Consider the following 144,179-nt stretch of genomic DNA (forward strand, 5'->3'; position numbering starts at 1 on the left):
CGACTTATGTTTTGTATCTGATCCAGATGGTACCACACTTTCCAGAGCTTTGTCCCTCTCAACCCCTGAAGGTCCATACCACCCTACGCTTGAAGTTTCAATTGAAACCATTTCTTGTGCCAATCAGCGTATTAAAGAAGATTTGTTGTTTTCGTAAGGCTGATTTTCGTAAACTTAATTTGTTAATCGATACTTTTAACTGCTCCGATATTCTGGCATGCACAGATATAAATATCATCCTAGATCAATTTTATTTGACATTAAATACATTCTTTGACTTAAGTGTGCCGTGGAAATATCCGTCCGCTACAAAAAATTCTCCTAAAAGGTGCCTAACAAAATTAAACAGATAAAGACAGACTTTTAAATAAATATAAAAGGACCTGTAGCAGCATAGATTTTTCAAGATTCTTAATAGCTCGGCTAAATTTCACCGTGCATAACGCCGAACGTTATAAAAATTATATTCGCCGCTGTCAGATTCAGTTCACTCAGAATCCAAGGCAGTTTTATAACTTTGTAAATACGAACATGTATCTTTTCCTTCCCTACCTACGTATAAAAATTTATTAGCGACTTCAGATCAGGCCATTGCCAATTTATTCGCAAAATTTTTCCAAACAACTTATTTACCTCCTAACACTTCAGATCAGCCATACGCTTACAACATTCAACCAACTAATAGTATATTTGTTCCATTTCTTTCTGAAAACAATTTATTATTGGATCTTCAAAAGGTAAAACCAGTTTATTCGACAGGCCCCGTCGGAGTACCAGGCTGTGTGCTAAAATACTGTGCTAGGGCTCTGTGCAAACCTCTTCAAAAACTTTTCAACTTATCTTTGGAATTTTCGATTTTCCCCTTTAAATGGAAGGAATCTTTCATAATTCCTCTGCACAAAAAGGTGAAAAAATCCGATGCTGCTAACTACAGAGGCATCTCAAAATTGTCAGCGATTCCAAAGTTATTCGAAAAATTAATAACTCCTCATTTGCAACACCTATGCTCATCAATAATTTCTCCATGTCAGCATGGTTTCATTAAGCGTCGTTCAACCACCACTAATTTATTGGAGTTGACATCCTTTGTCTTAGATGGCTTCCAAAAGGGACTTCAAACTGATGTTATTTACACAGACTTTAGTAAAGCATTTGATTCAGTTACTCACTCACTCTTGTTGAGTAAACTAAATCTTTTGGGATTCTCAACTGACCTCATTACGTGGATATCCAGCTATTTAAGTGAAAGAACACAGAGAGTCTTATTACCTCCCGTTTACTGAGGACTGCCTTTGGAGTAATAACGGATGGGACGAAGAAAAATTCATCTTTATTTGCCTGCCAACGAATCCCGAGAGTTTTGGCAGTGCTCTGATCATCTAGCTCTAAGAAACCCTCTCTTAGCAAGTGATCTTTAGGAATGTCCTTGAGAATGCACTTGGAGTTGGACGTCCACTTGCGCAACGGAAATCCTGCGCTCCTGAGCGCCGCACGTAGCTGTTCAATAGCTACACCAGCAGATTGCTTTGTGTGCGCCCCAGCTAGTACGTCATCTACGTACATAGAAGTAGAAATAATTTCACTTGCCAATGGAAAAGTCGTTCTCACATCTTTCGCCAACTGCTGCAATACTCTTATTGCAAGGAACGGAGCACAATTTACTCCAAATGTGACTGTTTTGAGTTCATAATCACAGATTTGGTCATTTGCATCACGAAACAGGATTCTTTGGAATGGAGTGTGCTCTGGAGCAACGAGAATTTGCCGGTACATTTTCGTAATGTCGGCATTGAAAACGAAGCGAAAGAACCGCCAGCGTAAGACCTGCAAAGTCAAATCGGACTGTAACACAGGCCCTGGATGAAGGATATCATTCAGGCTCTTTCCATTGGAAGTAGGGCAGGAAGCATTGAATACTACACGAACCTTGGTAGTAGTGCTATCTGGCTTAAAAACGGCGTGATGAGGCAAGTAGAAATTCTTCCCACTGGAGTCTGGAACGATTGGAGACATATGCCGCTGGTCTAAGTAATCCCTGATTACTGCTTCATATTCTTCTTGAAGAGTTGGATTTTTTCTCAAACGGCTTTCGTTCTTGAGGAATTGAGCCAATGCTATGGATCTTGAATGCCCTAGATCAATCCGATCACAACTTCGGAATGGTAGGGTGACGACATATCTCCCAGTGTCATCTCTCCTTGTTGTTTGCACAAAGTTCTTCTCACAGAAAGAATCGGATTCTTTTACCGGCTTCCCTGGAAGATCCTCCACCTCCCAAAACTTTGTGAGAAGTTTCTCGAGTTTAGCTTCAGAGCTTATCGAACCTTTGTGGAAAAGTTCGAAATGGATTTTGGCACGGCCTTGGAGACTGGCCCACTCAGGATCCAGCCAAATACTGTTTCCTGACCTAACAGAGTGCCACAAATCTTTGTCCTCGAGCCACTCAGAAGAATAGACGGAAGAATATCCGCCCCAATCAGCAAATCAATTTTTGAGCTCTCGAAAAACGAAGGATCAGCCCATGTAAAACTGGGAAGGTCCTTTAACTGCTCCTTTGGTATGGAGTTTGAAGGCAACTTTCCGGATAGAAGTGGCACGACAAATGCTTCTGCCTCGATGTGTAGTCTAGGTTTTATTGGCGACCCAATTTGAAAATGGCACATCTTAGTTGATTGGGCAGCCACTGCTTGATTTAAGCCGGAAACTCTAGCTTGTACGGATTGGTACGGAAGCTTCAAAATCCTAAAGAGACGCTCCGAGATAAACGTAGCCTCAGACCCGGAGTCAAGTAAGACCCTCGCAGTATATGTCACTCCTAAGTGACAGACATTTATCATTGCCGTACTTAACAGCACACCTTGTGTGGCTGCTGCTAGATAACTTTGCACATTGGTAGGCGTAGTGGACTGTATAGTTGAAGTAGTAGGATTATTATTGGACTGAATTGTAGCCAACTGAGGAAGGTCAGCTCTGTGCAGGAGCGTATTGTGGCGCCCTTTACACGTGAAACAATTGTGCTTACTGGTACACTCTTTAAGTTGGTGTCCCCCAGCGAAACAGTTTAAACACAATTTCTTTCTCCTTATATATGCGGATCGTTCACTGACGGGCATTTGGAGAAACCGAGGACATACCCGCACTGGGTGATTCTCTTTTGCGCAAAGGTCACAGTTTTTGGGGCCTTGCGTCACGTTGGTCTCAAAGGAGTTGATCCTTTTTGAGCCTGTGTTTTTTGAAGGCGGTTGGGAGTTAACCATCTTAATGCTGGAGCTGGGTTTAACATCCTCTATGGCGTCCAGGGTGCGATATCGTTCACTGAGAAACGAGTTCATTTCATGCCATGCGAGTATCTCGCACTTATTGGACAAGGATTGTTCCCACAAAGAAAGGGTCAATTTCGGAAGCTTTGAGGAGCAGAGAAATACGAGAAGACAATCCCAATTATCGATTGAAATTTTGGAGTGTTCTAACGCCGTGAGACAGCCTTGGATGGTACTTTGCAGCTCCTTTAAAGCTGCACCGGACTCCACAACCACTACGGGAAGATTGAACAGGATTTTTAATTGGCTGTTGACAAGAAGACGCTTGTTTTCAAAACGGTCACAAAGCGCGGTCCAAGCCGATTCAAAACCGTCATGCGTGAGTGGAGATTTTGCTACTATAGCCTTCGCTTCTCCCTCTGTTTTGGCATTTAAATGGAAGAACTTTTCCACCGGCGTCAACCTCGGATTGTTGACATAGATAGCAGTGAAAAGGTCGCGGAACGTTGGCCACCGTAAGTAATCCCCCCTGAAAACTTCAGTGTCACAGGGCGGAAGTCGGCATCCGCTAGACATGGACAGTTGGGCAGTACTTGATGCCCTTGTAAGAGTTGGAACGGACATTCTTTCGATAACCTCTGTTAGCTGGGCTACACAGCGTTCATAAACGGAATAGCAGTAGTCATACTTGGCTTCTATTACCTGCCACTCACCACTGCTGGAGGCTTCCTGCTGGAGAACTTGGGAACATTTGTCGTACTCGCTCTCAATCGTCTCCCAAAGTTTCTTTACGTGGTCACGGCGGACCCCAAGGGCGTATTGAGTGGACTCAGAAGTCGATGGTTCATTGATCTTGGCCTCGAAATGGCTTAGTTTATCGCACACGGAAATGAACGTCGCAAGAGCCATTGTGGTTGCAGAAACTGTATTCCGAGTGACGGATCGGGTTCCTATTGGGGTTCGTGAGATGCTCTGCGGTTTTGGTAGCGTTGGCGTCAGGGACTCGCTCTTGGATCTGGTATTCGCAGATCTTGCTAACGGATGCGAAGGAGGAACTGGAGATGAGGATGTACTCCTTCTTATAATTTTGACGGGTGCAAAACCTTTTGGTTTTGTCTCTCGTCCAGAGGACATAATATGGGAGCCTGCTACATATCTATATACTTATGTATATTGCTATGCGCTCTCAAGTGTAGGCGCGAGGGGTATGTATATGCTGTCCGTTCGTTGCAATCATGCCGACCCTAGCATTTACCGTGTGTGGGCTAAGCCATAACGATCGGATCATATTTCGGCCACTTAGGAGTTATGACCGGGATTTTGAAATATGTAAACACTGCAACAAAGTGCTACAGTGTGTACCCTTTAAGTATTTTCGTCAGTCTTATTACTACAGTCTTAATTTCTATTGACTCCAATTTCGTTTCTGAAGAGATAAAGTTACCAGAGTTTGGTATTTGCGTTAAAGTCATATTGTCTGCTCAATCTTTGTTTATTGCATGTTCTTACATTCCACCATCTTCCGAGCCGCCTACATACTGGCATCACTTGTCGGCTATACAGTCTGTTTCCAATCTTATGTCCGATATTAACCTTCTTGTAGTTCTTGGTGACTTTAATTTACCAGAACTCAATTGGTTAAATACTGAAAATGTATCTTTCTTATCTCTTTTCACCCATCATGATTTCACGGCGGGCATCTTTGTCTTGTCCCTAGGCCAGATCAACCATGTTAGAAATTCGTTAGGTCGGCTTTTCGACTTATGTTTTGTATCTGATCCAGATGGTACCACACTTTCCAGAGCTTTGTCCCTCTCAACCCCTGAAGGTCCATACCACCCTACGCTTGAAGTTTCAATTGAAACCATTTCTTGTGCCAATCAGCGTATTAAAGAAGATTTGTTGTTTTCGTAAGGCTGATTTTCGTAAACTTAATTTGTTAATCGATACTTTTAACTGCTCCGATATTCTGGCATGCACAGATATAAATATCATCCTAGATCAATTTTATTTGACATTAAATACATTCTTTGACTTAAGTGTGCCGTGGAAATATCCGTCCGCTACAAATAATTCTCCTAAAAGGTGCCTAACAAAATTAAACAGATAAAGACAGACTTTTAAATAAATATAAAAGAACCTGTAGCAGCATAGATTTCTCAAGATACTTAATAGCTCGGCTAAATTTCTCCGTGCATAACGCCGAATGTTATAAAAATTATATTCGCCGCTGTCGGATTCAGTTCACTCAGGATCCAAAGCAGTTTTATAACTTTGTAAACACGAAGCGTAAACATGTATCTTTTCCCTCCCTACTCACGTATCAAAATTTATCAGCGACTTCGCATCAGGCCATTGCGGATTTATTCGCAAAATTTTTCCAAACAACTTATTTACCTCCTAACACTTCAGATCAGCCATACGCTTACAACATTCAACCAACTAATAGTATATTTGTTCCATTTCTTTCTGAAAACAATATACTATTGGATCTTCAAAAGGTAAAATCAGTTTATTCGCCAGGCCCCGACGGAGTACCAGCCTGTGTGCTAAAATACTGTGCTAGGGCTCTGTGCAAACCTCTTCAAAAACTATTTAACTTATCTTTAGAATCTTCGATTTTCCCCTTTAAATGGAAGGATCTTTCATAATTCCTCTGCACAAAAAGGGGAAAAAATCCGATGCTGCCAACTACAGAGGCATCTCAAAATTGTCAGCGATTCCAAAGTTATTCGAAAAATTAATAACTCCTCATTTGCAACACCTATGCTCATCAATAATTTCTCCATTTCAGCATGGTTTCATTAAGCGTCGCTCAACCATCACTAATTTATTGGAGTTGACATCCTTTGTTTTAGATGGCTTCCAAAAGGGACTTCAAACTGATGTTATTTACACAGACTTTAGTAAAGCATTTGATTCAGTTAATCACTCACTCTTGTTGAGTAAACTAAATCTTTTGGGATTCTCAACTGACCTCATTACGTGGATATCCAGCTATTTAAGTGAAAGAACACAGAGAGTCTTATTTAAAAATCAATACTCCCGCTTAGTCTGTGCCACATCTGCATTCCCGCAGCGTGCTGAAAAGTTACTATCCAGCGTCTGGTGGGTCAAAGCTTCTACTCGATAGATGAAATTATCGATGGTCATACCGTCGGGATGTCCGCTAAAACGAATTTTCCAACTACTCAGGATCTGTCCCACTTTCTCTGGTCTATATCCAAAGTTGGGATCAGCATGTTGCCTCACGCCATTTCCTAAATAGTCGCCCTGATCCCGGGTCTCCCCTTCATTGTCGTAGATCCCACTCGGCTGCTCGTAGCATCCTGTTCTCTCTTCTCCTTCCCTCTCTGATTGCGCCCTTTGGTGGAACAGTCTGTCCATTTGCGCTGACAGTTGTTCCAACAGCGTCGCCTGCATTGCGCTGATTGATTGGGACACAATCGAACTCAATTCCGCTGTGCTTCCTGCCGACTCTGCTAGAGAGCTCGTTCAGCTGGTCCCACAGGGTGAATCTGCTCTGCGAGTCAGCTGACTCGTGCTCGAGCCAGTCATATCACCGGCCGCCTATGCTTTCTCGAAACACACTACTTTGCACGTCGGACATGACAACTTCGATTTAGCGTGTGTTGTTATACACGCTTTGTGGAACTCGTGTCCGCACTTGGTCCTGGCTCTGCCGGTTGCCATTTCTTTATTACATAGTGCGCAGACGGGCACCTTGACAAGTGTCACTGCCCCCTTCTCTGCCTCTGCTGGGTTCATCCTTTTTTTTCTATCTTGTTTAACCTGACAAAATACTCGCTTTTCAAAAACCGAAACTCTAAAACTGAATTTCGCCTTCGTTTTTAGTCTGCCAACCGCCATTGTACGCTGCCTAACGTTCTTCTTCTTTCGCCATTGCTTCTCTCCTAGTTCCGTTCTGGAAACCGCTCTTAACAAAACTACCCTTTCCCGCTCTTTGTCGCCCATCCTGCTTGTTGGGCCAAGCAGCCACCAAAAAATGCATTTAAATTAATCATAAAATGCTTAGCTGCAGCTGTTGTTATCAGCATATATTCTTCTTAGTTTTGTCTCCCAGTTTCGAATGCGCTTTATTGTTATTTGTAGCGTATGCTCTTTGGGAAGCTTTGGCCGGCATTCTGCGCAAGCTCTTGGCTGCACTTGTTATTAGGCATTGTTTTGGACCAGCCGCGGAATTTGTTTTGGGGTTAAATTGACCCATAATAAATTGATTTGTAAAATTGAACCTGGTCTATTAATTCGGCCGCTATCAAAACGCTGATAGCTCAACATTGGTGACCCCGACGTGATCGCGCTCTAATTGATTTGTGATCATTAAAGTGCTTAAAGGAAACCTTGTAAAGGAAAACTTGTTGCTGTTGTTTCCATTGCATTGCACCTTGCACAAAAACAAATTGCATAATGGAGTCTGGAGATGTAGCTAGTGCCTCGGTTCCTGCAAGCAGGGAAAGGCTTTTGCGGCGAAGAGCAGAGGTGACCTACCAGGAGATGGAAGCCCTGCATAATAAGGTCAAGGCTGCAGTTCAGAAGGAAGATTTGACCATCATGGTACTGGAGCCGTTGGAAATTGCGTTGCGCAAGAAATTTACCACACTCCAGGATGAGTTAGAGCGATTGAGCTCTGTTGAAGTTGGGAGTGAATTATGCTGGAAGTTCTCCCAGCTTGCCGCTGATGTGCGCTTTGACATTCAGGTGGGAATGGCAAAGCACTCCATGAGGGTACCTGCACACTCCACTCGTCTCGACGGCACCAATGGTCCCACTGCTTCGTCCATAGCAGAACCAACCATAGCGGTGGTGAAGGTGCAGGATGGTCTGTTGGAAAATCGTCGCTCATGCAGTCAGGATTACCCGCTGGACCGCGACATCCAATCGGGTTCTCGGGATTTGAAGTTGGAACAAACCTTGAACAACGATCACGATAGCCAGGACGTGGGCCATTGCGTCTCATCAGTGCCCCTGCTATCCACCGCTCCCCCCGTGGTCGCTATTTCAACGTCGCATCTGGCAGTTGTCTGCGATGGATTTTCTGAAGCTGCTATACTTAATCCCTCATCTGGCCCGGGATTTGGATTATTGTCACCGTTGCCGATTAAGTCAGCGCCCAGGTCTGACTCCATTCTGGACTCTAGCCTGCACCCTTCCAATGGGGGGAGGTCGCCCGCATCGCTGCTGCCGCCATCTGCAGCTGCCAAGGTGGCTGCTGCTCCAGCCGTGAAGGCTCCCGATCCTGCAATCGAAAGGTGCGCCTACGCGCAATTTCGGAAAGAAGTTTCCTTCCACTTTCGCCACTCTATTGACGCCTGGCTCGAGCGCTCTCTGGATCTGGATGGACACGGCAGCCTGCAACTGAGAATTATGGACCTTGAGATCATCAGCAATAGTATGTGATGAAGCTGTCCCATGCCCCTAAGGATTTTTTGTTGAAAGATGGAATTCAACGGGGGGAGGATGTTGGGACTTGTGCCAGCATCAAAAATCATAATTATTGCAATTTAATTCTCCCAGTGTAACTAGCCGCAGCGGTCCACTAATTGCCCGTTATCAGCTGTATTATATTCTTTGTTTCTCCCAGATTCGCATGCGCTTTGTTGTACTTTTGTAGCGCATGCACTTTGGGAGCTTTGTTGGAGCTTCTGCGCAAGCTCTTAGGTTTTATTACTTGCAATTCGGCATTGTTTTGGACCGACCGCGGAATTTGTTTTGGGGTTAAATTGACCCATAATAAATTGATTTGTAAAATTGAACCTGGTCTATTAATTCGGCCGCTATCAAAACGCTAATAGCTCAACAAAGAGAAACCCTTCAAAACAGAGTACCACAGAGCACAACTCACTCGGAAAATCAAATTAAAGTTATAAACCAAAAACTAATATCGACACAAAATATTTCCAAGCCTCTGCCAAAACTACCACAGGTCTGCCCGACCGACTGCCCCGGACCTCTCAACTCTGCAGCATACAATTGCACATGCGTAAAGCCGAAGAATAATGCGAAGACCAACCCAAAACAGTAGCAGCAAATAGCAAGCGTAGGAGGCACGACCGCCACCTGCGCCCTTGAGGGAGCGTCAGCGTAGCCAAACCGTAGCCAAGCTACGCAAAAAACTTTTTTGTATTTTCTGATATTTTTGTCGTGTGATATTTTTATGTACTGATTAGATTTATAGAATAAATAAGTAAAAGAAAAATCATTTTTGTATAAATGTTGTAAATTATTGTTGTAAATCATTTTTCGCCTTCATTTACTCCCGTTTCTCCTTCATTTACCTCCATTTCGTCATGCCTGCTAAACGAAAACATGCCAAAGGAACTTCGTTCCTCACGCGTGTCCCTAGACACACACTGTATTTATTTAATTAACAAAGTTTTTTTTTTAAATTTTAACGTAAACTTAAGGTATTTTAAACAGTTGTAGAACAAATGTGGCTCATATTTTAGTAACAAAAATCTTAAGGATTGCATAGAAAAAAATAGTGCAAGCAGACAACCAGAGGAACTATCCAGAGGAAAACTTACGACTTGAAAATTTGCACCCATTCTTCTTTTGTTTGCAGGCAGTATCGGCCGGAAATTAATCGGAAATGCCATAACTTTAGTGTTTTTTTAGCTAGAATGATAAGACTTTCTACGGCTTTCTACATTTTGGGCAATAATATTATATATATAGGGATCGGCCGACTATATCTTATAGCTATCATATAACTGCTATTTTTGCTAAAAAAATGCTATAACTTGCTATTTTTAGAGATGGTTGGGGCTGTTTCCAACATTTTTATTGGAAAATTGATTCAGTGATGAAGTTCTAATAAGTTTATACGATCCGAAATATATATAATAATATAAGCTGTTATTTAACTGCAAGGGTATATAAACTTCGGCTCCGCCCGAAGTTAGCTTTCCTTTCTTGTTTAGATTAATTTTTGTGCATCTGGAAAATAATATTTAGCTTTAAAATCATCATATGTCTTTTTAATATCTTGATGTATAGTTTTCTCATGAATATTAATTACTCTCTTATATATCATCAGTCATCATCAGTATAGAAATATTACTGATGATTTCATTAATTTTGTTCCCAAATTAAAAAAAAAAAAGGCAGGCTCATTTGAAATGGAGATGGGTTCAGGTCGTATGGGTTCAGGTCGTATGGGTTCAGGTCGTATGGGTTAAAACGTTGCTCAATGTTGTTAGCGAATGCTTCAGTTTTCACTAGTACGGCACCAACCACCTGAAGGATTTCTTATAGCAGATTTAGGAGTAGGCTAAGTCTTATACCGTTTTGTCACATCGAGTAGTTAGAAGTAGATAGAAATTAGTAGGCATAATTACCAGCATCAGCAGTTCATTCAAATGTTTTTTCGAAATCAGGAAATCTAAGGATTGGATCATTAGTTATTAGAGTTTCTAATTTTTCAAATGCTTCAACGTAACTAACATCTCTAATATTTATTTTGGGACCTTTTTTAAGGCCCTGGGTCATTGGTTTTTTTTGCGAATTCTCTAACAAACTTTTGGTAAAATCTACAAAGACCTATAAATATTTTAATTTGTTTAGGAGTACTTTGATTTGAAAACCGTGAATAGCTTGAATTCTATTTGGGTTTGCTTTAATTCCTTCAGTAATGGCGTATAAATTCTGTATCTCTTTTCTTGAATTCGCATTTGACGAATTTGGGTTTAAGATTTGATTGTCTTAATCGTACAAAGACTTTTTGAAGGGATTGAATATGTTCCTGTTAGGAGGTTAAAAATATTATAATATCATCTAGATATACTAGGCAATGAGTTCCTATTATATCATGAAGATTATCAGGAATATTATTCATACATCGCTGGAATGTAGCGGGTGCAATCTTTAGACCGAAAGGCATTCTAATATATTCATAATGTCCTTTCTTGGTAAAGAATGCTGTTTTTTGTATTGATCTTGGGTCCATTTCAATTTAATGGAAACCCTTTGCTAGACCAAAGTTGTAAAATATTGACATTTCCATAGTTTGTCTAATATTTCATCCCTATTGGGTATCGGAAACTTATCATCAATGGTTATTTCCTTAAGTCGTCTGCAATCAATAGCCATACGAATTTTTGGAATATCCGAAGCATCCATTTTCTTGGGTACTATTACTAAAGAACTACAATAAGGAGATTAAGATTTGCAATGCCTTGTTTAACCATATCTGCTTTTTTGGTTTTCTACTTCATTATCATAAATTATGATTATGGTTCATAAATATAAGGATAAGTATAAATCTTCTATAAATGGGATCTTCATATTTATTTAATTTGTTTGATTTAATTTGTGAAGGTCAAATTGTCACCTTCATGATACTGAATATCAAAATATTTGATATAATGCTTAAATGTGTTATTCATCTTCTAACATGTTTGTATAATTTGTGTTCTGTTATTTTATTGTATTGACCATAAAATAAAAATTCGTAACCATTTAATTTTACTGTATTCTTTCCAAAATCTATTTGGTCTGATGCAAGATTTAGAATATTTCGTCTTAATAGAAAATCATAATGATTTGAAAATTGTTTTATGAAAAATTTTTAAGATCTAAATAATTTTGGAATTACAAATTCAATGGAATTATTTAAAGAGGCTGAATTTCCTACTGTTTGAACTTTAATATCATTTTCTTTAAATTGATATTTTAAAACGTTTTCATTTATTGAACTTCCATTTATTATTCTGGAACCATGCATGGTCTATGTCGGGTCAAGCAGCCCCCGGAAAGAAGTTTGGCCGGCAATAACTTATTGAATTCGTGACGTCACTTTCTTTTATATTTATGTTCGCGTCGTCCGCTCTATTCTCGTCGCCCGCTCTCGTGCATTCGATCGGCCACCTGCATCTGCCGTCATGCGCTCCGCAGCATCAAGCGCGCAAGCATGAGCCGCGCTCCCGCGTCATTATTCTAATTCGGTCTTCAACCCTACTCAGTCACATATGTAAATATATCATTTGTAGAAACGCCAAAACAATTGAATAAATTGTATCAATATCTATAAATCGAACTGTGCTTGTTTTTATTAAAGGCAATATTTAGAAAACAAAAATAAAGCTGCCTAAAACGCTCAGTAACTAAACATTTGATGAACACGTCGGGGTTTGTGCTTAGATTTTGTGCTTAAAATTTGTTAAATTATTTTCCGTGGAAAATTTGAGATGCGCGGCTGTCCGAGCTGGATGTTTCAAAACTCAGGTTGACGCGATCTGCGCCTGAGGGAGGTACGACTCATCCTGGACCAGGAGATTATGCGGCGCTCCAGTTTGTTGCTGGTACTGCTGCTACCAATTTTGATGCGTCGTTCGGCAGATCTTTCCAGGCTTTGACGCCACTCCCACTTTTAGTGGAGGTTATGCAGAGTGGCTCGAATTTCGGTCACTATTCTCGACCATGGTGGACACAAACCCATTCAAAAGTCGGGTGGAGAAGTTTTAACGGTTACGGTCCTGCCTTCGTGAATCTGCCTTGGAGACTGTTCGATCGTTGGAGCGGACAAAAATTATGACGTCGCATTGGAGCTGCTAAACAAAAGGTTTAGAAATCGCAGGCTTATTTTTCAAGCTCATGTTAATGAGATAATGCATCTGAGGGCTGTAGAATCCGCATCGGTGACGAGGCTTCGTGAGCTTTCGGATAATTTTAATTCGCATATGCAAGCCCTGTCAAGCATGGGCACAACGAAGCAGATTGCTAGCTGCATCATAGTCCAAGTGCTGTTGCAGAAGTTTGATGATGCCACGCTGTCTAAGTGGAAGGAAATGCAAGCTGACTCCGATTCCTTGGATTCCATTCCAACGTGGGAGTCCATCGCCAGTTTTCTTGAACAAAGATCGGCATCTTTGGAGACTTTGGAGAGCATGGATGTGCCGACGACATCACATGCACCAAACTTCGCGGTAGGACGACGTAGACCCTTTCATCCAGGTAACTCTGCATTTGTGATCACAAACTCTTCCGCATGCATGATCTGTGATGGCCATTCTCACGTGATAAACTCCTGCCCAAGGTTTTTAAACTAGTCGCCTGAGGATCGTTTAGACGAAGTTAGGCGATTGGATTTACGCCGTAAGTGCTGTAACGTGCAACGTTTGTAGGGGCAGTGGAAGGATCTGCGCTCGCGGGCACGCTGAAAGGGTCCGGCTCTAGCTCGTCGGCTTAGGGGGTGGAGGTCTTGCTGGGACAGATCCTTCGCGAGTTGCAACGTAGGATAATAGTAATTTATCTGTATAAGAGAGTGTGCGTGCTGCGACAGAGAGATATATGTAATCTCCGCTAGAGATCAGAACCGGTATTCTCAATCATTAAGTTCGGGAAAAGTTAAATGAACAGGACAGAAATTGTTTCGAGAGAATCATTGAAGGAGCACTGCTGTTGGTGTCTCCTTATTTTCCCCAACCCTACCTTGGCCACAGGCAAAAGAGTGACACTCTGGTGGCCCCTTTACCCCCGCTACACCCGAAGAATCATCTGCGAAGTTCGTCTGTTAAATTTAAAGTAACATTTTATTTATAATATTTTCATTCAAAGTCCTTGATTAACCTAACTAAAGTAATCATAATGTTTTTACAAAGTACAATGAAACGAACAGTGAGGTGGCATCGCTGGAGATATTAGATGAGAGAAAGGGTTGCACGCGGTGTCCGGCCGATCTCGTCGGCTAATGGGCGGGTTCTGAAACACCCCCTCCTCTCCCCTTGATGCTGCCTCGGGAATCATAAACTATTTCGATAAAGATGCGTGCGCGACCTCATGAACCGCTCCTTAAAATAACCTAATAATTCAATATCTATTCCTTCTTAGTACGCTTAACAATATCTTATCGTTAAAGATTTGCGAACTTAAATGTATATTCAATTCGATAGGATTTGCGAACGAGCGCTCTATTTCATTGTATAAGATTTTAATTGCCAAAAGAGCTCCACTACAAAGTCCGTGTACGGAAGTGGGCCATGTTCGATTTTCATTCCCTTTTTATCTCTGTTCAATGCAGCAAGGTGGTTAAGTGTCTAACTGGTGAAGTCTCTTGGGCCGGAACTCGGAAAACGTGGAAAAATATTGATCGGAGAATTCCGCATCACTTCAGCTGGCTTGGCATAGATTGAAGATTACTCCCTTCCTTATATCCGCGACGAGTCGTTGAAGCGCTTCCACTACTCGAGGCTGGAAAAGAAAATATGCAATTCGGGAGGACTCTTGCCTAACCCGTTAACAATGCCAAAAACGATGCCAGCAGTGCTCTAGCTTAAAATCTCCGGACACTACTTCCTCTTCTCCGCTTTCGGCACCGTTAGGCCATCAGTCGGACGAGTCTCTCCGCTCCCTTGACCAACAGAGCGCTTCTTGGAAGCGCCGCAAGCGCCCTGTCCCTGCTTCCTGTCCTATGACCGCCGGCTAATCCACGGCTATTCCTCCGAACAACGCCTCCAAAAGCGCCGCAAGCGCTCCGTTTTCGCTTCCGCTCCTATAGGATTTTTTACGGCGATTCCTTCGAACGACGGGGTGCTCCTTGAAAGCGCTGTCAGCACTTTGTCCTTTTCTTCACGCCTCGCTGCCACTAGGGATCTAGCTTGTACCCCTCTTGAACTTCTCGATGCTTTTCCTTGCTCGGCCGATCTCTCTTGTTCCGTGGTTAAAACACCAAAAGAACGCTGCTACCCCGCGGTTTTCTAACCTACGCTTTAAGCTTGTTGCCAGATCGACAACGCCCTCCACGAAATGCTAAATAGGGTCCTACTATGCGATAGGGTTGCCACGTAGGCTGGTTCACCGCACCCCCCCGGGTTGCCACCCCGGTCGACCTATCGCCGACGTTACAACAAGAAGAGAAAAATGACTAATCCTAAAGAAAATCCTCTTAACTTATTTATTTATTTAGTTTGATTAATAATTTTTTTTTCTTTTAATAACTTAGGCTGCATGTGTATTTATAGATTGGGAAAATATATTTATTCGATTTTTTTTTTTTTTTTGGTTTCTTTGTTTTGTTTTCAATCTAAGGTTTTAAGAAGGGTGAGAAAAGAGAAAACTAATTAAGAAGGGTTACTAAGAAAAGAGACTAACTAAGAAAACTAAAATTCAAAAATAAAATTTAAAATTTGCGCATGGCTGATAACACGGTGCGACAGTGAAAAAACACTTGTGAAACGAGATAGTGTAGGTTGTTAATATTGTCTCATTAATACTGAATAAAACGAGACAAATTTCATCAAAAAATAATACAAATTGTTGAAGTTATAACGCTTTTCCCAAAAAAAGTCAATAAATCCATGGGAGCACTATAAGAAGAAGAGCACGCTAGGTTGAATTGACTTTTTTTGGGAAAAGCGTTATAACTTCACCAATTTTCATTATTTTTTTATGTAATTTGTCTCGTTTTATTCAGAATGAATGAGACAACATTGATATGTATCAAAAATGGCCGAATTTTTGTAAGTTGTACCGAAAAACTGGCATCGAAATCCGAAAAACACGAATAAAAGTCGAAAACTTCAGTTTCAGGTGTAACAATTTTGTCCTTTTTGTTCAACAAAATCGAAGATATAGTTTTTTTTCAAAAGCTACAACATTTAACTATTGAAAACACCGAAAATTTTGAAATCGGTTGAAAAAAACGCGTTCAGGAATTTTTAAGCGCAAAAAAATCCCAAAAAACGGTTTTTTTTAAATAAATAAAAATTGGAGGGTTCCAAAAATATAAAAAAAATATTTTTGAGTTCTCTTCGACCAGATTAACAACCTACACTATCTCGTTTCCCAAGTGTATTTCGTTTTTTTTTTGTCGCACAGTGTAATCTTCAATTAAATATTTTTCTTCTGCAATATTTTCATTCACTATGGAAAATTTCTGTCACTTACTTACTTTCTCCTCAGCGAAAAGGTCGACCCCTTGGCGTTGCACAGTGGTCGGGCTTGTATGGAACCGCGGCCATAAATACTTCTAGGTGTGCTATCGCTATGAAACTTTCACCACAAATCTAGAAAAGTATTATAAATATATTATAAAAAAAATTTACCAGATCGTACCACTATATCCTATAGCTTCCATATAACTGATTGATCGGAAATGCCGTAACTTTGGTGTTTTTAAAGTTAGAGGATTGAGACTTTCCACACATGGTATATTTGACCAAAATATCTTATGTATAAAATTTCATAAGGATCGGCCGACTATATCCTATAGCTGCCATATAAATAATTGATCGGAAAAGTCGTAACTTTGGTGTTTTTTAAGTTAGAGAGTTGGGACTCTCCACAGATGTTATATTTGGTCAAAATATCTAATCTACAAAATTTCATAAGGATCGGGTGACTATATCCTATAGCTGGTATGGTGCCGCGCCAAAAATATTTCTAGTGGCGATATCGCAATGAAATTTTTTCCAAAAATCTATAAAAGTATTCTAAACACACTGTAAAAAAATCGTATCGTATAGCTTCCATACAAACCAATGGCGCGATTTTTCATAAAATTATTTTTTTTCCAACACTAAAATTAAATATTTGACCTTTAAATACAAGCATTAAATTGTAATCCCTAAGAAGTTTTACGTAACTATTAAGTTGAGGGAAGTCTTACTATTAAAAAAACAAACTAAATATTGATGTTTACTTATATTTGTATAAAGAAAGAGTTATAAGACTTCATCAACATAAAATTCTGTAAGCCCTCTTCGCTGCACCATACATTAAAAGCATATAAACGTGAGAAAACACACTTATAAGAAGAACTTAATAAAGTTTAAAGCAATGGAATAAACAAAAAATAACTCAAAACTATTATATGCAAATCCATTAATAAACACAAACTCAAAAGACGAAGGACAAAGCAACAGAACAACAACCCCACAAGCGAAAATAAATTTTTGTAGTGCAAAACTGACCCTTAAAAAGTTAAGAGGGTGTTAGAATTTTCACGATTGTAAGCACATCTGCAAATTTCTGCAAAAAAAATTTACACATTTATTACCTTTAGAGCCAGACGAACACATTAGTATATAACTTAATTATGGCATTTCGTGGCATCACAACTAAAACTTTAACTAAACATGAAAAAGACGTTCAAAAAATAGACAAAAAACATGTATTTTTTCAAATTAATATAACAAGAACAGTTTAACATGTACGATTTTTTATAATATCTCAAATTTTAGAAAATACCTTAAACTTCAAAATCCATTACAAATATTTTAAATTTGGATACGTAATAAATGATCTGACCACTTCAAAGTTCGGTTTTGTTATGAAAAATTCGCGATGCGCGCAATCTGCGCTGTGAAAATAAACACCTTCACTCAACTTCAATTCTATTTTTAAGAAGAACGTTTAATTTTCCGGACAAACCTAGTAAGCCACAAAGAAGTTTGGACAATTTAGAAGCGATTTGTTTACTTTTCCTATATTTTTGTTGTTATGACTTTTTTTATTTTTGGCCTATGAGCGCAACCACTGTGCGTTGGTGGCTGTAGATGTAGATTATCGCTTAAAAAATTTTTTTATATTTTATTTAGAAATTTTCCATATTTATTTTATTTGATTTTTATTTTTGTTTACACAGAAGAGATTAGAGTGCCTTATTAATTTCGTTATTCAATTTTTGGAATCTAAAGTTTTTCTTTTAAATTAAGAATCGTGTTTTTTTTTTTTCTCACTCTAAGCTCTTTTTCACTTTCGACTTTCTCTTTGCTTAATCAAAACGAAAAAAAAAATTTTTTTTTTTTTAATCACATTTCATTTTTAGCAATCAGAAACTTCACTTGTTGCACACTCTTCATTTCCGGCACACCTTCTTCTGAACTTTTCAACATTCTTCCTTTTCCCTTCTTCGTTAGGGCTCTTGATCTCAATGGAACAAATAAAAAAAAATAGGAAAACTCACTTATCTCACTTAATAATGATAATAACTTAAATTTTTATTAAATATTTTGCTTGATTTTGTTTTCTTCCTAAATTTTCGCTTTTCTTTTCTTTAAACTCCACATTTCTTCAATTTTCATTTTCAGTGTGATCCACTTAATGATAGCGTTAACTTAAACTTCTAAAAATTTTCAATTCTCTTTTTTTTCACACATTTGTTCCAACATTAACTGTTTCAATTTTTCAATTCTTTACGGATCTTTCATGATTTCGGCTTTTGTCTTTTCACCACGTGGTCTCTTTTCACGTTTTCACTGTTTCTTCTGTCACAAAACTTTATTCGCTTCCAGATTTTTCTGTTTCTGCTTTGCGTGGAACACGTGTGGATTCTGCCGTCCTCCTTAGTCCGAGCTCCTCAACGGTTTTTCTCAATTCGCTTCTCTCCGTTGTTCCTCCTTCTATCTCTGGGCTCGGCGATCCCACGTTGACGCCTCTCTCTCTCGCTCTCCCGCTCTCCAGTGACGAGGCCCGCTTTTCCAAGATGTTCCCCACGAGAGGTTCTCTTCGGGGTTGCGGGAAAACGTTGGCCCCGTACGACGGGTTCTTTGCTCTCCTGGCCAAGTTTCCGGCGTCGCTCTGGTCCGGCACGGTGACCACGTGTTCCTAGGCCACTTCTGTTGCTGTTGCAGGTTAGCCCCTTGCACTCACAGCTTGTCAACGATCCTGCGGTCCCGATTGGCAGTTTTCTTTTCGGCTTTTCCGAGCCCGATACCGCAATTGTACGACCGCGTGCCAGATATAACCCGCGTGGAAACGGAAAAAAAGAAGAGTTTTATTTTTTTTTTGTGGATCTCTCTTCGCCCGACCGACTTGTCGTAAGTCCAAAATTGAAAAGACCGGCTGCATTCTCCCGCGCCATTTCCTACCCTTTCTTAGAAAGACCAGCCTAGATAACTTCTCGATCAGCTGGCCGATGATTCGTCTAAGTGGTAACTTTTGGAAAGATGGGATATTTTTTTGTTTATTTATCGCCGGTTAAGTTCAAATATTATTCTTTGTTTTTTTGTTTTTGTTTTTCTTTTTTTCTTTATGCATCCGTAGCTCCAGGCCTTGGATCTGGGCACCTATCTCGGCAATGCAATGCGCCAAGCTGCCGTGCGTGTGGATTCAGACATCATAGTCTGCTGCATTTTGGTGGCAATTCGCGACACTGTCTGGTTCAGCGACCGCCGCCGCCAATTCTCTCGTCGCTAAGGATCGTTTTGGTGATGTGGTGTTACTAGCCACTGCCAATATTCAGTTTAGGAACCGCTCCGGAGATCTACTGCCCTGCCGAGCGCTGCTCGATTCTGGCTCGCAGGTGCATCTAGTCACTTCAAGGCTGGCGGACCAGCTGCAGCTGCGGAAGATAAGGACTCCGGTGACTGTATCTGGTATAGGAGGCGCAGGGTTCTCTACAGATGGATTTTCTGTGCAAGTCAGCTTGCAATCCCAATGCTCTGACTACTCTGCGCAATTAACCGCGATCGTAGCTTCCAACATCACTGACCTTCAGCCCAATTTTGTATTGGACGCCAGCTCTTGGAAAATTCCCGCCATGAGAAAATGAGGAGAGCTAGCTGATCCTCATTTTCACCAGCCTCAGACAGTTGATTTGCTAATTGGAGCTGGATTATTTTACGAGCTGCTTTGTGTGGGGCAAATTCATCTGTCTCCTGGTTTGCCCTCCATCCAAAAAACTCGGCTCGGTTGGATTGTTTGTGGAGGCGGAGGCCCTGACGATGGTAAGGTCCTCATGGCAGCTGAGCAATCAGAGTTGCTCGTCCAGCCTCAGACGGAGACAGTGAAGGTGGAGTCTCATCACAGTTTTGTTTCCAAGCCAAAGAATAAGCGGCTTCGCCAAGTGCTCAGCGAGAAGGAGAAATATCACAGGCACCGTCGTCACTTCGAGCAGCGCATGGAGAAGCGTCTGGTCGGGATCTGCACCGTGGTGGCTAGTGTGATATGTTACCCAGTGTGGATGTGAAGCGGCTCTTGGACTTTGGCACCGAAATGGCTACCGAGATGCCATCGCTCAGCTGCAGTGACAGCGAGGATGAAGACGACGGTGACGGAGTGTGTCGGGTGCGCTGCAGAGGACGGCGTCCGGAGCTACAAGGCGGGCAATCAACAAATTGTGCCTGCTGCCCCTTCATGAGGCTGTTGAAAGCTTGTATGTCGGGTCAAGCAGCCGCCGGAAAGAAGTTTGGCCGGAAATAATTTATTGAATTCGTGACGTCACTTTCTTGTATATTTATGTTCGCGTCGCCCGCTCTCGTGCATTCGATCGGCCTCCTGCATCTGCCGTCATGCGCTAGCGTTTGTCTCGCTCTCTCGCAGGATCTCTCGGTCGTTCCGTAGCATCAAGCGTTGAGTCGCGCTCCCACGTCATTATTCTAATTCGGTCGTCAACCCTACTCAGACACATATGTACATACATATATCATTTGTAGAAACGCCAAAACAATTAAATAAATTATATCAATATCTATAAATCGAACTGTGTTTGTTTTTATTAAAGGCAATATTTAGAAAACAAAAATAAAGCTACCGAAAATGCTCAGTAACTAAACAATCTAATATAAATTTTGAATTTTATTGCTGTTGCGTTTCTTCCGTGGCTTGTGAAAACTTCTACAAATTTTCAACTTTTTCCATTGGTACTGATCTATGCTGCTGATCTGATTCAGAGGGACAAGCTCGTTTTTGTGGAACGTGTCTTGCTGCAGCTGATTTGGATGCTTGTTCAGATTCAAAATTAATGTTTTTTGTTTTTATTTACTTTTAATTTTATTTTTTGTCTGTATTATGATAATTATATTTTATTTCTTTATTTCAAATTATGACTAATGGCCGAGTCCAATCGTAATTTATTTGTATACCCTTGAAGAGGGTGTTATAATTTTGGTCAAAAGTGTGCAACGCAGTGAATATAATTGGACGATTGGTTTTTTAAGCTAGAAAAATAGGACTTTCTATGGATTTTGGGCAATCTAATCGGATCTGCCAAATTTCAAAAGAGTCGGCCGACTATATTCTATAGCTGCCATATACCTAATGGATCGGAAATGGCACAACCTTGCTGCTTTTAAAGATGACTGGGGCTGTTTCCAACATTTTTATTAGAAAGTTGGTGTTGCAGCCCAGGATGTGTTAATGTCAGAAAAACAAGTTTCAATAGCACGCTTTTAAGTTATTTAATGTATATTTAATCGAAATTACTGGAGCTTTACAAAATCTTGTTCGTTGGTTTATCTGTGACGACTGTGACGATATCATCTCTAGATGATATTTTTTAAGTATTTGTGTTGGCAAGTATTTGTACCGCCCGTAAATTATTTGTTAGTTTCTCTGTTGTTGTGTTGACGCTAACATTCTACCCCCACAAACGCCTGCAGGGGTTTATCCGTTCTTCACGTCCAACACTGCTATTTTGGTTGCTGGCCGCACCATAGTTCCATAGTGGGTCTTCACTGTAGCCGAGCGTACTTGTCCATCCTTAGCTGTGGCTACTGCGATTATACGTCCTTTCGGCCAAAGGATCCTGGGAAGGCTCTCATCCGCGAGTATATCAACATCTCCGATGGTTATTGGTGGCCACTTTGGGAACCACTATGAGCGACGAGTAATTATGGGAATATACTTCTTGACCCATCGATTCCAAAAAAGATCTGCTACCTCATTTGCATGTATCAGGGTGGCCTTGTATCCGAGTCCTTGGTGACAATTGGCTTGTACCCGTCTGCAGATCCTAACAAAAAATGATTTTGGAGTGAGGGCTTCATAATCTTTTGCGTCTAAGGATACGAATGTTAGAGGACGGGAGTTGATCACGTACTCAGCATTCATCAAGGCGTATCTTAGGCTTTCGTTGTTAAAACTGTAATTAGGAGAAATGCTTTTCATTATAGTTTTGATTGATCGAATTAAGCGCTCCCACGCTCCTCCCATGTGTGGAGCGCCTAGAGGATTGAAATTCCATTTAATCTCGTCTTACTTGATGGTTAGGTTATGGAGGTCTACATTTTTCAGCTCTTCCTTTACAACTTTCTCAGTTGCCTTGAAATTTGTTCCATTATCCGAATATATTTCTTTTGGTGTTCATTACGACACATTACGCATGAGCTTGTATCGAGGCTATGCGCTATCTCTATATGTACAGTGCGTATAGTAAGGCACGTAAATATCACGCCCCACCTCTCTCCTTGTGTCGTCCTACGTTGAAGGCAATGGGACCAAAGAAGGCCGCTCAGGTATAAGTGAATGGTCTTTGAAAGCTGGCGATCCTGGATGCAGGCAATGGGGCCATCTGCGGCGCTATCGGAGCTGCTGTTCACATTTCTGGCACTCTTTACGAACGGACTTGTGTACCACGCGTAACTGGGGTATAAAGAACTCTTTATTCGTCTAAAATAATATCGGTTACTTTCAAACTTAACATATTATGTTCACTAATCTGCGACATATGTATGATCACATGGCGTGAGAATCGATGTATAGTCACAAACGTCTTTCGACGATCGGTTACACTCAAAAATCGTTTCAAATGGAACTTAGATGCAGTTATACAACTATGCAAACACTAATATATACACATTAACAAATTGATTAATGTATGCATTTTTTTAATTTGCAAGCGCGCGTGAGTCATTTTTAAGCGCCAGGTTCGCCGCACCTAAAAACGGCGCTGGCTCTCGTGAAAGTGCTTGACGAGGAGATGTGATCCAGGTGGCGTTTTGAAAGTACTATTTGGTCATCGTTCGGGTGTATAATTTGTGACTTCATTGGGTGCGAATTATGCCCCAATCGTCTAGGTAGATGTTTAACCCAATAAGCGCGCTGGTCATTTGGATGTTGTTGTTTCTTTGGAGAGAATTAAATTTGTCCTTGAATGCTTTTCTTTGGGATGAAGCATTCATAAAGTATGTTCTTTCCTTGGATAATTTTTTCATCTGACAACGTTTTGGTGATAATTTCTCCTCGACATTTTGCTATCAGGTTTTTTACATACATGCTGAACGTCGCTGTGGCACGATAAAGGCGTTTTCAGTTTGAGAACGGTTCATTGAACGGTCAATCTTAAGTTTAAGCTGAACTAAAGTGTATACTCTGGTTAATAGAACTACCCTTTGGAGCTTGTTATTATTTTTTTTCAGTGGCAGACTTGGTTGATGATTTGGCCACTGGTCTTTGGGCCTTTTCAGGAATGCCAGTCCAATGCTCCACGTTTGGATTGGCGATAACTTTCGAAGCCATATCCACGACGTTTTCATGTGTAGAAATCTAGCGCCACTGTGCAGCGCTCGTTGTTTCCATAATCTCACCAATTCTATGCATCACGAAAGCATGAAACATCCGTGGATCCATTGTTAACCATGACGGTCTTGGAGTCTGTCCAAAAGGTGCATTCGCCAATGTTCAAGTTCCGTGTGAATTGTGTTCTATGAGCCAGGCGGACGCCGGTTACGGCGGCAAGCAGTTCCATTCGTGGTATCGAGAGCGGTTTCAAGGGAGCGACTTTACTTTTGGCAATGACTAGATTTGTCGTGATGACAGATCCTTTGATCACGCGAAGGTAGCACACAGTTGCATATCCGTATTCGCTCGCATCGACAAAGGTATGTAGTTTGACGCTATAGGCGGTATGAAACAATGGTGAGTAATGTCGTGGAATATGTACGGACCTAGCTTGTAATAGTATTTTTAGCCATTTTGTCCAGCAACTCTGTAAAGGTTCCAGTAAGTCGTCGTCCCATCCAGCCCCTGATCGCCATGTATCTTGTAGAAGAATTTTAAGTCCAATAGTATAACTGGAAAAAATTCCTAAGGGGTCATAAATTTACATCAGAACCTGCAGTGCTTCCATTTTAGTGGGGCTTGCCGTCTCACTTAGTACGTTCCTTTTTAGCTTTGCGAATCTGAAAACGTATTCAAATGAATCACATGTTGGATCCCAAAACATACCCAAGACTATCTCAACGTCTCCTAAGTCATTTGTAGGCTGCGTTGTGGTTGATTCTCCATTTAATGGGTTTAAGACTTCGGGTGAATTGGGAGTCCAGTTTCTGATGTGGAAACCCCCAACTGAATGTATTTGTTTGATCGCCTTCGACACTTTAATAGCTTCCTTTTCGTCGTTTACACTGTCTATAAAATCGTCGACGTAATGAGCTTGGGTGATGGCTTCATAGGCTCTTGGATACTGCATCTTGTAGTCCTCCGCATTTTTGTCCCTAACGTAATGAGCTATACAAGGAGCGCAAGATATCCCGAACGTCATTGCTCTCATTACGTATCCCTTTGGGCTTTGCGTTTGATCGTCGATCCACAGGAAATGCTGTACATGGATTTCACTTTCCTTTATACTTATCTGATGGAACATTTCTGCTTCGCAGACCGCTATCTTGCTGACTCTGAATGCCATCAAAACGTCGAACAGTGGATGTAAAAGATCCGGACCAGTAAGCATGAAGTCATTTAAGGAGGCGCCATGAGATTTAGCTTCTGCATCCCGAACCAGTCGAATCTTATTGGGTTTGTTGGGGTTATGAGCTATGAAAATTGGAAGGCACCAGATATGATTGTGATAACTTCCTCATTTTTTAACTCGATGGCGTATCCTTTTTCAAGCAGATTGATGACTTGCTCCTGAATTTTTACTCGTAAATCTGGTTCTCTCTCAATTTTAGTTTTCAGAGTATACATTTTAATCGGAACGATACGAAAATATTGTACTCCTTCGAGTGGATTAGTTCGGTACGATGAGACGATTTTAGGATTCGCACGGTCTTTGTGCAGCAGAGGGTGGTGTCTTGATTCGCATCCGCCGATCCCACAAAGCTTAATTGAAAAACACATTCGACCATGGATCTTCAAGCATTTGAAGCAAAGCCTGTATTCCCTAACCATTTCCTGTTTCTTTTCATAAGGGAGCTTTTGTAATGCCTCGCATTCAGTGATAGGATGGAGTGTACTGTTGCGGGCGTTGCAATGGGTGGCTTTTTTTTACGAAGCGTTGTACGTTGGTGCATTGTACTCTGAGCTCTCTTGGGCATCCATGTTATCCATATCGGTAGATCGGGTTACAGTATTTGACGTGCTGACAGATGGGTATTTGTAGGCCCGAAGGATGATGTGATTAGTGCGGCTCCACCTTGCTGAGCTTGTATATTGTACTTTTGTGCGATTTAGCATTGATCGGCCTGTCGCGTTTCCTCTAGTATTTGTAGCATTAGAGTATTATTTTGTATCAAAATATTTTCATTGGCACGTTCAGATTGTAAAGAAATCGGAAGTTGCTTGTCCTGAAGAAGGTACATCCTTTTGTATTCTGGGTGTTCTCGTCTCGAACACAGCCAAAGTTCTACCACGTCATGCAAATTTCACAATGCACCCATATAATGACTTTGTCGGTACTACTTTTTTTGCATACACTGCATTCTGTTTGGTTGTATTCACGGGATATCATGATTGTTTTATCTTCTTGCTTCTTGCCTCTTTTCTGTTTTCTGTCTGCCTGTTTTCAGCCTCATTAGATAAGATATAACTGAGCTGGATTTTTTTGTTCGCGTTAATTACGCAGCAATTTGTTGGTATGTTTTTTAGGTATACTTCGTTTTTTAGCGGTGACTACTCGCATAATTTCGACGTCTGTATGTATGTGGTCCGAAAATGCAGCGGAACTTCTTCGTTTATGTATGAATAGATCACACACCGAGATTTTTAGTTTTTTAAGATTTTTAAAGAAATGAGTTGTAGCCCAGGATGTGTTAATTTCAGAAAAACCAGTTTTAATATCACGCGTTTAAGTTATTTAATGTTTATTTAATCAAAATTACAGGAGCTTAACAAAATCGCGTTCGTTGGTTTTTTCCTTCTTCTGCGACTGTGACGATTAGAGATGCTATTTTTGAAGTATTTGTGTTGGCAAGTATTTGTACCGCCCGTAAATTATTCATTAGTTTCTCTGTTGTTGTGTTGACGCTAACAATTGGTTTGATGTTGAAACTTTCATTATAAAATAAGCCGCTATCTAACTGCAGGGGTATATCAACTTCAGCTCCGCCCGAAGTTAGCTTTCCTTTCTTGTTTTATTTAAATTTAAATTTCATATAACTATGGCTTTTATAGGTGACAGCCATGCTAGCAGCATAAATGGTACAGCATAGGTATCAGAATTACCGTTATCAGAATAACCGGCTTCTGGTAAAATCCACTCTTTTCACCTTGTTTGCTCATCCCAAAGCTACAATACTGCTCATATAGCAATACAAAACCAGCATAAAGCCCTCAGCAATGTCGGACAATCCTGGATCGTAAGCTCTCCAAAAGAATGGCTAACACATTAGGATTCAAAGTGGTACCTTCCGCATCAGCTCCCAAACCCAAACCAGACAAGATCATCCAGAAGCGAATGAGTTAAAAAAAAATTTCGAAATGTAGTTTATCGTCAAAGAGAAAATAGACGGAACTATAAGATTCAAAAATTTCCCAGCAACCAAAGACCAAAAGGCGAAGAAAAGAAAGCATATTTATTTACAGTCGACAGGCCTTCTTTACAGTCGACACTTCTCTGCAAGCTGCTCCGACATTCCAGGATCACCAGCAGGATACCAGGGTAACGCCCACGGATGAATATATTTACTTTTTATTGTATTTTTCTACATTATTCTACATTTTTTTCACATATTTATTTATCGGTGAATCTACTTCGAATTCTTATATTTAATGTACACTTTTTATTATAAATACATATATTTGAAAAGCCATTTTTATCTTAAAGACCACAGAATTCCAAGGATAAATTATTAAAATAATAGGAAGGAAGGAGCTATACAGATGAATGTAAAAAAATATTTTATTATTATATACTAAATGTTAATAAAAGTTCTGTGTAATATGAAACAATTTATCGACTGAAATTTAATTTTAAATCATCCGCAAAATCGTAACAAAGTATTTTTAAAATAGACTGAGATTTAAACACCACTATGTCGTGTCGTAGCTTATTAATAAGGCACCATCTACAGGTTCTAGGCAACTAGGACAAGTAAGACTTCTCAATAACCAGTCATCTATGCAGTTAACATGATAAATGTGCATGCAAGGAAGATAACGCACAGCTTCTCCAACACTTAATTCAGCCATGCAAATTACACACTCTCGTGACTTTTTTGAGCATCCATCATATGTTCCTATAGGCAAATGTTGCATTAAACCAATCCGCTTAGCAATCTTCACCTGACCATCTTCATAAAGTTGGTGGGCTGTTGATGTTGTATTATTAATTGAAACGGATGCTGTTGGATAGAATATTTGTGGGTCATGGCCATCAAGCTTAAAAAAATAATTATTAAAAATGGAATTAATAAAACATAAAGAGGTAAAATATCGGTGACAAATCCGCATGCCACACGCAAAATATCTGATATCAATTATGGTGACAACAAATTCAATATAGGTCAAAAAAATACTTATATAAAGTATATATGTATATACCAAAAATTAAATATATTCTTGATCAGCATCAACAGCCGAGTCAATATAGCCGTACGTATATATATATATACGTATGAACACGTGAATCTCAAAGACTAGAAAAAGAGTTGTTCGTTGGTTTCCGAGAAATCAACGATTTCTGGATTTATAAGACAATAGCCTTCAGCTTTTGAACGACTCTCCCAAGCGTAAACAATCCGCTACTCCTAAGCGTAAAAATCCGGATGTTGCGGCTCCAGAGATCGCTGGAAAACTAATCCACCCGCCGCTCATTTTCCACCTCAATAACAGAAACGGTTAAAAAAATTCGGCTCCCGAATTTTCCGTTAATGAGAAAAATCTTCCGCTTTATCCTCCATGGTATCACTCCAAGTGATACCACGAAATCTTTTAGAACCCTTAGAGTCTACTCAACAGGGTAACCCACAGTCTGGACCCCCTGTATGGACTAATGCCGCGGTCACCAAAACTCTTATAGGTGATTCCACCTGTAAGACAAATATTTGTCTCCCGGTTTGCCCCAGACATCTCGGAGATGGACATCTCCGCTTATATTATATCTAAGCCAAAGCAAAGACCGTAAGAAGAGTGAAAAATATAAGGAAATAAAACTATTACTACTAAAAGCTCGATGTTTGAGATGATTTGTTTGCCTGGCTTCTGGCCGAAGAAGAGTATCGACCGCGTACAAGAATATCGGCCGAGTATGTTAAAAAAAAAAAAAATGTTGACTTCTATTGGAGTCAAACTCCCATTATCTGCCCAATCTTCGTCTTCTTAAAAAAACTTAAGAGAGTTAGACTAACTAACTAAACTCACTCGTATTCTGATAGTTTTTCATTTACATCACATGTTTTGAAACCTGAAACCAAGTTAAAACAAGAGATATTTAGCTCCGAGATTTTCCAGATAGATACACCACTTTTAGACGAGACCAACCTCTGCAAAGAGGAGAAGGACTCTTAATCTCTATATACTCTATGTATAAATTTCGCTGCTGCAGAGGTGAAGTTGCAAGAGCTTGGTGATTTTAAATTCTGTGTGTTAAAATCATTTTGTCTGCTCAATCATCGTCTGTCACCTGTTCTTATATTCCACCGTCATCCGAACGGCTACCATACTTTCATCACTTGTCTGCTATTCAGTCGGTTTTTTATTTTATGTCTAATAGTGTCTCTCGGTGACTTTAATTTTCTGAACCTCGCTTGGATAGTAAAACTCAGATAGTAAAACTCACTATCTTTAGGTATTTTAAGTCATCATAATGTCACTGCGGGCATGTTTGAAATGTGCCTAGGCCAAATCAACCATATCTGGAATTCTTAAGGGGTTACTATTTTTTATTATTTAAAAGATACATATTTAATAAACAATTTGTGAAATATCCAAAAAAAAAATATCAAAATGGCTGTCATTATCCTGCTTATCAGATGGCGGCTTTGAAAACACAGTTTTGAGAAAAACGCGTTTAAAGTTTGCGCTCTGCCTATGCCTGCCCTCGACCAGCCCGTTCACCTTTTCAAAGCTGTATCTCCGAAAGTATTAGTCGGCTTGAACTTGAAAATTTAGGACAATATTATAGAGATATTATAGCTTTCAATACAATTTTTACTGCGACTTCATGACCTACCGTTACTCCCGAGTACTCGCGAGTCGAAGTTCGACGACAGCGGCAGCAGAACGAACAATCACATTGGAACAATGGATCACATCCTAAACAGAAGCCGCACCGCAAATCAAACGTTAAAACTTTTGAGAAAAACACACAATCCATGGGATCCGAATCAGACCCCGTAATTCCCCCATAAGACCACTCATTGATGAATAAATTGAAAGCAATCCAAACTATACCCTTGCAGAGGGTATTATAATTTTGGTCAAAAGTATGCAACGCCGTGAAGGAGACATCTCCGACCCTATAAAGTACATATATTCTTGATCAGGATCACCTCTTGAGTCGATATAAGCATGTCCGTCGGTCTGTCCATCTGTCTGTCGGTTTCTACGCAAACTAATCTCTCAGTTTTAGAGCTATCGAGTTGAAACTTTGCACACATCCTTCTTTTTCTTGCAGGTAGTACATAAGTCGGAAAAGCTGGGATCGGTCGACTATATCCTATAGCTGCCATATAACTGATTGATCGGAAATGCCATACCTTTCAGTTATATGGCAGCTACAGGATATAGTCGACCGACCCGGCCGTTCCTACTTATACACTACCTACAAAGAAAATAAGAATGTAGGCAAAGTTTCAACTCGATAGCTTTAAAACTGAGAGACTAGTTTGCGTAGAAACTAGATTTCTGCACGAATGCACTGAGTACAACAAGCCTAAGTCACAATTTGCCGTACCAAAACGGTTTCAACATAGTGAATTGCGCATTGGTCAGCCTTGTTTTCGTTGAATCCGAAATGAATGAAATTTAAACCAAAGCGTAATGATAGAATAAATGAATGCAGAGTAAATGTTTCGAGTACTCGGATGAAATTTTGCTGTGTTTTTCGTTTATAGCTCGGATGCAGCAGTATCTACGCATAGAGATATTAAATCCAAACTTTTAAATGGCGAATATATTTTAAATTTTAAAAAGGCAAGAAGTAAAGTTTGGGAAATATTCGTGTTAAGTCATGAACATTTAATATTAAGTTACAAGAACACAAATATACACACAACAAGCACAAAAAATATATAATAAAGAAAATATTAGGTCATAGCCTACACAAAGAACGATGAACGTTAAAGGATCAAAAACTACATAAACAACACACTGAAATACAGCAAAAACTGCTGACAGTACAATTTAAAACAATCGCCAATACAATACAATCCCCACGTCCAATTCAAGTACACGTTCAAGTGAAGTTGCGGCAACAACCTAGCATTGTAACCTTTGCTTAATTTTAATCATTTAAGATTAACAATTCGCAAATATTAAGGAAAAGGATGGTGAGGGCTTAACTGGTGTAGTTGCCTGCATAAAGTGCTACGGTGTACATAAATTTACTGGAAGCACTTCAAACTTAACAAAGCACAAATGCTTCATTATGAACGCCGATCTTGATAATGCTAAGCCCGTCGAAGTAAACTCGAAAACGAAACAAAGGGGCATAGAACTAATAACATAATGAGCCATTAAAAATTATGTTGAGAAACCAGGTGTAAAGGAGGTTGCGGATCTTGTTATAAAATGTAGCAAGATTGTGAAGTACTTGAAAAAGTCAAGTCCTAAGTTCCAACCTAGGAATTGCCTTAAAAAATTGTGGATTTCGAGCTACTTATCAGGGAGAACCCAACGTGTTTTCTTTAAAGATGTTACCTCGCGTTTAGTCCGCGCCACATCGGGGGTGCCCCAAGGAAGCCATCTTGGACCCCTACTTTTTACTCTGTTTATTATCGACTTGGCCCTTGCCTTAACTAATTCACTTGTACTTATGTACGCTGATGCCTTCAGTATAAATTCACTAGCGCCCAGTCTAGACTTCAATCCGATTTGGATAAACTTCAAAATTGGTGTTTAGCAAATAACCTAAAGCTTAATGGATCGAAATGTAAACTTATGTCTTTTTACCGATCTAGTCCTCACCAGGCTATGTACTTTCTCTATGGGAACGCCTTAGAACGATTAACTCAGGTTAACGATCTAGGTGTCCTATTAGATTTGAAACTTAAATTTACCGACCATGTATCTACCATGGTTAATAAAGCAATGGGTGTGCTTGGTTTTATTAAAAGATGGTCAAAAGAATTTAATGACCCGTACATAACTAAAACGTTATATACATCACTGGTCCGTCCGATTCTTGAGTATGGATCGTGTGTCTGGAGTCCTCAATATGGAGTACACCAAGATCACATTGAATTTGTACAAAAAAACATCCTTACTTTTGCGCTTAGGGGACTTAATTGGGATGCAAATCTTTACCTCCCCTCTTATCATAGTAGACTTTTACTAATCAACTTACCATCATTAACAAATCGTAGAACGATGCTGGGTGTCATGTTTCTATATAATCTTATTTATGGAAATATAGACAGCCAGCATTTACTAACACGCTTAAATTTTAACATTCCTAGTAGAAGGACCAGAAACTTTCGTCCTCTGCTCCTCAGCCATTGTAGTTCGACATATGCCCAACACGATCCGTTCAGGGTATTATGTTCGGACTACAATGGTCTCTACCACATCTTGTCACTTTGCCCTACTAACAATCTTAAATCGCTTATATTAACCGCTTTATCTGTGCAACACTCTTCCTCGTAATATCTTTCTCCTAATCCTCGCTTATCTATCTCGGATCTATTCCCGCGATTCGAACGGGAGGTGGGCTGTACGTATGCAGTGGGAACCGCGCAGTGGGAACCGCGCAAAAAGTCTTTGCCCAACTAGGTGGAATACCATTTTCTACTTGTTCAATTGATTTCTCTAGAATTGAAGGAATTAATGTAAATCATTTGAGCTTGAGCATTTAAATTTTACAGAAATATTGCATTGGAGATACAAACGATAAAGACTGTATCGCATATCTGTAGCCCGGTTTGTCCTATCAAATTTCAATAATTATCCTTCCTAATATTTCTAACTACCATAACCAATTTCATTTTTTCACCAACTTATAAACTTGTGAAATGCTCATCGACTGAAAAATTTGAAATTATAGAAGCTTGCAAAACCATTATGGAAATATTTTCGTTAACCTCTGTAAATTCCCCTTAAAGCAGGGATGCTCAGTCCCATTGCTCTCGTTCCTCCTTTGTTGTTGGATTGCTCTGTCATATGAGTAAAACAAAGCCATATACGTGTGCTGATGCCAGCATAGGCAAGGCAAATTACAATACCAACTTTGCATAGCATAACAACATTAAAAAAGGTTTTAAAACTTTTCGGCCTAGTGCAAAGGCATTTTGTTGTCGGATTAGAAATAAAAAAAACTATCGCACATATGTATTTGTGATTTTGTGCATCGGTATTGGATTTTGCTCTATCATAGGCAGTGATTGGGCACCTCTGCCCTGAAGCATGTAATTGACAGCTACATGACCTTAACAGTAAATTATACAGATGATTTTAATTGCCTTGAATGGTGGACCATAAACAAAAATATTTTTCCTTTATTAGCCACCAGATAAGCTAATTGGAATATTGATCATTTGTTTAGCTGCAGCGGCATTCAATCTTCCCTTTTGTCTTCCAGATTCGCATGCACTTTGTTGTAATTTGTAGCGCATGCGCTTTTGGGAGCTTTGGAGGTTCAAGCGCCCGAAGTTCAATCAGTTTAATTGCCCCAGAAACTGAAAACTTTTCGTGATACTATAAAACAAAAAAAAAATAAAGAAAAGCTAACTACGGGCGGAGCCGAATATTGATATACTCTTGCAGGTAAGGTTGTTCCATTTCCGATCGTTCAGTTATATGTCGTCTATAGGATATAGTCGGCCGAACCTTATAAAATTTGTCGAATTATATTGCCCAAAATAGAATCCGTAGAAAGTCCCATCATTCTAGCTTAAAAAACACCAAAGTTATGCCAATTCTGATCGTTCATTTATATGGCAGCTTAGGATATAGTCGGCCGATCCTTATGAAATTTAGCAAATCGGATTATTTTGCCCAAAATAGAATCTGTACCAAGTCCCATCTTTCTAACTTTAAAAGTTATGCCAATTCCGATCGTTCTATGACAGCTATAGGATATAGTCGGTCGATCCTTATGAAATTTTGCAGATAAGATATCTTGGACAAATTTAACATGTATGCAAAGTCCTCTAGCTCGAAAAACACCAAAGTTATGACATTTCCGATCAATTAGTTATATGGAAGCTATAGGATATAGTCGACCGATCTCGGCCGTTCCGACTTATATACTACCTGCAAGGAAAAGAAGTATGTGTGCAAAGTTTCACCTCGATAGCTTTAAAACTGACAGACAAGTTTGTTGGAAGTGTCGTTGGAAGAACGACAGCCTTCCGTCTTGGGAGTCCATGGCCCGATTTTTGGAGCAAAGGTGCCGGACTCTTGAATGCGTCGACTTTTCTTTGGCTGCATATCCACCAACTTACCAAGTGGGCCGAGGTAGATCTTCGAATAACCGATCTTCGTGCATGGTTATTAACGCCCGACCAGCTCTATGCGCCCTGTGTGGGGATTTGGCGCACGCTCTTCCTACTTGTCAAAGCTTCATGGCCTTGCCAATTAGTCAACGGTACGACAAAGTGCGACGGCTGACCCGCTGTTTTGTATGTTTGGAGGATGGTCATTTTGCACGCGATTCAGCTTCCCGTTGCCCAACGTGCAATCGCCGACATCATGCCTTGTTGCACCAGTGCGGCCAGCTGTCCAGCCCAAACTGTTCCTTTTGGTCTGCTTTTGGCATAAAATCAAATTATTTTTAACAAGAAAGGAAAGCTAACTTCGGGCGGAGCCGAAGTTTATATACCCTTGCAGTTGAGTCGCAGTCCGCTAGGTGGCGCCACCCATCTTATATTATTAGATATGTAGCGGATCGTATATAGTTGGCCGATCCTTATGAAACTTGGAAAATCGAATTTTTTTGCCAAAAGAGGAATCCATTGAAACTCCCATCCTTCTAACTTGAAAAACAACGAAGTTATAGCATTTCCGATCAATCAGTTATATGACAGCTATAGGATATAGACGGCCGATCCTGATGACATTTAGCAGATCTTATAAGTTGGCCCAAATTAGAATGCACAGAAAGTCCCATCCTTCTAACTTGAAAAACAACGAAGTTATAGCATTTCCGATCAATCAGTTATATGGCAGCTATAGGATATAGTTGGCCGATCCGAAATTCGACAAATCAGATTGTTTTTCCCAAAATAGAATCTCTACCAAATCCCATCTTTCTAACTTAAAAAACACCAAAGTTATGCCAATTTCGATCGTTCTATGACAGCTATAGGATATAGTCGGCCGATCCTTACGAAATTTTGTACATAAGATATTCTGGTCAAATATAACATGTGCAGAAACTCCCAACCCTCTAACTTAAAAAACACCAAAGTTATGGCATTTCCGATCAATCAGTTATATGGCAGCTATAGGATATAGTCGACCGATCCCGGCCGTTCCGACTTATATACTGCCTGCAAAGGAAAGAAGGGTGTGTGCAAAGTTTCAACTCGATAGCTTTAAAACTGAGAGACTAGTTTGCGTAGAAACAGACAGACGGACAGACGGACCGACGGACCGACGGACAGACGGACAGACGGACAGACGGACATGCTCATATCGACTCAGGAGGTGATCCTGATCAAGAATATATATACTTTATAGGGTCGGAGATGTCTCCTTCACTGCGTTGCACACTTTTGACCAAAATTATAATACCCTCTGCAAGGGTATAAAAATAAAACATATTTTTTGATTTTACCTACCCTAATTAATCAAGAACCGTTATTTAAGATATTTTACTAACAACACTATAGAATAAACGAACAAAGTCAGCTGTTCGATTGACTTTGTTGTGTGCTTAAATTAGTGAAAAATCTTTGCAAACTTTCACTGTTTATTTTGGAAGCAACAAATTGATTTATTATTTCTGATTATGGCAAATCGTAGCAAAGGTATTTATAAATGTATCTTAGATTACATGTTTTGATTATTATGACTTGTTGTCCAACTGTGAACTATTTTATATGTGTATTTTTTTAGCTTAAAACTAACAAGTTTGTTTGTGTTCCGAGGTGTATAACTTAAATATGGCACAAAGTGGCAAAAAGGTAAAAACGGAAAGTTATTACCAAACGTTTCTTCAAAAAAATTACTTATGTCCAGCAACTTATAAGCTTGCACACGCTGCACTTCTCGAAGTTTGCAAGAAAAACAGGCGCTTGGAAGATGCTCTAAGAAGCATACAAACACAACTTTACGGCGAGCAATTTGATGAAACTTTAAGGGGGCATGCGCACTTGTAAATTTCAAAAAATCGAATTTTTTTTTTTTGCATTTTCTTAAAGTATATACATTTAGAAATGTGTCCACAAAATTTTGAAATGATCCGGTGAAAATTCAGTGAGCTACACATGTTGAAAGGGAGGGGCCAGCGGTAAGTGTAATGGTGAGTTGAAACTTTAAACACGTTTTTCTCAAAACTACGTTTTCAAAGTCGGTGACCACTCTTACTCGAAAACTAGTGACCCGATTGTCTTGAAATTTAACATGCTCTTTTATTACATAATAATCTAGTACTTAATCGAAGGATTTTTTTTTTTTATGCAAAACTTTTTTTTTTACAGCTGAAAAACTACAGATTTTTTTGACGAAAAACGATTTTTCAACTTTGAAAGGTCGCCATTTTGTCAAATATTTTTTTTTTTTAATATCCTTCGATTAAGTACTAGATTTACTTTTAATAAATGTAAATCCGTTTCATTTTTTGATTTCAGACTATCCAGTTTTTCACAGTGTTGGTCACCGCAACTCGCCTTTTTCGGATGGACCTCACTTCGACGGGGCATAACTTTGAAACCCCTAAATATTTTCTACTTTTTTTTTTTCCAAATTTAAGTTAAAATAATGTACTTTCACATAATAAAACGATATTTCAAAAAAATTCAATAGTTTACGAGAAAAAAATTCGGAAAAAATGCCTATTTTTTGGCCCTCCAAGTGCGCATGCCCCCTTAAATCAGCAAATATCAACTAAAATTAAATGTTTCATTGGTTATATTAAGGGGGCATGCGCCGTTGGAGGGCCAAAAAATAGGCATATTTTCCGAATTTTTTTCTCGTAAACTATTGCATTTTTTTGAAATATCGTTTTATTATGTGAAAGTACATTATTTTAACTTAAATTTGAAAAAAAAGTTGAAAATATTTAGGGGTTTCAAAGTTATGCCCCGTCGAAGTGAGGTCCGTCCGAAAAAGACGAGTTGCGGTGACCAACACTTTGAAAATCTGGATCGTCTAAAATCAAAAAATGAAACGGATTTACATTTATTAAAAGTTTATCTAGTACTTAATCGAAGGATATTAAAAAAAAAAATATTTGACAAAATGGCGACCTATCAAAGTTGAAAAATTGTTTTTCGTTAAAAAAAGGGGTAGTTTTTCAGCTGTAAAAAAAAAAGTTTTGCCCCTCCCTTTCATGTGTATCTCACTAAATTTTCACCGGATCATTTCAAAAATTTGTGGATACTTTAAGAAAATGAAAAAAAAAAAAATTAGATTTTTTTAAAATTACAAGTGCGCATGCCCCCTTAAAAAACATTTGCTAAAATGCTACCGTATTATTTATATATTGCTTATTTATATTCATGCATATTTAAGCAAATGCTACATTATTTATAAAAAAAAATATAAAAAATTTAAAAAAAACCTATAAGTGGCTTGCAGCACATTTACAAATTTCATTTATTAAAAGGGCCATGTCAAGTGATAAATCTAATCACAAAGGCCAGTTTCTTTATATGCGGCGTGGGGGGTGGATGAAGGCAATGGTCCGATTCAAAAAGCAACAAAAACCGAAATTACAAAATAATCTTAATAGGCGGTTATAGTGTCTCATATTGCGGACTGTCAGTACACTTTTAAAATTTATATTTCGAAATGGAGCATTCTTCACGACGTAGTTCTGGTTGATCCCAACTTCCAAAGACCGCAGGGGTGGACCTGCTAATTGGAGCCAGCCTGTTCGTCAACCTTTTGTCAGTTGGCCAAAATCATTTAGGTCACTACCTCCCAATTGCCCAAAATACACTATTTGGATAGATGGTTTCTGGACGCAATGGACTGACGCGGGAGGCTGGATTGCCCTATGCAGAAGGAGAAGAGGACAAGAATCAACGTTCCGGACCCCCTGCACTCGTTAGGAGAACTCGATTCCCGCATTGGTCTATTGGGGGGAGCAATGCATGGTAAAAGGTTTGGAAGAAGTTGGTGTACCTTGTTCGCCCTGCACGAGTTCTTAATCTTCTTAATAAAACTACGCAACCCGTGGAATAATCCATTATAAGATGTGTTTGCTGCCCTTCCAGAATTGTTATTAAAGGCCTACCCTTCAATAGGGGGGAGGATGTTGGGCTAAGCAGCCACCAGATAAGCTAATTAGAATATTGATCATTTGTTTAGCTGCAGCGGCATTTAATCTTTTATTTTGTCTCCCAGATTCGCATTCACTTTGTTGTCATTTGTAGCACATGCGCTTTTGGGAGCTTTGGAAGAGCTTCTGCGCCAAAGCTGTTCTTCTTCTTGCATATTTTTGGAGTTTTTATTGACAGGCCGCTATTTTGTTTTATTGCGCGGAATTAGCTCTCAATAAATTGAATGTATAAATTGAACCTCGTCTTATTAATTCGGCCGCTATCAAAACGCTGATAGCTTAATATATATAATAATTAATCCATGTCTTTCTCTTGTTCTATGTCTTGTTCTGAAAAGCAAACAAAAACGAAAAAACAAACACACAATAAATTTGACGACCCCAATCGGCCGATATTTGAGGAAAATATTCAATGTTTAAATCGGCCCACAAATGATGGCTCACCCTTTACATTACGGTGTTTTCCACAATGAATGATTATTCCATAGAGACGTAAGAATATTCCACTTTATAATTTTACTTGCCACCCCCCACCAACTTATGTTGCAGTATTAGTAACTGCGACACCAAAACATTTTAAAGTTATCCCACCATCGAAACATTTATAATATTTGTTTTTCGGTTTATAACTCTTTGTTTCTTAAAGACGGAGATCTTTAGATCCCAAGTTTTTCCAAGTAAGTAGACAACTTTAAGGCCACTAGCTGGTAGCTCTATATGACTTTAATATCCCAGAGCTCATGTGGTCTAATGTTTATAGTTCAACTTTATTTTGACTTACCACGACTTCCCCGTAAGCACGTTTAACATGTTACTCGGTCAAAAATAACCACGCTAAACATTCATTCAGCCGTCCGCTGATGGACTTGTGTCCAGATCCAGTTGGAAAAGCTCTTTTCAGAACTTTGCCCCCTTTTGGGGGAACAGGCAAGCTAGCACGGCTGCGCGCACGGAAGTAGGAGAAAAAGGAATCACCATGGAACGTAACGGTCCCGGGCGGACCACCGCGGCCGCGCTCGAATGTCATAGGAGAGAGCGGGGACGGCGGGGAACGAAGCGGCCCACGACAGCGCAGCTATGTTTAGAAAGTGCAGAAACGCAGAAATGCATCGGGAATGCCCAAAGGGGGGCAGCGCGGGGGTATGCGGACAAAGTCCGGTGACTTTCATAACAATATGATAATAGCAATAACAATATGAATCGGATGTATGAGCGGACCCACGGAAGAAGCCAGACCTAATTGACTTTGCGATCACTAGAAAAATTCCACGAAGCATCATTCGAGCCGAACCTTTGCATGACCTATCGTCTGACCATTCATTTGTCCTTCTTTATCTATTTCAACATGCCGAATTACAAAATAATAAAATTTATCTCACATCAACAAGGACAAACTGGCTTAGGTACAAAAAGTACATAAGCTCTCATATAAACATAAGAACGTCAATTAACTGTAGCAAGGACGTTCAAGATGCAGTCAACCACCTGGAAGACATGATGACCTCAGCAGCAAAGCGCTCGACTCCTGCGACCACAGAACAATGTCTATACTCCGCCACAAATTCCTATATAGAAAATCTAGTCCGAGAAAAGCGGCAGCTCCGCCGTGAATGGCAAGCACACAAATCCTCTTCCTAACTTAAAGCCGCCCATAGCAGCAGATATGCCCCTTCGAAAACCAGATGGATCTTGGGCGCGCAGCGATGAAAAAAAAGCAAGCGTCTTCGCTAGTCACCTTTGTAAAGTTTTTACTCCAAATCAAGCAGCCTCTCCTTCCATTCTTCCAGAGCTACCAATTCCACATCCCATTCCAGCTATAGAATTTGAAACAACCGAAATCACTAAGGTCTTCAAAGCACCTCAAGCCAAATAAGTCTCCAGGGTATGACCTCATTGCGCCGAAAATGATTATGGAGCTCCCTGCGTGCGCCATCAATTATATAAAAATTCTATTTAACTCTATTTAAAAATTCTATTACAACGCTTGGCCACTTCCCCCAACAATGGAAAAAATCCATTATAATAATGATACGAGGATAATATTATAATCCCTGAACATCAATTTGGCTTCCGAGAAAAGCATGGCACCATAGAGCAGGTGAACCGTATCACATCTAAAATTCGAACCGCCTATGAACAGCGAGAATACTGTTCTGCTATATTTCTTGACATAACCCAGTCATTTGACCGAGTCTGGCTGCAAGGACTTATGAATAAAATAAAACTATTACTCCCACAAAACTGTCATGAGCTGCTCAAAACATACCTGTTTAATCGAGTGTTCACTGTAAAACAAAAAAACTTTCAACAGAAGAGTTCGAAATTAAGGCGGGCGTACTCCAAGGAAGCGTCCTCGGCCCCACCCTATATCTTCTATATACAGCAGATATCCCAACAGAACCATACAACAGCCATACTAAAAAAATCTAAATGCCCGCTGGAGGCATCCAGAAGCCTCTCCTCTCACCTTGCACTAATAAAAAAGTGGATGGCGGACTCGCGTAAAAAGATAAACTGTGAGAAATCTAAACACATTACCTTTACTCTCAACAGACAAAACTGCCCCGCTCCAACTCTAAACAATACCATAGTCCCCTCTGTGAATGAGGTCACATACCTCGGCGTCCACCTGGACAGGCGTCTTACATGGAAAAAACATATTGAAGCGAAACGGGACCAATTAAGACATAAATCCAGAGGACTGCACTGGCTTACCAACCCTCGTTCCCCACTTCGACTGGAAAATAAAGTACTACTCTACAATTCAGTCATTAAGCCTATCTGGAAGTATGACTCCGAACTTTGGGGCGATGCAAGCAGTAGCAATATAGACGTTATCCAAAGGGCACAGTCTAAAATGCTCAGAACCATCACAGGAGCTCCATGGTATATTCGCAATGAAGATATCCATAGAGACTTAGGTATACCTCTCGTCAAAGTCGAAATTTCTCAACTTCAGGAAAACTACAAAAGGAAACTCTCCACGCATCAAAATCCTCTAGCCAGATAGCTAAACCAAGTTAGTCAACAATCCCGATTAACAAAGAAAGCCAGTCGATAGAAATGCGGCGGGAATTGGAGAAAGTTAACGGCGAGAACAGAGGAGCGAAGGATTAACGGCAGGAAGCGAGATTTGCAAGGATTAACGGGCGCCTCAGGCACTATATAAGGAAGGCCCCTGGAGCAAATCGGGACCGAGTCTTCTATGGAAGCTGGAAGAGTTGAGTGAAAGACCCCCCGTGGGTAAGTCTGACATTCAAGCGGGAAAGTTTCCTTGGAAGCATTAGGAATATAAGCTGAAGGACCCCCGGTGGGTAAGTCCGACAGTCTTAAGTGCGGGATTTAAAGCGAGTGCGCAAGGATCTGCGATCAGTAGCTTAATGACTCCCTGTAAGTCCGGCGGCGGTACGCGAATCAGCCAAGGAGTAGAAATCAAGGAGCAAGTGGGAAAAGGATCAAGGATCCGCGGCGGAACATAAGCCCAAGGGTAAAACGAGTCGGGTTGGGTTATTCCCGGACACGACAGGTATCCTGGTGTCATAGCGATAGCAACGGATCGGCCTGTCGTACGCCTTGTCGATTCCCGACCGTTAAGACAAGGTGTGATCCACAAAGACCACACGTCCTGCTGGGCGCAGGCTTTGGTAGGGCGTGTGTATTGGCACCAACCCGGAGCGGGGATCGGGGATCGACGAGAGTACGAGCGGTCGGTCGACTGAGCCAAGCAGCCGGTGAGATTCACCCTTTTGTAAATTTATCGCAATAAAGGGGATATTTATTAAACGAAGCACCCTGTGTTATTTATGGGCTCGGGCAATCACGTCGAATATATAAATTCGGTGGAACGTTCCCCCAAACTCTGTGAGCTAGCCGCGGTATTTGTTGCGAGCAAAAGATACCAAAAACAGTTCGTTACACCTGGCGCCCAAACTAAGTGATTGCTTTAGAGTCTAGGAGTAACACAGCTTCAAGATGGGGAGAAAAAATTGGATCTACGCGCTTCGCAAAGAGGAGTTGTGCGAAGTGTGCAGAGAGCTCGGTCTTGCAGCGGATGGAACCGTGGAGATCATGAGGGCACTTGTTGCAAGGTGGGTCGACGAGACGAAGGACGACGAAGTGATGGCGGTCACGCGTGGATTCGAGGAGAAATACGCGCAGAGGTCCACGCCGAGACAGAGAGCGGCGAGCGAGTCGGAGAAGCTCATCCAAAGTCTGGCAGTGCCAGAATTAAAAAGTATTAGGAGCATGGAGCCACAAGCGCGGAAGCCAATCCCGGTGCAGGTTGACTATGCGAAAGTGGCCAAACAAGTCCGGGAATGGTCGTTCCGATTCGACGGAACAGGAGATCCTCTCGAGTTCGTGGACCTAGTACCATGGTCCGCTAAAACTTACGGGTTTGAAATAAACACAATCCCGCGGGCGATGCCAGAACTACTCCAGGGCAGAGCGCTAAGATGGTTCATAATGAACGATGAGGAGTGGAACACATGGAAGGAGTTTAGGAGAAGCTTCGAGGCCCTTTTCCTGCCGAAAGGATATTTTGAGAAACTGGCAGACCAGGTCCGGCAGCGGAAACAGCAGCGAGAAGAACCGTTCAAGGAGTATATGGTGGACCTTCAGACACTAATGAAGCTTTTAGGTAAGCCCACGAAGGAGGTGATTGAGAGGCAGCAAATGCGGCAGCAACAGCAGCCGAGTCAACAATGGACGGTAGACCCAAGGCAGCAGCAGCCGAGTCAACAATGCAGCAAGCCAACGTCAAAGACAGCCGATTCGGCAGTGGGAAGCGACGCTTAGACAGGGTCAAATACAAAACACAGCGCAGGCATGCAACAGGTGCGGAGGCATTTGCCATTGGGCCAGTGGGTGCAGGAACCCCAGAATTTTGTTCTGCAAGATGTGCGGTGCAATAGGGGTGAGGAGCACAGAATGTTGCCAAAGAGCGGGAGCCCGGGAAAACTAGGAGAAAAACTAGGAGGCTAATAAAGTTGGTCAACGGGAGCCACACGGAAACACAAATGGTACTACAGATTACAGTAAGCTTTGGCAAGAAGAACAAAAATTTGAATATGTTAGTGTTGCCAGGCATGGGAGAAAGCGCGGTGCTTGGATGGGATTTTCTCGCAGAATTCGGAACAACAATAAACTGCGCAGGCCACCAAGTCACGATCCCGAGAAGAGAAAGATGGAGCGGATGCCTGGAGGATAGGCTGTTAATAGCCATAACTGGACCCTCGGAGGAATGGAAGAACGAGCGGAACAAAAGGTTCATCGAGAAGGAGCTAGCGGCGTTCACAAACCAGAAGGGGTGTTCGAACATAACTCAGCATAGGATCACGATGAAGGACGACATCCCTATAAAGCAAAGGTATTATCCAAAGAACCCCAAAATACAGAGGGAAGCCTTCAAAGAGCGCGTACAGCTTCCGATAAATAAACGCAAAGTTAGTAAAGGATGCGTACCCGATGCCACGGATAAACTTCATATTGGAACAATTGAGGGAGGCAAAATTTTTCAAAAGCCTCGACCTTAAGGACGGCTATAGGCAAATCGCACTGAAGGAAGGGAGCAGGAAATACACGGCCTTTACGGTACCAGGGAAAGGTCTGTACCAGTAAAAAGGTGATGCCGTTCGGGTTACACTCAGCCTCGGCAACGTTTCAAAGGGCCTTAGACTAGGTCATAGGTCCGGATATGGCTCCGCACGCATTTGCGTATCAGGATGACATCATCGTGATCGGACGCACAAGGGAGGAGCATATGGCGAATTTGAAGGAAGTATTCCGAAGACTGATGGCTGCAAACTTGAGGATAAACACGGGAAAGTGCCATTTCTTCAGGGAAGAGCTATTATACCTGGGCCACCGGATAACGAACCAGGGAATTGGCATGGATCCCGGAAAGGTTGCAGCGATTACGGAATTGGAACCCCCAACTACGTGAAGGGCGTACGGCAGTTTATTGGGATGGCGTCGTGGTATCGGCGATTCGTCCCAGACTTCGCAGGGGTCGCAAAACCTTTAAACGATCTCCTTTGGAAGGGAACAAAGTGGGAATGGATGGCGAGACACCAAGAGGCATTTGAGAAGCTAAAGTCGCGATTAGCAGAAGATCCAGTACTGGCATGCCCGGATTTCTCGAAGAAATTCGTACTGCAAACAGACGCCAGCGACTACGGCGTGGGTGCAGTTCTGACTCAGGACACCGATGAGGGCGAGCGAGTGGTCGCATACGCCAGTCGAACGCTGATAGGCGCGGGAAAAAATTACTCGGCAACCGAGAAAGAGTGCCTAGCAATAATATGGGCAATTTGGCAGATGAGACCATACCTGGGGGGATACCAGTTCGACGTGATCACGGATCATAAGGCGCTGAAGTGGCTGAATAATATAGAGAGCCCACTTGGAAGGATCGCGAGATGGGTCTTCGAGTTGCAACAATATGATTTTGTTACCAGCTACAGGGAAGGCAAGCTGAATGTAGTTGCAGATGTACTTTCCCGCCAGCCGTTAGTAGAAAAGTTGAGGATGTTAAAGATAAATGTTTCAAATTCAAAAATACCCGCCAAGTAAGAGGGCGCTTATAATATAATATCATATCGATAACTTTTAAATTCATATCGATTGTATCGAATCAAAAACTAAACATATAACCTAAATAGCTGTCGAAGAGAGTTAATAAACACGAGGTTGTTTTTCAATAAATATGGTTTATTTACTGGCCTAAATAACTAAAGAAGGAAAAGTTATAATAGGTTATGGGCCCAGGAAAGTTCTGTTCAGTTTAAAGTAAAAGAAAAAAGGTAATTTTGCTCGATTACGATGGATTTGGCGAAGCACGTTACGAAGCTCTCAGGCGCGACCGATTGGCCGATTTGGAAAAGAAAAATAAGGGACCTGATAGATTATCACGACGGTGCTCTCGACGCGTTGGACGGAAAGATCGTCAAACCGGATCCATTGCCAGAAGGTGCCTCAACAGCAGATGAAAAGAAGCACAAGGAGAAGAGCGACTTTTTTCGTAAGGCCAACAGCTATGCAAAATCCATGATTACCACTGCGGTCATGGACTCGGTGTACCAGAAGATCATGGACAAGGAGACAGAACACGATACGTGGGAAGCCCTGAAAAATCAGTTTGAAGCAACAGCGAAGGACCAGGTATTCAGGATATGTAACGAGTTTTTCGCTTTCTCTTGGAATCCAGGTAACGATGTATCAACCCACATAGCAAAATTGCGTAGTTTACGATTTAAATCAAGCTTTAAAGGCCAAAAATGAAACTGAGCTGCCAGATTTAATACTTGTTTGTAAAACGCTACATATTTTGCCAAAAACCTTTGAAACGTTCCGTCAAAGTTGGATGCTCTTGACAAAAGAAGAAGAAAAGACTTTCGACGAATTAACTGATCAAATTGTCATGTTTGAGAGAAATTTTAGAACAAAAGAAAATGACGATAAGGAAAGTCAGGAGGCTTTTTCTACCACAGCAAAAAAGGAGCATCATCAGGATTCAGGAGCATCTGGTCGGAGATTCGATACCTGCCGCACTTTGTCAGCTTTGGGCCAGGGCACAATCAAAGTCAAAACAATTGTCAATGGAAAAATTATTTTTCTTTCTTTGAAAAATGTATGGTTTGTTCCCAATATAACGTAGAATCTGTTTCCAGTTTTGGCTGCCCAAGACAATAATCCAAGTAGTCGTCGTCAGCAACCGAGTGCACCCTCAAAATAAACGACAAGATTGTCCTCGTTGGAGCCAGAGAAGTTGGAGGAACACTCTACAGAGCAGCGATCGAGCCCATACTTCCAGAACGAAACGTCGATGTCAACGTCGCAACTTCAGGAACTTCAATTCTCCAACTCTACCACGAGAGATGGGGACATCAGGACAAGAACCACATCAAGGACATGCTCAAAAAAGAAATGGGCATTCAAGTCAAGCTTGAGAGTAGCTTTTGCGAGCCTTGCACCCTTGGAAAGGCGCATCGATTGCCATTTGGAACGAGGAAACCAGCGACGAAGCCGGGAGAATTGATGTCAGGCGATGTTTGCGGCCCATTTGAGGATTCTTTCCAGAAGAAGAGGTATTTGGTAGTTTTTAAGGATCATTTCACCAGGTTTCGATATGGGTACATCGTCAAGCAGAAATCAGAGGTCAAGGACGTGCTACGACACATGGTTTCTCATGCCAAGCAACAAGGGCACACAATTCGAGAATTCCTGAGCGACAATGGAGGAGCGACTGTGCAGGAGTGAGAGAAACTCTTCAGGAAGCTGGTATAACTTTTCGACTCACCGCTCCGTATACTCCAGAACAAAACGGTGGTGTCGAGCGAGAGAATCGAACGATAGTCGAAATGGCGAGAACTTTCAAGTATTCTAATCCAGAAATAAAATTTCCAGAAGCAATTTGGGCCGAGTTGGTCAGCACAGCAGTCTACGTTATCAATAGGACGGGCAAATCTTCGTTGAAGGGTCTGAGCCCTTACCAACTTTGGCTGGGCAAGAAACAAAGAATCAAACATCTTCGAATCGTAGGATCGACGTGCTATGTACACATTCCATGCCAAAAAGGAAGAAGATGGACGAAAAAGCTGAAAAGGGGTACCTGGTGGGTTACGACGGCGATGAGAGGTATCGTATTTACTTATCAGAGAAGCACAAAGTAGTCGTGTCGAGGGATGTAAAATTTCAAGAGAAATTCAGCAACTGTGAACCAGGCGTCAACCTACCTTTCCAAGATTTTGGATCCAAGGACGTCGTAGAAGACAAGGAAGAAGACGCGAATTTGCACAAGAGCGAGGACGAAGACACACTCCAGGAGCAAGACTTGAGTGAAGACACAGCCGAAACAGGAAGCGAAGACAATTACGAAACCGGAGTAGAAACAAGCTTTGACGAAGAAAACAACAAGAGAAAAATGCAATCAATGCGGTTGAGGGATCGTTCGAAGTTGAAGAGACCGGAGCATATGGATGACTACGTTGCAGCCGAGAATTTTGTGCTGGAGAGTCCAGATTCCTTCCATGAAGCCATCAACAGCAACGTCGAGTGGAAAAAGGCAATGGACAGGGAAATTGATTCCTTACATCAGTATGAAACTTGGAACTTGACAAGACTCCCCAGAGGATCGAAAGCACTTCCGTGCAAGTGGGTCTATCGAGTCAAAACCCACCCCGACGGAAGTATCGACAAATACAAAGCTCGCTTGGTCATCAAAGGATTCGCCCAGAGACGAGGAATTGATTACGACCAAACTTTTAGCTCTGTCGCAAGAATGGAAACAATCCGCTCAGTGTTGAGCGTTGCAGCCAAAAATGATATGTTTTTGTTCCAGTTTGACGTCTCAACAGCTTTTCATTACGGTGAATTGGACGACAAGGAAATTTACATGCAACAACCTGAGGGATACGAGCAAGGACAGGGGCTTGTTTGCAGATTGAAGAAGAATCTCTACGGGCTTAAGCAAGGGCCGAGATGTTGGCAAGAACGCTTCGGAGGTTTCCTGCGGAAACACAATTTCAAAGTCAGCGAGGCAGATCCATGTCTCTACGTCAGGGAAAGAAATTGCAAAAAGATTCTACTCGATGACGGACTCGCCGCAGCAACAGACACGCAAAATTTGGAAGAATTTTTGGACGAGTTAAAATCAGAGTTCAAAATTGTCTCAAGCAAGGCTGAGTGCTTCTTGGGACTCGAAATCAAGAAACAAGAAAATGGACTAAAAATTAGTCAACAAGGATATGCCACAAGGATTTTGGAGCGATTCAGATTCTCGGATTGCAAAGCTGTTTCAACCCCACTTCTCAAGACTTTGGAAATTACGACAACAGGGAAAGAATCAGAGATGTCTGCGTTCCCTTATCGCCAAGCCATCGGAGCCCTCATGTACCTCATGCTTGGAACTAGGCCAGACTTGGCTTTCAGCATCGGATTTCTTTCAAAAACGCTTGAAAATCCTACAAAAGAAAACATTGCACAAGTTAAGAGGGTTTTCCGTTACATTTCCGGAACAATCAACGTTGGGATAGTCTATCGGAAACAGAAGAAAGGAATCCTCGAATGCTACAGCGATGCTGACTTTGGTGGCTACACGAAGACTGGGAGATCTACATGAGGGATCATCATCATGTTTGCCTCAGGAGCAATTTCATGAAAAAGTCAAAGGCAGGCCATGGTGGCCATTTCTACTACAGAGGCTGAGATCGTAGCAGCCAATGAAGCTGCAAAAGACATAATTTGGCTTAAAAGATTGTTTCAGGAAATCGACACATTGGACCGAGCCCCGATTCTCCAGGTCGATAATACTGCTGCCATGAGACTGGCCCAAAACCCCGAATTCCATCGCAGGACTAAGCACATAGCCAACAAGCATTTCTTCATCAGGGAAAGAATTGCTGAGGGAGAATTTGGAATCGAACAAATCCCGACTGAAGAACAACTCGCTGATATGATGACAAAGCCGATCCTCAATACTCGTCTCCGGATTCTTTGCAACAAGATTGGACTCTTCTGAAGGAGAAAAACACCATTTATTTTGCTTTATATAGAGTCATAAAATTTTCAAGTCGGTCAATTGAATTGTTATTTTTGAATTCTCACAAGGGAAAATGTTAAAGATAAATGTTTCAAATTCAAAAATACCCGCCAAGTAAGAGGGCGCTTATAATATAATATCATATCGATAACTTTTAAATTCATATCGATTGTATCGAATCAAAAACTAAACATATAACCTAAATAGCTGTCGAAGAGAGTTAATAAACACGAGGTTGTTTTTCAATAAATATGGTTTATTTACTGGCCTAAATAACTAAAGAAGGAAAAGTTATAATAGAGGGGTGCCACAGCAAGCGAAGACGTTGAGTGCGTTTGGATAAGCGCACTAATAAGGAAAATGCGAGAAAACCCACATAAATGGCCAGAATACGTAGAAGAGGCAGATTTGGTATACCGCCATGTTCCGCATAGAGCTGGAAGCATCGTAGAAGCTGTGTGTGCCGATGGATATGAGGCAGGTGCTAAAGGAGAACCACGACGAACCGACAGCGGGGCATCTAGGCGGAAGGATAACAATTGTGAAAATAGTCGCAAGGTACTTCTGGCCAGGGATGCAAAGGGACATAAGGAAGTATGTCAGAAAGTGCGAGACATGCACTTATAAACCAAGTCAGATGCAGGCCACTGACAATGGTGACACAGGTCCCAGAGGAGCCATGGGCGACGGTATGTGCGGATTTCGTGGGACCGTTGCCGAGGTCCAAACATGGGAACACCATTCTATTGGTAATGATCGATCGGTTTTCAAAATGGATAGAAATGGTCCCAATGCGGAAGGCCTCAAGTGAGACGCTGCAGAAGGCGATTCGTGAAATGATTATTGCGAGATACGGGGTGCCAAAGGTGATGGTGACAGACAACGGTGTCCAATTCACCAGTAGGAGCTTCGAAAAATTTCTCGAGGAGCTCGGGGTACGTCATCAATTTACCGCACCATACACGCCGCAGGAAAACCATACAGAAAGGCCAAACAGGACGGTTAAGAAGATGATGCAGGTAATGACCAAAGGACATGGGACGAACACTGGCCAGAATTAATGCTGGCAGTGAACTCATGCGTGTCAGACTCCACGGGATACTCGCCAAGACAGAGAGCCAAGAATGCCCAAAAAGCATTGGAGACGGAAGCAGCACAAGCCACTCCCTCAGAGAATGCACCAAAGTTGCAGGAAGTGTTCGAGCTGGTGCGAAGGAATATACAGCGCGCGACGCAGGAACAAGCTCAGCATTACAATCTGAGGAGGCGGTAGTGGAGCCTGAAGATCGGCGACACAGTGTGGGCAAAGGAGCACCATTTGTCCAAAGCGGCTGAAGGTTTCGCGGCGAAGTTAGCGCCAAAGTACTATGTGTCGCCAGTGGTTGCTGTGCTACGTCACGCTGGCACAAGGAAAGAAAAGAGGGCCCACCTGAGTGGGCTGAAAGCCCAAGCCCAGGAGTCGGTGCAGGCATAAACCATAATTAAGAAACATAAACAAAACAAAAAGAATTTAAAATCAACGATAAAAAAAAGACAGAAACGCAAATAGGACATTAAAAAGAAATAAATATATATATATAGAAATGTAGGATTTAGGAGGCAGAAGAACAAAACAAAATGAAACAGGGAACAGGGGAACCGGCAAGCGGTCCCGGGCGGGCCACCGCGGCCGCGCTCGAATGTCATAGGAGAGAGCGGGGACGGCGGGGAACAAAGCAGCCCACGACAGCGCAGCTATGTTTAGAAAGTGCAGAAACGCAGAAATGCATTGGGCGATAGAAATGCGGCGGGAATTGGAGAAAGTTAACGGCGAGAACAGAGGAGCGAAGGATTAGCGGCAGGAAGCAAGATTTGCAAGGATTAACGGGCGCCTCAGGCACTATATAAGGAGGGCCCCTGGGGCAAATCGGGACCGAGTCTTCTAGGGAAGCTGGAAGAGTTGAGTGAAAGACCCCCCGTGGGTAAGTCTGACATTTAAGCGGGAAAGTATCCTTGGAGGAATTAGGAGTAAAAGCTGAAGGACCCCCGGTGGGTATGTCCGACAGTCTCAAATGCGGGATTTAAAGCGAGTGCGCAAGGATCTGCGATCAGTAGCTTAAGGACCCCTGTAAGTCCGGCGGCGGTACGCGAATCACTCAAGAAGTATAAATCGAGGAGCAAGTGGGGAAAAAGATCAAGGATCCGCGGCGGAACATAAGCCCAAGGGTAAAACGAGTTGGGTTGGGTTATTCCCGGACACGACAGGTCCTCGTGTCATAACGATAGCGACGGATCGGCCTGGCGTACGCCTCGTCGATTCCTAACCGTTAAGACCAGGTGTGATCCTGTAAAGCGAGGGTATCCAGCTCGGGAAAGTCAAGAGTATCCTGATCCAGGCGCTGGGGCGTATGCACAGCGTATCACCTGGATATAAAGGAGACGCGACGCCAAAACCTCTGGTCTGCCATAGATCCTGCGGAGCGTATGCACGCAGGTGTTTGGAGGCGAGTGGCGAACGCAACCGGGGGCGTGTCCTGCGGGGTAGGTAGGCCCTTCGTGCCCTGATCCGGCCACCATGCACCGAGAAGCGCATCCTGCCTGGCGAAAGGACATTTCCAGTGAGCCAAGGATACCGAAGGTCCGCGGCACCCGCAAAGAAGAAGCAGCGACAGGATCAGCGAAGGAAGCAGCAACAGGAGCGGCGATGAAGAGGGAGCAGCGACGACGAGGGAGCAGCGACGCCAGAAGAGCAGCGACGACAGAAGAGCAGCCACGACAACAATAGTGACAGCATAGGCCCCGCAGCTGGAACACGTGACTCCAAACGGAGGGAACCGTGAGCCGTTTCGGCGCCAGGCACCTTTGGGAAGGCGTGTGTATTGGCACCAACAAGGAGCGGGGATCGACGGGAATATGAACGGTCGGTCGACTGAGCCAAGCAGCCAGTGATATTCACCCTTTTGTAAATTTATCGCAATAAAGGGGATATTTATTAAACGAAGCACCCTGTTTTATTTATGGGCTCGGGCAATCACGTCGAATATATAAATTCGGTGGAACGTTCCCCCAAACTCTGTGAGCTAGCCGCGGCATTTGTTGCGAGCAAAAGTTACCAAAAACAGTTCGTAACACCATTACCTACGACCCCAAATGATTTCAGACCTATCAGTCTCTCATCCTTCCTGTTTAAAACGCTAAAAAGAGTCATAGGCCTATACGTAAGATGAACTCTTAACCCAACCACCGAGACTGCCCCCCACGCTCTCATTTCCAAAATAGAGAAAGTATTTTCTCACAGGATAACGCCTTGGTAACCTTTATGCACATAGAAGGAGCCTGGACATTCTGAGGAGCACTTTGAGGACTCTTGGGGTAAATGATCACCTGGTGGGACTCATTGACCAGCTGCTAACCTGCACAACAGTGATGTCCTCACTTGGTACATCTTCCTTAACAAGGACCGCAAGTCGGAGTAGTCTCGGAAGAGGAAAGCTGCAGGATACCGGACGACGTCGCGATCCTGTTCACAGGCAATACCCAAAAAAGAAAAGAATGGTCATTTCGGGTGGAGCTGAAGTTAAAATACCCTTGCAGTTAGGTAGCAGTTTATATTATTATTATATATGTATATAGGATCGTATGTAGTTGTGATCCTTATGAAAGTTTCACCATAAAATCAGTTTTGTACTAAGGATTTTTGAAACAGCCCCAAGCATCTTTAAAAATAGCAAGGTTGTGACATTACCGATCAATCAGATACCGATCAATCAGACAACTATAGGATATAGTCGACTGATCCCGGACTTTCCGACTTATATACTGCCTGCAAGCAAAAGAAGGATGTGTTAACTTGATAGCTTTAAAACTGAGAGACAAGTTTGCGTAGAAACGGACTGACGGACATTCTCATATCGATTCAGGTGATGATCCTGATCATGAATATATATACTTTATAGGGACGGAGATGTCTCATTCACTGCGTTGCAAACTTTTGACCAAAATTATAATACTCTCTGCAAGGGTATAATAAATCGTTTTATTAATATAAGAAATATGAAAATCAGGTTATTTTACCTGCCAAATACCCTTATTATACCCAACAAAAAATGAATGGAAATTCCGTCATTTACTTGGGTCATCGGCTACGCAGGCTGTTAAGCAACAAGAAACAAAAGATAATGGTAATAAACCATTTATTTAATAAATATACTCTAATAAAGAAAATACTATATTTAAAGAGAAAGGTAATTCTTACAGCAAAAACTATATCAGCAACAACTATATTTCTTCGAAGACTGTAAGCCAACCAACAGATTATATGGGCGAATTACCTATAAAAACTTATCTTTAAAAGGCTTTTTTAACTCCATTTATGTTTATTGTGAAGATAAGGAATCCGATGAAGACTTTGCCCTTAATTAACATTGGTTGTGACCAAAAATCACGGATATGCACCTAAACCTCGCCCTATTGATCTTAATAATAATATTATGACATACTGGGAAGGCAAGAAAAGAGTGAAAATTTGAATCGATAGTTTTAAAATTAAGCGACTAGTCTTTAAAATAAATCTTTAGTCTTTTAAACAAGAAAGGAAAGCTAACTTCGGGCGGAGCCAAAGTTGATATACCCTTGCAATTCAGTCGCAGTCCGCTAGGTGGCGCCACGCATCTTATATTATTAGATATATAGCGGATCGTATATAGTCGGCCAATCCTTATGAAATTTTGCATATTGAATTATTTTGCCCAAAGAGTAATCTGTACCAATTCCCATCTTTCTAACTTAACAAACACCAAAGTTATGGCATTTCCGATCAATCAGTTATATGGCAGCTATAGAATATAGTCGACCGATCCCGGCCGTTCCGACTTATATACTACCTGCAAGGAAAAAAAGGATGTGTGCAAAGTTTCAACTCGATAGCTCCAAAACTGAGAGACTAGTTTGCGTAGAAACCGACAGACAGACCGACGGACAGACGGACATGCTCATATCGACTCAGGAGGTGATCCTGATCAAGAATATATATACTTTATAGGGTCGGAGATGTCTCCTTCACTGCCTTGCAAACTTTTGACCAAAATTATAATACCCCCTGCAAGGGTATAAAAACGACTTTTAAAGAAAATAACAAAAAGGATAATACCACATATAAATAGATCACGAATAAATTCACAATTTGTTGCAAATATATGGCAATTCAATTTTTGCTCCATCATTTAGAATAAAAATTGACAGATAAATTTAATTTTTTTTATTAAAAAAAATTGAAAAATATCGAGCCTGCGGTACAGTCACCCATAACAGATTAAATAGCGGACTGGTGTTGCCAGTAAGTGGGCGGTTTGGACGAAGATGGTATGTAGGACCCGGTATCGTTTAAAGACTGACCGGACATAAAGATCTTAATGCAAAGAAATTCTATGTCACCAATCTTTTTTGATTTTACCTCTTCAGAAGCAAATTTGGAGTCTACAGAAATGAATACACCTCCTCCCCTTCGCAGCGGTCGATCACGTCATAATGGTGTATTTACTTGTAAAACTTAGGAGCAAAAGATCTCCGCCTTTAACAAAGTTTCTGTAAAGACTATAATGTGGGATGCAACGAAAGAAATAACAGAATACAGTTTCGATTATTCAGTATTCTGATAGGAAAGTGTTAATGAAGAAATATTTTTTTTCAGGGTTTTGTGTTGGGGGGGGACCCTTGAATTAGACGTCTGCATGGATACATTCTTATTGCTTCAGGCAAAAAATATATATTCGAATGGAATAGAATGAATTAATGCAAGATTCAAAACGAATTAAGTGAGTGGGAATGAGGATTTAAGACAGCATTCTAGCTCATTGCCATTCTCTTGATTTGAGTCCGAATGAGTTGAACCATTCTCTTGATTTGAGCACGAATGAGTTGGAGTGGGAGTGGGGACTCTAATTGCTCATAAGAGCAATGCCGAAAGCAGACGAATGACTCGAATGGCTTTTTAAGCACTATCCATTCGTAATTTTTTTTTTTTGTTTAGGCACACTGATACATGTCACCATGGAAGCGTGACGCAGATTGATGGGGAAAAACATAATAGGGGCAGACATAACAGACGGATATTTCTGCTCTTCTTTCTCTTTTCATTTGCAGCTTAATAATAAGTCCTCATTTCGAGGAATTAGCAAACCCTTCCAGGTTTTCAAGAAATTCCGACCCTATAGAGTATGTATATATATTCTTGATCAGGGTCACCTCCTGAATGGATATGAGCATGCCCATCTGTCAGTCAGTCAGTTTCTATGGAACCTAGTCTCTCAGTTTTAAAGCTATCAAGTTGAAACGTTGCACCCATCCATCAGTCGATTATATCGTATAGCTGCCATGTAACTGATTGATCGAAAATGCCATAACTTTGTTGTTTTTGAAGCTAGCTTAATGGGACATTCTACGACAATGGGAAGATAATGATGGACCATTTTGGACAATTTAATCCGATCTGCCAAATTTCATAAAGATCAGCTATATCCTATACCTGCCATATAACTGAACGATATAACTGGCTGTTTCCAACATTTCCAATCGTTTAGCTATATGGACATTTCTATATTATATATGTTAGCAATATTTCTTAACTAAACAATAAAATAAACAACAAAAATTTGGGTAATATCCGATTATTCAGTTATGTGGCAGCTATAGGATATGGTCGGACCATCCTAGTGAAATAAGTCGAATCAGATCTGATAAGTCTCAGCTTTCTCTTTTCAAATAACACCATAGTCCTAGTTATGGCATTTCCGATCAACCACTAATATGGTTGCTATAGAATTAGTCGACTTATATTATGGTTAAAAATGGTATGTTTTTAGAATTTGAGTCACTAGCACGTCTATGTATATCGGACTTAGGCTTAAAATCTCTCTGAATGGGATTGAAGTTATACCAGAATGTAGACGGTTTGGGGAAAAATAAAAACAACGTTCATTACATTTCCCAATAATTACTGTAAAAAAAACATTTCATCTTAATGTTTATTATATAGTTTATAATGCATTTAATACTTACATGATAAATCGGCTGCGTTGCGTTGGTTTGCCTGTTCAAACTATCATTACCCCTTAAAAGTGAAATGTCGTCTGAGTTGCTCATTTTTAAACAATTTCCCATTATATTCCAAGTACACTTTTTATCTGAAACATATATGAAATGTAGCTAATAGCTATGTATATATTTATTAAATTGGTTTGCACTTATATTTAGGTAGTCTTAGTACTTCTACGTACTACTAGCAAGTTAATATGAAACATATATAAAATGTACATAACTATGTATATATTTGTGAAGTTTGTTGGCCATAGAGTAACTAATATTTACGTTCTCATAGTACCTGTAGTTTCTACGTGTTAAGAGTACTAGATCAAATCAAAAAAACCTCTTGACGAGGTAATATATCGTTAGCGAACCCTCATGCCACGCCCAAAAAAAGTGATATAAATTTTGGTGAGGTAAAATGCAATATGTATATAAAAAATGATATCCTAAAAATATACTGGCACGTGTTTATATAGTTTATTTTTATTGTTCCACGTGCCAAATGAGAATATTTTTAATGTGTAATTTTGTATACATGCATATGTTGCATTTTTTCGTAAAAACAGTTAATAAATTTCCTAATAAAAATTTTGGAAACAGCCCCAAACATCTTTAAAAATAGCAAGGTTGTGCCATTTCCGATCGTTCAGCAGATATAGGATATAGTCGGCTGATAAAAATTTATAATCTAAATTTGTTAGGCGTTACTTTTACAGAGTAAAATAAAAAAATAGTGGAAAACTTAAATTTTTCGGCACTTTAGGCGTTATAATTCAAGCGGGGATGATCAAATGATTATACAGATGTATATTAATTAGCGCTCATGTCGCCTGAAAAGCCCCTCTTCAATAAAATTAAATGCATTATTTATTTTTATTTTTTTGTTCGCAAACTACAAAAAGCAAATCCGCAACCCAATAAGTTTTTCATGAATATGTACCTTAGCTTCACAGCCAGCACCTTCGGTTGCTCTGCTTATCGGACTACAAGGTGCGTTACAAAGTAAACAGGACTTAAAAAAAAAGACAGAACAAATAGTTTTTTCGGCAAAATCAATTTATATTATTCAAAATAGTCTCCTTCTGCCTTAATACAGCTTTTTGCACGGTCCAAAAGCATGTTGATCGAGAATTTTAGCTCGTTGCCCGGTTTGGCCGCCAGTATGCCGGTGCAAGCCTTTGAAGCCTTTGAATGGCCTCTACGACTGCATAACGCTTTCGTTTCATCGGCAAATGCATTTTTCCGAAAAGGTAGAAGTCACACGGTGCCATATAAGGTGAATACGGGGGTTGATGCTTAAAATGTGATTTTTGGTCAGTCAGTTACAAGCGTCGATCGATGAGACGCATTGTCGTGCAACAAACGTCAATTTCCATCTTTGCGATATTCGGGAACACGTCGAATACGGCGCACCAAACGTATCAAAACTTCAAGTAGAATACCCTTTTGTACCTTTTACACCTTTTGTAAACCCAATGAATTTCAATGAGGATTTCGGCTGATTTTTTATGAATTCATCACGGATTTTGGTTGGCCCACATGTTCATCGTCATTTATGTCCTCACGGGCACTTTGAAAACGTTGAAACAATCATCAGTTTATGGCAATCATCGCCATAAACTTGTTTCATCAATTAAAACGTTTCGGTTAAAGTATTACCAATTTTAAAACAAAATTTAATGTTGGCTCTTTGTTCGAAGCTCATTTTCGCACCGATGACAAAAACATACTGACACTTCCTATGGATGAAATGTCATGCAATTTACTGGATTTACTGGAAGTCGATAACGGACAGCAGATTCTAACGCACCAGATGACATAGAGATCCCGCCACTAGAGGGCGCTAGATTCAAAAAGTCCTGTTTACTTTGGAACGCACCTTGTATATCTTGAGTAAGCGACTAATTCCAGATATGAACGATATATTTCAAGTTTCGTTATCGCGTCGCGGATCTCCGCCCGGGTAAACCGCCCTTTCTCCGCAACTCGTGTCTAAAGTATGGAGATTTTAAATAAAGACAATAAAAACAAAATCAAGGAGTCGGGATCTCCAAAAAAACCCACCGCTATGGCAATGACGAGTGAGTCTGGCCAAAAACCCAAGACGGCATAGATGGTGAGTGAGCCCAACCGTCTGGCTAAGCAAGAAAGGTATGGTTCCAAAACTCTGGTTGGTTGCCATGGCGGCATCTCCCGGCCCAAGGGCCATAATGCCATCTGCAAGTGCGGGAAAAGGCAGCGAACCGGGAGCGGCTGGCAAACTTGGCCAAAATAAATACACTTACGCCGAAAAGAGAACTGAAGGGTAGATTCTTCGCAGCCGCGGTAGAGTCAAATCGCAGAGTGGTAGATAACCTCCGCAGAGTGGCCGAGAAGGTGGAATGGGCCAAAGGAGTTCTTTCAGAATATGGCAAGACGCCGAGACCCCCAGTTCCGACGCCCAGCAGGAGCCAAAACCACATCCCAAAAGGGAGAGATCCCAGGATGTGCCGGGAGGACCAATAGGGAAGCGATTGCTCACACAGCCAAAGCGGTCCTTCGCAGAGATCGCGAAAAGCCGCATCCGGCTCGGGTTATCGACAGGGGTAACCCCGATGGTAAAGTCCCCCCCGATGGTAAAGATGACCCCCCCCTTCATTATTGCAAATCCATTGATCTCACGCTTGTAACGGGTCCAAGTATTACCAAATCCTGTCAAACACTATCCCACCAAAGCCACCTGACTATCCTCAAAACGTGGATTAACACTCTGGCTCAAGAATTCATTCAAGCCTGCAACGATGCCCTCAAAAAAGCATGTCCTAGAACAAAACCAAAAAAGTGAAATAGGCCACCCTGGTGGTCTACAATGCCAGCGACCCTCCAGACGGCAAGCAGAGCCAAGTTCAATAGGACAAAAACCGGAAACGAGGAGACACTTTGGTTCGAATACAAGGTCTCTTTGGCCTTATATAAAAAGTCCATCCGCAAAGCGAAGCGCTCCTCATGGAACTCCTTCTGCTCAGACATCGAAAATATAGCCCAAGCTGCAAGGCTTGCGAAAAATCTATCCCAATCAGCCACAACTCTTGCCTATCTCAAAAAAGAAGACGGCACTTGGACCAATACAAGTGAGGGATCTCTAGCCACACTGCTAGAAACCCACTTTCTCCAGCAGATGCGCCGCCCAATACAAACAAACAAACGCCCTTCCCTTAAACTTCAAACTGGACATTGACCAGAAAACTCTATACTGGGCAATACACAATGCGACAGGTCCTGACGACAAGCAGGAAAAACTTCTACAAACTGAATCCTAAATATCTTCAAAAGATCCCTTGCCCTAGGCAGAATCACACAACATTGGCTCAAATCGCGAATCGTCTTCATACTCAAAGCGGGCAAACTATCACATACAATCCCAAATGATTTCAGACCTATCAGTCTCTCATCCTTCCTGCTAAATACGCTAGAAAGAATCATAGGCCTATACCTAAGATCTTACCCAAATCTCGAATGCACAGCATGATTTTAAAAAGGGTAAATCCCACGAGACTGCCCTCCACGCGCTCATTTCCAAAATAGAGAAAGCATTTTCTCAAAAGGAATTCGCCCTGGTAGCCTTTCTGGACATAAAAGGAGCCTTCAACAACGTTTTCCCGAACACTATAACCAGCACCCTGACGACTCTTGGGGTAGATGATCACCTGGTGGGACTCATTGACGAGCAGCTAACCTTAGTAAAACGTGTAAAATGGGTAATACGACGGCGCTAAGTTTGGTTAACAGATCTTCAATGGTAGCACAGTTTAACGCTGGAAGAGCAGTCAAAGACATTGCCAATAAGTTTAAAGTGTCGTGTCAAACTCTGTACTACCAAATTCAAAAGTTTAAAATACATGATGACATGCGAAATTTGAGAATATCTAAGCGAAAAAAAGAAAAAACAGAAGGCTCTTTCTGCAGCAGATCAATTTAATTTGACAGCTAAGACCCCAATTAGTGAGCGAACAGTCCGTCGACGATTAAAAGGATGTGATTTTAAGACTTAAAGCCAAGATAAAGCCAAGGACGTACCATATATAACGAAAGCAAGCCAGCTAAAAAGAATGTCTTTTGCAAAAAAAACCATCCCCATATCCAAAGGAGTTCTGAAGAGGCGTTCTATGGACAGATTAAAGCTTTTTCGAGTATAATTAATCAAACAAGAAAGGAAAGCTAACTTCGGGCGGAGCCGAAGTTTATATACCCTTGCAGTTGAGTCGCAGTCCGTTAGGTGGCGCCACGCATCTTATATTCAAAAGTTCCTTCGGCCGATCCTTATGAAATTTGGCATATCGAATTATTTTGCCCTAAGAGGAATACGTTGAAACTCCCATGCTTCTAACTTGAAAAACAACCAAGTTATGGCATTTCCGATCAATCAGTAATATGGCATCTATAGGATATAGACGGCCGATCCTTATGAAATTTGGCAGATCGGATAAGTTTGCCCAAATTTGAGTTTCATCCTTCTAACTTGAAAAACAACGAAGTTGTGGTATTTCCGATCAATCAGTTATATGGCAGCTATAGGATATAGTCGACCGATCCCGGCTTATCCGTTCCGACTTATATACTACCTGCAAGAAAAAGAAGGATATGAGCATAGTTTCAACTCGATAGCTTTAAAACTGAGAGACTAGTTCGCGTAGAAACAGACAGACAGACAGACGGACATGCTCATATCGACTCAGGAGGTGATTCTGATCAAGAATGTATATACTTTATAGGGTCGGAGATGTCTCCTTTACTGTGTTGCATACTTGGACCAAAATTATAATACCCTCTGCAAGGGTATAAAAATACATTTGTAAGACTACTTATAGTACAAAGGCAGAAAAGGCGGCCAGTTTACCAAAAAAGTCCAGATTTTAATATAATTGAAAACGTCTGGTCTCTTACTAAACGCAAAAGAACAGTATCGTTGAATAAAACCAGAAAAGAGACAGTTTCTGAGATCACTTCCCTTTGGTAAGGTATATCTTCATAGATCATCCAAAATTTAATCGATTCAGTACCGCGGCGCATTAAAAAAGGTATTTAAATCAAAGGAAATTATTTTTATTCATTATTATACCATCATTATTATTCATTATATAGTCGGCCGATCCTTATGAAATTCAGATAGGATTAGATTGCCCAAAATGGAATCTGTACCAAGTCCCATCTTTCTAACTTAAAAAACACCAATCTACCAAATAAAAAACACCAGATATAGTCACTAACCTTAAAATATATAGACTTCTCATTTACGAATATGAACGCAAAATGTTCTTTTATATACCCCGGAGGCCCCTGGGAGAATCTTACTTAAATTCTTACGCTGAAAATCTCTTTGAACGTTTTTGGATGTTCAGTCGCTGAGAGGCGTATCATCAAGAAGCCAGTTAAAATTTGTGATTTTTGTAACTTTTCAGGCATGCTACCCTAAGAAAATTATATACATTATTTATAATACTAGCTGACCCGGACACGCGTTGCTGTGACTTTTTCACACAAATGGTATTTGTAGAAAAATATGATGATCTTATTTGACTTTCTACTACTATAACCTTTTAGTACAATGGAATTATTTACGAACAAAGACGAAAATGTTGATGTTGGTATACAAATTCACTGGACTGAGATTTGAAGGGGAAGTACATTGAACACAATTAATTAAAATGTTCTTACACTTGATATTAAGCAGAAATCAATAGGTACTAATTTATCAGATTTATTATTTCCATTTAAATTTATAACAAATAAAGTATATTACAGTATAATATAGTAAATAATATGTGACGCTTTAACTGAGGTAGGCAAGGCAGACAGTCTTAACCCTCTAAGACGTAAGCCTGCCTGAAGGCACGTATTACGTTTTTGGCCCTAACAAAAAAACGAACAGCTTTTTAATCGTTTAAGTAATTTTTGGCGGTTGATAAAAAGCTTATTAATTATAAATCTCAGCTTTAAAGATCTCCGAAGCTCTTAACGGCACGTATGCTTAGGAATACATAAAGCATATGTTGTTTCGCGCATAAAATTTGGTCGGCGGTATGTTGTGTGTTGCTGTTCGAATAGTAGCAAATTTATAAAACCTATCCAGCTCATAATTTTTTTCTTGAGAGGTAAGTTTATTTACTTTTAAAATTAAGTTGAAGACTTAAAAATATATAAAAAGCATGCGTTGTGACAGCGAAAGAGCGATACATGCCTTGAGGCCCGTTTGGGGATCCAAGACAACTTTTGTTGCCGGCTGATAACCTCACAATTCATTGCAATTTATGTGTTTGTTTCTGTTTATGGAGTGATTTTACTTAAAAGAATTAGAAATATTATAGAAAATGGCAAACCGGGTTCGGTATAACTATTTGTATTGGGCGATTCATTCGTATACGCATACCTCTTTGAGATCTACAGCGGTGCAGGTGATACTGTGGTCTTACCTGGTCACCCAGAACTTGGTGCTTCAGCCAACATTGTATCGCTTTTAACACAAACCGTAGAAAGATTTAAGAATCACATAACTTACTTTGATAATTTTTATATATATTTGCCTTGGATGGTTTATCTAAGAGCGATAGGTATTTATAGCCTTGGCACGGTGCGAGGAAACCGTATCCCCTATTGCAAACTATCAAACGATATTGCCATCAATAAATTTCCAAGGGGTTTTTCGACTGAGTACGTTGAGTTGATATGGTGTCGATATAACCAATGAACTTTGGAGTTACAAGCAGTCTTCATTTATGCTGCACCGCGAATAAAAACTGTTTTGTAGAATACCGTAAAAAAAATAAATTAAATATTCATTACTTGAAAATGTTTTTTTTTTCCACTCAAAGCCCCAAGCGTGCCTTCAGGCCCGCTTACCTTTCTTCTCACCTTACAGGTGAACCGAAGATTATACGATATTTTAAAGCATATATTTGAGCTTAGAAGCATTTATTCACTTAAAAAAAATTATTTGAATAATTTTTTTCTATTATTTTAAAAAATAGTCTTAGAAGGTTCAACTTTTTAACATTAATATCTATTTTTTTTAATTATATATTATTCAATTTAATTTAACACCAATCGGTGCACAATGTTTTTGGTTAACCTGTCTTTACCTAACACAAATAGATTCGACGGTTTTCCAACACGTGAACACGCAACATACATATAGTTGCCCATAAGAAAAACATGCATTCAAATCTAAACCACAAATGGACATTGTTTGACCTTGAGATTTATTTATAGACATGGCGAAATCTAAACGAGTTGGAAACTGTAGCCTTTTGAAGGGTATGGTAGAATCTGATGGTATCATCGGAATACGTAGGACCACTTTTCCTTTAAACTTCCCTGCCGAATTTTGGTGACCTAACGCGTACCGTTACATGATTGAGGTGGATTCAAATTACGGAGGAGAATAATAGGGGAACCAATCTTTAATCGAAGATTATGTGGTGGCATTCCAGGGATATTTAATGAATTTAAAAATTCAATCGGAAAATTTACACTTTCATTTTCATCAACAACAGTATCGATTGATTTAAAAGACATCAGATCGCCTGGTAACAACTGTTGTATCTGGAAGTTAATTTCGTCAACATCAACGTTTTTTGCTGCAAAAATCGCCCGTTAATTAAGCCATTCATGATTCAAATAATTATTCTGTATATCCGGGAAAATACTCTGAATCAATTCATTTTTTTTTTTTTTTTTTTTTTTTTCGCGCGGTTCCCACTGCATACGTACAGCCCACCTCCCGCCCAACCGACCGAGGGGCGCCTGCCGCATAACGTACGGCTCGAATCGCGGGAATAAATTCGAGTTAGTATAATGAGTATAGTATATAAGTTTAAATAGAAGGATTATAAAGAAAACGAGGAAGAATTAGTATGTTCTTGTAGGTAATTTAAAATGGAGGTTTTCAAATTTGACTGGGAGGAAAGAGAAATAATATTATACCGACCATTGTAGTTCGAACATAAAATCCTAATGGGATCATGCTGTGCATATGTCGATCTACAATGGCTTAAGAATAAAGGACTAAAGTTTCTGGTCCTTCTATTCGGAACGTTAAACTGTAAGCGTGTTAGTAAGTGCTGGCTATCTACATCACCATTAATAAGGTTCTGTAGGAAAACGACACCCAGCATTGTTCTACGGTTTTTTAAGGGGGGTAAGTTTATTAGTTGGAGTCTACTATTATACGAAGGTAGGTGAAAATTTGCGTCCCAGTTAAGTCCCCTAAGAGCAAATAATAAGAAGGTTTTTTTGTACGGATTCTATGCGGTCTTGATGAACACCGTATTGGGGACACCAGACACATGAACCGTACTCCAGTATCGGGCGGACCAAGGATATAAATAAGCTTTTAGTAATGTAAGGGTCGTTTAATTCCTTTGCCTATCTTTTAATAAAACCGACAACACCTTTAGCCTTATTAACCATTGAAGAAATATGGTCGGAAAATTTAAGTTTTATGTCTAAGAGGACACCAAGATCATTAACCTGAGTTAATTTTTCTAAGGCAATCCCAGAGAGATTGTACGATGCCTGGTGAGGACTAGTACGATAAAAATACATAAGTTTGCATTTTGATCCGTTAAGTACTAAGTCATTAGCTAAACACCATTTTTGAAAATTGTCAAGATCCGACTGGAGTCTGTTTTGGGCAGACGGGAACTTATATTGGAGACAAAGCTTAACATCGTCTGCGTACATTAGTACCAGCGCGTTCGTTATGGATGGGGGCAAGTCATTTATAAAAAGAGTGAATAGTAATGGGCCAAGATGGCTTCCTTGAGGGACACCAGATGTGGCACGGACTAAGCGGGAGTATTGATTTTTAAATAAGACTCTCTGTGTTCTTCCATTTAAATAGCTAGAGATCCACGTAATGAGGTCGGTTGAGAATCCCAAAAGATTTAGTTTACTCAACAAGAGTGAGTGATTAACTGAATCAAATGCTTTACTAAAGTCTGTGTAAATAACATCAGTTTGAAGTCCCTTTTGGAAGCCATCTAAAACAAAGGATGTCAACTCCAATAAATTAGTGGTGGTTGAGCGACGCTTAATGAAACCATGCTGACATGGAGAAATTATTGATGAGCATAGGTGTTGCAAATGAGGAATTTTTCGAATAACTTTGGAATCGCTGACAATTTTGAGATGCCTCTGTAGTTGGCAGCATCGGATTTTTTCCCCTTTTTGTGCAGAGGAATTATGAAAGATTCCTTCCATTTAAGGGGGAAAATCGAAGATTCTAAAGATAAGTTAAATAGTTTTTGAAGAGGTTTGCACAGAGCCCTAGCACAGTATTTTAGCACACAGGCTGGTACTCCGTCGGGGCCTGGCGAATAAACTGGTTTTACCTTTTGAAGATCCAATAGTATATTGTTTTCAGAAAGAAATGGAACAAATATACTATTATTTGGTTGAATGTTGTAAGCGTATGGCTGATCTGAAGTGTTAGGAGGTAAATAAGTTGTTTGGAAAAATTTTGCGAATAAATCCGCAATGGCCTGATCCGAAGTCGCTGATAAATTTTGATACGTAAGTAGGGAGGGAAAAGATACATGTTTACGCTTCGTGTTTACAAAGTTATAAAACTGCTTTGGGTCCTGAGTGAACTGAATCCGACAGCGGCGAATATAATTTTTATAACATTCGGCGTTATGCACGGAGAAATTTAGCCGAGCTATTAAGTATCTTGAGAAATCTATGCTGCTACAGGTTCTTTTATATTTATTTAAAAGCCTGTCTTTATATGTTTTTAATTTAGTTAGGCACCTTGTAAACCAAGGTGGATTAATTGTAGCGGACGGATATTTCCACGGCACGCTTAAGTCAAAAAATGAATTTAATGTCAAATAAAATTTATCTAGGATGATATTTATATCAGTGCATGCCAGAATATCGGACCAGTCAAAAGTATCAATTAATAAATTAAGTTTACGAAAATCAGCCTTACGAAAACAACGAATCTTCTTTGATACGCAGGAAGTCTTCTGATTGACACCAGAATTGGTTTCAATTGAAACTTCAAGCGTTGGGTGGTATGGATCTTCAGGGGTTGAGAGGGGCAACGCTCTGGAAAGTGTGGTACTATCTGGATCAGATACAAAACATAAGTCAAGAAGCCGACCTAACGAATTTCTAACATGGTTGATCTGGCCTAGGGACAAGTCAAAGATGCCCGCCGTGAAATCGTGATGGGTGGAAAGTGATAAGAAAGTTAAATTTTCAGTAATTGACCAATTGAGTTCTGGTAAATTAAAGTCGCCAAGAACTATCAGAAGGTCAATATCTGACATAAGATTGGTAACAGCCTGTATAGCCGACAAGTGATGCCAGTATGTGGGCGGCTCGGAAGATGGTGGAATGTAAGAACATGTAATAAACAATGATTGAGCAGACAATATGACTTTAACGCAAATAAATTCGAAATCACCAAACTCTGGTAACTTTACCTCTTCAGAAACGAAATTGGAGTCAATAGAAATTAAGACTCCTCCTCCTCTTCGCAGAGGTCGGTCATGTCTAAAAGTGGTGTACCTACTTGGAAAAACTTCGGAGCAAAAGATCTCCGGCTTTAACCAAGTTTCAGTAAAGACTATAATATGGGACGCAAAGGAAAGACTATCAGAATAAAGTCTAGGGAGCTTGCTACGTAGGCCCCGACAGTTCTGATAGGTAAGATTGATAGAACGTGTTAGTTTTTTGAAGAGTCGGATTGGACAGATGTTGGGAGCTTGACTCCAGCAGGCTTCGAGTTTTTTTTCTTTACCTTACTCGGCTGATGCTCTTGTACAAATATGTCCTCTGGCCAGAAGCCAGGCGAACATATTGTCACAAACATCGGCACTGGCACACGTATAATGAAGGATGACATGCGCCTCGAGTAGGAGTATTTAAATTTCCTAATGTCTTCCACTCTAATAACGGCCTTGGTTTTGGCTTTGATATAAGCCGAGATATCAATCTCCGAGGTATCGGGGGCTAGCCGTGAGACAAATATTTGTCTAACAGGTGGTATTACCTGTAATGGTTTTGGTGCCACGGTCGGTAATACCGCGGCATCAGTCCGTTCCGGGGGTCCGGGCGGCGGGTTTCCATTTCTAGTGGAAGCTATGGGGGTTAATTCAAGGGTATTCCTGGGAATCACTTGGAGTGATGCCATGGAGGACAAAGCAGACAAATTTTGCTCTGCTACGGTAAATTCGGGTGCTAACTTTTCATTTACCGTCCCTGCTCTTGGAGTAGCAAGGGAAATGAGCGGCTGCATTATTGCGGGAGGATCCAGCTGTTCCGCGATTACTGGAGCTGCAACTTCCCTAGTAGCAGATTTTTTCCGCTTAGGAGATTCATTCAACAGCTGAAGGCTATTGAATTGAACATCCAGCGCACTGAGTTGATCGTTGATTTTTCGGAAACCAACGATCAAATCTTTAAACCCACTCTTGGTCTGTCGCATGAATGATCTCATTTCATCTTGGACAGCTCGGCACCCACTGCAGCAATAATGGAGGCCAACACGGCGGGATATGGCATCCGAGACAGATGCAGTAAGGCCAGCACATTTGGCATGTGAGACACTTTCGCATAGCCAACAATAGATGCTGGCCTGGGACGCAGATATCGGCTTATTGCACGATTTTAAAGATCAGACAACATTATATTCCATTTTAAAAAATTAATTAGCAAATTAGCAAAATTTAAATTATAATTTTTAAATATTCTATTATTTTTTGTTTTTTATTTTAAACAAATAAGCCTTCAACCACTGTACCAACTAAGGTTAGTAAAAGAGTAGGTAGAGGAGAGTGTTAGTAAAGAGAGAGCTACGGGAGAGCGCAAGTGTAACGAAATGCGCGCAAATAGATAAGAGCAGAATTAACTGCAAAAATTAAAAAGGCAGAGAGTAAAAAAAGAAGCAGAGCTATATTTGGATTGCGACTTTTTAATTTTATTAAATGCTCACCCAAATATGGCACTGCATAAGCGCGAAGCGATACGGGTATAACTTTAATATTAAGACACAATATTAGTAATGAAAACAAAGTGTTTAAATTAAGGTTTCAAACCCGCGTTTGGCAAAAATAGAATTTATCGCAAGCGCAAAAAATAATCACGACCGTTCGCTATGAAGTGAAGGAAGAGAATTTGAACAATAGTGCAAAAATTTACACTTTCATTTTCATCAACAACAGTATCGATTGATTTAAAAGACATCAGATCGCCTGGTAACAACTGTTGTATCTGGAAGTTAATTTCGTCAACATCAACGTTTTTTGCTGCCAAAATCACCCGTTAATTAAGCCATTCATGATTCAAATAATTATTCTCTATATCTGGGAAAATACTCTGAATCAATTCATTTTTATCCTGAACAACAGTGCAAAAATTTACACTTTCATTTTCATCAACAACAGTATCGATTGATTTAAAAGACATCAGATCGCCTGGTAACAACTGTTGTATCTGGAAGTTAATTTCGTCAACATAAACGTTTTTGGCTGCCAAAATCGCCCGCTGACTAAGCCATTCATGATTCAAATAATTATTCTGTATATCCGGGAAAATACTCTGAATTAATTCATTTTTATCCTGACAAACAGATCAAAAATTGTCTGGTAGTTTAATATATTGCGTATTTGGTTGCAGTTCTATTTTACCGTTTTCAATATCCAGTCAAAGTAACACGTGGTCGGCTATGCTAGTAACAAAATTTTAAAAAGTGGAATTAATTGAATTATACAGTATTTCGTTCACTACAAAATAAATTTAATTATTTTATAGCGTCAACAACACGTGGTAATTACGCTGTTAAAATGTAGCTTATATGACACGTTCGTAGATTTACCATAACAGCGCCATCTATTGATTACTTACTCAACCCAGTCGAAAGATAGAGACATCTGTTAGAATCATTTGGAGTTCTGTGGACATTTGGATCATTTGGAGTGAAGGAGATATCTCCGACCCTATAAAGTATATATATTCTTGATCAGGATCACCTCCTGAGTCGATATGAGCATGTTAGTCTGTCCGTCTGTTTCTACGCAAACTAGTCTCTCATTTTTAAAGCTATCGAGTTGAATCTTTGCACACATCTTTTTTTTGTTTGCAGGCAATATGTATATAAGTCGGAACGGCCGGGATAGGTCGACTGTATCCCATAGCTACCATATAACTGATTGATCGGAAATGCCATAACTTCGTTGTTTTCAAGTTAGAAGGATGGGAGTTTCAATGGATTCCTCTTTAGGCAAAATAATTTGATGTGCCAAATTTCATAAGGATCGGCCAACTATATACGATTCGCTATATATCTAATAATATAAGATTCGTGGCGCCACCTAGCTTCGTATATAAACTCGGTATATAAACTTCGGCTCCGACCGAAGTTAGCTTTCCTTTCTTGTTATATGTGTATCGGATCGTATATATGTGGAATTTGAATCTGTTGGGCAGCATCAATTGTGGCGGACTAGAAGTGGTTAGCCTTACTGATGAGTAGCACTTAGCCATACCGAAAACCGTGTACACAATGGAGAGAAAAGCCAAGTCGAACAGAAAGCGTTACTTGGCCGTGAGAAAAAGAAAAAGCAAGACGTAACACTTAAGAGCGTTGAATCGTTTTATCATATCCATCCGTTCCCCATAATAGAACATTTAAATAAACATAATTCCTACATTTTTGGGATCCGGGATGAGTGGATAGAACTCTCCATTGTTGTATGGTATTTTCTATGCATCGGTGACCTGGGGAATTTTCTCCCTAACTGGGTGGGGAATTTCTACAGGAATTCTTGCAAAGAAATCATAGGGAAGGTCTTAGGTATTTTTTGCAAAGAACTTTTTGATCATTTTTGCAAAAAAAAATCCCTACGAAGTTCTTCAAGACATTTTGACAAAAATAAATCGTAGACTCTGACTAACTCTACAAAGTTGCATGTATAAATCAATATCAATCATTATCAAATCCCCATTAAAAAAAAGAATAAATTTTATATTGAGATTGTGATATTAAAAAACAAACAAAAAAGAAAAGTAAGGGTGAACTGAAGTTGATATACCCTTGCAGTTAGGTACCAACTTATATTATTATTTATATATCGGATAGTATACAGTTGTGCGATCCTTATGAAAGTTTCACCATCAAATCAGTTTTCTACTAAAAATGTTGGAAACAGCCCCAAACATCCTTAAAACTAACAAGGTTGTGCCATTTCCGATCGTTCACTTATATGGCAAATATAGGATATAGTACTTTGACCAAAAAAAAATCTACCCATCTTTCTAACTTAAAAAAACCAAAGTTATGCCAATTCCGATCGTTCTATGACAGCAATAGAACAGCTATATAAAGGATATATCATAGTCGGCCGATACTTATCAAATTTTGTACATAAGATATTTTGGCCAAATATAACTTGTGTAACAAATCCCAACTCTCTTACTTGAAAAACTCCAAAGTTATGGAATTTCCGAACAATCCGTTATATGGCAGCTATAGGATATAATCAACTGATCCCGGCCGTTCCGACTTATATACTGCCTGCAAACAAAAGAATGTGCAAAGTTTCAACTCGATAGCTTTAAAACTGAGACACTAATTTACGTAGAAACTGACAGACATGCTCATATCGATTTAGAGTGTGATCCTGATCAAGAATATATTTACTTTACAAGGCAGGAGATGTCTCCTTCACTGAGTTGCACACTTTTGACCAAAATTTTAATACCCTCTGCATGGGTATAATTAACCACCAAAGTAATTAAATATTAGCAAAATTGTTCTGTAAAATAATTCAATGTATCTATTAAGAATTATGCGAAAGATAAATAACTTGCAAGGTAAAGTAAAGGGAAAAGCTCTAAGGAAGAATAATAAGAAAAGAAATTATATTATAAGATCATGTAAATATCACTGAATCATTAAGAGAAGAGCTTAAGATGAAGATTTGTCAACAAGAAAATTAACCTACTTATATTAGCGTAGAATTTGTAGAAGAAGAGCTACCTATAATAAAGTAAATGACATTGTTATGCTATTAATAGTTTTTAATAGCAGCCGAATAAAGAAACGCGTTTCAAATCAGGTTTTCAATATTTTTATTTTGGGCTCAATTTGACCCCAATCTATGCGGATCAATCAATTCCAAATCACAACAAACGCAAAACCAAAGAGCTTGCGCATACGCTACAAATAATAAAAAAGCATATGCGAAACTGGGAGACAAAACAGAGACGAATACATGCTAATAACAACAGCTGTAGCTGAGCATATTATGATTACAGAGTGTAACAGTGATTTTGAACTTTTGAAGTGACATAGTAGGAATTGTTTATTGGGTCGAGTACATCACAAAACCATGTTTGAAATATTTGTAACACCCTCAAAATCTTGATTTATGGTTAAAAAACCGTTTTTTCGGGACTTTTTTGCGCTTAAAAATTCCTGGACGCGTTTTTTTGAACCGATTTCAAAATTTTCCGTGTTTTTCAATAGTTAAATGTTGTAGCTTTTGAAAAAAAATATATCTTTGATTTTGTTAAACAAAAAGTACAAAAATGTTACACCTGAAACTGAAGTTTTCGACTTTTATTCGTGTTTTTCGGCCAGTTTTTCGGTACAATTTACAAAAATTCTCTAATTTTTGCCACATATGAATGTTGTCTCATTAATTCTGAATAAATCGAGACAAATTTCATCAAAAAATAATTAAAATTGGTAAATAACGCTTTTCCCAAAAAAAGTCAATTCAACCTAGGAATTTTTAAGCGCAAAGAAGTCCCGAAAAACGGTTTTTTAACCATAAGTCAAGGTTTTGAGGGTGTTACAAATATTTCAAACATGGTTTTGTGATGTACTCGACCCAATAAACAATTCCTACTATGTCACTTCAAAAGTTCATTCACTTTTGTTTTTTTTGTAACACTGTGTTATTTTACATGCATTTTTTGGTGGCTGCTTGGCCCAACAGACATATTGTAATGATAAGCAAGATAACAATAAGATTTTTTTTGTTCCCACTCATTCACTCATGGAAGCGCTTTCATCGGTGGATCAGCAGGTGAGCGATTATAACGCTAAATACTTTTTTTGGTGAGTGTTAGTACAACAATGAAACTTCTCTTGTATACATCAGCTGATCTACAGACTATCTTAATACATCTTAATTGAAATAAAATAATGTTTATCAAACAAATCCATTAAGAAAAAATATGCATTTAAAATAAAAATGATCGAAATTAAAGTTCTATTAAAACATAAATAATATTTAAAATTTCTGTTCCTCCATTCTCTATTCTTTTTAATCATTTTATTTGAAATACAGTTTTTGAAATTAACGTAAATCTACTATTGATAAACACTATTAACTCGATATACCTTATGAAATGATACGAGTACGAGTTTAGTAAAACGAATCCTTAATATACCCCTGATTTATGAAATTTACATTTATCGATAAGAAAACTCTTGGAAATTTTATGCCAATTTTTACACATTTATCTTAAGCTAGTTTATATTTTTAGTTATTAATAAACCATATTCTATCTAAAAATGTTTCTATGTTTAAAACGTATCTATTGCAGGTTCAGCTTGTTTAGTAAAGCTTTACAGAAATTGTAGATAACCATGATTTTTTGAAAATATGACATTAAAAACTCCAATTTAATTGAAAATATTGTTTAACCACCTATAATAATTTCAAAAAAATTATTCCAAAATTAAAACATGTTATGATCTACTGATTTCAATAAGAAAACAAGAAAGAAAAGCTAACTTCGGGCGGAGCCGAAATTTATAAATTTCTATATATATATATTGTAACGAACAGTCATGGCGCGAGAATCCTGTACTGACAAATTCGGGTGAGACGGGAGGTGCACGCTGTCGCCGGCCTAGACCTCGTCGGCTAGTGGGTGGGTCCCTCTAAAACTCCTCTCTCTCCCTACAGGATCCCTGCTGTCCATCATAGAATCTCGAATTTGATCGAACGCGTGCCTCGCCTGTCGAACAGCGCAGGCTTACCAATCCACTCTCTCAAAAACTTTCGGCCCGCAAGCGGTCCAAGGTAGCCCCCTGGATCGATCAGGTGACGGCATGGCGGCTGCAAATCAGACTCGGCTGTACTTTCTTAGCACATTATAAACATTTTATTACTTCTAATCCACATTCTAATCCACCCTTAACTCCTAACCTTACAATCTTAACCTAACTGCTAAACTTCATTCGATATCTCTTAAAACTAGGGTATAGGTACTAAATTACAACAAAACTTCAATCAAAATCTCTTAAATCTGAGGCATAGGAACTAAATTACAGCGAAACTTCAATATTCGAACATTAGAGAATCTTAATTGCAACAATTTGGCAATAAAACCCGTAAAGAGAAGGTTGGATGTCTTCACACCCGCTAACCTGCACGCCCGCGTGAGAAAATTCGCGTGAGGGACGTGGGATGGAATCGGGGTTCCGGCCCCTGAGCTTGGGAGCGACGAGATGACTTATTTGCTTATACTGATTCAGACTACCGCTGTAGACTCAACGCGTGGATCATGCCCGAGCTTGGGATTCTCCAAAGGATGCAGACGGCAACGAATGATTCTACCTCGGGGAAATTTAACTATGTTTTCTCACTCACCACTTCGTCCTGTTGTTGCGATGATGAAAGCGCTTTCCTCATGCCACCTGTAGGGGAGTGGTACAAAATTTAAGGGTCGCCAGATGCTTCCCGATATTCTTAAGACTAACAAGGAAAGAGTCTCTACGTCATCGCCTGCTCCTGGATCTGCCTTCTACTTCGGAGCAATCGCCGAACGCGAGTGGATTGCGGGCAGCAACAACAGTCTACGGCAATTTCACCACGAAGTCTGCTTTCTCCTCTATAGCTCTGCCAGCTCCTATGCTCCGTATTCGGGCGCACTTGCGCCGGCTCTTTCTAGAAACTCCTCTTTCAGAGCACGCGGTTGCCCGAAGTCCTCTCCGAGGGTTAGGTCAAAACCGCCTGCGTCGCTGGGATCGCCTCTTTGGTTCCTTCTTTTCGCTCCTTCGGTTGCTCCTGCGCGCTTCCTAATGCGGCGCAGCTCCCGCCGCGCTTGTGCCGGGCACGTGCCGCCCTCCTTCTCCTCGCTTTCGCTGGGGCCCACGGAGACAGCTACTCCAAGTTTCACTGCCCGTGGAGCACACCAATACGCCCACTCAGCCTTGATATTCGCCGAGTTCCTAAGCGGGTTATTCCCGAGCTCTGCCACTAAAACTGTCTCGCTTTGTGCCCAACCGACGCTCTTCGCTGCGGATCGCCGTGCTCCAGATTCGGAGTCTGTATTCTCGGGTCCGTGTTCCTTCGAGTCCGCTTCGCACCGTTGCTGTCTTTTTGTTTTCCTCAATATCGCCTCGAATACCTTCGGTGTCGCCGGTTCACGTGGAAAAGAACGCCAGCTTCACGCCGCCATTCGGACCTACCTCACACCGGTTCGATCGTACATGATCCCCCCTGTCGCTGGGCTGCCAACTCCTGTAACTTTACCCCTATCGATATTTTTCGGCGTTGCCACCTCGACCATCTCTGCCTGCCTCTGTTACAGAATAGCCCCCTCTCAAGAGCTGGCTTAGGATCGCCATGGATCCTACACAGCTCAAACACAGAGGCAGGATTCACTGCCGTAAGTCCTTCGCATGGTACACTCCAACCAATCGTCCTTGCCTATCCTCTACCTCATAGGTCGCCTTGCCGGTCCTCTTTCTTATCCTAGCTTTGACATACTTAGGACCGAGTTTGGCACTATACCCAGTTGCAAAGTTACTCTGCTTAAAATTCCTACGGAAGACCTCTTGCCCATTCTGAAACTCAATGTCCCTCGCACGTGTATTGTACCGCCTCTCGTTCCTTTCGCCCTGCATCTCCAAAGCCTTCTGAGCTTGCTTACGAGCTATGTCCATGGAATCCTCCCTCGAGAGCAAAACACTCCTATCCTCCAGCAGACCTAATGCCCTCAACAGCTTGTACGAGCCTCCGGAACCCATAAACTGCTGTCCAAAAACTAGGTAGTACGGAGAAGCTCCTGTTCCCGAATGAACAGCTGTCCTCAGGGCGCAACAAATTTCGCTAAGCTGCTCATCCCAGTTCTTCTGATCTGTTTTCACGTAGGACCGAATCGCTGCTATCACGGATCTGTTCACCCGCTCTGACGCGTTCGCCTGCGGCGAATGTACCGCTGTGAAGACCTGCATTACTCGGTTCTCCCGCATCAAACCTCTAAACGCCTCCCCTTTGAATTGCGTCCCATTGTCCGACACTACCGTCTCCGGCACGCCAAACATATGGAACAGCTCCTGCTTCATATACTTGACCACTATATCAGCCGACAACTTCTTCACCGCCTTCAGAAAAACGAACTTGGTGTGGTGATCTAACACAATGAATATGCCCACATTTCCTGACCGTGACCTCGGGTATGGTCCCAGAAAATCAACATAAATCCTCTGGAAAAATCTCTGAGAATCGCCTACTCTGCCCATCGTGGGTCTCGTAACGCGGTTGGGTGCTTTCGTTTCCTTACACACCTCACACCTGCGGACATAGTCTCTTACATCATCCACCAAATTCGGCCAATAATACATACGCCGAATCCTCTCCAGCGTTTTATTGAAACCCCCGTGTGCGGCCATTGGACTGTCATGCGCCTCCTTCAAGACTTCCGGAATCACTTCCTTGGGTAGCCATAGCTTCCACGCGAATTGGTCAACCAAGCCCTCTTCCTGAACCAGCTTTGCCCTCCGAAAAACCTTTCCGTCCATGACTTTCAAATCCGGAGTCACGTCCTTATTGGCTTCCACCGTCTCCGCCAACGTCCTATAATCTCTGCTCTCGAAACACGGAGACTCATAGTCTACATCTAAGCCTGACACTTCGATCTCTTCGCCGTCGCCTTCGAAAACCCTAGATAGCGCATCCGGAACCGCGTGCAGCTTCCCTTTCCTATGTTCAAACTTGAACTTATAAGCTTGCAACTTGGCTGCCCACCGTCCCAGACGTGATCTTAAATCGGGCTGTGACATGAGCCACTGCAGCGACGCATGATCCGTAACCACGGTGAATCTATGCCCTTCGACATACGGTCTAAAACGGTTGATGCAGACAATCGCCGCCAGACACTCTTGTTCCGTGACGGAGTAGTTTTTTTGAGCCTTGCTCAACTTCCTTGAGACGAAGGCTATAGGATACTCGTCTCCTTTATCTCCCTCTGTTTTCTGGACGAGCACCCCCCCTATACCATGACTACTCGCATCGCAATGGATGAAAAATGGCTTCTCAAAATCAGGACTGTGTAGCACTGGGGCTTGGCACATTGCTTCCTTCAACTTTGTGAACGCCTCGATCCCCGCCTGCGTCATCGTAAACCTGCACTTAGGTCTCACTAGATCTGTCAGTGGAGCCGCTATGTCCGCATAGTTGCTTATAAATTTACTATACCACCCAGTCATCCCCAGAAAACTCCGCAATGCCTTCAGAGTACGTGGGATTGGGTATTCCACCATGGCTGATATCTTTTCCGGGTCTGTTCTGATGACTCCTTCACCAATCACGTGACCCAGATACCTAACCGATCGTACGCAGAAATGACTTTTCTCGACGTTTAATGTAAGCCCTGCCTGTCGGATGTGCTCAGCCACCGTCGTTAGGACTGACATATGCGCCTCAAAGGAATCTGAAACGACTAATAAGTCATCCAAATAGACGAAAACTTCGTTTCGCAGAGAGGCCGGAATGACTTTATCCATGAGCCGCGTCATCGTCTGTGATGCGTTGGACAATCCGAACGGCATCACAGTGAACTGATACAACGGCTTGCCTGGTACTGTGAAAGCTGTCTTGTCCCGCGAAGCGGTGTCCAAAGGAATCTGCCAATAGGCGTCCTTTAGATCCAAACTAGAGATGTAAACTGCCTTTGGAAGCCGGCTTAGAATCGCGTCGATCTGTGGTAAAGGATATGCATCTCCCTGCGTGAAGCTGTTCACCTTTCTGCAATCCAAACACAGTCGAACCTTCCCTGGCTTTTGGACTAACACCACCGGCGACGACCAAGCGCTCTCGGATTCCTCGATTACTCCTAACTTCAACATCCTTTCAACCTCCCCATATAACAGTCTCTCCACCGCTGGGGAGACGGGAAAATGTCTCTGCTTTACTGCTTTAGCCTTCCCCACCTCGATGCTGTGGCTGATTAGATGCGTCTTACCTAGACCTAACTTGGCAAAAGACGGGAATTGCTCTACTACTTCCCTTAGCCTAGCTTGCTGTGCTATCGTCAACTCGTGACAAACTGACACCTCGCTAACTTGGAACTCTGTCGGCAGAAGCTCAAAGCTGTTCCAAAAGTCGATGCCCAAATACAAATCCTGCCTAAGTGTAGGAACCAAGTACAGATTTTGACTTCTACATTGGTCCTTGAATCTGATCTCGGTTGTCACCTGCCCTATCACTTGCTGTTGTTGTCCATCGGCTGTATTTACAAATGTTCCTTTGCGATCGAACTCCGCTCCGCTCTTGATAAATCTCTCTGCCAATCTACCTCCCAAACAGCTGACTGCAGCTCCTGTGTCCAGCAACCCTAGGACTTTCTCTCCTAGGAGATAGACTTCCGCAAACGGACGCTTATCCGAACCCTTATACCTGATCGTCTCGATCTTCCTCAACGAACGCCAATAACATTTTAACCTATTCGTATTTCTAGATTTTCTTTTCTGATTAACTTCCAGCTTCTTACTTCCTATTACTTCATTTTCTTCTCTATCTAAATCTGTTTTTCTTATCGCTACCTTTATTAGATCTACTTGTCCTTGCCCTGTCCTAATTGAACACGCTGAGCTGGACGGTCTTGCGCGTTCACTCTCCCGTTTTTTATACAATTCGCACAAGACGGTTTATAAACATTAGGTGCTCCGCACCCGAAACAAAACACCTTGCGTTTTCCAGCACAGTCCTGATATCTGTGCCCCTCCTTTCTACAATTCCAACAAATGAGAGCCACCGCCTCGATGTCCAAGTCCTCATCGGTCGAAAACTCACTCGCGTCCTCCAATTCCATTCCCTCATTTACTTCCGCTACCACTTTTGCAGCCGGATAGCTCCTATGTTGACCTCTATCCTCTCGTCTAAACCCCTCACCGTTCGACTTCTTCGGATAGCTGGGCTTGCAAAAGCTGCTTTCGCGCCGTATTTCCTGCAAGAACCTTTCGCGACGCTTACAGACTTCTCTTAATTGACTGATCGATCGAATCGTGACATTCAGCAATTCATGTCGTATTTCGGGCCTCAGGTTTCTCCTCACAACTTCCACTATCGTGGTCTCGCTAAGGGGCGTTCCCAGCCCGTCCATTAATTGCTCTATTGCGTCGTAGAACGTGTCGAAGTCTTCCTTCTCGCGTTGCTTTCTATCCCTAATAGACTCGCGTATGTCCACATCCGACCGACTATCGCGGAAATGGTTCCTGAGAGCGTCGCACAATTCGCCCCATCTCATGCCTCTATTCGCTTTGTGGAAGCGCCAATAAAACTCCCCGGCCTTGCCATCGAATAGGAGACTTGCACTTCCGCAGAGTGCCGAGAAGTCGCTATCTAGTGTTTGGTGGGTTAGAGCCTCCACTCGATAGATAAAGTTGTCTACAGTCATGCCATCTGGACTTCCGCTAAACCTGATCTTCCAGCTATTTAGAATATGTCCTACCTTGTCGGGCCGATATGTCGAGCTTGCTGCTCCTTGCTGTCTCGTGTCGCCCCTAAGAATATCCCCTTGGTCTCGAATCCTTCTCTCATTATCCGAGAGTTCGCTAGGATATTCATTTCGCCCTGCCATCCGGTAATCTCTTTCTTCAGCTTCCCTTTCGGCTCTTTGCTGAAACAATCTCTCCATCTGAGTTGATAGTTGTTCTAACAAAGTTGACTGCATGGCTTGCACCGACTGAGACACCATTGAGCTCATTTCTGCCGTACTACCTAGGGACTCTGCTTGAGAACCTCCTTGGCTTGCGGCCCCCGGTGAATCCGCCCTACGCAATTGCTGGCTTGTGCCTGCCGAAGACATTTCGCTCGCCGTTTGAGGCTTCTCAAAACAAACAACCTTGCAAGTTGGACAAGAAGCTTTGGTTTTCGCGTGAGTAGTTATGCATGACTTATGGAACTCATGCCCACATTTGGTTCTGGCCCTGCCTGTTGCCATCTCTTTGTTGCATAACATGCATATTGGCACCTTTTGGGGTGTCGCTGCCCCCTTCTCTGACTCTGCTGGGTTCATTATGATATCTCTATTTCCGATAATTCTGAAAAACTAACACTTATTTCGCTAACGAAAATTGTATTCCTGTAGACTATAATCAAACTATGCCTCTGTCTGATCTGTGCACCGCCAATGCGCCACCTCACTGTTTTTTCTTCTTCCTGATCCTAGGTTCCAACCACTTCGTTCAAGAGAACCGACAAAAAGAAAACCCCTCTACTCTTCCCTCGCCAGTCCTGCTGACTCCCAGGCCCTGCGAGGTCAATGCTTCGGACGTGGTTACCTGCTACTTTTGCCGATAAATTCCAAGCGTCCGACTCCTCCTTTGGGGAATGACGGGGTCCGCTGCTTTCTTAAGGCGTGGTCAGAACTCAACGAGTCTGCATTTCCGAACACCTGTTCAGCCCGCTTTCCCGTCTATGCGTTACTAGAAGACGTCTGTGTCCGTTTCGCGTGGCTAGACGATTCCTCTGCTCGCCTATATTCCAAAGCGCAAATCCGGATTCACCAAACTACCCCTAGCCTGTGAGGCTGCTGAAGCATCGTGGTCTACTCTGCTTTCTTTCGAAGTAGCATTCCAAGCGATGTTACTCTTAGATCCTGAATGTTTTGGTCGTGGTTAATGCCATGCCATTGTAACCAGCCGAAAAAAGTATATACTCAATATCTTTGCACTACATGGTTGCTGTTAGCCATCTCCTAAACCACATGGCCACTAAGTTGGGCGCCAGAAAATCTATGAGGAATTATTAAAAATAATTATAACTGTAACGAACAGTCATGGCGCGAGAATCCTGTACTGACAAATTCGGGTGAGACGGGAGGTGCACGCTGTCGCCGGCCTAGACCTCGTCGGCTAGTGGGTGGGTCCCTCTAAAACTCCTCTCTCTCCCTACAGGATCCCTGCTGTCCATCATAGAATCTCGAATTTGATCGAACGCGTGCCTCGCCTGTCGAACAGCGCAGGCTTACCAATCCACTCTCTCAAAAACTTTCGGCCCGCAAGCGGTCCAAGGTAGCCCCCTGGATCGATCAGGTGACGGCATGGCGGCTGCAAATCAGACTCGGCTGTACTTTCTTAGCACATTATAAACATTTTATTACTTCTAATCCACATTCTAATCCACCCTTAACTCCTAACCTTACAATCTTAACCTAACTGCTAAACTTCATTCGATATCTCTTAAAACTAGGGTATAGGTACTAAATTACAACAAAACTTCAATCAAAATCTCTTAAATCTGAGGCATAGGAACTAAATTACAGCGAAACTTCAATATTCGAACATTAGAGAATCTTAATTGCAACAATTTGGCAATAAAACCCGTAAAGAGAAGGTTGGATGTCTTCACACCCGCTAACCTGCACGCCCGCGTGAGAAAATTCGCGTGAGGGACGTGGGATGGAATCGGGGTTCCGGCCCCTGAGCTTGGGAGCGACGAGATGACTTATTTGCTTATACTGATTCAGACTACCGCTGTAGACTCAACGCGTGGATCATGCCCGAGCTTGGGATTCTCCAAAGGATGCAGACGGCAACGAATGATTCTACCTCGGGGAAATTTAACTATGTTTTCTCACTCACCACTTCGTCCTGTTGTTGCGATGATGAAAGCGCTTTCCTCATGCCACCTGTAGGGGAGTGGTACAAAATTTAAGGGTCGCCAGATGCTTCCCGATATTCTTAAGACTAACAAGGAAAGAGTCTCTACGTCATCGCCTGCTCCTGGATCTGCCTTCTACTTCGGAGCAATCGCCGAACGCGAGTGGATTGCGGGCAGCAACAACAGTCTACGGCAATTTCACCACGAAGTCTGCTTTCTCCTCTATAGCTCTGCCAGCTCCTATGCTCCGTATTCGGGCGCACTTGCGCCGGCTCTTTCTAGAAACTCCTCTTTCAGAGCACGCGGTTGCCCGAAGTCCTCTCCGAGGGTTAGGTCAAAACCGCCTGCGTCGCTGGGATCGCCTCTTTGGTTCCTTCTTTTCGCTCCTTCGGTTGCTCCTGCGCGCTTCCTAATGCGGCGCAGCTCCCGCCGCGCTTGTGCCGGGCACGTGCCGCCCTCCTTCTCCTCGCTTTCGCTGGGGCCCACGGAGACAGCTACTCCAAGTTTCACTGCCCGTGGAGCACACCAATACGCCCACTCAGCCTTGATATTCGCCGAGTTCCTAAGCGGGTTATTCCCGAGCTCTGCCACTAAAACTGTCTCGCTTTGTGCCCAACCGACGCTCTTCGCTGCGGATCGCCGTGCTCCAGATTCGGAGTCTGTATTCTCGGGTCCGTGTTCCTTCGAGTCCGCTTCGCACCGTTGCTGTCTTTTTGTTTTCCTCAATATCGCCTCGAATACCTTCGGTGTCGCCGGTTCACGTGGAAAAGAACGCCAGCTTCACGCCGCCATTCGGACCTACCTCACACCGGTTCGATCGTACATGATCCCCCCTGTCGCTGGGCTGCCAACTCCTGTAACTTTACCCCTATCGATATTTTTCGGCGTTGCCACCTCGACCATCTCTGCCTGCCTCTGTTACAATATATACATATATATATATATACACTTGCAGTTAGTCACTGTCCGCTAGGTGGCGCCACGCATCTTATATTATTAGACATATAGCGGATCGTATATAGTCCTTATGAAATTTGGCATATTGAATTATTTTTCCCAAAGAGGATTCTGTGCCAAGTCCCATCTTTCTAACTTAAAAAACCGATCCCGATATGGTAACTGCTAGATACTATTTTTTAATTTAAGTTGGTACACATACCTTTCAAAAATGATATGTACTAGAAACAATGATGGTCATCTTCATTACACGGCCTAAATAATTCAATATATGGTAAAATTCGATCTTCTCACCTTCTTCTCTTAGGTGTACCGCGGAAACTGTGGGTGATAGAACCTATGTTTGTTCTGGACTTTGGTTCAGGGGAGCCTATAGGTTATGGAGCAGGTAAAATTATGCGTGGAGGAAAAAAAATTGGAAATTGTCGGCTTGTGTTATTACTAATAACTTATTAGTCATCCAAGGGTTCAGCTTGAACGAGGGTACGTAGAATTTCACTAATTTTACCGATGTTTATGAGATCTGCAAATTTATTGAGATCAGCTGGCCAGCTGAGAGTGATTGCATCTTAAAAACTTTACATGGAAAGGTGTTTGATCCGGTGCTTAATATGTATATCAGTAATCTCGCGTCTTGATATTCGTTTCTTCAACTTTATTTGTTCTTTTGAATTTTTTTTAATGATTATTTTTAGTGTCTGTCATCAAGTCATTAGGTGCGGTGATGAGATTTTTAGTTAGATAGACGCATTTTTAGCTCCTCATAAACCTCAACCTATAATAGCTTTCCATCACAGTTTCTACATTTTTGGATGGACCGGTCGCTTTTGTTGGCCAGGCAAGCATCGGTCAAAAGAAGATTCCCGCTTTTTTCAGAGATATGTTTCCCTTGAGTGTTTGAATGAGTTATTAAAAATTAAATACAACGTCTAACTTAAACAAAAACAAGAAAGGAAAGCTAACTTCGGGCGGAGCCGAAGTTTATATACCCTTGCAGTTCAGTCGCAGTCCGCTAGGTGGCGCCACGCATCTTATTTTATTAGATATGTAGCGGATCGTATATAGTCGGCCGATCCTTATGAAAATTGGCAGATCAGATTGTTTTTCCCAAAATAGAATCTGTACCAAATCCCATCTTTCTAACTTAAAAAACACCAAAGTTATGCCAATTTCGATCGTTCTATGACAGCTATAGGATATAGTCGCCCGATCCTTATGAAATTTTGTACACAAGATATTATATATACAAATATAACATGTGTGGAAAGTCCCAACCCTCTAACTTAAAAAACACCAAAGTAATGGCGTTTCCGATCAATCAGTTATATGGCAGCTATAGGATATAGTCAACCGATCCCGGCCGTTCCGACTTATATACTGCCTGCAAAGGAAAGAAGGGTGTGTGCAAAGTTTCAACTCGATAGCTTTAAAACTGAGAGACTAGTTTGCGTAGAAACAGACAGACGGACATGCTCATATCGATTCAGGAGGTGATCCTGATCAAGAATATATATACTTTATAGGGTCGGAGATGTCTCCTTCACTGCGTTGCACACTTTTGACCAAAATTATAATACCCTCTGCAAGGGTATACAAATGATGAGAACGGCTATTTTTCGGTGCTGGGCAAAAAAAACGCTGCAACGCTGCATGCGAAAACCGATATAGAACACTCGCGGCCCTTGCTTTATTATGGCCAAGAGGTACTTTGCCACCGGAGTCGTGAAGGGCTTAGTGCCCGTCCGTCTACCCTGTCTGGCTCATGAACGATTTATTAACAACAATGACCCTTGCTAAAAATCCTATTTTTAGCAACTGCGACCGTATTATAAAGAATCGATATGTATATGGGAATTTAATGAAACAGGACAATCAGGACCGAAAAAATTAATGTCGAAAGTCATCGAATTTTTTTGTGTATATTTATAAAGAAATGTCTAAATGTTAATAAAGCTATGGTTTTATCAAATATTAAGTGTATACAATTACACAGTAAAAAAACTCGGCGGTTGATGTTCATCCAGAATATATATACTTTGTGGTGTCTGTCGGGTCAGGCTATGCTACTGCAAAGAGTTATCACAAAAACATAATAAGGGTAGTTTGTCTTATCATTATTGATATTATCGCTAATTTTGGTCGCAAGCATTTAGCATTAATGTAGCCAGCTTTCGCTAAGCCTATGTTCTAAAGTGGGCTCTCATTTCCGCCTCTCCCGCACCATAAATTGGATTGTCGGTGTCTGTCCTCATTTCATATGCACGCAAACTAAACATTATTGTAACGTTTTAAATATATAATTTCATGTTGTTATTTGGAACGTTATTGAAAAATGTCAATGGCCAAACATTGGTGACCCCATCGAAATATAATTTATAAAATTAACATTTTCACGATCATACAATTTTATTTTTGCACTTTACACTTTGTCGCATACAGGCGTGTATTTATTATGCTCCGGGGGGAAAAAAAAGGTATACAATGAAATCATAAAAGTGCCGTGACTGGATTAAAAAAAAACTACAATAACGCGAAAAGAAGCTTTCTGCGATGAAATCGCGAATGTTTATAATAATTTGTCAATCAATTAACGTAGAACCCAAAAACTAAAACTCGAATTAACTCAACCTTGATTACAATGAGTCAAAACGGCGTTCGCACACAACGTCAACGTGAGAAAGATGAGAGACGTTACTCAATACAAAGAAACAACGCATACTTATATTTTAAAGCAACCGAAAATAATGTCAGCACGGTCAATTTCCCCGAACTCTTAAACGTAGCGTTCTTGCTCCCCCTCGATACCATCGATGTCTCTGCAGCAGAAAATGTCTGCTGAAGTCGAAAAAAGGAAGCCAAAGCCTCCGCCCATCTATATACGAGAAAAAATTTTCAATGTTCTTGTCAACAAAATTATTTTGTATCCTTGTTTATTGGCAAGGTAAACTTCCACATAGTTCCCCTTGCAAAGAGCAACATTCAGGAAATAAAAGTTCAAATGAAGTCTAAAGATAATTACAGAGTATTAATGCAATATCTCACAGAGAATAACAAGAACTTTTACTTGTATCAGCTAAAAAGCAGCAAGGGCCTGCAAGTCGTACTTAATGGCATAGAGTCCGACGTCACGCCTGCAGAGATATCAAAGGTGCTACAAGATAGGGGTTATAGCGCTAAGACAGTCTTCAATATTATTAACAAGGATAGAAAGCTGCAGACGCTCTTTAAGGTGGAGCTCGAACCAGAAAATACAATCTTCAGTTTTTGCTGCACCGCAGAATTACAGTTGAGGAACCGCACAAACGAAATAGCCGGGTACAATATGCGAACTGTCAAGAAAATGGTCATACAAGTGTGTGGAGAGCTTCATGACACCGCACACTGCCCAGCGAGCAAAGATGAACGCAACTCGAAAAAGTGCAATCACACTGCTAACTATAGAGGTTGCCCAGTCTACAAGGAGCTGAAAAGTCCAACCAAAATAAACAGTTTGGAACCTCCAGATCAAACCCTGAAGTGTTCTTCTCGTCTGCATCTAGATCCTCAGTAGGACCCATAAACTCTGACAAAAATATGACATACGCAAGCGCTTTAAAATCGGCACATGCTCCCCCTGCCTTATTTCTGCAACCAGCATACCAAGAGCACGATGCTCAGCAGCATCAGAAAGTTTATTAGTTCACACATCGATTTAAGTCCTCACCTTAACGATGAAGCCAACACAGACAGCTTTGTTAATTCACTGGAGTCTTTACTCGTCTCTGCAGCTCGAGCTTAAACATCTCAAATTACAAATACACAATACAACCAAAAGAAGACAAATTTACAAATCGAACAGCTCTTCCTCGAAAAGCGACGCTTAGGTAGAGAGTGGCAACTTCACAGATCATCATCTATCAAGCAAAACCTAAATGCCTATTATAAACCCCACAGTCAGCTGGGCGCTCAGCGATGCAGATAGAGCCACTAGTGCGTTTACCGACTTTACCATATGAGCCTCAGCTTGAACATGAGCTAATTAAATTTCGCCCAAACGAAATCGTTAACATCATCAAAAATCAACTGAATCCGGAAAAATCCCCGGGCTCATAACTCATAACTTCTAAAATGTTTACACAATTACCCAGCTTTTCAATTCCATCGCAAAACTTGGGCATTTTCCAGTGAGATGGAAAAAGTCAATTATAATAATAATAGCAAAGCCGGGAAAAGACCACACAATCCAAAAGTCATATAGACCTATAAGCCTACTTTCTTGCTTATCTAAGCTCTTTGAAAAATGCGTATTGACTCCGAAAAACACATACCTAAGAATCCAGAAAGGAATCCCGTCACATCAATTTGGGTTTCGTGAAAAGCACGAAACAATTGAGAATATCAACCGGATAACATCAGAAATTTGGAACGAGAGTACTGTACTGCCATATTTTTAGACGACTCTGAAGCATTTAATATAGTCTGCCTAAAATGTCTAATGTACAAGATCAAGACAATGATTCACCAAAACAATCTTTTACAACATTTACTACAGAAAATTTGCTGTGAGGGGTTACACTGCTGCAACTGATGATTTCGCTATAGGAACTGGAGTTCCTCAAGGCAGCGTGCTAGGGTCAACATTATATGTCCTCTACATAGCAGACATCCTGACAAGCACACAACTAACACCACGACTAGCCGCTTAAAATGCCCGATGCAAGCAACTGCGCAGCTAGCTTCACATCTGGTTGATGTACAAAAATTGCTATCAGACACGCATGTTACGTTCACCCTGAACAGGCAAAACTGCCCGCCGCTTACGTTAAACAACACTCCACTCTCGCAGTTATACACTCTTGCTGTATAATTTGGTACTAAAACCTATATGGATATACGGCTCCCAGTTAGAGCAATAGCAATATTGACATAGTCCAGCGAGCTCAGTCGAAGATCTTGAGGACAATCACCGGGGCACCGTGATACCTTCGCAACGAAAACATACATCGCGACATAAACATTCTACCAGTCAAAGAAGTGATCGCAGAACAGAAGGAAAAGTACTTTATCAAGCTATTATTGCACCCTAACCACCCAAGCTATTGTTGCACCGCCTTGGACGCGCAGGCAGAATGCAGTCTTAGTTTACTGTTAGTTTAATTTTAATGTTAAGATTCGTAAACTTATTGTTAATGTCATATTTAGGAAAAGATTTATTAAAAAAATGTTTAACTTGAAAAAAAAAAACTAAAATAAAATCTACCCCTTGCATATATATTTTTTTCCGTTTTGCGCAGTGTTTAATCAAGCAAACCAAACGTTTTATATTTATAAATAGTTTTCTTTATTAATATAAAAAAATACATAAACATACAATAAAACCGTCAAATCTAATATTTAGTAACGCGCCAGAAGCTCCGGGAGCTCGGATGGGAGGTTCTTTTGCATCCACCGTATAGTCCGGATCTCGCCATGGCGCTTGGTAGTCTGAAGTTGGCCACAAGAGAGTCCTGTGAAAATTGGCTCTCCGAGTTTTTTCCAATAGGGAAGCGAGCTTCTATGAGAGGGGCATTATGAAGTTGGCATCTCGTTGGGAACGCGTCATCGAACAAAACGGCGCATATTTGACTTAAATCGCATTATTGTAAGCAATTTTATGAACAATTAAAAATTCAATAAAACTACTGCAAGACTTTTTTGACAACCTAATATATATATTTATTCCACAACTCAGTGTACAGTTGCGAGCGCACAGTGATATAAATCGTGTTCGCCGCGCGCCAATATAATTAAATAAATCATAAGCAAAATACTCGCCGACTCGGACAAAAGACTTTGCTACGCTCTGCTCGAATTGCTATCTATTCCACAGTTGCTAGCGGAGTTTTCAGTATTCAGGAGGACGCTCGGTCGGCGCTTTCAAACCTTGCCTCCTCTTCCTTTTTGTACTTTTAGTGGAGGATATTCGGAGTGGGCTGAGTTTCACTCGGTTTTCTCAACAATCGTGGGATGTAATCCTCATATAAGTAAGGTGGAAAAACTCGAGAGGTTGCGATCTTGTTTTCGGGACTCAGCTTTAGAGGAATCTCCGAGGAGAGTTATAATGTCAAGCTGTATCATTTGGAGAAACGATTTAATAACCACCAGTTCATATTTGATATTTCACTCCAAACTGGACATCACCCCCTTACTATTTGTCACAATAGGTGCCCCCTACTAATTGTCACAATTGTGGGAGGAGGCATCACAGCCTGCTGCATTTTTTGGATTTACACATTTCCAGAAGCCAACCTTCGGTTGACCAGTCTACACCCGGCTTCACCATCCACGACTAATGCATTAGTTTGCACAAGGTCGTAGCGGTGATATAGTTTTGCGGGCTACAACGAACATTCTCGTCGCCTCGGAGTCGCACCGGACCCTTTTTTTTTGCCGATCTCTATTGGATTTAGGATTGCAGGTGCACGTGATTATTTCCCGACTGGCTAGTCATCTGCAGCTTCGGAATTGCAAATCTAACATGGCAGTGGCCGAAATTGGCGACACCCACTTTGCGACAGACTTATATTCTCCGAATAGAATTACTAGCTGGACAAAATCTTGGGAAATACGTTCTTCGCGTAAAGCCCATTATAGAGCAGAAATTGAGCGTTTAAATCTAAGCTAGTTGCACAATAATATATGGAGTCAATTATAATTGAACATATTCTACAGTTATTCGATAAGCATTTGAACAGTTGTTATATATGCATCAAGTCGACATCTTAAATGCATATCTAAACAGTAAATTTCACAAAGATGGTCATGAAGCAACTGCCAAATTTAATCAACGAGCAGAGCGGTCATAGTTACTTTGCAGGATTCTCAATAGAGATTCTTATCTCTATTCCTTGCATTTTACTAACTTGCACTGACTGCTTTCTTTAATCTCCCACTTTCGTTTCCCTGGTACATTGGTTCAAGGTTCATCAATAAGAAAAACAAATAATATTAATAAATTAATTATTGAATTTTTAACAATCTTTAATAATGGAATTTAAACTTTTCTGTGCGCTGAAGTCTTGTAATAAGACAATCTCCTCTTCCCAGCCTAACATCCACCGCTGGCTTTGTGAAAACGTTTTACACGCTAAGTGTGTCGGGTTTAGTGCCTCTGTTTCGGATGCTATATCACGTAGGTCTGGTCTCCACTTTTGCTGTGACGGTTGACGTGCTGTTCAAGACGCAATGAGATGGTTCATGAGGCAGACTAAAAGCGGATTCAGGGAGTTGATTAGTGGTTTTCGTAAAATCAATGACCAACTATGTGCACTCGAAACACAGTTTAGTAGTCTTCAACTACTAAATGAGTCTCCAAAGCGTAAAAAATACTCTTTTAGTGACGTGCTTGTGGCGAATAATCTTCAGCCTGCTCAGCCGACAAATATGCAGCCGCTTATATCTCTGGCCATCCCAAGGGCCGGACCTGAGAAAAATTTGGATTCGAAATATCTCACAATTAATGAGCAATTGTCCGATATGTCCTCTGTGGCATCGCTTCAAGTGATCCCAGATCCAATAATACAAACCCCCGTAACAGTCACCAAACAGGTTAATCAACCGTCCGGACCCCCGGTACGTACTGATGCTGCAGTATTAGTTACGGCGGCACCAAAACCCTTGGAGGTGATCCCACCTTCGAAACCCATTTTTGTTTCCCGGCTTGCCCCTGATACTTCTGAGATTGATATCTCGGCTTACATCAAAGCCAAAACAAAAGTCGACATAAAGGTGGTATCATCACCAGGCATCCTTCCAAATACGTGTGCCCTTGCAGTATTCATGACGATTTGTTCCGCCAGCTTTTGGCCAGAGCACATTTTTGTCCAAGAATATCAGCCAAGTTCGGTGAAAAAAAAACCAAACCTGTGGGTGTAAAACTTCCACATGTTACAGCCACTGACCAACCTTCCACCTCATCTTCCGCAGTTTCGAAAAACTAATGTCTTCACTAACACTTACCTATCGGAATACTAGAGGGTTACGTAGTAAACTTCCCAAACTGTATTCTGATAGTTCTTTGCATCTCACATTATTGTATTTACAGAAACTTGGTTAAAGCCGGAGATCTTAAGCTCCGAAGTTTTTCCTAGTAGGTACACCACTTTTAGATGTGATAGAACTCTGCGAAGGGGAGGATGAGTGTTAATCTCTGTAGACTGCGTTTGGACTCTGCGAGTTTGGACTCGCTTCTGAAGAGGTAAAATCACAAGAGTTTGGTAACTTTGAATTTCTTTGCATCAAAATCACTTTGTCCGATCAATCTTTGTATGTTACCTGTTCTTACATACCTCCTTTGTTCGAACCTCCATTTGTCCGCTTTTCGTTTGGTTTTCGATCGTCTGTCTGATGGTGACCAGCTGATAGCTCTGGGTGACTTAAACATTCCAGAACTTATGTGGTCAAATGTTGAAAATTCACCGTCTTTATAGCTTGACTCCCACCACAACTTCCCTGCGAGCATGTTCGACATGTCACTCGGCCAACTTAGCCACGTTAGAAATTCTTTAGGTCGGCTGTTGGACTTATGTTTCGTTTCTGATCCTGATGGAATTAATCTTTCCAGAACTTTGCCCCTTTCTAACCCTGAGGATCCATCAGGATCTCCACTCTTGAGGTTAATATCGAAAACAATTCCTTAATTGACACTTCTTTATATTTTTGTAAACACTAAGGGTAAACATGTATCTTTTCCCCCACTTACGTTTGAGAACTCTTATGCAAACACGGATCAGGCAATGGCCGATCTCTTTGCACAGTTTTTAATTTCGGAAATTGATTGGTCTGATTTATTGTCATGTTTCACCGTGCATAACGCAGAATGTTATAGGAGTTATATTCGCTGCTGCCGGATTCAGTTTACTCAGGATCCGAAGCAGTTTTATAACTTTGTAAACACTAAGCGTAAACATGTATATTTTCCACCACTTACGTTTGAGAACTCTTATGCGAACACGGATCAAGCAATGGCCGATCTCTTTGCACAGTTTTTTCAAACAACGTATTCACCTAGCAGCAGTCCAGCTCAGCCTTACACTTATAATATCCAATCAGCCAACCTTATATTTTGCCCATCTTTCGATCAAAGTGGTGTGTTATCGGATCTTCTTAAGGTCAAGCCCGTGTATTCGCAAAGCCCGGATGGAGTACCAGGCTGTGTTCTGAAGAACTGCGCCGAGGCTTTGCAAACCACTCGTTAAACTCTTTAATCTATTGCTGGAAACTTCGATCTTTCACCTTATGCGGAAGAAATCTTCCATTGGTCCGCTGCATAAAAAAAGGAAAAAAATCCGACGCTGCAAGTTATAGAGGCTTCTCTAAATTATCAGTAATTCCAAAGCTGTTTGAAAAACTTATCACTCCACATTTGCAACACCTATGCAGTTCAATAATAACTCCGTGCCAGCATGGCTTCATGAAGAGCCGCTCCACCCCTATCAACTTATTGGAGCTAACATCTTTTATTATGGATGGGTTCAGGAATGGCTTACATACATACGTCCTTTACACTGACTTCAGTAAAGCATTTGACTCTGTTAACCATTCGCTTCTTATAAGTAAACTCAGTCTTTTGGGATTCCCAACTGATCTTCTTATCTGGATTTCTGGAAGGAAGCTTTCTTGGACCCCTACTTTTTACACGGTTTATTAACGATATTGCCCTTGCCTTAACTAATTCACTTGTACTTATGTACGCTGATGACGTTAAACTATGCCTTTAGTATAAATTCATAGACTTCAATCAGAAATTTTTTATATAATAGAACATTATCTCAGGAATATCCTGTGAAAGTTTCATTTCGATCGGACTAAAAGTTGCTGAGATACCGATTTTTTAGTTTCTTTCTATCCATATACTTTCAATTGCTTTTAAAACTTTAGACGCGTTTTTCTCAAAACAACTTTTTCAAGTCGGTGCGTAACGTAACTCAAAAAATAAAGCTCGGATCTAAATAAAATTTTTCACACATCTTTAATACAATAAATACTTGCGGATGAACGAACGCTTTTTTTTTTGTAAATTTTTTTTTACCATTTTAACGGGCAATAATGGGCTAATTTTTGTGTAAAAATGGTACCTCCGACGCATATTTTTCAAAATGGTTTCGTTCATCCGCACAAGAAACTAATATTTTAAGTAAATCAATTCAATTTTTTTATTTTCGATAACACTGTAAGGCCAGACTTTACGCACCGGAAGATAATAATTTTTTGAAGCGACTCCGCCCGACTGCCCGTCACGGGATATATAATAATTATTTCTTAACAAAAAAAATTCCTAGATACTCTCCACACATAGCCATGTATCGTGTAAAAAAATTAAATAATTATATTCACTCAGAAATGAAAAAAAAAATCGCAAAAATCTGTTTGGGATTTTTTTCTTTGGGAGCATCCGCAAGCGTATCGGCCATCCTCTAGGCAAACTAAACAGCGAGTCAGAGAACCTTGGGTAAACTGGCAAGTTACAACATTGCAAGAAGTAAAACGAGTAATAACAAACATGTACGAGGATCGGTTGTTATACGACCCACATTGACCCGCCTGAGTAGTTGGTGAATTCGTAGACAAAGCAAAGTCTCCGCTTTCAAGTCCACGCCGGCATTTTTGCTCCAAGAATCGAGCCCTTGTTCCCTGAGAGAGAATTCTCTCATTTTGCTTTAGTGGCAGGATCCAGCTTCTCGAGAATTAACTGGATAAGAAGCCATACTTGGATTTCGGCATGTGATCCAGAACTTAAGGGACCTGATTGATGATGACTAGAAAGTCTCCGCTTTCAAGTCCACGCCGGCATTTTTGCTCCAAGAATCGAGCCCTTGTTCCCTGAGAGAGAATTCTCTCATTTTGCTTTAGTGGCAGGATCCAGCTTCTCGAGAATTAACTGAATAAGAAGCCATACTTGGATTTCGGCATGTGATCCAGAACTTAAGGGACCTGATTGATAGATGACATTATTGATGGGAGCAAGGAGGTTGATCAAGTTTTGATTGCTGTAATTGGTGTGGATAAGTTTACGATTACGTATATGTTTTGTTTTGAATATATGTTTTGAAATCACATCGATACGTAGCATTCCGATTCCATTGTCTAGTAACTGTCGTAAGAAATAAAACGAATATTCCGCAGATTTGCACGGATATTTCCCATTAATTGGATTGTACGTGCGTCTCGCCACCATAAGAAAATTTAAGGCAAATATGTATTGCTGGAGTCGATCAATACTTTACAGACAATGTTTCCGATATATAGAAATAATTTTCAATTATATTATATTATTTATTTTACAAGCATTTTTCTGATATGTTACGGTAGATAGCAATCAGTTTATTGAACAATTTTTCGCTGGTTAATTTATTCTCTCTTTATTAGACCAGAGATTCAAGGCTTCTCCTCATTCCGAACTCATTTTTTTTATGGATTGCCGAAAACTGCCGAGACCAATGCAAGAAATCACTTTTTGTCTTCCTGACAGGCAAGATGGTCAACTTTGCTGTAATAAATGCATTTTTGCAGAAAAGCTTAGGTTCCTATAATGTTGTCTGTAAAATTTTAAGTTTGTATTTCAAAAATTGAATGAGATATACAGCCTCGAAGGGCGGTGCGCATGACAGCTATTCAGGTGCACATGACGCTACAACGAGTAAGTTAAAACTTTAAACTCGTTTTTCTGGAAAAAGTGTTTTAAAAGTCGGTCACCAAGATTTCCTCCAAACTACCAAACCGATTCTGCCCAAACTATGTGGGCTTGTTTTATACATAAAAATGTTTAATCGAAAGATTCTTTTTTAAATTAAAAATTCTCTTTTTTTATAGTTGTGAAAAAGAGAGACAAAGCTGTCTTTATGAAAATCAAAAAGTTAGGTGTTTGGCCTTTTTATTAAAAGTGCATTTTTTTTTCCTTCGATTGAAGACTAGATAATCTTCAACTTTATCTTCAACGTTTGAATTGTGTATAGGGAGCTAGTTATAATGTAGTTCACCGAAAATCATGTTTTTCATGCAGACCTCATTAAAATCGAGCACCATTTTTAAATGTTTTGAAATTTTTTCATAGAAATTTTTAAAATATAATTTTTAGAATATAAATTGTTGTATGTAGTTTTCTTTTAATTAATTCAGGAAAATGGTCCATTTTTCGCTCTAAGACTAGGGTTGCTAAAACCCATTAAATTTTGAATACCGAGTCTCTAACCGTTGCAGTTTTGATTGTTTGATGTTCCGCAACAAGATACTAGAGATGGCTACCTTCAATTTTTAGCTTCTGGATTTTAGTTTCCCGATACTCGGAAAACAATGTTTCACCCACATCAACGCGATGATCTTTTGCAATAAACTGAACGTTTTCGGTACCAAACGAGATTTGACTGTCACAGATCCTTTTGATATTTCTATCATATTAATAAGGTCTCCAACAGTCAAGCCGATTTCTGAGCACTAATTCTTTCATTTCATTGACGTGTTGGTCATCTGAAGCACAGCAAGTCATCATCACGTTCCCAATTCTCTTTGAAGTCTTTGTACCATTAATAAATTTTTTCTGTGACATGGTAGAATCACCAAGGGCCTTTCGCCACGTTCTCAAAGTTTTCGTAGCCGAAATTTCATTTGGCTAACTAAAATGTTATTGCTGTTCTCACTCATATTTAAAACATTCCCGTTTTGTGTTACCGCGCGGAGAGTATGACGACTTGAATTTGACTTTTTGAGTGACATTCTAAAAAGTTAAATTAGAAGTGAAAAAAAAAAAATTCAGCATTCCATTTCATTTATCAATAAATTTAACTTTTATGTCATAAAGACCTCGGATATCAACTTTTGCCATTCATAGAAGTTAGAGACTTGAAAAATGCAAACAAAAACCAGGAAAAGGCTGAAATCATTTCTTTCCATTCTTCAGAGGCATAAATAAGCAGGAAGTACCCGTACTACGGAACTAGAACCGGATTGAGACTATCAATCAAATTTTTATCACATTTGATTTTTTATTTATAATTTGTCTACATCAGACTTTTCTTAAAGATGTTTTTAATGCTCTTAGTGATTAAAATTTATCGCAGATAACGTTATCGAAATTGAGCAGATAGCATTAATAATATTCGAAATTGTACAAAAGATTATTCGAAAATGTGCGATTTTTATACCCCTGCAGAGGTTATTAGAATTTTGGTCAAAAGTGTACATCTCCGACCTTATAAAGTATATATTTGCATGATGAATATCACTTCTTGAATCGACATAAGCATGTCGGTTTGTCTGTCTCTCTGTTTCTATGCTAGTCTCCCAAACTTTATAAGGATCGGCGGATTATATCGTATAGGTGTCATATAACTGATTTTTTTTTTTAAACTCTTAATTTATTTACAATCTGTTTTAATAAACAATAAGTAAATTTTATAATTAATATTAAATAACAGGAATAACAGTTTTCCAGTGAACCCCGCTATTATATACAAAATCGTTTCTGTTAATTGAATTTATCTATCTGGGAGATCTAGTATGTGGTATCTTTTTAGTTTTCTTAATGATAAGCTGTTATCTACTAGACTTATGGCTAAATTATTTTCATGATTATGGAGTCTGTCGATATATTTATACCTTTGCAGAGGGTATTATAATTTTGGTCAAAAGTGTGCAACGCAGTGAAGGAGACATCTCCGACCCTATAAAGTATATATATTCTTGATCAGGGTCACCTCCTGGGTCGATATGAGAATGTCCGTCAGTCCGTTTCTACGCAAACTAGTCTTCCAGTTTTAAAGCTATCTAATTGAAACTTTGCACACAGCCTTCTTTCCTTTGCAGGCAGTATATAAGTCGGAAAGGCCGGGATCGGCCGACTATTTCCTATAGCTGCCATATAACTGATTGACCGGAAATGCCATAACTTCGTTGTTTTTTCAATTTAGAAGGATGGGAGTTTGAATGGGTTCCTCTTTGGGCAAATTCGATATCCCAAATTTCATAAGGATCGGCCGACTATATGCGATCCGCTATATATCTAATAATATAAGATGCGTGGCGCCACCTAGCGGGCTGCGACTTAACTGCAAGGGTATATAAACTTCGGCTATTGAGATCCTTGTGGATATTTGCATTAGTTACATAAAAAGGAGTATTGACAATTTGTCGCAAAGTTTTTGACTGGTAGCGCTGTAGTATCTCAATATTTGAGTTGCTAGCAGTTCCCCAAAGCTTTATAGCGTAAGTCCAAACAGGCTTTAATATAGCTTTGTAGAGGCGAATTTTGTTTTCCAGTTAGGTTTCCGATTTTGACCATAGCTTGCAAATAACTGTTAACCGTTTTTTTGCTTACGCTCTGTTTGCGAGAGCAACCGAAACAAAGCATGCCGTTTCGGTCCCTCTCTGAGCAGCAGGCTTTGTTTTTTTTTGTTTCGGTTTTCTGTTGAACGAATTACAATGAGCAAATCATGAAACTCTCATCTACCGAACATCGCTCAATGAGAGATTTGAGTGACACTCGCACAGAGAGACTCAGTAAAAGACCGATTGACTGAAAAAGTCAGCGCAAAAAGTCTTTTCAATAATTTGTTTTCGTTTCGCTGCACAGTGGCACATGGTACATGAAATTTGACGAAAAAACTTATTAAAATTTTAAACGTGAATTTTCCAATTTCAAATAAATATATTGATTATTTTAATTAAAAAATGAATATTTTCCTTTTAATTTATTTTGAGTTAAGCTTAACAACTAAACTTTGGACAACTTTGCTGTCCATTTTGTTAAATATTGATGAAATTGATGCACTTTTTTATTAAATTCTCGTCCCATTTTCAATAAATTTGATGAATCACGGTTTACACGAGAGATTTACAAAGCAAATTGACAAGTTGAGCCCACTAAACTTCACATACACACATACATGCACAAAAGACTTTTTGAATCGTCGAACGCAAGCAAACGGTCCTAGAATGAGCAGACCAAACGAAAACAGAAAAAAGTGTGCTTTGACTGAGCGCGAGCACAATTTGTATACGAGCAACTCAATCGGTTGCTCTCAGACTTTTTGCTCAAAGTCTCAGTGACAAACACTTATTTTGAGACCGCTCGAATCGGTTAACAGTTATTGGCAAGCTATGATTTTGACTTATCAACCGGTACATTTTGAGTGTTTTAAGTCGGAGTTGGTGACATTAATCTGCGGTCGAGATGCAAGCCCAGATACTTGACACAGGTACTTTGTGGAATTGGCGAGCCGTTAAGTAAATCATTTGGGCAATTACCTGGTCTAAATGAAAAGGTTATTTGGACAGATTTTAGGGAGTTAATTCTAATTTTCCATCAAAGGAACCAGTCTTCAATTGGGCTTAGCTCACGCTGTGAGCATTTATAGATGAGCTTGTGGCCAAAACGGCTGTATCATCAGCATATCATCAGTTGCAACAGTGCAGTTGTTTGTGACTGGCATATCCGCCGTATATAAAGAGTAGAGGATTGGTCCTAATACGATTCCTTGTGAGACGCCTGCATTAATGAGAAGTAACGTTGATGCATCGTTTTTCTGCTGCATTAAGCAGCAAGATTATTAAGTAATATGGAGCAGGTAGCAATTTTTTATCTTGTACAATAAACCTTTGTCCCAGACTCGATCAAACGCTTTTTGAACGTCAAGAAATGCAGCTGTGCAGTATTTTTTGTTCTCAAATGCAGTAACTATATCATTAATGACCCTGTGGCACTGCTCGGGGGTCCCGTGGCCTCTCCTGAATCGGAATTGGTATTCAGGAACGATAAAATGTTCGTCCAAAATTGGCAACATTTTCTTCAGGAGTATTTTTTCAAACACTTTCGAGAATATTGTCAGCAGACTAATGGGACGATATGATGTTAATTCCATTTCCACTTTGTTTGGCTATAGGATCATTATGATCTCTGCACATTTCCATTGACTTGGAAAGTGGCCTAGTCTGAGAATTGCGTTAAATATAATAGTGATAAACCGTATGCATTTTGTTGGTAAGCTTTTCAGGGTGGTGCCGTTTATTTTATCAGGACCTGGTGCTTTTTTATTGTGCAAGTCTTTGATTTCTGTTACGACTTCTTCATATTTGATGCTTTTTATAGATAAGCTCATTTGGCAAGGTGACTCAAGAAATTTTTCTACTTCGGTCTCTGTTATAGAATTAGTAATATCGTCCGGCTGGAAGACAGATTGCAGATGTTGTGCAAATGCTTCCGCTTGTTCGGTATTAGACCTACACCATTTTCCATTTCTATTACGAATATTTGTGTTTCTTTTAGCTGGTCTCTTTAGGTATTTAGTCGCCCTCCATAGGTTGTGCAGAAGTTGACTAAGCTCAACAGAAGTTGACTAAGCTTAGATGCAGCCTTGTTGTATAATCTTTTGTTAGGAGGGTAGTGAGTTTCTTGCCACCATTAACGCAGTTTTCTTTTATTTTCTACTTTCCGTCGAATCTCGAGAGAAAGGTACAATTGGTTTGACTGTTGATGATTAAGAGCATGATCCGTGTTTCTGTAGCTCGCTTTATGAATTGTGTTTGTGAAAAGCTCCACAGCATAGTCTATATCCTCTATCCTCTATATCCAACATATGGGCTATTGTGCTGCAAGTAGCTATTATTTGAGAATGATCTGAGTGAAGGTCAAAGCTTTCCATTACTCGCATATGTGTTTGTGGAATTCCAGAGAATACTACGAAATCAATCAAGTCTGGGATTTTCCGACTATCAGATGGCCATTATGACGGCTTACCAGTTGAAAAAGTGTTTATATTTTTGTTTTGTATGCATTTGTATAACTCCGATCCCTTCGGGTTAGTCAGTCTGGAACCCCACCATGGATGTTTGGCATTGAAGTCGCCTGCTACAATAAACTTTGTGCCCAATCCTTGGAAAAAGTTTTGAAAATCAAGCTCTTTTATTGTGAATCTGGGAGGGGAGGTAAATCGCGGTTATTGATACATCCGCGTGCATACATTTTATCTTAATTGTGGCAGCCTGCATAGCTTTTTCCGTAGTACAGTCCATGATTTGAAACTTAAGGACAATAATTGCAGCACCCCCATGAGCTCTATCTGACGGATGATCAGCTATTACTGTGTCGTATCCAATAATTCTAAAATAAGATTTGCTAGTGAATTGAGTTTCTGAGATAAGCATGACGTCAATTTCATTCGTTTTTAAAAATAAGGATATTTCATTTACATGGTTGGAAAGCCCATTGGCATTCCATATTCCTAAGTTTAGGTTTATTTGCAAAGCTTGTTTACAAGTAACATATTATCATATTGAGTAAATTATTCGTAAGTTCAAATTTTTTTCTAGAAGCTGTTCTATTCTTTCTATGGACGTGTTTGAGATACTTTTTCCTGCAGCAGCTTGAGCGTATGATTGGTAATCCATATTTGGCCAAAATATCTTACAAATATCTGTAAAAATTTTTATAAGGATCGGCCGACTATATCCTATAGCTCTCATAGAACGATCTTTGGTGTCTTTTAAGTTAGAAAGATGGGACTTGATACTGATTCCATTTTGGGCAAATTTTTCTTATTTGCCAAATTTCATAGGGATCGGCCAACTATGTTCAATATCCGCCATATAATTGAACGATCGGAAATAGGGTATATCAACTTCGGCTCCGCCCGAAGTTAGCTTTCCTTCCTTGTTTTGTTGAAATTTGATCAGGTTATTTACTGACCTTTTAACTGAGTTTGAAAAATAAAAGTCGTTTGGATATTTATCAATTTGATTTTTTTTTTAATTAAGCCTGGTGGGTTTGCGGGAGAACCTCTTAAGTGTACCATGGAAACTGTGGGTGATGGAGCCTATTTTTGTTATGGACTTTGGTTCAAGGGACCCTATAGGTTATGAAGCAGTTGAAATTTTTCGTGGAGAAAAAAAAATTGGAAATTGTCGGCCATTGTTATTTAAAAAATAATAAAAGTTTTAAAAAATAAACAAATAGGTGTGTTTAAAGAAAATAATTAAAATTGTTCCACTTATATACTCTTTTTTCAGCTGGGGAGCAACCAAAAACGGGCACGAACGCGTATAACAGATGAGCAGTTAAAGATTTTACGAGCACATTTCGATATAAACAATTCGCCGAGCGAGGAAAGCATAATGGAAATTATCATTTTTGACCGGCCAAAATGTGGAATTGATGGGTCATCCGCCATACAGCCCTGACTTGGCACCCAATGACTTCTTTTTATTCCCTCACATCAAGAGAAAAATGCGTGGTCAACCATTTTCGACGCCAGAAGATGCTGTTGAAGTGGTGTCTCAATCGGAGTGGACAAAGTGCTTCGACAATTGGTTTGAGCGCATGCAAAAGTGTATAAGTCTTGCTGGAGAATACTTTAAAAACCAATAAAATCATTAAACTTAATAATTTTTTAAAATAATGATTATTTTGTGATTTTTAAAATAAAAATTAAAACAATGATCATTATTTATGGTCCCGGGTTTTAGTAAAAACAAGAAAGGAAAGCTAACTTCGGGCGGAGCCGAAGTTTATATACCCTTGCAGTTGAGTCGCAGTCCGCTAGGTGGCGCCACGCATCTTATATTATTAGATATATAGCGGATCGTATGTAGTTGGCCGATCCTTATAAAATTGCAAATCGAATTATTTTCTTTTCCAGCACAGCACATTTTCTTTTCCTAATTTAAAAAAAAAAAAATTATTTAAAATTTTTTTTTAAATAAAGTAAAAAAACTTTGATTTTTTTCTATGAAAGTACTAGCACTAACCATACAACATATAGACTTCTCATTTCATACAACGAAAATGGACGCAAAAATTTCTTGCGACAGGCCCCCGGAGGCCCCAGAGAGAATCTTACTCTCATTCTTACGCTCATTTTTACGCTCATAATCTCATTTAACTTTTTTGGTTGATAAGTCGCAGAGAGGCGCATCATCAAGAAGGTTCTTCCGCGGTTAAACCGATCTTTATATGTATGCGTGCTCACACATTCACACACACGTTTTCATGTGTGTGCGTTCGACTTCGTTTTGAAGCCAGCAAAAATTTTTGATTTTTGTAACTTTTCAGGCATGCTGATGCGTAAAGATGATGATGCGCCTCTCTGCGACTTATCAACCAAAAAAGTTAAATGAGATTATGAGCGTAAAAATGAGCGTAAGAATGAGAGTAAGATTCTCTCTGGGGCCTCCGGGGGCCTGTCGCAAGAAATTTTTGCGTCCATTTTCGTTGTATGAAATGAGAAGTCTATATGTTGTATGGTTAGTGGTACTAGCCTTTGACTAACACAAAAACTTGTGTTGCCGTGTGTGTTAAGATGTTGAGCATCTGCGTTTCCGGGTTCAGAGCCCCAGAACAGGAATCATGTTTTGTTATTTTTTTAAATTTTTTTTTACCCTTTTTTATATCTTGGACACATACACTATCTCTTTAAAGTTACTCCATTCGCAAGACAATATATTTTTAAAAATCTTTATACAAAATTTCTTGTCGCTTTTATGGGAACTCCCGGTTTTGTCATGGCCTCAGAGCAATGGGAGGCTTTGATTCCAGGACGAATGATACGAAGTGCACATTCATTCATACAAATTTATACATTTGTATGTACACTTATATTTCATATTTTTATTTAAGTCAAAAAAGTCAAAATTCATTTTGTAAAAATTTTGAAAATGAAAAACCCAAAACCTATTTAATGAAAATTTATCGAATTTATAAAACACAAATATAAAACGCATTTACATACTTATGTACATTTTACATTGAATCCACCTTGAACATATGCACATAGCCATTAAAGGTAATTATAAAAGGACTTCTATATTATTTAAGACACTGAGTAATTACCAGTCAAATTATCAGCCAATGCCCTTTTTCAGAGACTGTTTATTTTAAATAACATTAATTAGATTATTAAGTTACATATAATTATATTTATAGTTCAAAACGAATCGTCAAGTTAGCGTCAACTATTCTATGAAAGGATGGGAATAGTGACTGTTGAAACAGGGGTTATGTTCCTTCAGGCACGCTTGGGACTTTGAGTGGAAAAAAAAACATTTTCAAGTAATGAATATTTAATTTATTTTTTCTTACGGTATTCTACAAACAGTTATTCGCTGTGCAGCATAAATGAAGACTGCATTTCGTGCATATGCAATGCATTTTTTAAGTTTTACAGTGATTGCAACTTCTTTTTCCACTGTTTCGATCCAACCAATGTGGGAAATGGTTTAGGTATAATATCAATTAGGTGATAAAAAATACGTGTTCGGGATCCCTAGTTTTTGCTCTGATATAATAGCATCCCATTAGGCCGTCTATGAGATCTTCGTCACCCATGTGAGCATTATACTCATGCACAATTTGGGGACAATCAATTGAAATGTGTCGTTTAGCCTTTCTGTCAAAGCGAGAAGCCTTTGCAGTTCTTTCACGAGGGTTTTTTTTTTCGAATGTAACTCCAGAGTACATTGGTTATATCGACACCATATGAGGACCCAACGTACTCAGTCGAAAAACTCCTTGGAAATTTGTTTTTTTTTTTTTTTTTTTAACTTTGCTTTTATTTATTGGATCTTCTCTTAATTTTGAGACTAACAATAAGTTTTCAAATCTTAACATTAACATTTAACTAACAGTAGACTAAGACTGCATTCTGGTTGCACGTTCCTCAAGACGGTCGCTGGGTGGGTAGGTCATTGCGACGAAGTCGTGATTGGTTGCTCAACCTTGTTAGACATCCATATACATCCATATAGGTTTAAGTACCGAGTTATACAGCAGGACTTTATATTCAAGGCAAAGGGGAGACCGAGCGTTGATAAGCCAATGAAGGCTGCTGGCTTTTAGCTTTAGGTGGGTTCTTTTAGCTTCTATGTGCCGACGCCATGTGAGTCTTCTATCGAGGTGTACTCCTAGATATGTTACCTCGTTTGCTTGCGGGAGTAGGGTGTTGTTTAGCGTAAGGGGCGGGCAGTTTTGCCTATTCAAGGTGAACGTAACGTGCTTGCATTTTTGTTCGTTTACTTTAATTCGCCAGTCTGATAGCCATTTTTCAACATCCACCAGATGAAGAGCTAGCTGTGCAGTTGCTTGCATCGGGCATTTTGAGCGGCTAAGAATAGCTGTATCATCAGCAAACGTAGATGTTGTTAGTGGTGTGCTTGTCGGGATGTCTGCTGTGTAGAGAACATATAATGTTGGTCCGAGTACACTTCCTTGAGGAACTCCAGCTCCAACAGTGAATTCGTCAGATATATCAGTGTTGCACCTCACAGCAAATTTTCTGTCGTAGAGGTAAGACTCTAGAAGCTTGTGGGTATTACAAGGGAACATTGTCTTGATCTTGTACATTAGACCTTCTAGCCAGACTCTATCAAATGCTTGAGAGACATCTAGAAATATTGCGGTACAGTACTCGCGTTTTTCGAATGCATTCCGAATTTCTGCTGTTATCCGGTTGACCTGCTCAATTGTTCCGTGCTTTTCACGAAACCCAAACTGATGTGACGGGATTCCTTCCTGGATCCTTAGGTATGTGTTTATTCGAGTCAGAATGCATTTCTCAAAGAGTTTAGATAAGCATGAAAGTAGGCTTATAGGTCTATACGACGTGGGAATTGTGTGGTCTTTTCCCGGCTTTGCTATCATTATTATAATTGACTTTTTCCATCTCGCTGGAAAGTGGCCAAGTCTTGCGATGGCATTGAAGAGCTGGGTGATAGTGCAGACGGTGCAATATGGAAGCTCAATGATCATTTTGGGAGTTATGAGGTCGCAGCCTGGTGATTTTTTCGGATTTAGTTGGAATGATATTAGCGATTTCGTTTGGGCGAAACTCGATTGGTTCATGTTAAAGCTGAGGCTCATATGGTAAAGTCGGCAAAGTCGGCACTAGTGGCCGGATGTGGTTGGAAGATATTTTTAAGGTGATTGGCAAACGTGCTGGCTCTGTCTGCATCGCTGCGCGCCCAGCCGCCTGTGGGATTTCTAATAGGCATCACGGTTTCTTTAGGTGAGCTTAGAGTTGGGTGAGCTCTCCATAGAGCTCTCCTTAGAGTTGGGTGAGTGTTTTGTACTAGAAGTTGACAATTGCTCTATATAGCGGCGGTGGACATAATCTTCTTCTTGCTGTAGGGCTTTAGTAAGTTGACGTGAGGCATGTCTAAAGCTTTGCTTAGCAGATGGCGATCTGTGGAATTGCCACTCGCGACGTAAACGCCGCTTTTCGAGGACGAGCTGTTCGATTTGTAGATTTGTCTTTTTATTGCTTTGTGTATTTATAGTTTGCGATGTTGAGGCTCGAGCTGCAGAGACGAGTACAGACTCAAGTGAATTAACAAAGCTGTCTACGTTGGCTTCATCGTGGAGATGAGGACTTAGCTCAATGTGTGAGCTGATATATTTTCTGTACTTAACCCAATTGGTTTTCTGTGAGGTCAATTTTAATGGTTGTTCCAATGTTCCTGGATGTCGCAGTAGAATAAACAGGACAGGCGAGTGATCAGATGAAAGATCCGATAGGCAATTGGCGCTTATCAGATTTTTAGGGATGTTTTTGGTAATCGCAAAGTCTATTAAATCTGGTAGTTTCCTTGGGTCTGCCGGCCAGTATGTTGGTGTGCCAGAAGAAACATAGTCGAGCTTGTTCTTGGCTTTGATAATTGCATTATAGAGCTGTTTCCCTTTTGGAGTCACGAGACGAGATCCCCAGTGTGTGTGCTTGGCATCGTAGTCTCCTGCTGCTATGAAGTGGTCTCCAAGTGTGTTGAAAAACTGCATAAACTCATCTTCAGCTATATTGAAGCGAGGGGGGCAGTATACGGCGGCTAGTGTAAGTTGGTTGCCAGTATTTAGTTGTATATTTATAGATGTGGCCTGTAGGTAGTTTTTAGCAAATTTGTTTTGATAATGGTGCTTTATGCGGCTTCTGATTAGAATTCCAGTCCCACCATGTGCTTTACCATCTGGATGATTTGTTCCGTAGAATGAATATCCTCGTAGTTGAAAATTGTATTTGTTTGTAAGGTGTGTTTCCGAAAGCAGCATTACATCGATATGATTGTCGAGTAGGAATTGAGCTAACTCAAGTTTATGTTGCGAAACGCCGTTAGCGTTCCACGTAGATATCCGTAGGAAAGCCATTATTTGGATTGTTGTGAAACCAGCATTTGAATCAATAGATTTTGGTTTCGCATTAAATCTTGCATAGTTGTGCGCATAAACGACATAAATTCCGTCAGGCTTTGTTGTAGGCTGCATATCATAGCTTCAAAGTTGCTTTTTGGCTGCTCTGTTGGTTGATGTTGCTGAGCCGTGTACGGTTCTTGATATGATGATTGCAGAAATGAGCTTCTTGAGGCAGGTGTCGCCGGTCCTGATTTTAAGGCACTTGCATATGTCACGTTTTTGTCAGAGTTAATGGGTCCTAGTGAGGATCTGGCTGCAGTCGAGAAGAAGACTTCAGGGTTTGATCTGGACGCCGTGAACTGTCCATTTTGGGTGCGGGCAGCTATTCCTTTCTGGTGGATGCGACTTTTCAGCTCCTTATAGACTGGGCATCCTCTATAATTAGCAGTGTGATTGCCACCGCAGTTGCCGCACTTTTTCGAGTTGCTGTCATCTTTGCTCGCTGGGCAGTGTGCGGAGTCATGAAGCTCTCCGCAAACTACACACACCGGGCGCAGTTTACAGCATGACCTTGTATGGCCATATTTCTGGCAGTTCGCACATTGTACCGGGCCATTGCGTTTGTGCGGTTCCTCAACTGTAATTCTGCGGTGCAGCAGGTACTGAAGATTGTATATTGGGTGCACTTCGTATTTCTTCAGGAGCTTGGTTTCTGGTTCGAGCTCAACCTTAAAGAGTGGCTGCGGCTTTCTATCCCTGTTAAGGATATTAAAGACTGTCTTGGCGCTAAAACCTTTCTCCTGTAGCGCCTTTTTTATCTCTGCAGGCGTTACTTCGGGCTCTATGCCCTTAAGTACGACTTGCAGGCCCTTGCTGCTTTTTAGCTGATACGTTTAAAAGTTCTTTTTATTCTCGGTAAGATATTTTGATAATACTCTGTAGTTATCTTCAGACTTCATTTGAACTTTTGTTTCTTGAATGTTGCCCTTTACAAGGGGTATTATGTGGAAGTTATCCTTACCAATAAGCTCAATAATTTTGTTGACAAGAACATTGGAACTTTTTTCGCGTATATAGATAGGCGGAGGTTTTGGCTTCCTTTTCTCAACTTCAGTGGATTCGACCGCCTCAACCTCATCGGCGTCTGCCAAGATTTTAAATCGGGTTGAGTTAATGGGCGTTTCTTTTGCTGCTAGGCTAGCATTGCCACGGGTTATTTTGCGTTTGGAATTCAGGGGGCTCAGCTTCTTTTGATTTGGATGTAGCGATCCATGCCAGTCAGCACAGTCGGCTTAATATAGTCATTGTTTTTGTTTTGGTTTTCGGGCAGCGTGGACGTATTACTATTTGCGCTGCCAGCTGATGACGACGTTAAACGCGCTGTCGATACAGTTGCGGTTGTTGTTACTGTTGACGTTGTCAAAGAAATTGAGGTGCTAGTTACTGCACTCTTTGGCTGCAGACACATCGATGGTATCGAGGGGGAACAGGAACGCGCTCTCTCGCTCTCTACGTTTAAGAATTCGGTCAAGTTGGGGGTAATTGACCGCGCTTGATCAGAGCTTGCATGGTTTTCGGTTGCTTTAAAAGAGAAGTACGCGTTGTTTCTTTGTACTAAGAGCCGTCTCTCGTCTTGCTCACGTTGACGTTGTGTGCGAACGTCGTTTAAGCTCATTGCAGTCGAGGTTGATTTAGTTTGAGTTTTAAGAGTTGTGTTTTATATTAATTAATTAATTCATTAATAAATATAAACATTAGCGATTTCATCGCAAAAAGCGTCTTTTCGCGTTATTGTAGATTTCTTAGACCAGTCACTGCACTTTTATGATTTTATTGAATATTTTTTCCCGGAGCACAATAAAAAAACACGTCTGCATGCGACGACAGCCGAACATCACAATTGGAAATTTGTTGATGGCAATATCGTTTGATAGTTTGCAATAGGGGATACGGTTTCCTCGCACCGTGCCAAGGCTATAAATACCTATCGCTCTTAGATAAACCATCCAAGGCAAATATATAAAAAAATTATCAAAGTAAGTTATGTGATTCTTAAATCTTTCTACGGTTTGTGTTAAAAGCGATACAATGTTGGCTGAAGCACCAAGTTCTGGGTGACCAGGTAAGACCACAGTATCACCTGCACCGCTGTAGATCTCAAAGAGGTATGCGTATACGAATGACTCGCCCAATACAAATAGTTATACCGAACCCGGTTTGCCATTTTCTATAATATTTCTAATTCTTTTAAGTAAAATCACTCCATAAACAGAAACAAACACATAAATTGCAATGAATTGTGAGGTTATCAGCCGGCAACAAAAGTTGTCTTGGATCCCCAAACGGGCCTCAAGGCATGTATCGCTCTTTCGCTGTCACAACGCATGCTTTTTATATATTTTTAAGTCTTCAACTTAATTTTAAAAGTAAATAAACTTACCTCTCAAGAAAAAAATTATGAGCTGGATAGGTTTTATAAATTTGCTACTATTCGAACAGCAACACACAACATACCGCCGACCAAATTTTATGCGCGAAACAACATATGCTTTATGTATTCCTAAGCATACGTGCCGTTAAGAGCTTCGGAGATCTTTAAAGCTGAGATTTATAATTAATAAGCTTTTTATCAACCGCCAAAAATTACTTAAACGATTAAAAAGCTGTTCGTTTTTTTGTTAGGGCCAAAAACGTAATACGTGCCTTCAGGCAGGCTTACGTCTTAGAGGGTTAAGACTGTCTGCCTTGCCTACCTCAGTTAAAGCGTCACATATTATTTACTATATTATACTGTAATATACTTTATTTGTTATAAATTTAAATGGAAATAATAAATCTGATAAATTAGTACCTATTGATTTCTGCTTAATATCAAGTGTAAGAACATTTTAATTAATTGTGTTCAATGTACTTCCCCTTCAAATCTCAGTCCAGTGAATTTGTATACCAACATCAACATTTTCGTCTTTGTTCGTAAATAATTCCATTGTACTAAAAGGTTATAGTAGTAGAAAGTCAAATAAGATCATCATATTTTTCTACAAATACCATTTGTGTGAAAAAGTCACAGCAACGCGTGTCCGGGTCAGCTAGTATTATAAATAATGTATATAATTTTCTTAGGGTAGCATGCCTGAAAAGTTACAAAAATCACAAATTTTAACTGGCTTCTTGATGATACGCCTCTCAGCGACTGAACATCCAAAAACGTTCAAAGAGATTTTCAGCGTAAGAATTTAAGTAAGATTCTCCCAGGGGCCTCCGGGGTATATAAAAGAACATTTTGCGTTCATATTCGTAAATGAGAAGTCTATATATTTTAAGGTTAGTGACTATATCTGGTGTTTTTTATTTGGTAGATTGGTGTTTTTTAAGTTAGAAATATGGGACTTGGTACAGATTCCATTTTGGGCAATCTAATCCTATCTGAATTTCATAAGGATCGGCCGACTATATAATGAATAATAATGATGGTATAATAATGAATTCAACATTTTGTCAAATGAACAAAAATAATTTCCTTTGATTTAAATACCTTTTTTAATGCGCCGCGGTACTGAATCGATTAAATTTTGGATGATCTATGAAGATATACCTTACCAAAGGGAAGTGATCTCAGAAACTGTCTCTTTTCTGGTTTTATTCAACGATACTGTTCTTTTGCGTTTAGTAAGAGACCAGACGTTTTCAATTATATTAAAATCTGGACTTTTTTGGTAAACTGGCCGCCTTTTCTGCCTTTGTACTATAAGTAGTCTTACAAATGTATTTTTATACCCTTGCAGAGGGTATTATAATTTTGGTCAAAGTGTGCAACACAGTAAAGGAGACATCTCCGACCCTATAAAGTATATACATTCTTGATCAGAATCACCTCCTGAGTCGATATCTGTTTCTACGCGAACTAGTCTCTCAGTTTTAAAGCTATCGAGTTGAAACTTTGCTCACATCCTTCTTTTTCTTGCAGGTAGTATATAAGTCGGAACGGATAAGCCGGGATCGGTCGACTATATTCTATATCTGCCATATAACTGATTGATCAGAAATACCAAAACTTCGTTGTTTTTCAAGTTAGAAGGATGGAACTCTAATTTGGGCAAACTTATCCGATCTGCCAAATTGCATAAGGATCGGCCGTCTATATCCTATAGATGACATATTGCTGATTGATCGGAAATGCCATAACTTGGTTGTTTTTCAAGTTAGAAGCATGGGAGTTTCAACGTATTCCTCTTAGGGCAAAATAATTCGATATGCCAAATTTCATAAGGATCGGCCGACTATATACGATCCGATATATATCTAATAATATAAGATGCGTGGCGCCACCTAGCGGAGTGCGACTCAACTGCAAGGGTATATAAACTTCGGCTCCGCCCGAAGTTAGCTTTCCTTTCTTGTTTGATTAATTATACTCGAAAAAGCTTTAATCTGTCCATAGAACGCCTCTTCAGAACTCCTTTGGAAAACATCATTGTGATGTTTTTTTTTGCAAAAGACATTCTTTTTAGCTGGCTTGCTTTGTACGTCCTTGGCTTTATCTTGGCTTTAAGTCTTAAAATCACATCCTTTTAATCGTCGACGGACTGTTCGCTCACTAATTGGGGTCTTAGCTGTCAAATTAAATTGATCTGCTGCCGATAGAGCCTTCTGTTTTTTCTGTTTTTCGCTTAGATATTCTCAAATTTCGCATGTCATCATGCATTTTAAACTTTTGAATTTGGTAGTACAGAGTTTGACACGACACTTTAAACTTATTGGCAATGTCTTTGACTGCTCTTCCAGCGTTAAACTGTGCTACCATTGAAGATCTGTTAACCAAACTTAGCGCCGTCGTATTACCCATTTTACACGTTTTACTAAGGTTAGTTGCTCGTCAATGAGTCCCACCAGGTGATCATCTACCCCAAGAGTCGTCAGGGTGCTGGTTATAGTGTTCGGGAAAACGTTGTTGAAGGCTCCTTTTATGTCCAGAAAGGCTACCAGGGCGAATTCCTTTTGAGAAAATGCTTTCTCTATTTTGGAAATGAGCGCGTGGAGGGCAGTCTCGTGGGATTTACCCTTTTTAAAATCATGCTGTGCATTCGAGATTTGGGTAAGATCTTAGGTATAGGCCTATGATTCTTTCTAGCGTTTTAAGCAGGAAGGATGAGAGACTGATAGGTCTGAAATCATTTGGGATCGTATGTGATGGTTTGCCCGCTTTGAGTATGAAGACGATTCGCGATTTGAGCCAATGTTGTGTGATTCTGCCTAGGGCAAGGGATCTTTTGAAGATATTTAGGAGTCAGTTTGTGGAAGTTTTTCCTGCTTGTCGTCAGGACCTGTCGCATTGTGTATTGCCCAGTATAGAGTTTTCTGGTCAATGTCCAGTTTGAAGTTTAAGGGAAGGGCGTTTGTTTGTTTGTATTGGGCGGCGCATCTGCTGGAGAAAGTGGGTTTCTAGCAGTGTGGCTAGAGATCCCTCACTTGTATTGGTCCAAGTGCCGTCTTCTTTTTTGAGATAGGCAAGAGTTGTGGCTGATTGGGATAGATTTTTCGCAAGCCTTGCAGCTTGGGCTATATTTTCGATGTCTGAGCAGAAGGAGTTCCATGAGGAGCGCTTCGCTTTGCGGATGGACTTTTTATATAAGGCCAAAGAGACCTTGTATTCGAACCAAAGTGTCTCCTCGTTTCCGGTTTTTGTCCTATTGAACTTGGCTCTGCTTGCCGTCTGGAGGGTCGCTGGCATTGTAGACCACCAGGGTGGCCTATTTCACTTTTTTGGTTTTGTTCTAGGACATGCTTTTTTGAGGGCATCGTTGCAGGCTTGAATGAATTCTTGAGCCAGAGTGTTAATCCACGTTTTGAGGATAGTCAGGTGGCTTTGGTGGGATAGTGTTTGACAGGATTTGGTAATACTTGGACCCGTTACAAGCGTGAGATCAATGGATTTGCAATAATGAAGGGGGGGTCATCTTTACCATCGGGGGGGGACTTTACCATCGGGGTTACCCCTGTCGATAACCCGAGCCGGATGCGGCTTTTCGCGATCTCTGCGAAGGACCGCTTTGGTTGTGTGAGCAATCGCTTCCCTATTGGTCCTCCCGGCACATCCTGGGATCTCTCCCTTTTGGGATGTGGTTTTGGCTCCTGCTGGGCGTCGGAACTGGGGGTCTCGGCGTCTTGCCATATTCTGAAAGAACTCCTTTGGCCCATTCCACCTTCTCGGCCACTCTGCGGAGGTTATCTACCACTCTGCGATTTGACTCTACCGCGGCTGCGAAGAATCTACCCTTCAGTTCTCTTTTCGGCGTAAGTGTATTTATTTTGGCCAAGTTTGCCAGCCGCTCCCGGTTCGCTGCCTTTTCCCGCACTTGCAGATGGCATTATGGCCCTTGGGCCGGGAGATGCCGCCATGGCAACCAACCAGAGTTTTGGAACCATACCTTTCTTGCTTAGCCAGACGGTTGGGCTCACTCACCATCTATGCCGTCTTGGGTTTTTGGCCAGACTCACTCGTCATTGCCATAGCGGTGGGTTTTTTTGGAGATCCCGACTCCTTGATTTTGTTTTTATTGTCTTTATTTAAAATCTCCATACTTTAGACACGAGTTGCGGAGAAAGGGCGGTTTACCCGGGCGGAGATCCGCGACGCGATAACGAAACTTGAAATATATCGTTCATATCTGGAATAAGTCGCTTACTCAAGATATACAAGGTGCGTTCCAAAGTAAACAGGACTTTTTGAATCTAGCGCCCTCTAGTGGCGGGATCTCTATATCATCTGGTGCGTTAGAATCTGCTGTCCGTTATCGACTTCCAGTAAATCCAGTAAATTGCATGACATTTCATCCATAGGAAGTGTCAGTATGTTTTTGTCATCGGTGCGAAAATGAGCTTCGAACAAAGAGCCAACATTAAATTTTGTTTTAAAATTGGTAATACTTTAACCGAAACGTTTTAATTGATGAAACAAGTTTATGGCGATGATTGCCATAAACTGATGATTGTTTCAACGTTTTCAAAGTGCCCGTGAGGACATAAATGACGATGAACATGTGGGCCAACCAAAATCCGTGATGAATTCATAAAAAATCAGCCGAAATCCTCATTGAAATTCATTGGGTTTACAAAAGGTGTAAAAGGTACAAAAGGGTATTCTACTTGAAGTTTTGATACGTTTGGTGCGCCGTATTCGACGTGTTCCCGAATATCGCAAAGATGGAAATTGACGTTTGTTGCACGACAATGCGTCTCATCGATCGACGCTTGTAACTGACTGACCAAAAATCACATTTTAAGCATCAACCCCCGTATTCACCTTATATGGCACCGTGTGACTTCTACCTTTTCGGAAAAATGCATTTGCCGATGAAACGAAAGCGTTATGCAGTCGTAGAGGCCATTCAAAGGCTTCAAAGGCTTGCACCGGCATACTGGCGGCCAAACCGGGCAACGAGCTAAAATTCTCGTTCAACATGCTTTTGGACCGTGCAAAAAGCTGTATTAAGGCAGAAGGAGACTATTTTGAATAATATAAATTGATTTTGCCGAAAAAACTATTTGTTCTGTCTTTTTTTTTAAGTCCTGTTTACTTTGTAACGCACCTTGTAGTCCGATAAGCAGAGCAACCGAAGGTGCTGGCTGTGAAGCTAAGGTACATATTCATGAAAAACTTATTGGGTTGCGGATTTGCTTTTTGTAGTTTGCGAACAAAAAAATAAAAATAAATAATGCATTTAATTTTATTGAAGAGGGGCTTTTCAGGCGACATGAGCGCTAATTAATATACATCTGTATAATCATTTGATCATCCCCGCTTGAATTATAACGCCTAAAGTGCCGAAAAATTTAAGTTTTCCACTATTTTATTTATTTCCACTATTTCCACTATGTTACTCTGTAAAAGTAACGCCTAACAAATATCGATTATAAATTTTTAGCAGCCGACTATATCCTATATCTGCTGATCGATCGGAAATGGCACAACCTTGCTATTTTTAAAAATGTTTGGGGCTGTTTCCAAAATTTTTAGTAGAAAACTGATTTGATGGTGAAACTTTCATAAGGATCGCACAACTGTATACTATCCGATATATAAATAATAATATAAGTTGGTACCTAACTGCAAGGGTATATCAACATCAGTTCACCCTTACTTTTCTTTTTTGTTTGTTTTTTAATATCACAATCTCAATATAAAATTTATTCTTTTTTTTAATGGGAATTTGATAATGATTGATATTGATTTATACATGCAACTTTGTAGAGTTAGTCAGAGTCTACGATTTATTTTTGTCAAAATGTCTTGAAGAACTTCGTAGGAATTTTTTTTTGCAAAAATGATCAAAAAGTTCTTTGCAAAAAATACCTAAGACCTTCCCTATGATTTCTTTGCAAGAATTCCTGTAGAAATTCCCCACCCAGTTAGGGAAAAAATTTCCCAGGTCACCGATGCACAATTTTTCTACAAATTTTTTTGTACCAGCACTAGGGACTTCCTCATGCATAGTGAGAAGGTAATGAAGAGTTCCCCAAGAAAGTCCTCAACACTGGTACTGCAGGGTTTCTACACCACTAGACACGTACACAAATATGTATCTTCGGTCGCACTCACTTTTGCGAGATGATGAAATTCTCGGAATTGATCTTGTCTTCAGCTTCGAATTTCCACTCACTTTTCTATCTTGAGTTTTTCTTCGGCTTGACGCCTATTCTGTTCTTACCGGCTTCCCCACTTTTCAGCCTTACTCCTATTTTTTCCAGCTATACCGCTGCACTGTATTTTCTTGGCTTACCACCTTTCTTTGCTTGCCTCACACACTCACAAATTTTGTCTTTCGCGCCGTTTTTTTACATGTGCGCACTTAGTCATTCACTTAACTCGAACTTTTCACTTTCACCTTGTACTTCTTGGCCACGATTTATCTATCCACTCATCCCGGATCCCAAAAAATGTAGGAATTATGTTTATTTAAATGTTCTATTATGGGGAACGGATGGATATGATAAAACGACTTGGCTTTTCTCTCCATTGTATACACGGTTTTCGGTATGGCTAAGTATGGCTCATCAGTAAGGCTAACCACTTCTAGTCCGCCACAATTGATGCTGCCCAACAGATTCAAATTCCACATATATACGATCCGATACACATATAACAAGAAAGGAAAGCTAACTTCGGTCGGAGCCGAAGTTTATATACCGAGTTTATATACGAAGCTAGGTGGCGCCACGAATCTTATATTATTAGATATATAGCGAATCGTATATAGTTGGCCGATCCTTATGAAATTTGGCACATCAAATTATTTTGCCTAAAGAGGAATCCATTGAAACTCCCATCCTTCTAACTTGAAAACAACTTGAAAACAACGAAAACAATGGCAATTTCGATCAATCAGTTATATGGTAGCTATATGATACAGTCGACCGATCCCGGCCGTTCCGACTTATATATTGCCTGCAAACAAAAAAAAGATGTGTGCAAAGATTCAACTCGATAGCTTTAAAAATGAGAGACTAGTTTGCGTAGAAACAGACGGACAGACTAACATGCTCATATCGACTCAGGAGGTGATCCTGATCAAGAATATATATACTTTATAGGGTCGGAGATGTCTCCTTCACTCCAAATGATCCAAATGTCCACAGAACTCCAAATGATTCTAACAGATGTCTCTATCTTTCGACTGGGTTGAGTAAGTAATCAATAGATGGCGCTGTTATGGTAAATCTACGAACGTGTCATATAAGCTACATTTTAACAGCGTAATTACCACGTGTTGTTGACGCTATAAAATAATTAAATTTATTTTATAGTGAACGAAATACTGTATAATTCAATTAATTCCACTTTTTAAAATTTTGTTACTAGCATAGCCGACCACGTGTTACTTTGACTGGATATTGAAAACGGTAAAATAGAACTGCAACCAAATACGCAATATATTAAACTACCAGACAATTTTTGATCTGTTTTTCAGGATAAAAATGAATTAATTCAGAGTATTTTCTCGGATATACAGAATAATTATTTGAATCATGAATGGCTTAGTCAGCGGGCGATTTTGGCAGCCAAAAACGTTTATGTTGACGAAATTAACTTCCAGATACAACAGTTGTTACCAGGCGATCTGATGTCTTTTAAATCAATCGATACTGTTGTTGATGAAAATGAAAGTGTAAATTTTTGCACTGTTGTTCAGGATAAAAATGAATTGATTCAGAGTATTTTCCCAGATATAGAGAATAATTATTTGAATCATGAACGGCTTAATTAACGGGCGATTTTGGCAGCAAAAAACGTTGATGTTGACGAAATAAACTTCCAGATACAACAGTTGTTACCAGGCGATCTGATGTCTTTTAAATCAATCGATACTGTTGTTGATGAAAATGAAAGTGTAAATTTTCCGATTGAATTTTTAAATTCATTAAATATCCCTGGAATATGCCACCACATAATCTTCGATTAAAGATTGGTTCCCCTATTATTCTCCTCCGTAATTTGAATCCACCTCAATCATGTAACGGTACGCGTTAGGTCACCAAAATTCGGCAGGGAAGTTTAAAGGAAAAGTGGTCCTACGTATTCCGATGATACCATCAGATTTTACCATACCCTTCAAAAGGCTACAGTTTAGATTTCGCCATGTCTATAAATAAATCTCAAGGTCAAACAATGTCCATTTGTGGTTTAGATTTGAATGCATGTTTTTCTTATGGGCAACTATATGTATGTTGCGTGTTCACGTGTTGGAAAACCGTCGAATCTATTTGTGTTAGGTAAAGACAGGTTAACCAAAAACATTGTGCACCGATTGGTGTTAAATTAAATTGAATAATATATAATTCAAAAAAATAGATATTAATGTTAAAAAGTTTAACCTTCTAAGACTATTTTTTAAAATAATAGAAAAAAATTATTCAAATAATTTTTTTTAAGTGAATAAATGCTTCTAAGCTCAAATATATGCTTTAAAATATCGTATAATCTTCGGTTCACCTGTAAGGTGAGAAGAAAGGTAAGCGGGCCTGAAGGCACGCTTGGGGCTTTGAGTGGAAAAAAAAAACATTTTCAAGTAATGAATATTTAATTTATTTTTTTTACGGTATTCTACAAAACAGTTTTTATTCGCGGTGCAGCATAAATGAAGACTGCTTGTAACTCCAAAGTTCATTGGTTATATCGACACCATATCAACTCAACGTACTCAGTCGAAAAACCCCTTGGAAATTTATTGATGGCAATATCGTTTGATAGTTTGCAATAGGGGATACGGTTTCCTCGCACCGTGCCAAGGCTATAAATACCTATCGCTCTTAGATAAACCATCCAAGGCAAAGATATATAAAAATTATCAAAGTAAGTTATGTGATTCTTAAATCTTTCTACGGTTTGTGTTAAAAGCGTTACCAAGTTCTGGGTGACCAGGTAAGACCACATTATCACCTGCACCGCTGTAGATCTCAAAGCGGTATGTAGATCTCGCCCAATACAAATAGTTATACCGAACCCGGCTTGCCATTTTCTATAATATTTCTAATTCTTTTAAGTACAATCACTCCATAAACAGAAACAAACATATAAATTGCAATGAATTGTGAGGTTATCAGCTGGCAACAAAAGTTGTCTTGGATCCCCAAACGGGTCTCACGGCACGTATCGCTCTTTCGCTGTCACAACGCATGCTTTTATATATTTGTAAATCTTCAACTTAATTTTAAAAGTAAATAAACTTACCTCTCAAGAAAAAAATTATGAGCTGGATAGGTTTTATAAATTTGCTACTATTCGAACAGCAACACACAACATACCGCCGACCAAATTTTATGCGCGAAAAGCATATGCTTTATGTATTCCTAAGCATAAGTGCCGTTAAGAGCTTCGGAGATCTTTAAAGCTGAGATTTATAATTCAATATGCTTTTTATCAACCGCCAAAAATTATTTAAACGATTAAAAAGCTGTTAGTTTATTTGTTACGTTTTAGAGGGTTAATACAGTTGTATATACAAATGAACATATGCTTAATACATGGTAATGCATGTATAGTATGGTATGTTGGACTATAGTTAAGAATTTCGTTTTCTGTGAAAAATTATGGGCAAAAAAATAATATAATATCAAATAAAACATTAAACAAAATTTTATTTGTATCCTCAATTATTAGGTAGGCACCTCTACGGTTTCTTTAGCACCAGCCTCATCTTTCTTGCCTACCTGATAATCTCGGTTTGGTCCGCCGATGGGTCCAAGAGATCACACAGAGTGCGAAACGGTAGAGGTCAACCGTATTCTTCTCTGATTGCTCACGTGTTAATCCCCCTGTTTCACCCATTGGCTGACAGAGCTGCAAAAACATTGGGATAAGTCACGGAACTTATGGCAGGAACATGTTTATGTATAGCATGTTATAAACATGTTTATTACACATGAGCCGTGCAGGTAAGGTTATCCTTTCCGCAGTATCACTGCTCAGTTAGCCTGAGACATCTTCAAATGGCTCGAAGAGTTGTGTGCACACCGCTGGGTAAAATAAACATCTCTCACTGACTCTTCTCCTGCTAACAGAAGCTATTGGGACCCTCTTGAATCAGGCAAGAGAAAACGGTGGTTCCTATTTGGGATCTATGCTTGGATAACCTTCCCCTTGTAGTCAGGTAATCCCTGCCTGGTTCTCCTCCTCCCCGTAGTCTGTTCAGGAGGAATGGACATTTCTCAAAACCTTGGAAAAAAGAAAACGTTCTCTGGCAGCAAACTGACAGAGAAGCCGCCGGACTCAAGTACAATCGTAGCTATGCTGAGGATGGTAACCCTGCACTTTCAACGGCGGAATGAAGAGTCGCAGGGGTGGAGGAAGCATGACACAGTTTAAATGACACCGTGAAGCTCCTAGACGGAGCTGGAAATTGAAAAAGGTTCGGTTTTGAACACATTATGGTCGGATGCGAAGAGCAAGGCTGGAGGTATTGAGCTGGAGACGTCTAGGAGCCGGACTTGAAAGGATCCGACCGAAAGAATGTTGGATGTAGAGGAGTACATTCTGGAAGGGTCACCTTAGAGGAGAGTGATTTGGCAAGGGCTCTAGGAGGCGTCGGGATAGAGGAGACCTCCTAGCTGGGCTCCGAAACTCAGGCGAAACTTACTGTGGAGAATCCTAAGGATGTCCCTAACACTCATAAAGATAATTTTCCACCACTGGTGGATGAGCTGGTGCATGATAGCGATAAGAAGTCATGACGTCAACTCCTATCATCATCGGTAACACATATGCTTCTGGTGGGTAATAGGACCTCAGAGGCCATCTTTATCGTCAAGATCCGAAAAGAAGTTCTTGACATTACCCTCTTCTCGGCCTTTTCTGGTCCAAGGGTCCGAAATTTCGTGCTCGATTTCGGAAGTTTCGTGCATTGTCGCTATAAGCTCGAAATGGGTCTAACGCAAATCGCTGCTGATTTACGAAATGTTCAGATCTTCAAGTTCCCCGTGGATGGCCTTAAAATCATCGTAAATGGCAACTAATTGGTCATCCACCATCAATATTGGCTACAGAGCTCCTTGAATCCACTTTAAATCATGGCGGGTATCCTTAGAATTGCATTTTAAAATATTACTTTGGGCTGGAGAGCGTGCACCAGTGACTGCGCCGCTTCGCAGAGAGAGTTCATCCGCAGAGAGCTCAGCACTCAAAACCCCATGCCGAAATGTGGAACAAGCACTATATGCTGTGTATTCGGTTTATTTAAAAATGAACATGCATATTTTTAAACATCGCGCAAAATTGAACAAAATATATTCGCACTGGTTCTATGCCATGATCGTAAAATTCCTAATTAAATCACGTGCTGTTCACCGATGTTTGGTCAATGAGATTTTTTAATGAGGTTCCAAAATAAAGAGACGGAATTATTTTCAGAACGTTATAATATGTTTGCAATGAGATGAGAGGCAAGAATGAGATCCCACATTTAATAATAAGCTGGGCGAAAGCTCAGCATATTATTATTGCATATTATTACATAGTATCGAAGGAAATCTTTGAATTAAAAATGTAAAAAAATAAATTGTTGTTTAAGTTTAAGGCGTGGACCATTTCATTTTGACTTGCCATCAAAGAAGTTTTAGATCATCTGAGGGCTACAATTCTTTTATTAATGGTTTCATAATATCTTCAATCGTTTATGAGTTATTTACAAAAAAAACATAAAAATCTAAAAAAATGGTTCTTCTCGACATTTTTTTCATTTACACCAAGAAAATTCAATTTTTTAACTTTCTCTACAGGGAAAATTTGTAGGCAGTATCAAATTCGACAACTTTTCCCTCGACAACGAAAATTCTTAAGCTCGATTTTCGCCGTAGACACATAGTCCAGTGAACACACATTCAACAACGGGTAACGGTTGAAAGCTACGCCAAAATAGGGGGCGATAGTAATTGTGGAAATATATATGTATATATAATATTTACATTTTGTTTAGTTTCGTCTACAGGCAATTGTTTATTTTATACATATATTTTTAATAAAATTTGTAAATATTTTTTATTCAAATGTAGCTATACTATTTTACAAGAACGTATACGCCAAGAATTGAAAGGTGAAATATGAGTGACGGTGCACGGAGTGCCCGTATGAACTCGCGAATCTCAGAGACTAAAAGAGGTAGAGCTGTATTATTTTCAACGAAGACTCCTGTGAATGAAGCGCAATTCAGGTTTGTTTAAAGTTTTGCAACGCTCTCTACCGCCTCCAAAAAATTAAAAAACCGCCAGTTCAAAAAAGTATTTTGAAAAAGTTTTGATGCCAAACTATTTCTATAGCTAATATAGCTGAACACATAAATCCATAAATAGATTTGTGGAGAAGTTGGCAAAGGAAAAATCTTGATGAAGCGCCAGGTCAGGAAAGTTTTTCAAAATGTTTTAATGCGAAACTATTTCAAAGCCAAATTCATAACTACAAAACAAAATTCAGCCAAATCGAAATATTGGCTAAATAAAATAAAGTTTGGTTGGAAAAGATGAGTATCGAATAGCATTCGTTGGGAAACTTATAAGCGCCATTTCTTTTTTTTTATATGCACTGGTGTTTCATCATTTAATCTCAGTTTTTCTTGCTGGAATATGGTTGGATTATTGAAATAATACTGTATATTTTCTGGATTTTTGATTTGTTTAAGGGGTTAGGTGGGTTTACTGGGCCAAAAAAAGAAGTATTTTCAAAAATTTTTTTTTTTATTATATAAAGAATGACAAATTTTATTACAACTTTTAAGTTTCTTAAATATACATATTTAAAGAACAATTTCTGTTGTTTTCAGAAAGAAAAATTAAACAGTCAGCCATTGAGACGTAATTTCTCGTGCTTTCGCGCTGACAGCACAATTCCTGACAAAATCATCCGAAATGAGAAGGCTAAATATTTTCTTTTAGTACAGACCTAAAACTAGAAAATGATCAAAGGAAAAAAAAAGAAGTGAAAATTGGATTTTTTGGACACCTTTTTGCAAAAAAATTCAAATTTTGTCGAAATTTGTTTAACATTTTTTTTTAAAAAGTTTTTATAAATAAAAATAAAAAAATCCTTTGTTCAAGTTCTCGAGAATCGTATTTCAGAGGCCTATGAAAAATTTGATCAAGATCGGTTGAGTAGTTTCTGAGAAATCTTGTCAACCGACTTTGATAACATTGTTTAGAGAAAATCGCGTTTAAAGTTTGCGCTCTGCCTATACCTGACCTCAAGCGTACACCTTTTCAAGGCTGTATCTCCGAAACTTTTATTCGAATCGAATTGTACAAACGTGTTTTGAGAAGTAGCAATAGTATTTTCGACATAAATGCCATTTTGGATTTCCTGATATGGGGTGAGTAAAAAGTAATCGTAATTTTACGGACAACATTGGATTCTGCCTTTCAATATATTGAATTATTACCAGATCTGTTTCATATCGGAAAGCAGAGCAGATATTTTTAGTTATTTGGTCTAATTATTAACAAGTCTTCTTCTGGTTGGAAATCCAATTGCAAATTAAATCTTTAAATAGGGTCTATTAATGATTATAAATCTGTCGCACCGTATGGGGATTTATTTATAAATCCGCTATTTACATACATATGTTTCACTTGCAAGTGCATTCGCCGATCATAAGCATTCATCTATATACACATTTCACAACTCAGTATACGGTTCTGAGTGCACAGTTCGATAAATCGTATTCGACGCTCGCAATTATAATTAAATATAATCAAATAAATTAGAATCAATAATTTTGGCGCTAGAATTATTTATTGCGGTTTCTTATTGTGATTGATCGTAGTTCAATTTTAGTGGCGATGAACTCCAGCAGCACTCTGAAGTTTATATCTGTAACTCAGGTGGGAAGACGTCGAGTCGTAAATAACAGTAGATCGTCTTTTATTATTACATTTAGAAAGCATGAAACAAAATGACTCGTTGAGGGAAGGATCTCAGGGATCTGTTGATGTCCTCGTCAGAACCAGGAGCTCATATAACTGATTGATCAGAAATGTCATAACTGTTGTGTTTTTTAAGTTAAAGGGTTAGGACTTTCCATACTTGTTATATTTGGCGAAAATATTTTAATTTTCAATTTTATTTACAAAATTTCATAAGGATCAGTCGACTATATCCAATAGCTGTCATAGAACGATCGGAATTTGCATAAAAAATTAAAATAAACTTACATATGACACTTTACAATTATCACATTTACACAGATAATGCACCCACAGATTACCCACAGATCTACAATAAATACAATAACAATAATTTCTAGTTTTCTGAAAAAATCCCTGAGAAATTATACAGCATTTAAAAAAAAGCATCATGCTGGAGAACACCTTACAAATAATATATTCATTAAAAGTTGGCCACATCTACGGCAAAATGAGTTCTCATATTTTGTCTAAACCTGCGAAATGTCATTCACGCCTTTCTTATAATCTGCAACAAAGGTGTGGTTATGGTAGTGCCAGCAAAAGCTTCAATGAAATCAGTATCGAGAGAAGCAATGCGAACCCGTTTAGTAAATCCACATATCTGATAAATATAAATCCTAGTAGTGATAGTAGCGACAGTATTGGTGGTAAAAATGGAGAAGTCAACCCCAATGATCATGAATATTTTAACGATTACAGTGATCAAAACCCCTACAAGAGTCAGGACCCGGAATGGACTAATCGCGGATATTATCGAAGGAACACTCACATTTTTAGTTCCAATATTGATACGGGAAAACTAAAACGACGTTATGGTTCAGAAATCAATGATCATGAAAACTTTGAACATGAAGACTTTTTTGGAAATACTCAGGAAATAATAACGTTCGCCGAAACAGGTATGTTTAAAAATAGGAATAGATTATTTAATAAATAGTTATTATTAATATTAATTATAATTATAATAAAAATTGTATAACTTTAAAATGGAAATACTTCCCCCATATAATGAAGAGGATATGGATATGAGTGGTATTTGAATTTTCGACCCTATAATATATATATATATTAGTCAAGTCGATATACATATGTAGATATGTCCGTCTGTGTGTCTGTCGGTCTTTCTATATAACAGATATAGGTTTTTTATGAAAAATTCTATAATACCCACAAAGAAGTTTATTTCAAATGCCCGCACAACCGCCCCCACAAATGGGATATTTCTGTAGCGCCAGCTCGAAAAAGTTTTTTGAAAGTTGAAAGCTTTATACTATGGAAGAACAGCACACAAGCCGATACACCCTGAAACATCGCAGCCTACTTGATAGAAAATTACTTCCTGCTACACCTTTGAGGCTAGGTATTGCCAAGAAAATTCGACATCGAAAAGTAGACTGTAAGTTAAGATATTATAAGCATGTAATCCTTACAATTGTATTTTGGTTTAGCCTATTTTCGTATTTTTCTTCCATGCGATATTAAGGTATTTGTTAAATAATCAATAAAGGAAAGCTTAATTCAGGAGGAGCCGCAATTGATACACCCTTGCAGTTAAGTAGCTTATATTATTAGATACATAGCGGATCGTATATAGTTGGACGAACCTTACGAGAATTTCACTATAAAATCAATCTATATATATAAAAATGAATGGCTGTTCGTTAGTCTCGCTAAAACTCGAGAACGGCCAAACGGATTTATCTTATCTTGGTATTAAATTATTCGTGAAGGTCTAGGGAAGGTTTAAAATGTGAATAATTCGAATGATCCTCAAACAGCATTTTTCTATTTCCCATACAAACGTTTTCTAAATAAAATGGTCTATTTGTAATATATTACCGCAGCATGAAGTTCAAATTCCCGTGCGCGTTGGAGGATGTAATATCACGTTCCGAAACTCAATCTATATATATATAAATTTTGTGTCCGTATCTCCGACCTGTATACATTTAAAAAGTACTGAACTATTCAAGCTCAAATTTTGACACACTATAGAGTCAGGTTTGGGCTTGGTTTTTATCTAATTTTCATGGTATATATAAAAAAATCAAATTACCTTAACTTGAAACACCACCACTCCACTGCCACTGCGAACTCTGCTCGCTGGAACCACTGCTGAATCGAAGCATTTCTTATCAAACATTAGGAGATGTAATTCTTGCTTCCAAATGACGTCTTTTGGTGTGGAAATTTTAACTCACCAATTCATGCCAACTTTCAAAATCAAAGGGAAAATCAATCACAAAGCAGTGAACATAAAAAAATGCAGTGAAGTGAAAATTGGATTTTTAGGACACCTTTTTGCAAAAAAATTCAAATTTTGTCGAAATTTGTTTAACAATTTTTTTTTTATGTAAAAACTATTTTATAAATAAAAATAAAAAAATCCTTTGTTCAAGTTCTTGAGAATCGTATTTCAGAGGTCTGTGCAAAATTTGATCAAGATCGGTTGAGTAGTTTCTGAGAAATCTTGTCAACCGAATTTGATAACATTGTTTAGAGAAAATCGCGTTTAAAGTTTGCGCATCAGGTATGGGAAAAATCCTGCGAGCATGTTAACTCATTGTTTGGGATGAATGTACCATGGCACACAAAAAAGCGTGTCGGTCGTGTTCTTCATTTCTTGAACGTCCAACCACAATACGCCACAGAGAAGCGTGGCAGCCTAAGGCTCAGCCTTGAACTAAATGTTTCCGAAAAATGGATTATAGTGCTCTTCGCAATCATTTAGCTGGAATTGACTTTTCTATTCCATATCAACCTATTCATCCGATTCATGAACATAAACAATATTTACTTGTCCAAATTTGATCATCTCGATGTCTCTAATGATCTTTCACCCCTGGATATCTTATATCTGCTGGTCCTGATAATGTCCCGAACTGTATTCTCAGGTACTGCTCCGATATCCTATGCTATCCTCTTACAACCCTATTCAATTTATCTTTGGACATTTCATGCTTTCCAAGAATTCCATCTCTTGGTCGATTCTGTAAATCATCGTCTCCTTATCGAAGAATATCGTACAGTGGATGACTTCATATCTATCGAATCGTCCGCAGCGGGTTTTGTTCCAGAACATCACATCTTAAGTTATAAAAGTTACATCTGGTGTTCAGCAAAGCAGTCACTTAGGACCTCTTCTGTTTATCCTCTTTTTTAACGACTTACCTAGTGTCGTAAGCTATTCTTCTCTGACCACTTCCAGACAGACATCAGAAATTTAACCTTGATGAAGTCTTCTTGTGATGATTTAACAATCTCCTTTCGCTAAACTGCTCAAAGTGCAAGGTTATGACGTTTTTCGTAGCATGCCTCATCTCGTACTCACTTGGGAATTACGTTTTAGATCGTTTTAGATCCTTAATGAATGATCTTTGCAGTTCTTTTCAACCACAAGCTGTCGTTTAATGAGCATATTTCTGTAACAGTCAATAAAGCCAGATGAGTACTGGCTTTTATCAAGCGCTAGTCAAAAGAGTTTGATCTCTTCGCCACTAAAACACTATGTCTCTTTGCTGACTACATTTCCATAAATAAGATTATATAGAAACATGACATCAAGCATCGTTCTACGGTTTGTTAATGATGGTAAGTTGATTAGTAAAAGTCTACTACGATAAGAGGGAAACACCCTTCCCTGTCAAAATCTGTCAAAATTATAACCTATTGTCGCATTTCTGCATTTTCCACTGAATTATCCCTTGATGTGTTGGCCGTCAGCCAATCGGGTACAACAGGGGGAGAAACGCATGAGCTCATGTGCCGTAACTGTGTACACCGATGGTAGTGCGACTATACTCTCCACGTGAGGGCGGATGGTAACAGGTCCCGGTAAGGTCATGTCTCTGCCGAGGATGCTGGCGAATTGTAGTCGGGCGGGGAGAAGAAAACTCCCTTCCTCAAATCACCCCAATCCAAGGTGGAACAGCATATGCCGAGGGATGCATGTCCGGGGGATGCACGGACGTTAATATGCGGACTCTGGGGGACCGGCCGACCCCTCAGTTTTAATCAGGCTTATCATGACAAGCGGGCTATGTCATGATGGACGAACTCCTTCCCGCCTACTCGTGGGTCCAAAAATGAACGACAAAAATATTAAAACAAAAACAAACAGTGGAGAACGGAACTCCCTAAGAAAGTCCGAAAATGGGATCTCGGATCCGTCAATCTCCAAGGCAGATAGAGGCCAAAGAGATGCTGGGATGGCGAAGCTCCCCACTGAGAGTGACCTGGCGAGGGCTCTTGGTGGCGTCGGCATGGAGGAGGACTCATTGCTGGGCTCCGACACCGAGGCGGAGGTTACTGTGGTGGAGAATCTAAAGGAACCCTGGATCCACGGAGACAGGATTCTCGGTCTGGGGGCGTCGGACTTCAGGCTGTACACAGCCGATGTAACAGGTAAAAAGCGAGCATGCATACTCGCAAAGAAAAGCCTTAATACCTTCTTGCTACCAAATTTCAGCAATGAAGATCACGTAGCCGCATCGATAGAGGGCCCAGACGGCCATCTAAGTATATGCTCGGCATATATGGGACATGACCACCTAGGAGCTCCACCCCATTCGCTACTCAGGCGGCTTGTGGAAGACAGCGAAAGGAAGGACATCGACCTAATAATAGGATGCGATGCCAACGCTCATCACAATCAGTGGGGAAGCACTGATTTGTGGTCGTGTTCCCAGTTGTTATTTAATTACATCAGTTTTAGCATATCTTTATTTAATGTTTGCTAGGTATTCGGAGCAGCTGTTGTGGGAGCTCATGGGAGTTTCTGATTTTACAATTATACTTATGAGTTAAAGGAAGTCTAAAGTCTCGTAGCTGCGCTGCCCCAAGCGGCAGCGGAGAGACGGTTATGTATTTCTTAAGTATTTATATATGAATATATATTTATGTTATGTTCGCTTAGGCGGAGGTATGTGGACATGCATAAGGTCCACTCGTGTTACGTATATGCGGACATATGCACTTTTCGGCGTGCAGCAAAGGCACAGCGGGCGATTCATATTTCGGTGCACTTAGGTTTATGACCGAGACCTTGGACAACATAAACACTGCGACAAAGTGTTACAGTGTGTACCCTTTAAGTACTCTTGGTACAGTGGGTGGCCGATATATATATATGATATTAATAGTGCATATATGTGCATATTACATCTCCCTCCTTTTGAAAAATAACGTAATATAATGAAGTTATTTTCTAACATAGATTGTCAAATTTTAATAAATGATGTTAACAATAGGTTTTTTTTTTTTTTTTTTTTTTTCGTGTTATATTTGGTATGCTTATTTTTCTCTTTTTTTTTTTATTTTATTTTATTATTATTTTTTTTTTTAATGTATTTATGTATGGCCATACGTGATATAATTATAGAATGTTGTTTGATTATGAAATAAAAAGTTTTAATCTATCTTTATGTACTATTTGTTTTTTATTTTTATTGTCTAATATAGTTATATTATCCCTATCTCCTATTTGTTCTACCTTATAGGGGCCTGTATATTTAAAATCTAGCTTATGTCCTGTTTCATTTTTTAATAAGACCTTATCTCCTATTTTTAACTCAAAATCTAAACTAGTTTTGCGTAAATAGTTTTTTGTTTAATTTTATGAGATTCTAGCATTAGTCTGGCTCTCTTAAATGCCTGTTCTAATCTGAATTTTGATTCCTTAGCATAATCTTCTATATTATAAAGAGGTTTTATGTTTTCTATGCTATTAAAATGCTTAGGTAAATTTGAAGTTTTACCAAAAACTAGCTCGTATGGACAATAGTCATGTGCCATTGAGGGGGTCGTATTGAAGCAATAGACGAAGTATTGTAGGCATACATCCCAATCCGTTTTGTCAACTGAGATGTATGAACGAATGTACTCATTGAGTTTTCTGTGACTTCGCTCCACGGTACCTACAGTTTGGTGATGATGTGCAGTAGAAGTTATGTTTTCAATATTTAAATTTTTACATAGACCTTCAATAATTGAATTTTTATATTCAGTTCCCATGTCCGTAATGAACGTCTTCATTGGACCGTACTTTAGAATAAAATCTTCAAATATAGCTTTTGCTACCGTATTTGCACTTTTATTTGGTATTGGTATCGCTACCAGGTATTTGGTTAAATCGCATATGAGTGTTACTGCATACTCGTTCCCATTGTTTGACTTTGGTAGTGGACCAACCGTATCCACAATTACTCTATCGAAAGCTCTTTGTGGAGTTTCAGTTATAGTTACTGGGGTCTTAGTGTGTTTAGTTGTTTTTAACTTTTGGCATTTAAGACATTTCTTTATGTACTCTTTTATGTATTTGGACATATTTTTCCAGTAATAGTGCCTCTGGACCTTGGCCAAGGTTTTAGTAATGCCTGTATGACCACCTTGTATTGGATCATCGTGAAATGTAGACAATATAGCTTCTTTTTCTTTATTATTTTTTATTATGGTCACCGGGTTGAGTAGCGCTACTCTTAATAATTTCAATATATAATTGCCCATATTTTTAAAATTATCAATTGAAACATGTTCAAAGATATTTTCCCACGGTGCCACCTTAAGTTGGCTGATTTTGTGCATACCGGCTTGCTTTTCAAGGCTTTGAAAGAATTGGCCTAAGTCAAGGGTTCCATTAGTATACAAATCGCTAACATTATATCTTGCTGTAATTTTCCTTCCGTGCTTAAATAAACACATATTGTCATTTACAAGCAAGGTCACTACTTTACGTACTTCATCATTATTAATGACTTCATATATGTTGGGCTTTGAAGCTTCTTCTATAGATTGCTTATGCAATTCTATTTTTTCTTTTCCTGCGCAGGATTTTTGTCTACTTTGGTTTCTGGTAGTGACTTTCAGAATTTTAATGTTTAAATATATGTTTTTCAAGTCTGTGATTGTTATTCTAGACAGCGCATCGGCTACATAGTTATCTTTACCCTTTAGATACTCTACTGTAAAATTATATTCCTCTAATTCAAGTCTCATTCGTGTTAGTTTGGAACTGGGATTTATCATTGAAAATAAATAGGTAAGTGCTGATTTTAATTTATATCTAGTAAACGGCTTTTTTAATGGTTAAAATAAATATGCCATTTTGTTATGAATAAGATATATAATCTTAGAAAAAAAAGGTGTTACCATTTACTTTCGCGTTTATGTGTTATGAGCACTTAAACATCAAATTTTCAACATGTACTCAATTTTGCTCCCTACTGTATATGCATATTACAAGTCAATCTTCGATTTTATCCTCAGCTCTAAGCTTCTAGTGGGTAACAGAGGTTCAGAACCCACTTTCGTCGTCAAGAACAGAAGGGAGGTTCTTGATGTCACATTATTCTTGCACTCCCTGGCTGATGCAATCACCAGCTGTCCTTGACAGTCCTTGACAAACACTCATTTTCAGACCATCGCTATATTGAGATAGTAGTAAATTTTGAAAACTTCACCAAGCAAGCAGTACGAAATCCTAGAAAGGCAAACTGGGAGCTCTATAAAAATATACTAGATAGATCCTTAGGCGAACCGCCTTCAGAGACCATCGAGACCTATGATGGGCTCAACGCCATGGTAGATAAGCTTACTGCGACTAGCGCAAAAGCTTACTACAAGGCCTGCCCCAAGAAAAGAATAGGTAGCAACAGATCGAAGAAGCCTCCGTGGTGGACCTCGTCGTTAGCCCCCTACAAAAGAAATGCTCATAGGGCCTTCAACCACGCGCACCGTACCAACACAGACGAGGCGTGGGAAACCTATAAAGCTGAACTCAGGCGGTATAACAAAGAATTGCGAAAGGCAAAGAGGGTTGCCTGGGCCAATTTCTGCACCAATATCCAGGAGACATCAGAGACCGCCCGCCTAAGAAAGATTCTCTCTACTACAGCCTCCATCGTAGGTTATATTAAGAACACGGTTGGGCGGTGGACAACCTCAAGCCAGGAATCCCTGCAGACCCTGGTCAACGCACACTTCCCGGATTGCTCATCGGAAGAAACAACCCAGGTGATGCGTAGCCAGGGCCATCAGGGCTTACTCAACTACCTACTTAGTGACAGAAATCTAAAATGGGCAATAGACAGTTTTAAACCCTTCAAATCTCCGGGACCGGACGGTATTCTACCAGCTCAGTTATCCAGAGCCGGTATTAACCTAAGGAAATGGATTAAGAAAATCTTCAGCACAGTCTTCACTACTGGTATGATACCAAAGGCATGGCTGTGCACGAAGGTTGTATTCATACCCAAGGCGGGGAAACCATCCCACTGCACCCCTAAGGACTTCAGACCTATAAGTCTGTCTTCCTTTCTCCTTAAGACTATGGAAAGACTCTTAAGTCTCCATCTACAACTTAACATTAACCCAAATGACATCTCATGCTCTCAGCATGCTTACAAAAGGGGCCGATCAACAGAAACAGCCCTCCACGATATCACTATGATCGCCGAACGAGCGATTAACTTCAAGGAATACGTACTTGTGGCTTTTCTAGACATAGAAGGGGCCTTCAACAACATCTTACCGTGCTCAATAATCGACGCACTGACGGGACTTGGAATAGACAACCGATCAACTCACTTAATACGGCAGATCCTGGTTAACAGGAGTGTCGAGGCTACTCTTGGAGGTTCGACTATTCGAAGATTCGTCAAGAGGGGCACCCCACAAGGACATGTACTCTCACCACTACTCTGGAACGTGGCGGTTAACAGCCTACTGCGATCCTTAGAGGGTGGCGGATGTAAGATCATTGCGTACGCGGACGATGTTGCTATAGCCTTCGTGGGGAAATTCCCACAGACGCTATGCGACCTAATGACAGGGAAGCTCGAAGTTCTGTCGGTCTGGGCGCAAAAGAACGGGCTGGGAGTCAATCCGTCCAAGACAGAGCTCGTGCTGTTCACCAGGAAGTACAAAATACCTAACCTAAGACTTCCGAAGCTCCTAGGAGAAACACTAGTTCTTAGTGATAGTGCGAAGTACCTAGGTATCACACTGGACAGGAAACTGGGCTGGAAGCTGAACACCGCTGATAGGACTAAGAAAGCGGCAATAGCACTCTATACCTGCCGCCCTAGACCAATTTTATTCTATGGTGTTGTTGTCTTGTGGCCCGCCCTGGACAACTCCACATGCAGGGAAAAGTTCAGGAAGACGCAGCGCATGGCGGAAGTCTGTATAACAGGCTTCCATCCAAATGCCGTAATCCAAATGCTCATTGATGAGCAAATTGAAAGCAACATAGCCATCCAAAGGCTCATAAGAAACTTCACTAAGGACTGCGCAGAGCGTAAACTCAAGAAAGGATACTTCGAGGAGAGACTCAGACAGCTCACTCACTCATGGACGCAGTTTAAAAAAAATGATGCCAAGCTCCATGAGCTATCACTAAGTCCTGAGAATGAGTATTTCACAAAGGCCAAAGCGCTAGAAGAGGCCCGTCACATAGGCCCCGGAAAACAGGCAAAAATCTCTAGCCAAAGGCACAATCATCACGAATAAACGAAGGAGAACCCCTTCGACTAACATCATTAAAACGAAGACATGAAGGACGATTAGACGATATGGAAGACTTTCTTTTCTACATTTCAAAAACGTATCTAGGCGAAGTTGGCGACAAAACGGGAAAAAATCTTTTAACGTCAACTTTCTCTTCCCATTTTTTGTCACTTCTGTGCCATGCATCAATAAGAGTGGTCGCAAAGTTTTCGTGTGAATTAATTAAGTGAAAAAATATTGAAGGGTAAGTAATAAATAATTTATAATAAAAATAAATTTTACATATTTTTGTTTTTTAAAGGTTAACGATCTAACATCAAGCGGCGTGAAATCGTTCGAAAAATTCGTTAGAACGTCCTTGCGTAGCATTATGATAGATCAGCCACTTCTGTGCTATTCTCAAGAAGAGGGACAGAGAGAAAAAAATATTAAATTAGACTTTTTGTTCCATGTGATTTTCAACAAAACTTTGGGTTGAAAGACGAACATTTTCTACTCGATCAAAACTTGCGAAGTGGTCCTTTCTTCTTTCAGTATGCTCAGGACCGCATTTCAAAGGCCAAACGTAAAATACGATAATAATTAAATAAATAATTCATAATAAATTTATTTTAAGTTGTAAATAACAAATTTACTCCTCTCGCACCGGCGGTATCCCTAAGGAAGGCCCCGGTCCGGCGACTGCTGGCCCCTTGCAGCGGAAGGGCTCCTACAAGGATAGGAGCAGAGCGGCCTTCATTCTGATGAGGGCAGACCCATCGGCGGAATCCAACCCTGACCAGGCTGAGATAATAAAGTGGGCTAGGGAAATTCTGCCTGACTTTCAGCCAGCAAAAGCGGGAGTGAGACTGGATCCGAAGAAGCCGACAGAAGTATGCGACTCTGCCAAGGATAGCGCACAAAGTGCGAAGAGGCAGAGGTCGACGGACGGTGGAGCGCCCCTAGCGAAGAAAAAAAAGGTGCCGACGCATCAGAGCAACAGATCCTTCGCAGAGGTTACTAAGGGTAGGACCATCATTGGGGTCGTTGACAACGGCTCCAAAGATGGCCTGATCCCCAACGAGCTTTGGCGGAGGGTGGTGAACGAGCTGCATGGGGGCTTCATGGAGGAGATGTTTTGAGAGCGGAGGACCTCCACCGGACTGCGAAGACGCAGGGTGGTACCAGGGTAGCATCAAGGTGATAGCATGCCAAGATGCGAGGTCTGTAAGCCTCTACAAGCGCATGATTGCGTCGCTTGGAGAGGTTTACCCAGGAGCCAGTCTGGAGGCGGTGGACTGGGACAAGATCCCCAGCAAACCGAGGGCCCGCGTATGGCTGACAGAGAAGCCGGCGCACCCTGCTACCATACTGCCCATGCTCAAAATGTGCAATCCCACACTCCCTACGGCGGACTGGAGAGTCGTCAAGGTGGAGGAAGCAGTGGGACTAAGAAGGCAGGTCGTCCTCACTCTAAATGAGGAGACTGCTAGGATCCTGAAGGGTGCTGGTAGCCGTATTAAGTACGGCTTCGAGCCCGTAACAGTGAGGATCTACAAGTCGGATGCGAAGAATAAGCCAGGAGGCAGACGCACAGGACTTGGAGACAGACGCACAGGAGCTAGACTTGGGGGAACCAACCGAAGAGGTCCGCCCAGAAGGAATGTCAGATGTGAAGGTGGACATTCTGGAAGGGTACACCTCAGAGGAAAGTGACTTAGCAAGGGCTCTTGGGGGCGTCGGCATGGAGGAGGACTCACTGCTAGGCTCCGACACCGAGGCTGAGGTTACTGTGGTGGAGAATCTAAAGGATGTTTCTGACATTCCTGCAGATAAATCTCCATCACAGTAAGGTGGCATCCGCCGCCCTCCTGCTCCATCTCGCAGAGAGTGGAGCTGACGTGGCCCTCATCTAAGAACCCTGGATCCATGGAGACAGGATTAACGGTTTGGGGGCGTCGGATTTCAGGCTGTGCACAGCCGATGTAACAGGTAAAAAGCGAGCATGCATACTCGCAAAAAAGAGCCTTGACATTTTCTTGCTATCAAATTTCAGCACTGAAGATCATGTAGCCGCATCGATAGAAGGCCCAGGCGGCCATCTGAGAATATGCTCGGCGTATATGGGTCATGACCAAATAGGACCCCCACCGCACTTGCTACTCAGGCGGCTTGTGGAAGACAGCGAAAGAAGGAAAATCGACCTGATAATAGGATGCGATGCCAACGCTGATCACAGTCAGTGGGGAAGCACGGACACAAATGAGAGGGGTGAGTCAATCTTCGATTTTATCCTCAGCTCTAAGCTTCTAGTGAGTAACAGAGGTTCAAAACCCACCTTCGTCGTCAAGAACAGGAGAGAGGTTCTTGACATTACATTATTCTCGCACTCCCTGGCTAATGCACTCACCAGCTGGAGAGTCCTAGACAAACACTCCTTTTCAGACCATCGCTATATTGAGATAGTAGTAAATTTTGAAAACTTCACCAAGCAAGCAGTACGAAATCCTAGAAAGGCAAACTGGGAGCTCTATAAAAATATACTAGATAGATCCTTAGGCGAACCGCCTTCAGAGACCATCGAGACCTATGATGGGCTCAACGCCATGGTAGATAAGCTTACTGCGACTAGCGCAAAAGCTTACTACAAGGCCTGCCCCAAGAAAAGAATAGGTAGCAACAGATCGAAGAAGCCTCCGTGGTGGACCTCGTCGTTAGCCCCCTACAAAAGAAATGCTCATAGGGCCTTCAACCACGCGCACCGTACCAACACAGACGAGGCGTGGGAAACCTATAAAGCTGAACTCAGGCGGTATAACAAAGAATTGCGAAAGGCAAAGAGGGTTGCCTGGGCCAATTTCTGCACCAATATCCAGGAGACATCAGAGACCGCCCGCCTAAGAAAGATTCTCTCTACTACAGCCTCCATCGTAGGTTATATTAAGAACACGGATGGGCGGTGGACAACCTCAAGCCAGGAATCCCTGGAGACCCTGGTCAACGCACACTTCCCGGATTGCTCATCGGAAGAAACAACCCAGGTGATGCGTAGCCAGGGCCATCAGGGCTTACTCAACTACCTACTTAGTGACAGAAATCTTAAATGGGCAATAGAAAGCTTTAAACCCTTCAAATCTCCGGGCCCAGACGGTATTATACCGGTTCAGTTATCCAGGGCCGGTATTAACCTAAGGAAATGGATCAAGAAAATCTTCAGTACAGTCTTCACTACTGGTATGATACCAAAGGCGTGGCTGTGCACGAAGTATTCATTATTGTATTCATACCAAAGGCGGGCCACCCATCCCACTGCACCCCTAAGGACTTCAGACCTATAAGTCTTTCATCCTTTCTCCTTAAGACTATGGAAATTCTCTTAAGTCTCCATCTCCAACTACACATTAACCCAAGTGACATATCATGCTCTCAGCATGCTTACAAAAGGGGCCGATCAACTGAAACAGCCCTCCACGATATTACTATGATCGCCGAGCGAGCGATCAACTTTAAAGAATACGCACTTGTAGCTTTTCTAGACATAGAAGGGGCCTTCAACAACATCTTTCCGTGCTCAATAATTGATGCACTGACGGGACTTGGAATAGACAACCGATCAACTCACCTAATACGGCAGATCCTGGTTAACAGGAGTGTCAAGGCTCTCTTGGAGGTTCGACTATTAGAAGATACGTCAAGAGGGGCACCCCGCAAGGAGGTGTACTCTCACCACTACTCTGGAACGTGGCGGTTAATGGCCTACTGCGATCCTTGGAGGGTGGCGGCTGTAAGATCATTGCGTAAGCGGACGATGTTGCTATAGCCTTCGTGGGGAAATACCCACAAACGCTATGCGACCTAATGACAGGGAAGCTCGAAGTTCTGTCGGCCTGGGCGCAAAGGAACGGGCTGGGAGTCAATCCGTCCAAGACAGAGCTCGTGCTGTTTACCAGGAAGTACAAAATACCAAATCTAAGGCTTCGAAGCTTCTAGGGGAAACACTAGTGATAGTGCGAAGTACCTAGGCATCACACTAGACAGGAAACTGGACTGGAAGCTGAACACCGCAGATAGGACTAAGAAAGCGGCAATGTCACTCTATACCTGCCGCAAGGCGGCAGGCCTGAAATGGGGAATGTCCCCCAAGATAGTCAGATGGTTATACACAGCGATCATCAGACCAATCTTATTCTATGGAGTTGTGGTCTGGTGGCCTGCCCTGGACAACTGCTTATGCAGGGAAAGGTTCAGGAAGACGCAGCGCATGGCGGAGGTCTGCATAACAGGCAGTCTACGTTCTACGCCTAGCGACGCCTTAGATATCATACTTGACCTACTACCAGTAGAACCGATGGGGGTAAAGTTAGCCACTCTGGCGGCAATAAGACTGCGAGAGGCGAATCTATGAAGCAAGAATAGTTTTGGTCATACCAGACTGGACCTACATCACATCATGCCTGAGGGGGGCACGGATTACTGCGTGCCCATCGACCAACCCACCACTAATTACACAATCATCATCCCCTCGAGGGAGGAATGGGACGCCCGGACACCGGGACCAGAGGGCTCCATTCATATCTACACAAATGGATCAAAACTTAACGGCCAGGTGGGAGGCGGTTACTTTTGTGAACATTTGAGCCTAAAGGAGTCCTTCAGACTCCCTGACCATTGCAGTGTTTTCCAGGCTGAAGTAGTAGCCATTAGGGAAGCACTGGAATTCCCAGCACTAAGGGGCAATCGGGATACAATATGCATCTTCTCAGACAGTCAAGCAGCGCTCAAGGCACTGGACGGATTCTCGTCCAACTCCTGGACAGTCAATGCCTATCGCAGATCTCTCAACGAGATGGCTGAACAGCATGACATCTACCTCATTTGGGTTCCCGGTCACAGGGACCACGAGGGAAACTGCGCTGCAGACGAACTAGCTAGGGCAGGGACTACCTACACTCTCCTACCGGAGAAAGAATTTGTAGGTATACCCTTGGCTACTTGGAGGAAATGGAGAAATCTCCAGACCTGTAGAACCTCACGTCTGATCTGGCCGACACGCTCTCAGAAGAGATCAGCGAGACTTATTGCTCTCGCCAGACCAGACTGCAGCCTAGCGATTGGGGCAATAACTGGTCACTGGCTGATAGGTGAACTCGCGGCCAGGCTTGCAGTCCCCCACAATGATTATTGCAGGAGCTGCAGGGATGAAGAGGAGGTGGAATCGGTCATGCACCTCCTATGCCACTGCCCGGCACTTGGTCGCAGCAGACTCAAACACTTCGGGTCCGCAGAACTCTCGGACCTCAACGATCTCTCAGAGATTGCTCCACGCGGACTGGTTGCCTTCATAAAAAAAGCAGGTTGGGACCATGGGCCGCCACAGATAGTCTAGGCATACATGCACCCTGGTAGACAGGAAGGGGGGGTAGCATTTAGGTGAAACCCTTGCCCCAGCGGTAACACAAGGAGCCCTAGCGGCTCAAATGGAAGCGGGGGGTCTTCTATGACCCCCTAGCATCACCGCCATAACCTAACCTAACCCAAATAACAAATAATGTATTCGTTATTTTAATAAATTCGTTAAATAAATAATAATATATTTAAAATGTTCGAATTTTATTGAAACTGAGGCATTAAAGCTGGAATTAATCATTCGCTGTGGGTTCGATGCGTGGGTTGTAGAACCATAGGCGAATATTTGGTGAATTCACTTCAAGTCCGTTGTAGGACCATAGGCGAACATTTGGTGAGTCCTCCGACAACGGATAATAGGAGACCATTTGGTGAATTCGCTTCGTATCCGTTGTCGGACTTTTGACGAATTCACTGCCGGTTCACTTTTGATCCGAAAACGTATTCACGTAAGACAAGTATTCACGTAAGGTGACAAGAGTTTGGTGACATTGAATTCCTTTGCATCAAAATTACTTTGTCCGATCAATCTTTGTATGTTACCTGTTCTTACATACCACCTTCGTCCGAACCGCCAACATACTGGCAACATTTGTCCGCTATTCGTTTGGTTTTCGATCGTCTGTCTGATGGTGACCAGCTGATAGCTCTGGGTGACTTTAATATTATATCCCAGAAATTATATGATCAAATGTTGATAATTCACCGTCTTTACAGCTTAACTCCCACCACGACTTCCCTGTGGGCATGTTTGACATGTCACTCGGACAAATTAACCACGTTAGAAATTCTTTAGGTCGGCTGCTGGACTTATGTTTCGTTTCTGATCCTGATGGAATTACTCTTTCCAGAACTTTTCCCCTTTCTGACCCTGAGGATCCATATCATCCCACTCTTGAGCTTTCAATTAAAAACAACTCCTTAATTGACCTTAAGTCTACACTTAAATCTCATAAAGTTCGTTTCTTTCGTAAGGCTGACTTTATGAAATTAAATAAGTTAATTTCGGAATTTGATTGGTCTGATTTACTGGCATGCTAGGATATAAACTTAGCATTACAAAAATTTTATTTCACTTTAAACTCATTTTTTGACGCTTGTGTGCCGTGGAAATATCCGTCCGCTTCAATGAATCCGCCTTGGTATACAAGGCATCTTATCAACTTAAAGAATAGTATGAGTAGACTTTTAAATAAACATAGATTATCTGGCTGTACAGTTAGCTATTCAAGATACTTAGTAGCTCGGTCCAATTTCACCGTGCATAACGCAGAATGTTATAGGAGTAATATTCACCGCTGCAGTATTCAGTTTACTCAGGATCCGAAGCAGTTTTATAACTTTGTAAACCCCAAGCGTAAACATGTATCTTTTCCTGCACTGCTTACATTTGAGAACTCTTATGCGAACACTGATCAGGCAAGGGCCGATCTCTTTGCACAGTTTTTTCAAACTACGTATTCTCTTTGCAGCAGTTTAGCTCAGCCTTACACTTATGATATCCAATCAGCCAATCTTATATTTCGCCTATCTTTCGATCAAAGTGGTGTGTTATCGGATCTTCTTAAGGTCAAGCCCGTGTATTCGCCAGGCACTGATGGAGTACCAGGCTGTGTTCTGAAGAACTGCGCCGAGGCTCTGTGCAAACCGCTCGTTAAACTCTTTAATCTATCGCTGGAAACTTCGATCTTTCCCCTTATGTGGAAGGAATCCTTCATTATTCCGCTGCATAAAAAAGGGAAAAAATCCGTCGCTGCAAATTATAGAGGCATCTCTAAATTCTCAGCAATTCCAAAGCTTTTTGAAAAACTTATCACTCCACATTTGCAACACCTATTTAGTTCAATAATAACTCCGTGCCAGCATGGCTTCATGAAGCGCCGCTCCACCACTACCAACTTATTGAAGCTAACATCTTTTATCACGGATGGCTTCCGGAATGGCTTACAAACAGACGTCATTTACACTGACTTCAGTAAAGCATTTGACTCTGTTAACCATTCGCTTCTTATAAGTAAACTCAGTCTTTTGGGATTCCCAACTGATCTTCTTATCTGGATTTCGAGTTACTTATCTCGGAGAACCCAACGTGTTTTCTTTAAAGATGTTACCTCGCGTTTAGTCCGCGCCACATCTGGGGTGCCCCAAGGAAGCCATCTTGGACCGCTACTTTTTATACTATTTATTAATGACTTGCCCCTTGCCTTAACTAATTCACTTGTACTTATGTACGCTGATGATGTTAAGCTATGCCATCAGTATAAATTCACTAGCGCCCAGTCTAGACTTCAATCCGATTTGGATAAACTTCAAAATTGGTGTTTAGCAAATAACCTAAAGCTTAATGGATCGAAATGTAAACTCATGTCTTTTTACCGATCTAGTCCTCACCAGGCTATATACTTTCTCTATGGGAACGCCTTAGAACGATTAACTCAGGTAAACGACCTAGGTTTTCTATTAGATTTGAAACTTAAATTTACCGACCGATTCATGGTTAATAAAGCTATGGGTGTGCTTGGTTTTATTAAAAGATGGTCAAAAGAATTTAATGACCCGTACATAACTAAAACGTTATATACATCACTGGTCCGTCCGATTCTTGAGTATGGATCGTGTGTCTGGAGTCCTCAATATGGAGTACACCAAGATCACATTGAATCTGTATAAAAAAACTTCCTTACTTTTGCTCTTAGGGGACTTAATTGGGATGCAAATCTTTACCTTCCCCGTTATTGTAGTAGACTTTTACTAATCAACTTACCATCATTAACAAACCGTAGAACGATGCTGGGTGTCATGTTTCTAAATAATCTTATTTATGGAAATATTGACAGCCAGCATTTACTAACACGCTTAAATTTTAACGTTCCTAATAGAAGGACTAGAAACTTTCATCCTCTACTCCTCAGCCATTGTAGTTCGACATATGCCCAACACGATCCGTTCAGGGTATTATGTTCGGACTACAATGGTCTCTACCACATCTTGTCACTTTGCTCTACTAACAATCATAAATCGCTTATATTAACCGACTTATCTGTGCAACACTCTTCCTCGTGATATCTTTCTCCTACTTTTCGCTTTACTATCTCGGATCTATTCGAGATTCGCGATTCGAGCCGTACGTCACGCGGCAGCATCCCTCGGTCGGTTGGACGGAAGGTGGGATTTACGTATGCAGTGGGAACCGCGCGAAAAAGTGTAAATTATAAAAAAAAATTATAGTATAAGCTGGACTAGAAACTTTCATCCTCTACTCCTCAGCCATTGTAGATCGACATATGCCCAACACGATCCGTTCAGGCTATTATGTTCGGACAACAATGGTCTCTACCACATCTTGTCACTTTGCTCTACTAACAATCATAAATCGCTTATATTAACCGACTTATCTGTGCAACACTCTTCCTCGTGATATCTTTCTCCTACTTTTCGCTTTACTATCTCGGATCTATTCGAGATTCGCGATTCGAGCCGTACGTCACGCGGCAGCATCCCTCGGTCGGTTGGACGGAAGGTGGGATTTACGTATGCAGTGGGAACCGCGCGAAAAAGTGTAAATAATAAAAAAAAATTATAGTATAAGCTGCTACTTAACTGCAAGGGTATATCAACTTCGGTTCCGCCCGAAGTTAGCTTTCCTTTCTTGTTTTCTTTTATACCGGCTAACCGATGTTGTAGAACCTCTAATTCTGGGTCGTCCATACTTGGTGATTGGGTCCGAGCCTGTAAGACGGACTCTGATGCTTCCTCTATGGGCTCGGAGATATTTCCAAATCGACTGAATGAAACTGTACTTCAGTGGTCAAAGTGCCGAAAGTAGTTAAGCTTATATTGACATTGCGGGCTATGCAACAAGTGGACAAATTCAGCACACCTGTCGCCTTTATGGTGAAAGTAAAGAAATTCCATTCCATACAGTCTAAAGTTCCATTTGGGTCCTTGGTTGCGAAGATCCATTGGTTAGATTGATTTAGTTTCAGTCATCAGTTTGTAACCTGGAGTGCACAGGATTGCTGTTCCAGTCTTGTTTTTAAAAACACAAGCCAACAGCCAAAAATTTTCACTCATTATTTTACCTGCTCCATAACCCTTAAACCTTTAGAGTTTTCCCTTAAATACAAAATTAAAACATGGTGTGATCTACTGATTTCAATAGGAAAAAAAAACCTTCCATAGGAAAATGTTTGGGGAAAAATCATAAAAGACCTAAAACTAATGTAGAAAATAGGACATTTTAACTTTGGATGAGTATTCCAAAGATATGGTAACTGCTAGATACCATTTTTTAATTTTAGTTGGTACACATACATTTAAAAAATGACATTGAAGGTCATCGCCATTACACGGCCTACATAATTCAATATATGGTAAAATTTGATCAATTTCTTCTCTTAGGTGTCCCGCGGAAACTGGTTGATAGAACTTATGTTTGTTCAGGACTTTGGTTCAGGGGAGCTAAAAGGTTATGGATCAGGCGAAATTATGCGTGGAGGAAAAAAAAAGTTGGAAATTGTCGTCCTGTGAAATTCGTATCTACTATCAACATTGTATGCCATTAAATGATTGAAAGATATAAGCTGCTCAATTTGTATATCATTGGGCTGATTGTTGTATGACGGATATCATTATCTCAATCTGCATCTGCTTAAACCATTTGCTAGTAGATTCATTTGCGTTGTGAGGACCTAAAATGCTTTGTGCAAATGCGCGCCTTGGAATTGTCCTCGTTGCTTATTTATGAGGGTCATCTGTTGTTCCTAAGATCTTAGGCGGTTGTTGATAGCCAAACTTCCTTTTCGTACCAAATTGCTGGTGGCGTCAACAATGGATGTTTGGTTGTAAAGCAGCTGTAGGAGGAAGTCCTCATTTCCCTTCAAACTTTGTGATAGTTTTAGCCATATCATCTGCGTACGTGGAATCGATTACACAGAATAATGAATTGGCAATGGATCCAACAAAATTAAACGGTGATCTGCGTTGCCAAGAGTGATAAATACAGAAGTTAAAAATGGTCCAGAATCGAACATGCTGCTGCGTGAGTTTATTCCTGGCACTTGTGTGAGAGTTCTGTTAACCCAACTGAAAGTACTTTTATATCATTACAGTATGGATCCAAGTGATAATGTACTATCATTGTCATTTCTGAAATTACCATCATAGTGGTTACCATACGTTCTTTGAATATTCCTGGCTTGTTTCTGAACTCCGTTACTTTAATTGTCGTTGCCATGGCTAGTGGAAATAGCACCATTAGTGCTTGAAGTAAAGTTATTGAAGTTAAGAAGATTCCCCACTGTAGCTCTTGCAGGTACTCATTCGACCATTGCTTCCAAAACGCAATGTATATATTCTTGATCCTGAGGTGATCCTGACCTCTTGAGTTAATATGAGCATGTCCGTTTGATCGTCTGTCCGTCTGTCTGTCTGTTTCTACGCAAACTAGTCTCTCAGTTTTAGAGCTATCAAGTTGAAACTTTGCACACATCCTTCTTTTGTTTGCAGGCAGTATATAAGTTGGAACCGGGATCGGTCGACTATATCCTATAGCTGCCATATAACTGATTGATCGGAAATGCCATAACTTCGTTGTTTTTCAAGTTAGAAGGATGAGAGTTTCAATGGATTCCTCTTTTGGCAAAATAATTCGATTTGCCAAATTTCATAAGGATCGGCCAACTATATACGATCCGCTATAAATCTAATAATATAAAATACGTGGCGCCAACTAGCGGACTGCCACTCAACTGCAAGGGTATATAAACTTCGGCTCCGCCCGAGGTTAGCTTTCCTTTCTTGTTTTATGGTAAATTTTTTTTTAATTCACTTTTGAAAATTTTTTGTTTGAGTTTTGGAGATGTGCAGACTTTTTTTTTGGTATATCTCGCGTTCTAATGAACTGATTTTATGGAATGAGCACGTATTTTAATGGTAATTGAGTTTGCTACAACTCTCATTTTATTAGACTCGAACATGTAAAAAAATTGCAAAAGTTTTCGTGTGAATTATTTAATTGAAAAAATATTGAAGGGTAAGTAATAAATTATTTAAATTAAAAATAAATGTTACATATTTTTGTTTTTTAAAGGTTCACGATCTAACATCTAGCGGCGTGAAATCGTTTCGAATAGTATTATGACAGAAATCGAATAGTATTATGACAGATGAAGTGGCTGTGCTATTCTCAAGAAGAGGGACAAAGAGAAAAAAATATATTAAATTAGACTTTTTTCCATGTGATTTTCAACAAAACTTTGGGTTGAAAGACGAATATTTTCTACTCGGTCAAAACTCGCAAAACTCGCGTAGGACCATAGGCGAACATTTGGTGAATTCGCTTCGTATCCGTTGTCGGATCATAGGAGACCATTTGGTGAATTCGCTTCCTTTCCGTTGTCGGACTTTTGATGAATTCTTGGATCCCAAATGGGACGTTTTTTTCGCTTGAAGTTCATTGTAACTTCCCAATAGATCCGATTGCGAATGATTAGGTTGCTAGGAACGCACAGCCGGATTGGATTAAGTCCCTCAATAGAGGGGGGAGAATGTTGGCACCTAAGGTTACTTAAGGTTTTTGAACTTTTGATTATAATCATAAATAATAATTTATGGTAGTATGTGGGGAAGAAGTGTAAATTATAAAAACAAATTATAGTATAAGCTGCTACTTAACTGCAAGGGTATATCAACTTCGGTTCCGCCCGAAGTTAGCTTTCCTTTCTTGTTTTCTTTTATATCGGCTAACCGATGTTGTAGAACCTCTAATTCTGGGTCGTCCATACTTGGTGATTGGGAACGAGCCCGTAGCACGGATTCTGATGCTTCCTCTATGGGCTCGGAGATATTTCCAAATCGACTGAATGAAATTTGTACTTCAGTGGTCAAAGTGCCGAAAGTTGTTAAGCTTATATTGACATTGCGGGCTATGCAACAAGTGGGCAAATTCAGCACACCTGTCGCCTTTATGGTGAAAGTAAAGAAACTCCATTCCATACAGCCTGAAGTTCCATTTGGGTCCTTGGTTGCGAAGATCCATTGGTTAGATTGATTTAGTTTCAGTCATCAGTTTGTAACCTGGAGTGCACAAGATTGCTGTGCAGGCACAGGCCAACAGCCAAAAATCTCCACGCATTATTTTACCTGCTCCATAACCTTTAACCCGTTTGAGTTTTCCTTTAAATCCACTGATCTGATTTCAATAGGAAAATAAAAATCTTCCATAGGAAAATGTTTGGGGAAAAATCATAAAAGACCTAAAACTAATGTAGAAAATAGGAGATTTTAACTTTGGATGAGTATTCCAAAGATATGGTAACTGCTAGATACCATTTTTTAATTTTAGTTGGTACACATACATTTAAAAAATGATATGTACTAGAAACATTGAAGGTCATCGCCATTACACGGCCTACATAATTCAATATATAATAAAATTTGATCAATTTCTCCTCTTAGGTGTCCCGCGGAAACTGTGGGTGATAGAACATATGTTTGTTCAGGACTTTGGTTCAGGGGAGCTAAAAGGTTATGGATCAGGCGAAATTATGCGTGGAGGAAAAAAAAGTTGGAAATTGTCGTCCTGTGAAATTCGTATCTACTATCAACATTGTATTAATTGCTTAAACGTTAAAATGATTGAAACATATAAGCTGCTCAATTTTTATATCATTGGGCTAATTGTTCTATGACGGATATCAGGTAATCTCACTCTGCATCTACTTAAACCATTTGCTAGTAGATTCATTTGTGTTGTGAGGATCACAAATGCTTTCTCCAAATGCGCGCCTTGGAACTGTCCTCGTTGCTTATTTATGGGGGTCATCTGTTGTTCCTAAGATCTTAGGCGGTTGTTGATAGCCAAACTTCCTTTTCGTACAAAATTGCTGGTGGCGTCAACAATGGATGTTTGGTTGTAAAGCAGCTGTAGGAGGAAGTCTTCATTTCCCTTTAAACTTTGTGATAGCCATATCATCTGCGTACGTGGAATCGATTACACAGAATAATGAATTGGCAATGGATCCAACAATATTAAACGGTGATCTGCGTTGCCAAGAGTGATGCATTGGCTATTTCCTTCCTCAAGATCTGAATACAGATGTTAAAAATGGTCCAGAATCGAACATGATGCTGCAGCATGCTGCTGCGTTAGTTAATTCCTGGCCCTTGTGTGAGAGTTCTATTAACCCAACTGAAAGTACTTTTATATCATTAAAGTATGGGTCCAAGGGATAATGTACTATCATTGTCAGTTCCAAAATTACCATTATAGTGGTTACCTTACGTTCGTTAAATATTCCTGGCTTGTTTCTGAACTCCGTTACTTTAATTGTCGTTGCCATGGCTAGTGGAAATAGCACCATTAGTGCTTGAAGTAAAGTTATTGAAGTTAAGAAGATTCCCCACTGTAGCTCTTGCAGGTACTCATACGACCATTGCTTCCAAAACGCAATATATATATTCTTGATCCTGAGGTGATTCTGACCTCTTGAGTCAATATGAGCATGTCCGTTTG

The 144,179-nt window shown here is 40.4% G+C and overlaps 1 protein-coding gene across 3 annotated transcripts; it reads right to left on the reverse strand.

Moving 5' to 3' along the window:
• Positions 1–26,831: 26,831 nt before the first annotated feature.
• LOC6504367 (RING finger protein 11) lies at positions 26,832–101,188 on the reverse strand. Of its 3 annotated transcripts, XM_014903957.3 has the most exons (4): positions 101,045–101,179; positions 100,944–100,969; positions 55,337–55,461; positions 26,832–27,536 (listed from the first exon to the last, which is right to left on the reverse strand). In XM_014903957.3, exons 2-4 carry the CDS (start codon positions 100,951–100,953, stop codon positions 27,189–27,191), a joined length of 483 nt encoding a protein of 160 aa, XP_014759443.1. In that variant the 5' UTR covers positions 100,954–100,969; positions 101,045–101,179; the 3' UTR covers positions 26,832–27,188. The 3 variants fall into 3 exon arrangements, with proteins under 3 accessions (XP_014759443.1, XP_001967109.2, XP_032311705.1); XM_001967073.4 differs by lacking the exon at positions 100,944–100,969 and having other exon boundaries at positions 101,045–101,188; XM_032455814.2 differs by lacking the exon at positions 100,944–100,969 and having other exon boundaries at positions 55,337–55,490.
• Between the last annotated feature and the right edge of the window lie 42,991 nt (positions 101,189–144,179).

The sequence above is a fragment of the Drosophila ananassae genome (assembly GCF_017639315.1).
Source record: "Drosophila ananassae strain 14024-0371.13 chromosome 4 unlocalized genomic scaffold, ASM1763931v2 tig00000061, whole genome shotgun sequence".
NCBI classification, from domain to species: Eukaryota; Metazoa; Arthropoda; class Insecta; order Diptera; family Drosophilidae; genus Drosophila; species Drosophila ananassae.

Bases quoted from the DNA above. Each gene is read 5' to 3' on its own strand.
- LOC6504367 (XM_014903957.3), bottom strand. The intron at 27,537-55,336 runs GTAAGTATTAAA...TATTTTTTTAAG, and splicing joins CAACGCAGCCGATTTATCAT to CTTGATGGCCATGACCCACA.